Raw genomic sequence first — 141797 nt, forward strand, 5'->3', positions numbered from 1 at the left:
GCCCCGCTTTCCTCTCTCTGTTAAATCTCCTGGGGTGGGATCCACCTTCCACCCCTCCGCTGACCTGCCTGTGCCCCTCTGCTCTCTCTGCCAGGCCCCTGCCTTCACTTGGAGCTCTCGCTGGGGAGGGGCTGCTGCTGCTGACTCTGCTCTGAGCTCTGCCTGAGGATGGGGGAGATGCACTCGGCCCCTGGAGGGGTCAGGAACTGAAGGTAGAGAGCATCTTGCAGGGGTTCCTGTTTCAAACCGATCGCTGCACCCAGGGCCTGCTGCACTGGGAGAGCCATCGAGGGCCTGATTCTGGGAGCTGCCTCCTCTGAGAATCGGCCCAGAGACGCCTGGGAACTAGTTCATGGTTTGAGATTGTCTAGCTCGGCATTTGTCCAACTGGGAGTCCTGACCCAAAAGGGGGTTGCAAGGCTATGGCGGGGAGAAGGGGGGGTCAAGAGATCACAAAAATATTCTCAGGGGAGGGGGGCAGGAGGGGAAGAGGGCTACAACAGCTGCCCCTCTCCAGCTGCCCAGCTCTGAGGGCAGTGCCCCGCCCGTAGGAGCCCAGAAGTAAGGGTGGCAATACCATGCGTATGTTTCTATGAGTCCGTACAGTAACTTGCTATGACTGTTTGGGGGTCAGGGGTTGTCATAGCCTGAAATACTTTCAAAGTGGGGCCAGCAAAAACAAAAGTTTGAGAAGCCCGGGTCTAGCTTATTCTGATATCTGTTGTTCCCAGCCTTCCCCCAGCTGGTTTTATAGAGCTGGTGAGGCTCTTCCTCCCCATCTAGTATCCGATGATAGTAAAGCAAGAGGGAAAAAAGTGATCCAGGCAACTCCAGACCCATTCATCTAAGCAAAAAGAAAAGGAGGACTTGTGGCACCTTAGAGACTAACCAATTTAGTTGAGCATAAGCTTTCGTGAGCTACAGCTCACTTCATCGGATGCATTCAGTGGAAAATACAGTGAGGAGATTTATATACACACAGAACATGAAAAAATGGGTGTTATCATACACACTCACTTCAGATGAGCTATTACCAGCAGGAGAGTGGAGGGGGGGAAAGAAAACCTTTTGTAGTGATAATCAAGGTGGGCCATTTCACTCTCACAAATCTTGGGAGACAGGCCAGTCCTTGACTACAGACAGCCCCCCAACCTGAAGCAAATACTCACCAGCAACCACACACCACACAACAGAACCACTAACCCAGGAACCTATCCTTGCAACAAAGCCCGTTGCCAACTGTGTCCACATATCTATTCAGGGGACACCATCATAGGGCCTAATCACATCAGCCACACTATCAGAGGCTCGTTCACCTGCACATCTACAATGTGATCTATGCCATCATGTGCCAGCAATGCCCCCTGCCATGTACATTGGCCAAACCGGACAGTCTCTACGTAAAAGAATAAATGAACACAAATCAGATGTCAAGAATTATAACGTTCATAAACTAGTCAGAGAACACGTCAATCTCTCTGGTCTCTTGATCTCTGACCTAAAAGTTGCTATATTACAACAAAAAGACTTCAAAAACAGACTCCAAGGAGAGACTGCTGAATTGGAGTTAATTTACAAACTGGATACAATTAATTTAGGCTTGAATAAAGACTGGGAATGGATGAGTCATTACACAAAGTAAAACTATTTCCCCATGTTTATTCCCCCACCCCCACCCCCCACTGTTCCTCAGATGTTCTTGTTAACTGCTGGAAATGGCCCACCTTGATTATCACTACAAAAGGTTTTCTCCACCCCGCCCCCCCGCCCCGCTGGTAATCGCTCATCTGAAGTGAGTGTGTATGATAACACCCATTTTTTCACGTTCTGTGTGTATATAAATCTCCTCACTGTATTTTCCACTGAATGCATCCGATGAAGTGAAGTGAAGTGCATCCAACTATACTCTTAGCCCAGCAGAAGAATCTGTCCTATCTCAGAGGGCAGTGACACAGAGGGCAGTGACACAGAGAAATCGGATCCCTTGAGAAGCTGGACCCATTCAAAGAAAACAAGTTTGAAAATAACCAAAGGAAGGGTCCTATAGCTAGCAACAAAGCATGCAGGCCACACCTACAGAGTGGGGAAGTGTATCCAGGAAAGCACTGACGGTGAAGAGTATTTCGGGGCCATGCTGGGCAAGCCATTCAACATGAGCACCCAGGGTGATGCTGTGGTGAACAGGGCTAAAGCCATCATTAGATGTATGAAAAGAGCAGTGAGGCGCAGAGGGAGGTGACACACCATGAGGAAGACTGATCATGGAATCCTGCATCCAGTTTTGGCATCCACCTTTGAAAAAAGATTTGGAAATATTGGAGATGGGGCAGCAAAAAGCAACGAAACGTTTTGAGGGCTGAAGAAAAATGCCTGGGAATGAGCTATTGAAAGAGCTCAGCCTATTTAGATGATAAAAAAGATCGGGAGGTGATGTCATTGAAGTGTTGAAGTGACTTCATGGAGAGAAAATATGTGGTATTAAAGGGCTCATTAATCTAGCAGAGAAAAGCATAACAAGACCCAGCGGCTGGAAACTCAAAAGAGACCAATTCGTATTCGAAAGAGGGCACACATATTCAACAGTGAGGATGAATCACCAAAGGAACAAACTAGAAAGGGAAGTGGTGGGAATTCCCCACCTCTTGATGTCTTCTAATGAAGACTAGATGCCTTTCTGGAACATGTGTAGTCAAAAACTAGCTCCTATGCTCTACAGAAAGCATGTGATGTGCGGGGGGTCGGATGACATGCTCTAATTGTCTCTTCTGTCCATAAAGTCTGCTAATTTATGAAAAACTGAGCGTAGCATGGGGAGAAGCCTCTGATGTTTTACTGTGTTCGGCTTGAGCCCACAATGAACGCTCATTGAGAGGGGTGATCCAGGGGAAGCGGCTGAAACATCCAATGTGGCTGGACAGGGGCAGGACATAAGCACTGCAGGGGAGGGGTGGGTGTGGCAGTGACATCACAAGGGCCTTTGGCAGGACCTCAGCCTATTGGACAAAGGTGGTGGGGAGGCGATGACCTCACAGAGAGATCTTGACGTCAGCCAGGCAGGACAGGGGTGCAGGACAGGGGCAAGCTCGGAGATCCCTGTGGCTTTGCTTCAGCACGTCTCCTTCTCGAGGTCTCTCCTGGAGGACACAGAGAGCATTCACTTGCACGTACGTGAGCGCAAGGAGGACCCTCTTCAGAGTTTTCTCCTTTTCTTGTAGTGGTTTTGCTTGAAAAGAGACGTCCCTGTATAGAAGGTAAGAGCCTCGGAGAGGTTTGGAACCTGTTCAGTCTGATCCATCAGGTGCCGGCTGATTTTTAGGAATGCAAAACACTAGATTGTGGGGGCAGCATTTTATTTCCGACCTAGGACTTTGTCCCTTAGAATTACTGGGGACATTGGGGTTTCTCCTTTTTGTTTTCCCTTTTCCTGTCTCTCCCTCCTTTCTCGTCTTCTCTTGCATCTTTGTCCTTTTCCCCTGCTTTCCTTTCACCACCAGGACCTGTCTGTGGGTGTGGAGTTGGGGACGGAGGGGGGGCGGGAGGGGTTGCACTCCAACTCTCATTGCGGGAGGCCCTTCCAAAGACATGTGGCTGGAATGGTGCTCTAAGAGTGACTCCCTCCGGTGGTGACCCGGGACATCTGGTGAGAACTCTCAGCTTTCTGCTTCGCAGAGTCTCAATGCTGATTGGGGGAGCTTGGGGCTATTGTGAGGGAGGAGGCTCAGGTCCTTGTTACCCTCTTTTAAGACCAAGGAAATAGGCCGTAACCAAATATGTATTTGATTGCTCTTGCCGCTTTTCTCCATTCATTGTCTTTGAGTAATTCACGATTCTCTCTCTAATGGGCTAGTTCTTCTCAAATACTTACTAAATAATTAGGTTTTAATCAAGCCAAATGCAACCCCATACCTCCAGTAACAAAGGAGTCAGGCAGCACCCTACAGAATTGGGGACAATCCGCTGGAAAGCAGTGACCCTGAAAAGAATTTTGGGGCCATAGTGGACGAGCTGCTCAACATGAGCTGTCAATGTGAAACTGTGTTAAAAAAGGTTAAAGCCATTCTTGGCTGGATAGAGTAGTGAGGATGGAAATGGAAGTGAAAGAGCATTGGTGAGACTGATGTTGGAATGTTGAATCCAGTTCTTGTGTGCACATTTTGAATATTATGTTAAAACAATTGGAGAGGGTGCAGAAAAGATTCATAACTGAGTAATGGGGATGATGCCCTATAATGAGACATTGAAAAACCTCAATCTGTTTAGTATCTACAAGAGAAGAATGAGAAGTGAGTTGCTTGACTTCATGGGGAGAAAATGTTGAGTATAAAAGGGTTCTTTTATGTCGCAGAGAAAGGCATGACAAGACCCCATGGATGGAAGCAGAAATCAGAAAAAGTATAATGACAATAAGACCCAGATTTGTAAGAGGGTGGTTCGTCATTGGCACAAAGAACCAAGAGAAACGATGGCTTCTCCATCTCTTGATCTCTTCGAATAAAGACTAGATGCCTTTCTGGAAAATGTTTGAGTAAAAGAAAAGCCCAGCTCTTCTGACATACAGGAGGCCTCAGGATACGCAGGGGATGAGATTAAATGCTCGAACGGTTCCTTCTGGCCATAAAGTCGACTAACTTGTGAAACCTAATTGTGGCCTGGGGAAGAACCTCTGTGTTCTACTGTGTAGTCGGTGTCACCCCACAAGGAAGTGTCATTGAGTGGGGTGATCCAGGGGAAGCAGCTGAAACATCCAATGTAGCTGGACAGGGGCAGGACATCAGCACTGCAGGGGAGGGGTGGGTGTGGCAGTGACATCACAAGGGCCTTTGGCAGGACCTCAGCCTATTGGACAAAGGTGGTGGGGAGGCGATGACCTCACAGAGAGATCTTGACATCAGCCAGGCAGGACAGGGGTGCAGGACAGGGGCAACCTGGGAGATCCCTGTGGCTTTGCTTCAGCACGTCTCCTTCTCGAGGTCTCTCCTGGAGGACTGAGAGAGCATTCACTTTCACATTCGTGAGCGCAAGGAGGACCCTCTTTGGAGTTTTCTCCTTTTCTTTCAGTGGTTTTGCTGGAAAACAGACGTCCCTGTAGAGAAGGTAAGAGCCTCGGAGAGGTTTGGAACCTGTTCAGTCTGATCCATCAGGTGCTGGCTGATTTTTAGGAAAGAAAAACATTAGATTGTGGGGGCAGCATTTTATTTCCGACCTAGGACTTTGTCCCTTAGAATTACTGGGGACACTGGGGTTTCTCCTTTTTGTTTTCCCTTTTCCTCTGTCCCTCCTACCTTTCTCTTCTTGCTTCCTTTGTCCTTTTCCTCTGCTCTCCTCCCACCACCAGGAGCTCTGTGGGTGGAGCGGGGGCCGGGGGGCGGGGGGTTGTGGGAGGCCCTCACAGAGAGGTGAGACTGGACTAGTGCTCCGAGAGTGATCCCCTTGGTGGTGACCAGGGCCATTCTTTGGGCTATTTGATGAGAACCCTTAGCCTCCCACCCCTCAAAGTCCCAACCTTGATTGGCTGAGGAGGGGGCTATTGACAGGGAGGAAACTCTGGTCTTTGTTGTTCTCTTTTATGACCAAGCAAATAAGTCACAACCAGTTAGATGTTAGACCAATGTTGACGTTGCTCTCCATTCATTGTCTCGGAGCAGTTCATGATCCTCTCGAACATTCCAATTCTTCGGAAATAATTGCTGAATAATTACTAGGAACAATTGTTGGTCTGTAGCTCATTTGAGAGCAACTCTGCTACTGACTGGCTGCATCAGCTAAGACAAGTCACTGCTCCTTTCTCAGCCTTCGTTTCTCCTTCTGTCAAGTACGAATAACAATCCTCTCCCACCTACCTCGCCATGGGTGGATGCTGGGGATCCACTGAAGAGTGTCACTCGGAGCAGTGCAGACTAGGGGGTGTCCTATCACACTGAGCCATAGCAGATTATGACCTAATATTCGATTTCATTTGTATTTTATTGTTTTGAAATTGTGAAAAGCAGCAACTACTTAGCTCAGACTGAAGCATCTCATCTAATTTTCTAGAGCATAGTGTCTCCCCTTTGTGTACGATGAGACAGTTTAATGCGCTGTGTCGGACAGGAGATGCTCTTTTTTTCCAGACAAATATTTTTGCAAAGAATTTTCATCCTACTTGTTACGATTTCAAGAAACAAAGTGGTTTCGTCTGAATGGATTTTCTGACAGAAAACGGTTTCCATGCAAATGTTCACACCTTATTTCCTGGGCTTTATCCCTGCCTCTGGGGGGGTTGTTGTCTGTTAGAACAGGAGTCAGGACTGTTGTCTTCTCTTTCTGGCTCCGTCACCGCTTTGCTGTGTGACACCTTGGGTAGGTCCAATGGGAACAGGGTCAATTCTCTAACTCCAGGCAGCAGTGAGCCTGGGTGAGATAAGGGATGTTAAGGCCGTCTGCGAAGGAGAAAGGGATGTTTCCAGGTGCTGAATGTCAAGAACTCTAAACTTTGCTAAAATGGCTAGTCTCGAGAAACAAGAACTAGTTGGGGCCAAACTTTAACCATTGTCTTTTTTAAAGGCCATTCAGGGATGTGAGTCCCAGAGAGCCATAGAGAGGGGGAGCAACTTGCCCAAAGTCCCACAGATCAAGAAGCAGCAATGGAAGCAGGAGTGACCCTCCCTCTCAAAGGCAGGGGGACCAGACATTAGGGCCTGGTTGCAATTGCCAGCTGTGGGAGGGAGTGTGCAGCAGTGGTTAGTGAAGGGGTCCATCCATGGCTCTGACACTCAGTGTGACCCTGAGCCGGTAGCTGAGGCCCGTTTGCTATCAGTAGGGTTGGGGTCCCATGACTACAGCCCAGCGGGGTTGGGAGGCTCCAGGAAGGTGTGTAAAGTGCTGGGATGTCAGGATCCTGGAGGCGCTGTCACCTCCGCCCTAGGGCAGTGTTCTGCACCCCCCTGCTGCTGGCTGAGTTTCTCCGTCCCTTGGCAATAAGACAGACTCTTGTTTTCACAGCCAGTCGATCGCCCTCGTGTCATCACCCTGCCTGCTGGCTGGGCAGGGTAACTCCTGAGGTCACCACCCTCTCCAGCCTGCCTTGGGGTTGGAGAGTGAGGAGGAGGGCGAGGGACGTCTGCTGACCCTGAACATCCGCCATCCGTCATCCCATCACTGAGAGCAAGTGAGTGGCATTCGGGTTCCTCCGTGTCTTCCCCTGTCTGTCTGGGGAGAGGAGAAACAGGGGGAGAGACTATCTCCAAAGGGGGATTTCATTTGCAAACAGCCCCCAAGAGCCCCTTACTCTTAGACCGGGCAGGGGCTTCTCCAGAGCCGTCTCCGGTGTGTTTGGAAAGGTTCCAGCAATGGGGCTCCCAGCCCTTCCCTTGTGGGACACTGTTCCCCAGGCTGAGAGTCTCTGAGCTGGGCCAGACCCTGTGAGCTGCTGAGTCTGGAAATCAATGGGGAACGAGGAGGGCCCTGGTCTTCCTGTGCTTAGGGTCTTTGTGACTTTGACGTGGAGAATGGTTTTGCAGGAGAAGTCCGGGCTCCTGGGTTCTGTTCCTTCTCTAGCCTGGGCGGGAGAGTGGCCTGGGACGACAGGAGGGGGCTGCTTGTCCAGAGTAACGGATGGTCTTTGGGACTGACCCCCTTGCTGGAAAAGGATGAGACTTCCTGGCTATTGCAGCAGCAGGGATTACGAGGGGGAATGTTGGGAGCAGATCATGCAATGAACTCCTGCCCGTGTGTGTAGATGGCACTCCCTGCACTCCTGTGGGGGCAGAGGGGGCTGGTGTGGTTGGAGCAGGGAGGAGGAGGGACGGAAAAGGCCCAGGAGTGAAAGGCTGCCTTGAGCCCAGACTCACCCCTGCTCCCTGCTCGGTTCCAGGATGGCCAGGCTCCTGCGGATGTTCCGGAGGAAGGCTCTGCAGGTGGCCCCAGAGCCTGAGGGAAGCAGCTGCCACCTTCCCAAGGGGCAGAGCAAGCCCTGCGTCCCCGCTGGCGGGGAAGCAGCTCCCGTCCAGGCCAGACGGCGGAAGTGCCCGGCCTTCTGGAAAAGGAACCCAGCTCCCGGCACAGGCACCGAGCTGGGAGAGGCCCCGACCAGGCCCCAGTGGAGCTGGCCCAGGCTGCGGTTTCGCAAACAGGATCCATCCCAGGAGCTGCGCCGGGCAGGGTGGCTCTGGGGCTCGTTGTGTGCGCAGCAGCGGCCCCAGGAGCCCAGCCCTCCTTCCCATCAGGAGGCATCGCCCTGCCCGGTCTCTGAGGCCGTTCCAGCCCCCGCCGGCCAGGAGGGGGAAGGTCCCTGTCCCAGCACCGGCAGCTCAGCCTGGGACAGCGGCAGCACCTGGGCCTCTGGCAGCAGCCAGAGCGATGGAGGCCACTGCTTTGTTCCAGGTGAGGAGCCAGGCTGGGCTGAGGGAGGGCTGAGGATGGGATGTGAACACCCTGGGCCCAGACGCTCTCCCAGGGACACGGGGGGGGGGGTCCCCAGCCCAGGTGTCTGACCGGAGCCCCGCGAACCCCATGGACAGCAGGAGCAGTCACACAGCTGCCCCTTCCACACGGGGACCTGGGGGTGGGGGCGTGAAGAGCTGCTGCCATGTTGGTCCTTGCTGCTCCGGGCGGGGGGAACAGGCACCTCCCCTGGAGTCCTGGGCAGGGGAGGGGGGCTCTGCTCTGGGCTTCTGAAGCTGTTGGGGGCTGAAGGCATCCCTGAGAGGGAGGTTTGGGGCCCGATCTGCCCTGGGTGCCTGAGGTGGGAAGGGGGGTCTTGAATCCTGCTCTGCCCACCACACCCCTGTCCTTCCCTCCCTGGTGCAGGGACCCCCCTGGATTCGGAGCAGGAGGAAGGGGTGGACATGGCCAAAGATGAAGTTGCTCTCAAGGTCATCCGAGAGCAGCTCCAGTGCAGAGATAAGGTACAAATGTTCCCCACCTGGGCTGGAAGCAAGATTGCCCTGTCCCTTCCCAGCATCCCCACCCCCTGCCGAGGGCCTTGTCCCTCCTGATCCACCACCCCTAATGGGGCCCTTTTACATCCATGATGTGGGACCCCCAAGATGGGGGTGTTTGTCCCACAAAAGCCGAGGTCATCTCCCCCCACAGGCACTGTCCCAGTTCCTGATCCTTCTTGTGTAGGAGTGGTGGGGAATTTGGACAATAGGCGGGTCCCCACAATCCCCCATTGAGGCCTGAGCCCTGGAGCTGGTGTGGGTGGGGCAGGAAGGTCCCTAGCTAACAGGTTCTCTCTCGCTATACCCCACTCCTGGTGGGTCCAGGATGAGGGGCAGCAGCTCCTGTTCCTTCAGGCCATCTACCCCCCATGTCTGGCTGCACGGGAGAGAGGGGAGGACACGCTGGAGCCGCGCTGCTGCAAGGCGGCTGTGGTGAAGAGGATCGTGGTGAGTGAGACACGCCATATGGCAGCTGGAGGGAGGAGAGAGACACGGGATTGGCAGGGGTATGGCCGGGCTAATGGGTGGGGGCTGGGTGGTGTTGGAGGGGGCAGCAGAGGACAAGGATTGCTGGGGCTCAAGACTTGGGATAAGAGAAGGGAGAAATTGTGAGATTGGTCAGTAGTGGGCAGGGGGGGACTTGTGGGGCTGGAGGGCAGCTGAGAGTGGGGGCCAAGGAATCACATGGTCCCAGCTCGGTCGTCGGGATGGGGCTGAATGGGGGCAGTTTTGAGAGGGAGGAGGAGAGAAGGGGATTGGGAGTGAGCTGGGCAGGAATCCGGGAAGGGGGACAAGTCTGATGGGCAGGAAGGAATGGGAGGAGCGGGAGGTGGTGGGGGATCCTGCTGGCCATGTGGGGCACTGGCTGTGTCATCTCCTCACTGGGAGGTGTGAGTCGGGCCTGAATCTCACATGCTCCTTTGTCTCCTTCGCATCTCACAGGAGCTCATCGAGGAGCTTCCCGATGACTCGTCACCCAGCGCCATCCTCGCCCACTCCCTGGCTGCAGTGGGCAACCTCTGGTACTGAGACAGCCCCACCCCCAACCCCGCCGGCTCCCCTCACCCCAGTGCTGCTCAGGCCCAAGGCTGGGAGTCACCGTCACTGTCCCTCCCAGGTCACCTCCCAAGAGTGGCGCCTCTGGCAGAGATGGTGGGGTGGGAAGGGTCACTCTCTCCTGGCAGGGCTGTTCTTTTCACTCCCATAACATGACAGGGGCCTTGGGGAGGGGCTCACTCCCCGGCTCAGATACAGGAGGGGCAGCAGGCTCCAGGGAACAGGAGCTATTCCTGTCCTGCCACTGTCTGTCTGGGACGCCTTGGCCTTGTCATTCCCTAGCTAAGTGCCTCAGTTTCCATTCTCGCCAGCCTGTGCCTCTATCCCTGTGGCTTGGTGTCCGTCTTGGCGACAGTCCCACGCCCGTACTGCACAGTCTAATACCAGCTCCTCTCTCTTGCCAGCACCATGAAACCTGCCCTGGAGCCAGCCCTAGAGACCCACCTCTTGCGAGCTGCCCTTCACTCCGTCTTCACCCTGGGCACGGAGAAGGACACCACCGACATCCAGGTACCTCCTCCTCCTCCATCCTCTTACTTTTCCAGAGTAGTCCTTGGTCCCTGCTCCCTTGATTCGCTGGAGCTCCAGATTTAGGGGTGGGGTGGCGGAGATGGAACAAGCTGCAGGGTTGGATCCTTCCCTCCAGCAGGGAAGAGATTACCCCTCCCTGGGGGATTTCTTTCTTTCTTTCTTTCTTTCTTTCTTTCTTTCTTTCTTTCTTTCTTTCTTTCTTTCTTTCTTTCTTTCTTCCATAAGCCGTGTTTTGCCCAGAAGCCCAGCTTCCATGCATGACAACTTGGCTGTTTCATACTCTTCTGCCTACAAGGTCCTCTGCAGAGACCTGCTAAGCTCATGGATCAAAGGTCTAGGGGTCATCAATTCTTGTGAATTGCCTGCAGTGGGATGTGAAGGAGAGAGGCCAGGAGATGTGTTTGGGAGTCTCCCCAGTGCTTCCCAGAGACCCCTCTTCCCATCCTGTGGCAGGTGTAGGCCCAGGTTCCCTAACTCTGACCCATGCTTTGCAGGCTCTGCACAAAGTCATCCCAGAGGTCCTGGATGCCATGCTGGGGAACCTGCTGGCAGAGTCCCCAGACACAGACAGGCTCCACTTCATCTTGGAGGTGAGCCCCATTTGACCGTAACTCTTTGGAAGACTGGTAAGGAGAGACTGGAAGATCCATTTTCTACTCTGTCCTCCTAGCTGGGTCCCCAGTGGGCTGTCCTTGGTTGGGGAGCTCAGTGCAATGCAGTGTCAGGTCCTTCCTTCTTGAGGGACAGAGGAAGGAGCTGGGACTTCAAGCCAGAGCTCTGCCTGGTTCTGCTGAGCACTAAGCACAGGGCTCCTGGCTGTCTTGGGGAGTGAGAGTCTGAAAACCCACCCTTCCCCCACCCCTCCAACACACACACCCCATGAGATTTGGGAGACGGTTCTCAGAGAAGAGGCACAGGCTCCTTCCTAGAGAAACAGGAGGATCCCAGGGAATCAGCCCTTCCCTCTTATCTGCTCTGAAATTCCTGGGGGGATTGTGTTCTCAGTCACTCTCTACATCCCCGCAAGGATTTTTGTAGCAGGGAAGGGCCGAGGGTTCAGTCTCCTTTCTGGTGAACTGTTCAGGAATCAGGAGTTCTGGAAGGATGGGACCAGCCCCGACCCCAAACATTGTCCCAATCTAGAGAGACGCTGAGAAGCTGTGACCTGCAGGGTACAAGCTGCGTCCTGGGGGAAAGAATCCCCTTCTAAAGCTCTGCCATCAATGACTCAGCTATTCCCCCCTGCACAGAATGTCTCAGGCCCCTGGGGCTGGGGGCGTGGGGCTCATTTGCAAAGCAGGTGCACCTGGCCACTGAGTCTGACCTGCCTCCTCTCCCCACAGCATGTCAACTTGTGGGTCGTGTCCAGGGTGTCACAGGAGCGAGCCAGGGCTATCAGTAGCAGCACAGCCCTGCTGAGATACACAGTCACCCTCCCTGAGTTTGACGTAAGAGAGCTCCAAGCCCAGCTTGCTGGCTCCAGGCGGAGGCAGGCTGGCTCCAGCGGGCTGCAGAATCTGCTGCTGCCGGGGCTGTGGCTTAGGAGGGTTCTTCATGGGGAGGCAGAGTGAGAGCAGGGACTGAGCTAGGCTTGAGTCAAGTTCTTCTTGTCCTGGTTCAGTGTTGTCCCTGGGCCTTTAAGGGGACCATGCTCCAGCCCCTGCTTGGCATCCCAAAGCAGCTCCGGGCTCCCTTGGCAGCAGAGCAAATGAAGGGTCGATCTCAAGCTCCTCTCCCCCAGCATCTCCTGCAGAGGGGCTAAGGGGAAGGAGCCCTCTGGCCCAGGGGAGCTGAGAGGAATATGCTGAGGGAGTCCCCTCTCCTCTCCCTTCCATTAGATCTCAGCTGAGTTCCCTAGGATGGGTCACCATGTGGCCCAGCTGGCTCTATTTGTCAGCGATCCAGACAAGGACATCAGCCGGCAGGCCAGGGAGGGGACTTACCGGCTCTACCAACTGCTGCTCCAACAGAGGGGAAAGGAATCCAGCTGGGACATGGAACCCAACAGGGGACTATGAGTGACCACAGGTGGATAATGGGACCCCAGACCAGTTCTCTCAGACTGAACCCAGCTGGAGGACAAGTCTCTCTCTGCCTCTGTTCTTCTCCACTCCACTGTGCAGCCACCAATGGGATTGGAAGGACACAGACACTGCAACCAGAATGAGAAAAGTCTCTCTCTCTCTCTCTCTCTCTCTTCCAGGCCTGACCATACATGACGCGGAAGATCTCTGGTGCTATGACTGGCACCAGGACAGAAGGCTCTTGGGCTACAAGAATACAGCCAGAGTTGGGGAGGTAAGGACACTGTGCCAGGGCATGAGACAGCTCAGGGAGTGTGGCTGGCTGGGTTCCCTGCAGCGGATGCCTCCTGGAGACAGGAAAAGAGCCCACTCCTTATTTCCAGCTCAGAGTTCCTCATCCAGCAACCAGTGGGACAGGCTGGTGCGAAAGGTCCCACATTGGAACCTCGCTAGTTGCCGTGATTTGAGTGTCTTACATGGCTGCATTGCTACGTGGCATAAGGAGGATCCCCGGGTGGGTGAGTTAATATAGGATTATAGCTCTGGGTGTCTCTGTACTCCTTGACCTCCTGGCTGATCGCCAAGTTTCTGAGAGGAGAGCCCTGAGTCAGTCAGTCACGATTGCTTGATCAGACCCTTGTTTAATTCCCTGCACCCTGTAGAAGCAGAGAAAGGAGGTGGGCTTTGCCCAATTCCATTGCCGGTCAGGAAGCAGAACGCCCCAACCTGGGAACTGGGTAGGGGACATAGGGAGCTCCAGAGCCAATATGGAACACATGCGCCCCCCTCATGTCTCCAGACCCGGCCAGGGAATGGCAGAGTATCTGGACCTCAGCCACTGTTCCAAAGAAGCACATTGTCACTGAGCCAAGTTGCGGCTACTTGCGGCACAAGTAGAAAATCAAGGAAACCCCCCCCACCCCCGTCTCACAACTGTGGTGAGAATATCCAAACCTTCGAACACACTGTAACACAGTGCCCCCAGCCTGGAGTCAAAGGTGAAATGTGTGATTTCCACAACATCACAGAGGAGGCCTTGGAGTGGCTCCTGGATCGAGAAGGGCATCTACAGAACGCTCCTCCACAGACGTCCCGTGAAAGAGATTGTGTGAGCTTGTCCCACCTCCCACAAGCTGAATTGCTGCAGCGGAAGAAAAGTCTCCGAGGAGCGTCTGGGATGGGGACTGGGCCATGAGTCTCCTTGTCCTTGTCAGGCTGCAGGTTGGATTCCCCTTGAAGAAACCAAGGAGCTGCAGAGGCCATAGCCAGCAACTAGAGAAATCACTTAGCTGGGGGAAGAGACCTTTGGTCTGTCATCTCCAACCCCCTCACCCCCCACAACACACGCACACTCCTCTAGCCGCTGAGGTGCAGGAGATCTCTCTGCTGGAAGCAACACAGGGTCCCCTGTGGTCTCTGTGCCCTGCACAGCAGAGTGGGCCTGCTCACACACATTAGAGATCCATTTCCAGCCCATCCTGGCCCCTGCCATAAATTGCCCTCCTGAAAGAGCCACTGGAGGCTTTGGTCCCTAAGCATCTGCGACCTTTTAATAAAGGGGCTTCCCTGAGCCCTGGGAGCCTGAAAGCCTCCTGGGGAATGAAGTGCCTTGGCCACAGCAGCTCTCTTCCCCGCCCTTTGGGGCACTAGAGGCCATTGTACCGCCGGGACTTGGAGCCTGGCTGTGGGCAATCTGCTCGAGCCTCGTGTCCTCTTGGTTTTAGGTCTTTGGAAAATTCTTCTCCATCGGGCAGAAAAGATCCTTCCTGCAGACAGCAGTGCTGGCCATCCACGACCCCCTACTGCGTGTCAGCCAGGCTGGGCTGGTGCTCGTCTACTCCCTCCTGGGGGAAGCCCAGCAACTGATGGGGGTCACGGTAAGCAGCTGCAATCGACTCAGGAGCTTGGGGTGGGGGCTGGGGCCTCATTCCCATCCAATCGTCATTCGCTGGCCTGGTGGCAAGGAGCCTAGTGGGGACTTCTGGACTTCATGGACTTCTCTTCTTAGGATGTGGTGCTCTGCTATCACTCCTGGGAAGGACAGGAGAGTCCCTTAAGTGCCCTCTGGGAACCTTTCCTGCCCCACAGAGCTGCACCCATTTCCCCATAGCCTAGTGTCCATGTCACCCGAGCCACCATCGAGAGTTACTCCCTTCCCTGGCATCCTGGGAGGCCAAGGACTGACTGGTGATGGCGACTGAGCAGGAAGGGCTGAGGCACATGGGCGTGGGAAGCTGGTCTTGCTGCTGGTAGGGCTGGACCTGCTCCCGAGAGATTGGGAGGATTCAGTCAGCCGGGGCTGCTGACCTGCCCCGTTCCCCAGGCCTGCCATCCTGTGTCTTCAGCTTTTGTCACTGGGGTGACTTGGGGAAAGGTCTCAAGCTCTCCCCATCCCACTTCACTGCTGCCAGAATCCCTCCTGCCCCCCGCTACCCTGCTAGAGCCCCCTCCCTGCCCTACCTGGGTGGGAATGGAGGTAGGGGTGGAGGAGAGAGTTCTACGAACTTGAGCGGTGTCCCCAGGTGGGTTGGAGGTGGAACAGCTGTCAGGGGCACGGATGGGGAGGTGGCAGAAGTTCAGCCAACAAGGAGGGGGGTTGGCACTGGAGGTCACTAGAGAGGACAGCAAGCCTCCATCCTGGGGGTCGGGAGGGTGAATCCACCACTCAGACATGAGCAGCTGCTGGGTGGAAATGATGGTGCTGGTTCCAGGTGCCCTTAATCCTCCCTGATCCCTGGGGAGTGTCTCCGTCTCTGACATGTTCTCATTCCCCTGCAGCACGAGGATGTCACAGCCAAGGTCATGTGCCAGCTTCACATCATCAGGCACTTGCACCAGATGCCCGAGGCGCTGCAAGGGCTGTGGCTCGTCTGATGCTCTGAAAAGTTCCCCTCCCTGTTCAGCAAGTCCCGCTCCCTGCTGCAGGTACTGCTCTGTCTCACTGTAAATGGGGGGCTAGTGGAAGAGGAAATGGAGGCCCCTGGCACTCACAGAAATTCTCTCCCCTCTCTGTAGAGCCAGGTCCTTCCCTCGGCCCCCCAAATTCTTTCATCTGGGGCAGGAGCCCTTTCCCTCACACCCATACCCCTCCCCTCTTTCCTTGATCTCACCCCCATCCCATCCTCCGTGCTCCCAGGTAGAGATCTTCCTGCCCCATATGGCGCAGAAGGACCTTTGTGTCAGAGCTACAGACTGTCTGCCCAACTGAATATCAGGAAGCTCCACATTTGAGGAGGTGAGGATGGGACAGAGGCTCAGGGCTAGCTTCATCTCCTGCCCTTTATTCTTCCTTTGGCCCTTCTCTGGGCTCTCAGAGTCTGACATGAAGAGGAGCCTCCTCCCCCCATGTCTTCTAGGCCCTGGGGTGTGTGATAGCCTCCCAGATAGGTGCAGTCAGAAGCTGAACCACCTCAGGGAGCAGTGGGGGCAGGTCCCTGGTCCGAGGAAACCAAGCAGTGGTAGTTCTCAAAGAGGCTGAGAGGGAAGACCCCGCTCCCTCATGGAGGTAAGAACCATTGACTTCTTTGGGCATATGGGTTTCTTGGGGGAGAAATGGGATCTCTGCTGCATAGCCTGGGTGGGAGCTTCCCCCATCCCTGGGACAGAGACATCTCCATCAATGTGCCACCCTTGTTCTTTTCCTAGCAAGAGACTCCCCAGAGAACGCCTCCTCAAACCTGTTCTCCTGGGAGCGTTTCTGGGAGGAGGCTCCCATCCCTCAGTCTCCAACTCCATCATGCAGTCTCTTTCACCTAACATCTCCGCTCTCCAGCTCCACTTCCCGCAGCAGGACAAACGGACCTTCAGCTCCTAGAGAACAGACTCTGACCTCCTTCTGATCAGCAATGGGGTTTCACCATCCCCTCAGCAAACCTGTCAGCTGGGCTGGACCGGATTTGAAGGAGGAGGGTATCTAAGAGGGTGGCTTGGCATATGGCTGCCTAGCCTGGGGCTAGGCCAAATTGATGACCAAGTGAGCCCCACCTGAGAGGAAACAAGGGGAAACAGCAGCAAAAGTACAGAAGCAGAGCGAGCTGTTCAGTCGACGGCCTTGGGCCAAAACCTGGAGTCCAGGGTAGGACTGGATTCTCTCATGGTCCCTAAGGAAGGGGACATAGAAGACCCTAGAAACCCAAGAAGGGCAGGGCGAGCCGAAATCAGGCTGAGAGAGAACTCCCCACGAGAGTGTAAGGCCTTGTTTCTGTTCAAGACATTTTTGGACTTTGGAAGGAGCACGACCCAGGAAGGAGTGGAGTAAAGGCCAGTCACCTGGTTGGAGGGCTGAGTTCCCAGCCAACAAACTGCAAGAGTGAGTATCAGCGGGGTTGCTAGCCCAGCTAGAAAGCGATGACTCGAAGCCTGGCCAGCATCTAGCGGTGAGTGAACTCTGGTACACACCTGCTTCCATTCTGGAAACAGCCTGGTATTGGAGAATGGGTGGGGAGAGCAGGGAGGTGGGAGGGGTTCCTGAGGCTGGGGTGGGGAGGAAGCTGTGGGGCTGGGAGCGGAAGGACATGGCCCAGCTTGTGGGAGGGATCCTGCTGGCTGTGTCTGGAGCCCTGTGTAGCCTCTTCTGTGGGAAGTTCCCATGGGTCAGTGGGGCCTGAAGCTCTCCTGCTCCTTTGGTCTCTTTGGGCTTCACAGGAGATGTCTGGTGAACTGCCCTTGGACTCTGGGCCCAGCACCGCTCAGAAATTATTCGCTACCTTCAGAGAGACAGGGCACAGCTCAGCCTGTTGGGTAGGCTGGAGACTCACACTTCACTCAAACACACAACCCTGAGGTGCTTTGGGAAGCACAGTAACAAAGAAGAGCTTTAAGTGAAACTAAGTAAGAGAAAGAGACAAATTTCAAACAGACAAACAAAACACAACACACTTTGTAGTGACTTAAACTGAATCTTAACAAGTCACAATCTTTGCCTTAGCAGTTTCCAGACTAACATCTCAGCTTTCCTAATAGACCTTCTTTGATGTCCCTGTAGGGTAGAAAACTTCTCTGTCGAATCCTCTGATTTGATTGCTTCGTCTTCTGGTTTCAGACCCTCTGTTCTCCTTCTGGGCTGCCTGGACCCTGACTGTAACATCTCTCTGGCCCAGCCTCTTTACACAGACGTGTGCTGCAGCCAGGCCAGCGCAGGGAGCAGTGGGGACAGATGATCTCATCCTGTCAGACCAAGAAACAAGGGTCCCATTGAGGCTTAGATGGAAGATCCCAGGCATCTCCTGGAGGTAAGAACCATCCACTCTTCCGGGCACTTGGGGCTGTTGCAAGAAAGAGGGGACTCCTGTTCCATAGCCTATTTGTCATCGTGACTGTGTTTTTTTATTCTCAGAGGATGCGGCCGGGACCCTGGAGACTGTTTTGTGCAGGAGGTTTGAGCGGGGAGAGATCACTCACTGTCATGACCCATGGGTCATTAACCCGGGTCTGCAGGGTTCCTGGGAGCAGCCACCCTCCAGCACGCCACCTGGAAGCCTACGAAAAACTGCTTACCTAGGACTGACGAAGTCCAGACCCAGTTTGAGGCTCCTATTGGCAGAGTCCCAGAGCAGCTAATCGGCCCCCAGGACATCCTTAAACCAGCAGCAGGAACAAGAAGCTGTCTGAACACCCGAGCTGCTCCCCGGCTCTGGACCGTGTGTTGCTGTTCCTGCTCCCACTCCCCAGGCTTGATTACCTGGCATGCGGACTCGGGGTGACTCATCTGACTTGAGGTCCTGAACACAATTTGGTCTTTTGCTTCTGCTCTTCCAGTGTCCTGACCCAGCTCACTCTCGACTCCTGTCTCGTGAGTGTGGACTCTGCCTCTGACCACTAGGTCTGGCTGCCCATGACCCGGCCATGACACTGACTTTTCTGCATTTCCTCCAATGCCCTTTTCTGCTCTCCAGCTCTGCTCTCCCAGCAAGACACACCGATCCCTTGGCTCCCAGAGTCCTGCTTGCCTGCTAGTCAAGGGCTCAGGGGGAGAGCTTGTCTTGCCCCCTCCCCCACCACAGCTGCTTTTCCTCGGGGACTCTCCCTAGCGCAGAAGAGAATCCGTCCTGGCAGCAATTCAGGAAGTCACAGAAGGGACGGTCTGCTCAGCTCCCTCTGCAATGCCACTGCCCGATACCATTACGAGTGGGTGCCCAGTGACTGCGCCGGCAGCTCCTTGAGAGACTGCTGGGGGCAGGGTAGTCGTGTTTCCCGGTGACCGCGGGAAGCCATGCAAAGAGTGCGGCATTGAGGAGACTCTCCTGCTGTCCCAAAGGGTTTCTGTTCTCCTGCACGGTCAGACCGTGGGGCCAGCTGGCAGAATGGGGAAGAGCTGGTTGGTGATGAGTCGGAGGATTCACCATAGAGGTGGCAGCAGCTGCAGATCCTGGAGTCCCTGCGGTCGGGTTACCATGCGTCCGGATTTTCCCGGACATGTCCGGATTTTCCCGGCCATGTCCGGCTTTTTGGGTTTTAAATCGCCCTCCGGGAGGAATTTGTAAAACTCTCCAAAGGGCCAGGATTTCCCTCCCAATGCAGCACTCTGGGGCTGGTGGGGGGGGGAGCTGCGCGCTCTGCGGGGGAATGCGACACTGTGTCTGGCTCCGCACCCCAGACACACTGCTCTGAGCAGCAGGGTATGGGGGGCTGGAGAAGGGGCATGTGGTCCCAAGGGGCAGTCAGGGGACAGGGAGCAGGAGGGGTTGGATGGGTCAGGGGTTCTGGGGGGAGCCTGTCAGGGGGTGGGCATATGGAGAGGTGTCGGGGGAGACAAGGGACAGGGAGCAGGGGGGGTTGGATGGGGCAGAGGTTTGGGGGCAATGTCAGGGGCAGGGAGCAGGGGGGGTTAGATGGGTTGGGGGTTCTGTGAGGGCAGTCAGAGGAAAGGGAGTGGTTGGATAGGTGTGGGAGACCCGGGGGTCTGTCAGGGGGCGGGGGTGCGGATAGGGGGCGGGGCAGTCAGGGGACAGGTAGGGGGGAAGTTCTAGGGGGGCAGTTAGGTTGGGGGGGTCTAAGGAGACAGGGAGAAGGAAGGCTTAGATAGAGAGCAGGGTCCTGGGAGCGGGTGATCAGGGGACAAGGAGCAGCGGGGGTCGGATGGGTTGGCAGTTCTGGGGGCGGGGGGCAGTCAGGGGGCAGGAAGTGGGAGGGAGTAGATAGGGGGCAGGGCTACAACTCCTCCCCCCCCCCCCCAGGAGCGTCCTCTTTTTTGAAAGTTCAAATATGGTAACCCTACTCTATGGGCCCAGCCTCCATTCCTGAGAGTTCAGGCGAACCTCCCCCTGTTCTCAGGGAGTCTTTGGCTTTCGCGGCTGGGCCTGCCTGCCGAGACAGAGGACTCAGTGTTTCCATCAGGCTGCTCAGTTGCAAATGCAGCCACCCAAAGACGTGAAGAATGGAAGCGAAAGAGCAAAGCTGGACCCTCCGCTGAGCTCCTGCAATCAAGTGAGCTCAGCCTGGGAGAGACGAGGGAAAGCTCCAAGGTGGCTGCAGGGAGCCAGGGGAGGAGAAATAAATAGTTCATGATGAATCCTACGGGCTTTGTCTTGTGTGGTGAAGGGTTTAAAATGGGTCTAGTTACAATCACATTCAACTTTACAATCGCTGTGTCTGATTGAAGGGCAGGTCTGGAAAGGTCAGAGGTCACTCTAGGAGCTTCAAGTCTCAGATTCTGTCCCTATTGCCTCCTTTGACCAGCTGATCTCATCCCAACACCTCCCTCAGGTGGTCGCAGTGGTGAGCTCTTTCCCTCTTTTTCTGGAGTAGCCGCCAGCATGGGGACAGGATACATGTGGCCAAGGAAATGGAGAGGCATGGGGGTCACTTGCAGAGGCATGCAGAGAACTTGCAGAGTTGCCTGTTAATACAGCTCCTATGGGGGAGCATGGTAGGGTACCGTGCACTCAGGGGCACCATTTCAAATTTTGGTGGTGACGGGGAGGATAATTTCACCATGATTCAAAGGGCTACTTCGGCACCTGAAAACTCTAGTGTTTTGGCAGATAACTTAGCAAAGAGCTGACAGGAACACTTGCCAGACTGCTTTCCGGGGAAGACAGGTATAAGAATGGATCCAGGGAATGGTTCTGTATCTCTGAGCTGTTTGGACACTTTCAGGGAACATTCCAGATGCAAGACAGAGATCCCCAAAGTTATCCTGGGTAACCCTGAGAGACTTCTGGAAAACTAGCAGATCCCACATCTCTGCTGTCACTTTGCACTGACAAACTTGGACTGTCCGAACCTGTTCATGTATTTTACCTGCTTTAACCTCTCAATAACTTTCATATATAAAAGAAAGAAAACGAAATAAATGACGTAGTTACACCGATATAGGGTCGTACTGTAAACCCAGCCTCAGAGTTGTCCCATTGAAATGGAATTATTCATAGCAGTCATTAAGGTGAAACATGCACGTAAGTGTTTCCAGGGCCGAGATTAAGGCCACAGCTTATGAGAGGTGCAGACGCAAGAAGAGAAGAGCTGTGCAAAAACTGAAATACCACTTGGAACTTGGCCCAAACAATGCAGCATGACAAATAAACTCATCTTGTTATACAGTAATAGAGCTGGTTCCAAATGGTTTTACACTCACAATGCAACCTTTGAACTGAAAATGCCACTTTGGATTACATTGATCATTTGAAAAAAGTTCCCTTTTTAAAAAAAACATTTTGGATTTCTCTGCCCACTTGAGAGAGAACGTGGAGTTTTTCCCACCAAAACTAAACAAAAATTTGATCATTAAAAACATTTGCAAATAAGTTTGAAGAATATGGGGGAGGGGGGGAAGTGGTTTCTTCTTCAATTTTCATGACCCTCCCCACGCCCGCTATTTTTGACCAGTTCTAATTTTGAATAAATGTCTGTCTGTCCATGAATGATAAATATGTCTGCTACTGAAACATTTACAAACAACGGCTCTCATCAGGAGCCCTGAGGTCACATGACGCAGAGAAACACCCAGGCCTGCGGGGTTCACATTCTCAGAGACATAAACCGCCCCAGGACGGGAATGTCACACACAGCACAGCGGGACTGGCCCGGGTTGGTGAGGTGCATGTTTTGCTGTTGCTGGCAAATTGTGCTTTTTTGAGGTGTGTGGGGGGGGAGTTATATTTGAAAGGAGTTCTTCATCCTCTCCCACTCTCAGCCAGGGGTGCCGGAACAGGGGGGACCAGGGCCCACCACTTTTTACTGGCCATAACTGTGAGCGACTGGATGAAGAGGGAGAGAAGGGAGCGGGTGCGGGGGGGCGGGGTTTGGGGACAAGGGGGGGCATGAAGTGGGGGCTCAGGGAGAAAGGCGGCAAGAGGGGGGGCCTCGGAAAGGGGCGGTTTGAGGGGGCCAGGGGTCAAGGAGAAGGGATGGCACAGGGGCTAGGCCACAGTTTGGGTGCCAGCAGCCTCCCCCCCACTTGTAGGAAGCTTTTGCCCATCCTGCCGTCGTCTCAAATAAATTTGTTACAATAAGAAAACTTTGAGCAACAAGGAGACTCAGAGACCCACAATAGAACCGCTAAAATCCTCACCCACCCCTGGAGCTGGGCAAACAGAATTTTCTGGTCACTGGCAATTCCAAAAAAAAAGATGGAAAAAAACTGGTTTCAGGTTGAACAAAACATTTTTCCAAATTTTTGATGAACCAAAAAGCTTTAAAAAAAAAAAAAAAAAAGACCCAGGAACATTTCAAGGGTTGTAACATTTTGAATTTTTAAAATAAAACTGAAGGACATTTTTAAACAAAAAATTGTTTCAAAGTGAAAAATCAAAATGGTTTGTTTGGAAAGTGTCTAAACGAAATGCTTCGACTTTTTAACAACTGAGGGGAGGGGCTGGACATGAACAATTCAGCAGAATGGATATGAATTCGCAAACTGCTGAATCTAAAATAGGTTTAGATGAAAAGTTTCGCCCAGTCTAGTCCCCACCATTGAGGGGCATCGTAGGAGGGATCAGCTCTTCTAGCTAGTTCCCCAGCCCAAGTCTGTCTCCATTTAATGGGTCCCTCCCCCCACTCCGGTTTAGGGTTGCCAATTTTAATTGGACGTATTCCTGAAGATTTTATCACATGACATAATCTTTAATTAAAAATTAATCTTTAATTCCTGCAGACTCCCGGTCATCCTGGAGGATTGGCAATGCTACTCCAGTTTCCTGGGCCACACCCGTGTCCCCACCTAATGGATCCCTTCCTCTGGGTTCCTGGGTGCAGTGTCTGTCCTCCATGAGCAGGTCTCCTTCACCATTCTCCAGGGCTGGGTCTCGATTCCTGTTTCTAATTCCCTGGGCCTAGTCCCCATCCCTGTCACATACTGCGGTGAGCTCATATTCCTGTGAATCCTGCAGACTTCCAGGCTGCTGGGACGGATGAGTCAGCAGCTTCCTGAAGACGAGTCGAGAGTAGGCAAACACTTTCCCTCTACCTTTTCAAAACCCACATAGGTATAGTGAGACCAGGACCCCCACCACCCCCACCACTCTATGCACCATGAGATGATTCCAGGACGCTGGCTCTGAAACAAAAGAGAGAAAGACCCCATGACTAAGGGACTCAATTAAATTATCCCACTGCTTCCATGAGGATCCCAGAAGATGAAGACGTTCCTGGGATACAGGAAGAGCTGAGTTGGGTCCTGTGCACATGGGCAACACTCAGAGCAGCGGGAATGAGATCTCCAGGCTCATTATCCCCATCGGCCAACCTGACGGAGGGAGAAAGGTGAGCCCGGCAAAGCAGCCCCTGTTCCAGAGTCTGGGAACTGGGATTTTTAAGATGCTCCAGGATGGGGTCCCTCAGGTCTTAAGGTTAGAGGGGAAGGTTATGATCATCTACTCCAGTGTCTCCTGAAGCGTGGGGAAGGGCTAGCCATGGTGGGAAAGGTGGGGTTTGAAGACGAGTACATGAAAATGGGGGGGTGGGGTCGCTAACACATTGCTGACGGGTGAGGGGTACGATTGGTTTCTTTGCCTTGAGGAGGGGGCTCAGCTTTTAAAAGTTTTGGGAACAATAATTTAGCTCCCCCACCAGCATCACCCCAGAAGAGCTCTGATGGGATGGCAATGATGCACCCAGAGCCTTCTGCTGGGGTGGGTGCCCACAGGGTGGCAGATTTCAGGGTTAACACCCCACTGAGATGCCTGTTTACCCAGTTCAGGTAAATTGGCGTCACATTAGCTATCCTCTAGTCATTGGGTACAGAAGCGGATTTCAATGATAGGTTACAGACTACAGTTAGTAGTCCTGCAATTTCACATTTGAGTTCCTGGTCCTGGTGACTTGTTACTGTTTAGTTTCTCAATTTGTTCCAAAACCTCCTCTAATGACACCTCCATCTGGGACAGTTCCTCAGATTTGTCACCTAAAAAGGACAGCTGAGGTTTGGGAATCTCCCTCACACGCTCAGCCATAAAGACTGCTGCAAAGAATTCATTTAGTTTCTGTGCAATGGCATAGTGCCAGCTGCGGTGTGGACAGACCCCAAACAGGCCTGCTAACAGATGGGCTCATGATGCAATCACAAAGACAGACTGCTGCCGACATCAGGGCATCCTTGCTGGAATATGTGAAAATATATGACTGGGATCAAACAACAGGTCATCAACTGACTTGTTTTCTAAGCCTCCTCTGGGCACATTTTCCAGCTTCCCATCAATCGCAAAGGGCTTTTTTAAAAATGCCATTCAGCTGTAAGTACCTAAGACTGGTCACACTGGGTCAGATCAATGGCCCATCTAGCCCAGTGTCCTTTCCTCCGATACTGGCCAGCGATAGGTGCTTCCCATCAATCGCAAAGGGCTTTTTTAAAAACACCATTCAGCTGTAAGTACATAAGACTGGCCACATGGGTCAGACCAATGGTCCATCTAGCCCAGTGTCCTGTCCTCCGATACTGGCCAGCGGTAGGTGCTTCCGAGGGAATGAACAGAACAGGGTCAGTATCGAGTGATCCATCCCATTCACTCCCAGCTTCTGGCAGTCAGATGTCTATGGACACTCAGAGCATGGGGTTGCATCCCTGACCATCCTGGCTGATAGGAACTGGTCGAGCTATCCTCTGTGAACTTGTCTACTTCTTGTTTGAACAGAGTTATACTCTTGGCCTTCACAACATCCCCTGGCAACAAGCTCCACAGGTTGACTGTGTTGTGTGAAGCAATACTTCCTTTTGTTTGTGTCAGACCTGCTGCCTATTCATTTAATTGTGTGACCGCTAGGTCTTGCGTTACGTGAAGGCATAAATAACATTTCCCTCTTCACTTTCTTGACCCCACTCATGATTTTATAGACCTCCTATATCCCCCCCTTAGTCGTCTCCCCTCATATGGAAGCTGTTCCATATCTCTAATCATATGGGGATAGTTGAAAACCCCCATTATTATTGGGTTTTCTGCTTTTGTAGCCTCTCTAATCTCGGTGAATTTCACAGTCACCATCCTGGTCAGTAGTATATTCCTGCTGCTAGATTCTTATTCTTCAAGTGTGGAATTCCTATTCTTAGAGATGCTAGGATACAGTTGGGTTCGTTTAAGATTTTTACTGTTCTTTACTCTATGCTTTCCTGGACACGTGGTGCCCCTCCCCCGCCAGCGTGACCTAATCTGCCGTTCTTTCAGTGCTGATGGTCCAGGGTCAAACCCTGCTAACGGCTCAACTGGGGTTTGGTTATTTGATCCCACCCAGATCCCACTGAAATCCCTCTTGGGATGTCGTCTGGGCCATCTCTACTGTACCCCACTTCTCATGGCAGCCCCAGGCACTCAGCATTTGTGACTATCAGATGTGCATCTTTAACGCAGATGGCCCCACTAAAGCCAGACAGATCTGAAAGCTTTGGCCAGTCTCCCAGCAGACAACACTTGCTTCCACCCATCACTAATACACAGAGTACATAGCACTGACTGGTGCGTCGGCCTGAACTCGCTATCTCAGACGCCAGGGACCCAAAGCCCTGGGAATTCACAGAGGACTTACAGGTTGTTGAATTTGGTGCCATTGGCCCATTTCCAGAGCTGCCCAGGGTCCCTCTGGAGGCCAATCCAGTAGTCAAATCTGCCTTTATAGCACAGCACGAAAGCCTCAAAACAGCAGAGGGAGAGGTGGGTTCAGAGCACAGGCTCTGTGCACCAGAGAATCACAGGGATACACTGAAGGGCTCTGTTTTCAGGGAAGGGCTGGGGATTTTCGCCTCCCTCTTGCCCAGCTCTTTGTAATTCAGTATTAACTTTCCTATCCCAAACCTCGCCTCGCCTTACAGAACAGCTGAGCTCCCCTCCCCATCACAGGGGAAGGGGAAGGAAAGAGCCCAGCTGATCTCAATAAGGGATGCTGGGAAGGGCCAGGGATGAGAGAAGAGCCACCAACTCCTCAGCCAGAAGGGGCCAGGGCTAAGAGGAGCCCCCCATCCTCATCTGGCTACCCAAGAGCACTGGCTCTTCAAGTCAATCTGGGATCTCAGTACCCCTTTGGCCCCATGCCACCCAGAAGACACTCAAGCCAGCCTAGCCTGAGAGAGGGGCGGTCTCCTTTTGAGAGGGCTGACAGCGAGTGATCCCCGCAGTCAGACACGGACACTAGAGGTGCCCCGAGCCAGCCAGCCAGGCCTGGCATTCAGCAACTGGAAGCTCATTTACTCAGAGCTGCTCCTCGAGCCCAGGTTCTCCTGCAGCAGCTGCTGAGCCAAGACCAGAACGTTGCAATTCGAGCATCTCTCACCATTTCCTGCTCACTGTTGATCTCAGCCAGGGAGGCGCTGAGCGCAGAGCAGTAGGTCAGGCTGTAGGTCCAGTTCCTTTCGGCCTCAGAGAAATAGTAGCATTTCCCTTGGTATGCGATACAGCAACGGGCCCCGGTTCAGCTGACGGAAGCTTAGGTCTCCACACTGAGAATGAGACAGCGACACGTGGTGTGAGCGAGACCCGCCACCCGCCAACGAGGAGAACAGGGGGAGATCAGCCCCTGCGCCCCAGGCTTCTGAGATCCCTCGAACCAGGGTGGGTACTGAAAGGCTGTGAGGGAGCCAGGAGGACGCTGGGAATCCAACCCCAGAGGGGGGTTATCTGACTCTGCTCTCCCTCTCTTGGGTTCACATTCAACAGGAATGCAGCTGACAAGCAGCTCATGCCATGAAGCCCAGGACAGAGAGCTGGGCCCAAGCTCAGTGTTACAACACGGGGTGGGCAGAGAGCCACATAGGGAGGGGACAGTTACCAGGGGGCCAGCAGGGGGGCAATAATTAATGGGTAGGAGATTAACTTCAACATGATTTGCCAGGTCTAGTACCCCAAGGAGTTCTGCTAGCCTGGACTGCTGCCCCCTCCCCCTGCTCTGCGCTTTGCTTCCCTGGAGAGGCAGGTTGAGATGAAGACGGGAACAAATTCCCTTTCCTTCAGGAGACCGAACGCCCGCTGCCCGGCCTGTCCAGCGCAGCCAGCCAGGTTCACGGTCACCACAAACAGCTGCCATCTGCGCTCGCACACGCTGTCTGTGCAGGCGGGGACGTCAACAGCGAGACGAGACCCTGCCCTGCCGAGGTCACCAATGGGTGGGTTTCACACTGCGTTAAGGGAGGTGTCGGTACTGCGTTCCACGGCTCCTTTCAGTGACACGCCAGCAGCTGCCCAGCACTGGGCACCACCCGGGGATGCAGGAAGGCCAGGCTGGCACCTCAGGGCGACACGCTGCAGGCAGAGGGCCCAGCTCATTGCTGCCCTGCACCGTCAATCACCCCCACTCTGCATGGCTATCAGTGACCATGCCTGGGGCCCGGCAACAGTGACTTGGACCCAAAGTGCTCAGAGATGGGCCGGGGGGAGCTAATTTCAGTCCCGACACAGAGAGTGCCCAGGTGCAGGGGTCTGGGAGGGAGCAGGAGGAGGGTCTTGGAGGAACATCCCCCAGGAATCCTCTGTCTCAGGGGCAGAAGCCAGACAGGCCAGGAGGAGAGACTGACTGTGGTGGCTCCAGGGGGAATGGGATGTGCAGAGAGGGGGAAGGGAAGGGTGAGAACTCACCTGCCAGGACAATGATGAGAACTAAGAACATGGTTGCGAGGGCGACTGCGAGCACAATTGTACATTTCTTGTAGTTATATTTCCTGCAGTTAGGACAAGGATCTGAAACAGAAAGACCCGTCAGGCAGGGCCGCGAGGACACGTCTCCCCCACGGCACCAGGGCTGGAGCTGCCTTAGAACAGTGGTTCTCACCCACCGGTTCGTGTACCCTTGGGGGTAAGCAGAGGTCTTCCACGGGGCACATCAACTCATCGAGAGATTTGCCTCATGTTACGACAGGCAACATAAAAAGCACTAAGTCAGTACAAGCTAAAATTTCATACAGACAATGACTCGTTTATACTGCTCGATAGACTATACATGGAAAGGTACAGCGTTGATAGTCCAATTGATCTATTTCATAATTAAATACGCAACAATGAGAGAGTCAGCAATTTTTCCGGAATAGTGGCTGTGACACTTTTGTATTTTTATGTCCGATTTTGGAAGCAAGTAGTTTTTTTAAGTGAGATGAAACTTAGCAGAGTGCAAGACAAATCAGCCTCCTGACAGGGCGACAGTCGTCTGGAAAGGCTGAGAACCACTGAACTCAAACATGCACCGTTCTGTCGATTGCTCCTTCCATCAGATGCTCTGGGAGAGGAGCCCGGAGGGTCAGGCAGGCTGGGGCTGGCAGAACAGCCCCTCCTTCCCCTCAGCCCAGTGCCCTCCCCTGGGCACTCCCAGCCAGGCTGCCAGGAGGCCTGGTGAGCTCAGGGGCACAGAGATAAGGACCCGCATGTCCTGGTGGCAGTTGCTCCAACTGCCCCCCCACCATCCCCACCCCCATTCTGCCCCCTGCCGAGCGCTGGCTGGGCCCACACTGCCGAGTGCCCCTGTCCCCACACACTGGGGTCTCACACTGGCCATACACAGCAGAAGGGGGGAGAACGAACCAGGCCGAGATGGGCCAGGGCTGTCACAGGGGGTCTGACACACCCAGCCCAGGAGGGCCCTGAACAGCCCCACGGCCACCGCTGTGTCTGCCAGACAGCAGCTGTGAGCCAGGGATCAGTGCCCTGAGAGCCCCTGGGGGTGATCCAGTCCCTGCTGCACACAGACGGGGGGTTGCTGGGCACTCGCTGCTGCCACTGAGAGCCTGGCCCCATGTGGGGCAGCCTCAGTGTCTCTCTCCAGCCTGTTCCCAGGCAGCGACACCCCATTACCTGGCTCCCCTCCAGTCTCCAGGTGTCCATTGCACTCAACAGGCCACTCCTGCAGCGGCTCTTCGCTCCCAGCAGGTCCAGCTGCTGGCCCCCCCATTGTCTCTCTCAGCCACACTCAGGCCGCACACTCTGCTGGAGACGCTGGGCTGGGGTCAGCTCCTCTCTGTGACTGGGTCCGATTCAGCAGCAGCGAAGCAGAGCTGGGGCCGGGGTCCTGGCCCTGGCTCCCCGCACATCCTGCTCCGGACTCTCCGGCCGATCTGAAAGTCGAGACGGACCCAGCAGGACAGGTCAGTGTGGGGGGAGGGGCACGATTTGTGGTTTCTCGTTCCCTGCCCAACAGCCCAACCCCCAGCCAGAGGCGGTGCCAGGATGATTGAACCCCCTTAAACGCCATCGGCCCCTCCATCCCCCAGGGCTTCAGAGACCTGATCTGCTAGGGACCCCACCCGCCGCGCACCACCCCCGCGTGACAGGCACCCAGCTGGGGTTGACAGGAGGAAAAAGCCCTCCCTCCCCACACATACCTCCTGCAATCGAGAGCAAGTCGAGAATCCTAGCAGGAGTGGGGAGTTGGTGGGCAGGGGGAGAGAACCAGGATGGATTGAGTAAAATCAAGGCAATTAAATCACCAAGTCCAACGCCTCAATTGAAATGATCAATTTTAATCAACTTATCAATTTACACTTCAGTAATTTTCTAAGGCCAAGTGCCCACCCAGTGGGCGACAGAACCATTAAAACTTCATGTTCAAAACTTCCCCCACAGGGGGGTGGGGAGGGGCGGGGAAATTGTGGGAGTGGCCCTTTCCTTCCCCCTTTTTCATTGGGAACGCAGGCAGGGGCAGGATGCCTGTGGGAAGCCCAGCCTGGGGCCTCCCAACATTGCGGGGGACAGGGGGCAACAGTGCGCTGATGCCCCGCCCCCCCCCCAGCTTGGGGCCATGGGAGGGGAAGGACCCAGGTAGCTCCATGCTGCACACAGGTGCCCCATCCCCAGCGAGCAGAGCAGAGGGGTGGGGAGAGCCACCAGACACCTAAGACAGGCCCTGCCCCCAGAGGAGAAGAAAGGGGGAAAAAGAGAGCCCCCCCAGTCCAGAGAGGAGAAAAAGGGAGGGGAGGCACCCCCCCCCCGCAGCCCGGAGAGTAGAGGAAGAGAGGACAGACGGCCCCCCCAGCCCAGAGAGGGAGAAAGGGGGGGGACAGAGGCGGGGGGGGTGAGACATGAGAGAGGACCCCCCCCACACTCAGAGAGAGGGAGGGGAAAGGGGGGAGTGGGGGAATAGAGAGCCCCCCCAGTCCGGAGAGGGGGAATGGAGACGATGCCCAGCCCACGAGTCGGGGTAAGGATGGAGGAGGGTTCGGGGGGGTTCCAGCCCCTGCCCCCCCCGTCCGGCGCTCCCCCCACGAGCCCAGCAGGGGTTGCACGTGTCTCACCGGCTCAGCAGCGACTGTCCGCGCCTGGAGCCTCCCCGTCCTCTGCGAGGCTCCACCCCTGCTCTCCGGGGCCCTTTAAAGCCTCGCGCAGACTCCACCCCCGCCCCGCCCATCCTGGCGCTTGTGGCCAATGGAGAGAGAGAGAGAGAGAGGGGCGGCCGGAGATGAGTTTGTCCCGCAACCCTGCAACCCGCCCAGCAGGGGGAGTTTAAACCTCGGTCACATTTTACTGGAATTCATTAGCCAGCTGCCGGCTTCCACTGAGAATTCCCTCCCCTCCCCCTCCCCCTCCCCCTCTCCGGGCTGGGGGGGGGAGGCCTCTGTCCCCTGCCCCTCCCCCTCTCCGGGCTGGCGGGGGGGAGGCCTCCATCCCCTCCCCCTCCCCCTCTCCGGGCTGGTGGGGGGGAGGCCTCCATCCCCTCTCCCTCCCGCTCCCTCTCCCTCTCTCCGGGCTGGGGGGGGAGGCCTCCATCCCCTCTCCCTCCCCTCCCCCTCTCCGGGCTGGGGGCGGGAGGCCTCCGTCCCCTCTCCCTCTCCCTGTCCCTTCCCCTTCCTGGCTGATGGGGGGAGGCCTCCGTCCCCTCTCCCTCTCTCTCCCCTCCCCCCTCCAGGCTGGGGGGTGGGGTCTCCGTCCCCTCTCCCTCCCTCTTCCCCTCTCCAGGCTCGGGGGGTGTCCTGGAGTCCCTGGGCGATGCTCTGGAGCTGCTCCCCATGAAGCCAGGCAGGACTCTGGGGCAGTCTCCTCTCTGGGAGCAGCCTGTCTGCAGGACACCCAGCTCACCCGGCTCCACCTTCCTGGGTCGGAGCATTCAGCATCCTCTGCCCCTCCGTGCGCTTCCCCCAGCGAGTCCGCTCAGGCGGGGTCTTGGGGAAGCCAGAGGGTCCTGCCCCCCAACTCCACAGTCAGATGGGACTCAGCCAGCCAGTAAAACAGAAGGTTTATTAGATGCAGGAACATGGTCTAACACAGAGCTTTCAGGTGCAGAGAACAGGACCCCTCAGCTGGGTCCATTTTGGGGGGCAGTGAGCCAGAGAACCCCGTCTGCACTTCACTCCATGTCCCCAGCCAGCCCCAAACTGACTCCCCCTCCAGCCCCTCCTCCTCTGGGCTTTGTCCCTTTCCCGGGCCAGGAGGTCACCCGATTCCTTTGTTCTTCAACCCTTTAGCTCTCATCTTGCAGGGGGGAAGGGCTCAGGCCATCAGTGGCCAGGAAACAGGGTGTTGGCCATTGTCTGCGTCCAGACCCCTGCCCACACCTGCCCTCTAGGGCTCTGCAAAGATCATACACCCTTCTCCCACCCTCTAGATACTTAAGAACTGCTTAGGGGAAACTGAGGCACCCCCACACTCTTCAGAGGAAACATTAAGAACAGTCCCACTTCGTCACATCTCTCCCCCCTTCGAGATCGAACTGAGCGGGGTCACTTTAGCTGGTGACCTGGGGAACTTCGAAGCCACCAATGTTCCCATGGATGCCCCAGCATCTCTCCCGTTCCTTGGTGGGATTTACCCCAGAGCCTTCCAGTTTCAGGCCCTCCCTTAGGTCGGGGGTGGTCGATAGCACTCGCAGGCCACATGTGGGAAGGTTTATGCGGCCTGTGCCCTTTGGCCACCCCAAAACCCCCGGGGGTCAAACTGGAATCGGGTCTTCTCCCAGCGCTCCAGTCTGGAGGCCTGCAATTCGGGCTCTCTTGGTTAAGAGCCCCCCTCTTGACCTGGGCCACATACCGTTCACTGACACAACTCGCATGGAGACATTCCTTTCTCAACAACCTTGTCTCCCCAACAAGCTGGCCAAACACAGCCACTTGGTTAGAGGACTGTTTAACTTTCTTAACAGCTTTCACTCCATCTGAGACCTTCTCAAAGCTCTCCACCCTGGATCTTTCAACAGGAAAGTCAGTGGCTTCATTCACAACAGAACATTTCTGGCTGTTAGGAACGGAGACTTTCTTGCTTAAATCACTTTCACACCCTTCAGTGGCAGTAAACTCCTTGCAAAGACTCCATGAGGATTCCTTTCCCTAGGGCTTGTCTCTGCGACAATTCACCCCTCACAGAAATTCTGCCTTTACCCTCTCCACCGAGGGCTTGCTCTAGAGGAACACTTTCCTGAGCAACAACAGACTCTTTCTGGGTCTCACTTACGTCCAGAATCACCTCTGGCCCATCAGGCGGATTCCTACCCAATCCCCTTTCAGGCAAACTGACAGGCTTCCTAGATAAAAGGTCAGAAGCATTCTCCTTCCCTTTGCCACACACTAGGAACAGGCAAAACACAAGCAGCAGACTTGTCTGGGCTCTGGGATTTTACAGAGACACTGACTGGATGCGACCTAGTTACAGGGCCATTCTCCCGAGCAGATCCAAACTTAGGACCCTTCCCTTCCTGGGCTTTAGCTGAATCCAGAACCAGCTCTGAGACGACTGCATGACCCTCAACCATCACAGGCTGAAAGGCCCCTTCTGTCTGCTCCACAGACAAAGAAGAGCCGGACACACTTTCTCCTTTCCCAGACCCACAGCTTGGGATCTCTTTCCCCTTGTCCCAGCACACAAGGCTGGTCACAGACAACTGCTTGGAGATCAGGGTAGCTCTCTCCCTAGGCAAGTCAATACCCCTGACAGACACAGGCATGTTTCCTTCACTGTCACAATTCTCCACCCAGCTAACAGGTAAGGTCCAGGGACACTCATCTTCCACTCTCCTCGTCTTCCCACCCTGATGACTAGACAAAGCCATCAGCTCACAAGGCTGCCTAGGCTCATCCAGACTTTCCTTACCAAGCACCTTGCCACTCCCAACAGATGCCCTGCCCTGCCTGTGTCTCCCCTCACTCAGCTGGGGTCTCAGCTTCCACTGTGCTCAGCACTGCCCTTACTGTCCCAGTGGGGATAGGCAGCAAGCTCGCTGCTTTCCTCACTGCATCAGAGCCAGTGTGAGCCCCCTCTCCGGTGTGCAAGGGGGTGGGGAGCATCTCTCTGTCCCACCCAGCCCCAGGGGGCTGGTTACAGGCAGGCAGGTAGCCTGAGCCTAGCAGCTCCTCCCTGCTGCCAGCCAGGTCATCTGCATTTTCACTGACCATTTCCCTCTCCGCCGATTGGTTCCCTGCATTCAAATTCAAACCCTTGGCAGTTACAGGAACAGGGCCTGGATCCTGTCCCAAAGAGACACAGTCACCCCATAACAGGGTCTCACAGCTGATATCCTGGAGAACGCCAACGGCCAGCCAGCCCGACCCCTCCTGGGTCTGCACAGGGATCTGGGCCATAGGCAGGGTGAGGGGCTTCATCCCTGGGACCCTCACCCAGCCCCTCAGCATCTGAGGCTGCACTACCCAGGGCCTGACAACAGTTCTCTCTGTCCCAGGACCTCGCCGTCCCAGGAATGTCTCCCCATTGACCGTCACCTTCCGCTCCCACTGGAGGTCTGAGGGGCCTGGCCCCAGGAAACTTCACAGAGACATATAGGTTGGGGTCAGGAGTGGGAGCCTGTCCACCTCCCCACCCATCTGGCTGACGGAGTCTACGGCCTTGGGACCCAGCAAGGGAGCTAGACACTGGGGCTTTTCCGCAGGGTCCCCCTGGTTCAAATCGCCAGCCTGCTCAAAGGCAGTGAGGTGGGCATCCACATCCCCCCCTCCTTAACCAGGGGCAGCAATTTAGTCTTGAGGCTCCCTGTGGAGCTGGCACCCCAGGGTCTATCCCCACTCACCCCTGGGAGGCCTAGGCCTCTCCGCTCCCCCACCGCCAGTTCATGCTGCTGCTGCTTCTGCAGCTCTTTCTCGGGCTCTCGCTGTCTCTCACGGTCCTCTTGCTCTCTCAGACTCAGCTCCAATCCCATCCTTCTCCGATCCCCTGATGGGGAACCCGATCGTGAAGAGCCTCGTCTGGTCGGGGACAGGAGTCTTGGCGATGCCTAGCTACCTCTCCAGCTGCTCCCAGATACTGCTTTAGCTCCATTTGGGGTCAGGAATCTGTCCCTTAGAGCGGTCATCCTCCTCCAGCTGCACGATTAACTGTGCTTTGGTGAACTTTCCAATGCTCAACCCCCTCTTTCTGCACAGGGTTACAATGTCCTTCTTAAGGAGACGGTGACAGGCCATCACTCCGCTCTTCCCAAGTTGTTGCGGACTCACAGGCCTGTGTGCTCTCAGCTCCCCACGGTTTCCAGGGAGAACCCCTGATGTGCCAGCCCTTCTCGAGGTCACCACCTCTTTGCCAGGGTCGAGCTGCAGACTCCTCCGCCCCTTGGACCGCTCGCTGCAATTCCCAGGGGAACCCTGTTACTGCAAAAGTCCTTCTCTCTCCCAGGGCCAAGCCACAGGCTCCTCCGCCACTGAGACTGCTCACCACAGTCCCCAGGGGGACCCCATTACTGCACAGACCTTCTCGCTGGTCACACACTCCCAGGGGTTAACCGCCCCCTGAAACCGCTCCTCTCTGAGCCTTCAGCACACCTGGTCCTCGTCAATCCCCCTTTGTGTTACTGCTCCTCAGTCACTTAGTGCAGGAAGTGCCATCCATGGGGTGCAGTACATCCCACTGCTGCCACCAGTTCTCACGGAGTCCCTGGGCGACGCTCTGGAACTGCTCCCTATGAAGCCAGTCAGGACTCTGGGGAAGTCTCCTTTCTGTGAGCAGACTGTCTGCAGGACACACAGCTCACACAGCTTCCACCTTCCTGGGACTGACCTCGGAGCATTTAGCATCCTCTCTGCCCCTCCCGGCGCTTCCCACAGCGAGTCCACCCAGGCGGGGTCCTGGGGAAGCCAAAAGGTCCTGCCCCCCAACTCCGCAGTCAGACATGACTCTCAGCCAACCAGTAAAACAGAGGTTTATTAGATGACAGGAACATGGTCTAAAACAGAGCTTGTAGGTGCAGAGAACGGGACCCCTCAGCTGGGTCCATTTTGGGGGGCAGTGAACCAGACAACCACGGCTGCCCTTCACTCCACTCCCCAGCAGCCCCAAACTGGAACTCCCTCCAGCCCCTCCTCCTCTGTCCCTTTCCCGGGCCAGGAGGTCACCTGATTCCTTTGTTCTCCCACCCTTTAGCTCTCATCTTGCAGGGGGGAAGGGCCCGGGCCATTAGTTGCCAGGAAACAGGGTGTCGGCCATTCTCTCTGTCCAGACCCCTGCACACACCTGCCCTCTAGGGCTCTGCACTGATCATACACCCTTATCCCACCACCTAGATACTTAAGAACTGCCCAGGGGAAACTGAGGCACCCCCACACTATTCAGAGGAAACATTAAGAACAGTCCCACTTCGTCACAGTTGCCTCACTCTGAATGTCACTGATCCCCCAGTTTAGAATGCGTCTCCCTGGCCGCTTCTCCTGCTAATTTGAACCTCAGGGAACACATCAAAGCTCTCTCCTGTCCCCCACAGCTGCTGGGTTTGGGCCACTGCCAGGGCCCTCTACACCGGGGTTAACATCTGGATCCTGGCCAAGCTGGTTCTAGCCCATGTGGCCAACCCCCAGTGACCAAAAATCACAAGTCAGAGCCCCCCAAAACCATCAGATTGGCTTAAACAAGATGAGATTTTGAAAACAACTTTGGGTTCTGTTCTTGATCTCCTGGTGGTGGAGCCTTTAGGGGTCACCTTTTCAAGCTTTTCTCCCCATCCAGGAGGGCTAGAACAAGAAAAACTTCTGACAAAAATGGCCAACCCCGCCAAAATCTTCTACCAGAATCAGAAAAAATTAGTCCAGAATGATTGAAAACAGAACAATTTTTGGTTTTTGAATTTTCCAGGAAGACAGTGAATGTTTTTTTATTAAAGCCGACACTTTCCAGAAAAAGTTGCCTTTAATCAAACACCCAATTTTTCCTAAAAAAAAAAAAAAAAAAAGTCAATGGAACCATTTCAGTCCACTCGTTACAGCTGCTCTGAAATCCCCCATCTCACCCACCCCAGTTCCCACAACCTCCCCCCCCCGCCCAACTCCAGCCCCTGCACCCATTGCACACACAGCTGTGCCCCCTGCCTGGCCATAGGGCCCCTTCCCTGTCCCCCCCAAGAGCAGCTGCAGCAGATCCCAATCAGGGGATCCACACAGGGACCAGCCAGCTGCACCTGCTGCCACTCAGCCCTGCATGGTCTGTGTTTAGCCTCTCCCCGTCCCGGGCAGAGAAGTGCGGTACCTGGGGCTGTGTCAGGCCCATCCCTGCCATGAAGATGCCCTGTGGGCTGCGGTGCCCCGGCAGAGGGAGAAGCTGCTGGATCCACCTGGGCTCCAGGCAAGCGCTGGGTTGGGATCAGGCCCCTCTGGGGTGGCTGGGCAGCTGGTTTGCAGGGCTGGTCACCTCCTGGCCCCATGCAGATTGTCTGAACGTGGCAAGCTTCTCTCTAAGGGGAGCTCGGACAGTTCCTCCCAGACCTGTCAGTCAAGACATTGCCTTCTTTGTTTAGAACCAGTTGTGGGGTCCCCGTAACAGGATTCCCCCCTTATATCCCCTCACCAGGCCCTGGAGGGACCAGATAGAGGGATCTCACTTCAGTCCTTGGCCCTGGCCTGGTGAAATCCCTCAGGCACGTGGTGACATTCACTCGTGTTCATCCAGTCCCCACTTACAGGATTGTGACCAGTGGTGTCTCTCCCAAGCACCCCTGTCCCCATGCCACCCCAATGGGCTCCGGAGCTGTTGCCCCTCCATTCCCCACCCAGTTCTCTGGCTTCATACCCTCGCCCATGCTCCTGGTGTCACGCCCCACAATCTGATTGGCTGAGAATTCATTCCCAGTGCTTCCAGCCCAGGGTCCTTGTCACTCCCTTCCCCCTACCCAGCCTGGGACAGGGGCAGCAGCTACCCCTGCAGCCCCACCAGCCGGAGCAAAAAGGAGAACAGGAGACGCAAAAGCGTGTGCGTCTCCTTTTAGGGTTGTGCCTCCAGCCCAAGAACCAAATGGATTATCCAGTGGTTCTCAAACTTTTGTCCTGGTGACCCCTTCCACACAGCAAGCCTCTGAGTGCAACTCCCCCACCCCCGTTATCAATTAAAAACCACTTTAATATATTTAACACTGTTATAATGGTTGGAGATGAAGCAGGGTTTGGGGGTGGAGGCTGACAGCTCATGACCCCCACATAATAACCTCACGACCCCCAGTTTGAGGACCCCGGACTACACTGAGCATGCACAGACAGAGAGCCAGAGGGTTGAAAGGCCGCTGGGATGGACAAGACTTGTGGGGCTCTGAGAGACTGTCCCCCCCGCCACCCCGCAGCAGTGTGAATTCAGCTCCAACCAGGGGCAGGAATCTGAAATCAGTTAAACAGCAGAGACTTCATGCAGGCAGAGGTCCGGCTTGCCGGGCAGGGACAGCTCCTTCCCTTCCAGAACGTGGGCATCAGCAAAACTCAAGCACCAGAAACCTGGGAATTAGAGGCGAGGGACAGAGGGCCCCCCGCCGCCCCAGCGCGGAGAGGGGGAGGGAGTCCCTTAGGGGGAGCGGCCAACGAGTCGGGTTCAGGCGGGGGGGGAGGGTTCAGGGGGGTTCCAGCCCCTGCCCCCCCGTGTCCCGGCGTTCCCCCCATGAGCCCAGCGCGGGTTGCACATTTCTCACCGGCTCAGCAGCGACCGTCCGCGCCCGGAGCCTGCCCAGCCTCAGCGGCCTCCGCCCGGCTGCGCTTTAAACCTCGCGGTGACTCCGCCCCACGACCCGCCCATTTTTGGCGCTCTTGGCCAATGGAGAGAGAGAGAGAGGAGCCTTATTAGCATAAATGCAAGGAGGCTCGTTGGTTGACATTTGGACATGATGTCAAGTGAACTGTGGTTAGCTTGGCACCTTTGGAAACCGCAGGCTGCAAAGACTCTTATCCAACTGGTGTTACATATGGTGTTTCCCAGAATCAGCCCGACCAATGGCACAAAAAACAAAAGCTTGAGACGAACCTCTGTCCCCTCCCCCTCCCCCTCCCCGGGCTGGGGGGGGGCCTCCATCCCCCCTCCCTCTCCCTCCTCCTCCCCCTCCCCGGGCTGGGGGGGGCCTCCGTCCCCCCTCCCTCTCCCTCTCCCTCTGCCTCCCCGGGCTGGGGGGGCCTCCTTCCCCCGTCCTCTCCCTCCCCCTCCTCCTCCCTGGGCTGGGGGGCCCTCCATCCCCTCTCCCTCTCCCTCCCCCTCCCCCTCTCCGGGCTTGGGTGGAGGCTCCGTCCCCCCTCCCTCTCCCTCCCCTTCCCCGGGCTGGGGGGGGGCCTCTGTCCCCCCTCCCTCTCCCTCCCCCTCCCCGGGCTGGGGGGGGCCTCTGTCCCCTCTCCCTCTCCCTCCCCCTCCCCGGGCTGGGGGGAGCCTCCATCCCCCCTCCCCCTCCCCAGCTGGGGTCCTCCGTCCCCTCTCCCTCCCCCTTCCCCTCTCCGGTCTGGGGCGGGGGCTCCGTCCCCCCTCCCTCCCCCTCCCCGGGCTTGGGGGGGCCTCCGTCCCCTCTACCTCCCCCTCCCCCTCCCTGGGCTCAGGGGGGTCCTCCGTCCCCCCTTCCTCTCCCTCCCCCTCCCCGAGCTCGCGGGGGGGCCTCCGTCCCCTCTCCCTCCCCCTCCCCGGCTCCGGCCTGGGGTGGGGGCTCCGTTCCCTCTCCCTTCCCCTCCCCCTCCCCGGGCTTGGGGGGGCCTCCGTCCCCTCCCCCTCCCCCTCCCCGTCTCCAGGCTGGGGTGGGGGCTCCGTTCCCTCTCCCTTCCCCTCCCCCCCTCCGGGCTGGGGGGGGCCTCTGTTCCCTCTCCCTCCCCCTCCCCCTCCCTCTCCCCCTCTCTAGGCTGGGGGGGGCACCGTCTGTCACGGAGTGTGGGGGAGTCCAGGCCCTGCACCCCTCTTCCTGGGATTCACTGAGACTCTCAGCCAGCCAGTAAAACAGAAGGTTTATTGTACAACAGGAACACAGTCCAAAACAGAGCTTGTGGGGACACCCAGGACCCCTCAGTCAAGTCCTTCTGGGGGAGCAGAGTCCTGGGGTTCCCTGCGTTCCTCCACCCAGCCCCAAACTGAAACTAAACCCCCCCAGCAGGCTCCCTTCCGCAGCCTGTCTTCACATTCCTGGGCAGAGGTGTCACCTCCCCCTCCCCCTCCTGGCTCAGGTGACAGGCTCTCAGGTCTCCCACCCCCAGGGCACATTCCCAGGTCAACACTCTCCTCTCCCTGCTGCCTCACATTCTCACAGTAACACCCATTGTTTCATGTTCTCTGTGTATATAAAATCTCCCCACTGTATTTTCCACTGCATGCATCTGATGAATTGAGCTGTAGCTCACGAAAGCTTACGCTCAAATAAATTTGTTTGTCTCTAAGGTGCCACAAGTCCTCCTTTTCTTTTTGCGGATACAGACTAACACGGCTGCTATTCTGAAACCTGTCATTAATTTCATTTGGTGACCCTTAGTTCTTGTGTTATGAGATGGAGTAAATAACACTTCCTGATTTACTTTCTCCACACGTGTCATGATTTTATACACCTCTATCTTATCCCCCATTAGTTGTCTCTTTTCCAAGCTGAAAAGTCCCAGTCTTATTAATCTCTCCTCACATGGAAGCTGTTCCATACCCCTAATAATTTTTGTTGCCCTTTTCTGAACCTTTTCCAATTCCAATATATCTTTTTGGAGATGGGGCGACCACATCTGCACGCAGTATTCAAGATGTGGGCGTACCATGGATTTCTATAGAGGCTGTGGTCTCAACACCCCAGTAACCTAACCAGTGTCAAGTTGGTTTTAGGTTTCCCAGCACAGGAGAGGTTTTGAGGGGCGATTTGAAAGAGGGCAATGCGAAGGCTTTGCAAATGTTGACGGGGAGCTCCTGCTAGGGGTGATAGCGAATGAGAGAGGCCAGGTAGGGTGTGGATTGTGAAGACAAGGTTATACATCGATCTACGGCACTTCGGTCCCCCGCACCCCATCACTGTAGTACGGGAGCATCTCACAATCTTTGGATGGATTTATCTTCCCAATGTCCCTGTGTATCTAACCTGAATTCTCCCCTTAGGAAAAACTCCACCTGATCCGGCTGGAGAACAGCCAGACGTTCCACCTCCAAACTGCACCATAGAACATCTGTACCCTCTCATGTTCACCCCACCCATGTCCTCGCCCTCGCGTCCTGCTTCAACAGCGGGTGGCAGGGCCTGCTGCCCCCTGAGAGCGTGAGGAACCCCGGGGGGGCCAGTACCGCTGTCCGGCCCCACGGCCAGCCGAGGATACTAGTTGGTGGCTCCTCCCTGGAGCCATAAGCAGGGGTGTGTACCTGGCACAGCTCCCCAGCTCCCCCGGTGCCTCTCCCTTTTGTGGAGACAGAGACCCAGGCACACGGCATTTTTGTTGCAGCCCCTCTTCCAGCTCCTCTAGAACCTCTCTGCATTTCTCCCTGTACCTCCTGAGCTGTACACATGCCCCGACCACCCCACAAAGCCATAAGATCCCCTCCTCAACCACCTCCTGGTGCTGGCCCGAAGGCCATCTGTCACTCCAGGAGCAGAAAGCTGGATGGGGTTTGCCCCGCGACTGTGGGGCCTATTTCTGGTCCCTTGTCTGCTCCTGTCTCCGGGCAGAGTTCCTCTGGGCAGTGCCCACTGACTCCTGGACGCCTTGGAGGAGCAGTGGGGGCTGTCGGGGGTTCTCTGCTCAGCGTCCCCCTCCGGATCCCTGATTTTCCACCTGAGACCAGTCTCCTGTTCCTGTTTTCTCCTTTGTTGTCCCCCACCATCAACTGGAGCCTGGACTTACTGGTTCCTCCCCCTTTGTCAAGGGACAGGGCCTTTAGTTTTGGGCAGGCCCAGCCCGGCCTGTACTAATACTTCCCATAGCACAAGAACCCACAGGGAGTGACTCACCCTGGCATCGGCTCCCTTTACCCTGCCCAGGAGAGCGAGGGGCAGCTCTTCTGTGCTGCCTTTTCTTGGCCCCCCTAAAAGGGGACGGACCCCATAGGGAAGGAGTTGAATTCCCCAGAGGTTTCATACTTTGATTCCCCCGGGGTGGCCATAGTTTTGTACCACCAGGCAGAAGCAAACCCCCATCGTTTGCTCCTCTCCCCCCTCCCTCATGGACTTGGAGTTGCCCCCTCCCCAAAATCTGAAATGGCGCCCCTGGATCCTCCCCACCACACCGAGCCTCTCCCTCACGGCCTTGAACATGCCCCTCCCCATTAGCCTCTCCCTCCTCCCCCCTCCATTCGGCCTTTCTGTTCATCATGCAGACCACCAGTTTCCCGCCTTTTCAGGCTGGCGATCCCCCCTGCACAATAAAAAATGCCCCAACCCCCTGAGGTTTCCTGTCCAAGTCAGAGTAAACCTTGTGTCAGTGCAAACGACGCCAGGAGCCTGCACCCCGGCTACAGCGACGACATCGGATCTCGCCAACGCCCCAGGGTTTGGCCACCCCAGTTTCACCCTGGAAATTGTCTTTTCTTCGCCTAAGATTGTAATAAAATTTGCAACACCTCACGCCCACACCCCCTCCCTCCCCTCTAGACTCCACCCATGCGGGGGGGGAGGGGGGGCAGGTGTCCTGTCAAAAAACTGCTCCCTGACAGAATTTGCTGCTTAGATTGTCCTGAGCATGCTCGGTAACATCTGCTGAAGCCGCAGTCCTCAGCCTGCCCTTACTTGGAATCAGATTCTGCTGCCTGCTTTTTACAGGGGCTACAAGGGGGCAAAGGGCAGCGGGGCTCGATCCGGTTTTATAGTGGGGGGTGCTGAAAGCCAGCTCATGCAACTGTGTGTTCAACAGCAATGTGGAAAGGTGCAATTCCCGTTCCCACCGCATGGGTGGAGCACAGCTCCGGGATTCGAAATAATGCCAGCTTCCTTCTCACAGCCCCAGCTTTCACAGAGAAAGCTGGGGGCAGGGATTTCCCTACACCCCCCCCCCCCCAGTTTTGTGAACTAATTACCTGCAGCGTTGCCACTTTAGTGATTGTTTGGAAATTTGAATTGAAATTGAAACATTAATACCCACTTTAAAAACATATAGAGTGTATGATAAAATACGTGTATCTGAAAAAATATAATAGATTTGGAAAGTATGAACATAGACTAGCTTCCTTATACAGCTGTTGTTTTTGGTGGCAATGTCAGCGCATTCATTTCAGTGATGTTGGCCAGCGTAGTAATTTCAAATGATGATTTGTAAGCAAAGTCTAAATGAGCTCTCCCTGAGAGCTAGTGATGAGCTGGGGACTGGGGGGAAAGGCTTCAGGACCAGATTGTATTTACATTCACACCTAATCTACCTCGGTATCCAGCAAACAGAGCTGTGTTGCCCAAGTGATAGATTTTGGCTGGGGCTGGGTTACAAATCACTTGACTGGGGGGGGGGGGGGGGGGGCGGGGGGATGAAAGGTTGTTGTTCTTATTGCATGAGTAAAGGGCAGCAGAACTGTACTTAGCCTGCGCTGACTGAGGGCATCAAGAGAGAGGGTGGGGACCTGTCCCTCTCCACTGTTTAAAGACAGAGCTGATTAGGCTCCATAGAGAGTCTTTTGTTCTGTTCAGTGACCCCTGCAGCTGAAATGTCTGAGAATCCGGTCTAAGTGCTCAGACCTGCTGTGGGAAGACACGGCCCAGCCTGCACTAGCAGCGAGGTTCCCCCACTGAGAGCTGGGTGGAACCGCGAGAGACCAGCTCGCAGAGGTCACAGTGGCAGGTGGCAGCAGAAGGTGACAGCACAGGGCTATCAGGGCAGAGCAACAGAGTGAACGGTGGCCTGACAAACAACAGCAGCCAGAGCACTGGACTATGTTTTAGTGACTTTTCTCCAGAAGCTAGATTTGTGACTGGGAAACTTACATAAATATATGTTCCCTAGTAGGCCAAGATTTTTAAAATGCGTTATTTGCCAACGTCATTATCTCACATCATCGCTATCTCAAGAGGTCATTATCTTGGGGAGTTTCTGTACTAAACTTTTTTTTTTATTATAATTATTTTTTATGTAAGAATGGCTATATTGGGTCAGATCAGTGGTCCATCTATCCCAGTGTCCTGTCTTCTGACAATGACTATTCCAGGTGCTTCAGAGGGAATGAACAGAACAGGGAATCATTGATTGATCCGTCCCCTGTCATCCACTCCCAGCTTCTGGCGAACAAAGGCTAGGGACACTCAGATCATGATGTTGCATCGCTGCCCATCCTGGCTAATAGCCATTGATGGACCTATCCTCCATGAACTGATCAAATTCTTTTTTGAACCCTGTTATAATTTTGGCCTTCACAAGATCCCTGGCAAAAAAGTGACAGTGCGTTGTGTGATGAAATACTTCCTTTTGTTTGTTTTAAACGTACTGCCCGTTAATGTCATTGGGTGACCCTGGGTCTTGTGTTAAATGAAGGGGTAATAACACTTCTTTATTCATTTTCTCCACACCAATCCAGATTTTATAAGACTCTATCGTATCCATGCTTAGTCGTCTCTTTTCCAAGCTGAAAAGGCCCAGTCTTCTCTCCTCATATGGAATCTGTTCCATATCCCTAATCATTTTTGTTCCCCTTCTCTGTACCTTTTCCAATTCCAATATTTCTTTTTTTAGATGGGGTGACCAGAACTACATGCAGTATTTGAGATGTGGGCATGTCATGGATTTATATAGTAGAAGTGGAGGAGCTTGGTTTGCCGGACGGATCAGCTACGCCAATACTGACAACCGACATGAAAAGGCTGCCTCTGGACTGCGTCGACATGCAGAAAGCCTTCTAAGCCAGTCACTGTCAAAGCCAATTTTAGAAGAACTTAAGGAGGCTGTTAAGAATGCTGGAGACACAACTCAGTTTATGTGAACCAACATGGCTGTGGCATCATACTTCCTATTTAAGCACGAGATACCACATACTACAAACTAGAGGCCTATGTTAAGCGCATTGTCACTTGTTAATCTTGAAGTTGGACACTGGTTCTGAACAAGACTGGCAAATGCTCACTCTCTTTCTGCAAAAAGCTCAGCTGACTCTCTAGAAGCATGCGGTGCAACAGGAAAAGACTCAGGAGTTGAAAAAGTGAAGAATTCTCTCACCATATTCAAAATATGTGCATACATGGCCGGCGAATGCACCAATGCAAATAGGCATCAAGTATTAAGTCATTGCGTATGTTATCTTGATGTCTCTGGTAGGCCAGTAGATGCATTCTAGATGTTCAGGTTATAGAAGACACATCAGCTGCATCTGTGACATTTTAGAAGAGTTAAATGCTTGTCAATTGAACCCCAAAGAGATGGCTGCTTGTGCATTTGATGGAGCTACAAACTTCTCTGCAAGACATAGTGGAGTACAAGCTCTGCTCAGAGAAAAGTGTCACCCTCATCTCTCCTATACACACTGTAGAGGCCATCTACGCCAACTAGCGCTAGTACAAGCTGCAGAATCTCCAAGACATTAAAAAGCCACAAATTTCATGGCTTTTTTATACTCTTTTTTCAGCAAGAGTCCAAAAGGATTGAACATTTTGGAAACAAATAGAAGATACCCTGGGATTGAAGTTCAAATGAGTCCATCCTGGGAAAACCTGCTGGCTTTCTCATGAGTGATTCTTGGCAGTTGTCTTAAAATTACTGCAACCGTTATGACTGGCTTTGGAAAGTATCCACCAAGAGAGGACAGATCTAAGTAGTGAGGCTGGGGGACTACTTTTGTTACTGAGGGTATGTCTACACTATGAAATTAGGTCGCTTTTATAGAAGTCGATTTTTCAGAACCAACTTTATTTCGTCGATTGTGTGTCCCCCCACTAAGCGCATTACATCGGGGAGTGCGTCCACAGAACAGTGGTGAGCATCAATTCTCGGAGCGGTGCACTGTGGGTAGCTATCCCACAGTCCCCGGAGTCTCCACTGCCCATTGGAATTCTGGGTTAAGCTCCCAATGCCTGATGGGGCAAAAACATTGTCACGGGTGGTTTTGGGTACATATCGTCAGTGTCCCCTCCCTTCCTCCCTCCCTCCCTCCCTCCCTCCATGAAAGCAACGGCAGACAATCGTTTCGTGCCTTTTTTCCTGGATGACCCGTGCAGACGCCACAGTACTGCAAGCGTGGAGCCCGTTCAGCTCACCGCTGCAGTTGTGAGCATTGTAAACACCTCACGCATTATCCTCCAGTATGTGCAGAACCTGCAAAAGCAGGCGAGGAGGCGACGGCAGCGCGGTGACGAGAGCGATGAGGACATGGACACGCACTTCTCTCAAAGCACGGACCCTGGCAATTTGGACATCATGGTGGCAATGGGACAGGTTCATTCCGTGGAATGCCGATTCTGGGATGATTCCCAGTGGCTGCGAAACTCTCTCATGCGTAAGGGCACTTTCATGGAACTTTGTGATTTGCTTTCCCCTGCCCTGAAGCACAAGAATACCAAGATGAGAGCAGCCCTCACAGTTGAGAAGCGAGTGGCGATAGCCCTCTGGAAGCTTGCAACGCCTGACTGCTACCTGTCAGTTGGGAATTAATTTGGATTGGGCAAATCAACTTTGGGGGCTGCTGGATCCAAGTAGCCAACGCAATCACTGAGCTGCTGCTATCAAGGGTAGTGACTCTGGGAAATGTGCAGGTCATAGTGGATGGTTTTGCTGCAATGGGGTTCCCCAACTGTGGTGGGGCGGGAGGACTGCATGAGCTCGGAAAACATGTCATCACGAGTGCGGATTTTTTGCCTTCTAATCTGGGATAGCCTCTGGGATGGAGATGATAGGGGGAGCGTAGAAACAGTTGCACCTGTGGGAGGAAAAAGAGGGAGAGCAGAATTAAAAAAGATACATTTTAGAGAACAAAGGGGAGACTCTTTCAGAGTGAATCAAGCGATTCAAACCACACAGCACATGTTCTTTCCATACAAGGTCGCGTTTTGCCTTTTATATTGAGTACCTGCTGGTTTGGTGTGAGACATCACACGCAGCTGGGCACCAGAATTTGGCTTGCAGGTAGCCATGGTAATCCCAAGGGGCACACGGAGTTCGGCTTCTTCCGCCTTCCTAACATGTGGGAATGCTTTCGAACTGCGGTGCCCTCCTGTCCCACACCAAGCAATGCCTGGTGGGTTGGCCATTTAAAAGGAGAGGCTGCAGTTTTCAGGTGGATGTGCACCACAACACACGCCCCCCCCAACCCAATTCTCTGGGATGATCGCTTCACCCCTCGCCCCACCACGTGGCTATCATCAGCCACACGCAAACAGCTCAGCAAGAACGGGCACCTCTGAATGTCCCCTTAAACAAATTCCCCTATTTCAACCAGGTGACCATGAATGATATCGCTCTCCTGAGGCTAACACAGAGAGATAAACGACGAATGTTGCTTGAATGCGCCCAAAACCCAGAAGCATTCGCTGCCATGCTCTGTGCTGCAATGATTCCAGACGACTTGCTACTGGCTTGGCGTGGTAAAGTGTCCTACCATGGAGGACGGAATAAGGCTGCCCCACCCAGAAAGCTTCTGCAAAGGCTTTCAAAGTAGCTCCAGCAGAGCTTCATTGAGATGTCCCTGGAGGATTCCCGCTCCATCCCCAGACACATGAACAGACTTTTCCAGTAGCTGTACTGGCCGTGAATCCATCCCAAGTCTTCAGGGCAAATGAATCACTAAACACACTTGCTTTTAAACCCTTACTGTATTTACAAAGGTACGCTCACCAGAAGTGCCTTCTCTGGCTTCATGGGTCAGGAGCCCGCCTTGGGAGGTTGTGGAGGGTATTGGCTCCAGAGTGATGAAGAGTTCCTGGCAGCCGGGGTGAACGGATTCACCACTTGCTTGCTGTGCACTCTCCTCCTCCTCCTCTCTTCCTCCTCCACAAAATCCTCCTCCCTGTTCTGTGAGACTCCCCCCTTGCAGGTATCCACAGACAGAGGTGGGGTAGTGGTAGGGTCCCCCCGTAGAAGTGCATGTAGCTCATCATAGTAGCGGCATGTCTGGGGCTCTGACCAGGAGCATCCGTTTGCCTCCTTTGTTTTTTGGCAGGCTTGCCTGAGCGCCTTAATTTTCACGTGGCACTGCTGTGCCTCCCTGGAGTAGCCTCTGTCCATCATGCCCCGGGAGATTTTCGCATGCATGTTGGTGATCCGTTTTTTTAAACTGAGTTCTGCCTGCACAGATTCTTCTCCCCATACAGCGATCAGATCCAGTACCTCCCGTTTGGTCCATGCTGGAGCTGTTTTTTGATTCTGGGACTGCATGGTCACCTGTGCTGATGAGCTCTGCATGGTCTGCTGTGCTGATGAACTCTGCATGGTCACCTGGGCTGATGAGCTCGCCATGCTGGCCAAACAGGAAATAAAATTCAGAAGTTCCCAGGGCTTTTCCTGTCTACCTGGCTAGTGCATCTGAGTTGAAAGTGCTGTCCAGAGCGGTCACAATGGAGCATTCTGGGATAGCTCCCAGAGGCCGATACCATCCAATTGCATCTACACTACCCCAAATTCGAACCAGTGAGGTCAATTTTACTGCTACTCCCTTCGCCGGGGAGGAGTACAGAAATTGATTTTAAGAGCCCTTTAAGTCAACAAAACGGGGTTGGTTGTGTGGACGGATTGAGTTTTAATGCTACCTAACACGGCTAAATTCGACCTAATTGCGTACGGTAGAGGAGGCCTAAGTTCAGAGAAGACTCTCGCCATTCTCTCTCTTGTAAGTCTACTGTTGAAACCACTTGGGTCATTAAACAATGTCATCCAGGCATCTGCTACAACAGGAGTAGATCTCTGATCCAAGGATAGCTTCTAGTGCTGGACAATCAATCAGAGAGATCCATTGAAAATCTGGAAGCAAAGACTTCAGTCCAGAAGTTGACTAATGAAGGTACTTATATTGACTCCATAAGTGAAGAGGACAAGAAGTGTTTGTTAAGCCAGGTGAAAAAGTACAGACTTGATTCTTACAAATCTGCAGTGGAGATTTCTGGATTCTACTCAACCTCCACGTAGCTTTTACAGATGCCTGTCTTATAAAAGATTGACAGTTGAGTGGAGTGAGGCACTCCCAGCAATGGGGCTGCCGTGTGCTCAGGACAGAAGAGAGAATTTTGAACACAGAGTGGAATATCATACCATGAACGAACGAAGATTTAACTTCAACTTCTTCATCATCACTAGTGGTTCGACCCGATCTTTGTGCTCTGTTTCCTAGGATGAAAGAAGCAGGAATTCATCTCTTGCTAATCTCAGTCACAACAGCTACAGCTGAGTGTTCTTTTTTCTCATTGAATAGAATTTTGTGTTCTGAAAGAAGTCACCTTCTGCCCGATCATGTCGCATATAATGAAGGACTGGAAGGAACGGACACACCAGAAGACACCAAAGAGTACCAAATTACCACAAGAAACTAAGACGGATGTAGATGTAGGCTTGAATAGCCAACTTTAATTTTTGTGATGATTTTAAAACATGAGTTAAATCTAATACAATAGTCATAAAACATTTTTCAGTTTTTATAATGGTGCCATACAGCCCACCTTTGCCCTCACTGTGTCAGCCCTCATCGGCCCTCATGCCCCACCCCCCCCAGAATATTCCAACACCCCCCATAATTTCAGTTCCTGGGAAAAAACACTGGCAAGTCCCTTTTTACCTGTGTGTTCCCAGGGCTGAGCGGATCTCACTGTCTGTGTTCTGCGGAGAGATGAGGCCCTGTCTCTGGTTCTGTGCTGGGGGAGACCTGGACAGTCTGGCTCAGCAGGAGGGAATTAAGGGGTGCCCTTGCTGCCAGAACACTAGGCTCAGTGGTATGTCAGCGTGTCAAGTGACCGTCCCCAGGGGGTCCCGAACAGAAAACCTCTTACACAGTCTGAACTGTTTATATTTTTAATGATTATTTCTGACGTTTGCCTTGAGTCTGGCACTGATAGCAAGGTTTTCAATGAGGACAGTTGATGTATCTTGGCTCTCTGCTCCGGTGGTTTTTGTTGGTTTTCTTCAGTCGTTTGGACAAGAGATTTGCATATTCTGCTGCTTCCTCCTCTTCCTTCTGAGTGAGTTGCTTTTCGAGAGCAAGAAGTCTGAGTGTCTCGGGCAGCCCTTGGGGAATTAGCAATGTTTGGTTCTTAGGAGCCTTGATCCAGAGTTTCTTGCCTTCCTTTCGCAGGGGTTTGCTCAGTATATATTGACCGACATCATCTGTTTTGGAATGGTAGAACAGCTGGCGGATTCTGCCAGCCCTCTTGGGACCAAGTCGAGGAGGCCCCAGGAATCCCCCACATCTGAATCTCCTCCTCCTCCTCCCATCCCCCCATCTCCTCGACCTCCATCTCCTCCTCCTCCCTTCCCCCCATCTCCTCCACATCGCTGCTGTTGGGGTCCTCCTGGAGCTGGGGCTTCGCTGGGGCACTGGCCCCTTGACCCCCAGCAGCACCTCCCTTAGCACCGCAGCAGGTGCAATCCAAAGGCAGAGCACGGCCAGGGGAGAAGGCAGAGCGCACAGAGACTTGTGCTGCTCGCACAGGCAGGAGCAAGGAGGCGAAAACCTCCCCCCAGTGACGCTGGGCCTGGCTCTGCTGCCATGAGGATGCCCCGTGGGCTGTGTTGCCTGGGCAAGGGGAGAAGCTGATGGCTCCATCTGCCGCCGGAGTGCCAAAGCAGCCCGAGCCTAGACCAACAGAGCCCGGCTCGCACAGGATCGGGGGCTCTTGAAGTGGGCTAAAAGCGAGTCCCGCCAGGAGCCCGGCTTTGGCTGAAGCCCGCTGGGCTGCTCTCGCAGCTGGCTCTGTCGGGTCAACGATCCCAGGGCGATCGGTGGGGTCCGTAACGTCGCCTCCAGCTCCCTAGGAGCCGCTCCCACGATCAAATCAGCCCCACTCGCTAAGAGCAATTTAAAATCAGCTTTTCCATTATACTTCAGTCACTTTCTAGGGGAAAGTGCGCGCTCCCTGGTTGACAGAACCCTTCAAACATCTTCACGTCCTACTAAAGCATTTACGACAAGCCGGGCCCGGCTCCCTAGCAGCGCCGAGCACCGCCCGCAGTCGCGGCCCTAGCCTCGTGGGCCGCTCCACCACTGTGACGAGGGGCTCAGTGCCAGCACGGGCCGCGGCCCCTTCTGCTAGGGAGGGACTAACTCCACCAGGAGCCAGGCCAGGCCAGAAGGTGAATGATGCCAGGCAGCTCTGCATCCCTAGGGGAGCGACAGGGTCCCATAATAACAATAGAGGTCAGGAGCCTAAATACCTTGTTGATCTGGGCCTGGGAGAGAGGAGACCAGGAGGAGCTTAGAGAGTGGAGTGTGTGAGGCTGATGAGAGATGGGGACAGGTGTGACACTTGTACCGGGACCCGGAGCTCAAAACGTTTGTAACTGGGGTGGAATGGAAGGGGTGGAGTTCCAGCAAACATGATGCACCCCAGATTTCTATAGACAGGCATGTAGAGTGCATGTGTGTCAGCAGAAGGCGAGGGGGTGGGAGGGATAGGTCAGTGGTTTGAGCATTGGCCTGCTAAACCCAGAGTTGTGAGTTCAATCCTTGAGGGGGCCATTTACAGATCTGGGGCAAAAACTGGGGATTGGTCCTGCTTTGAGCAGGGGGTTGGACTAGATGAGGTCCCTTCCAACCTTGATATTCTATGTGACCTGATTTCATATTCTTGCAACTGCATCCATGTTTTCTTTAACTGTGGCCTCATAGCAGGTAGGAATTTCCTCCCTACTGGGAGCGAGTGTAAGTTGGATCTTGCTGGGTAAAGCCAGTTTTTGGCCCCACCCTCCCACACTCCTGCTGCCTAAAGGAAGAACCAGTCTTGCTGCTCCCAGAGCATGAACAAATTCTGAAAAGTGCTCCCAAGGCAAGTTCCTTCCTGACCCTCGTTAGGTTGGATCGTGCCCTGAAGCATGAGGGTTTACAGTCCTTCCCAAATTTTTTAGTGATTACTAAAACAACCTTTAGTATCTAACTCTGGATACTCACCTCATCCAAATAAAATTATTCTGGGAATCTTGCCAAGTCCTTGGCCTCAACAACATCCTGGGGCAATGAGTTCTGCAGGCTAATTATGTATTATGTAGCAGAGCATTTCCTTTTATAGCATCATCTGCTTTTCATCTAATCCTTTATTCTACACTGATTTTTAAAACCCTGATCCACGGTTTGTTCCTTTCCTGCACAGCTGTGTTCATGGCACACGCTTATGGACCCAGCTACCTTCTTCCTCCAGTCTCACCCACCTCAAAGGGAATGATTCCTACCATCAATCCCGCATGGGGCTAACAGTGCCACTCTCGCATAAGGGGAAGGGACTGGCTTTGTATTCTGGGTTTGTACAGCACCTAGCACAACCCTGGTCCAGGCATGGGGCTCCTAAGAGCTGAAATAATACAAAATCATAATAATAAATAATAATAATAATAAATAAGGGGTGTCAACGTTCCTCCCCCACTCTGAACTCTAGGGTACAGATGTGGGGACCTGCATGAAAACCTCCTAAGCTTACTTTTACCAGCTTAGGTTAAAACTTCCCCAAGGTACAAATTAATTTTATCCTTTGTCCTTGGAATATCCACTGCCACCACCAAACTCTAACTGGGTTTACTGGGAAACATAGTTTGGACACGTCTTTCCCCCCAAAATCCTCCCAACCCTTGCACCCCACTTCCTGGGAAAGGTTTGGTAAAAATCCTCACTAATTTGCATAGGTGACCACAGACCCAAACCCTTGGATCTGAGAACAATGAAAAAGCATTCAGTTTTCTTACAAGAAGACTTTTAATAGAAATACAAGTAAATAGAAGTAAAGGAATCACCTCTGTAAAATCAGGATGGTAGATACCTTACAGGGTAATTAGATTCAAAACATAGAGAATCCCTCTAGGCAAAACCTTAAGTTACAAAAAAGACACACAGACAGGAACAGTCATTCTATTCAGCACAGTTCTTTTCTCAGCCATTTAAAGAAATCATAATCTAACACGTACCTAGCTAGATTACTTACTAAAAGTTCTAAGACTCCATTCCTGGTCTATCCCCGGCAAAAGCAGCATACCAACAGACACAGACCCTTTGTTTCTCTCTCTCCTCCCAGCTTTTGAAAGTATCTTGTCTCCTCATTGGTCATTTTGGTCAGGTGCCAGCGAGGTTACCTTTAGCTTCTTAACCCTTTACAGGTGAGAGGATTTTTCCTCTGGCCAGGAGGGATTTTAAAGGGGTTTACCCTTCCCTTTATATTTATGACAAGGGGGCAGAAAAGTCTGATCGGATTCTCCCCTAAGCAGCTGGGAAATATCAGGCTTATTAATGTGCTAAAGAGACTGTGATGGCTACATTAAACAAATTTAAAAAAAAAAAACTTTCAGAGTGAACCTCTGTGTATTAAAAGGGAGGTGAATGACTTGGAAAAGTGCTGTGATTTTCACTCAGTGGCATGCAGTGGGCATGTGGTGCTGTGCCACAAGAACTGCATGCCCCAGGCTGTTAGACACTAACTCCAGACACTGCTAGAACATGATTCACCGTTTATTTAAAAGGGGGGACTTGTTTCTCGTGGGAGGAGATGGGTTAAACAAGAGAGAGACTCAAAATCAGTGTCTGAAATTTAACCCTTTCCGGGCCTTGAAGGAGACGCAGTTGGGTCACTTATAAATGACTGTGAGTGTTATGGTGGCACCTAGAGCTCAGCTCTTGAGGTCAGGGCTGCATTGTACTGAGCGCTGCACAGAGACACAGCGAGAGACAGTCCCATCCCCCGCTCGAGATCAGGGGCCCCTTATGCCAGGCTGGGGAGCAGGTCCCCTTGCCTTCAAACCCCTCTGCAAATGAGTAGGCAGCATGTGGAGCTGATTGATCTTTTTTGTTTTTTGTTTCAATTCAGTTCCTCCTGTGGGCGGGGGGAGGGAAATGGACAATTCATGAAATGGAGTCAGACTGATCTTTGAAAACAGCGTGAGAAAACTCAAACCCTGTAACTGCCATTTCTGGGTGGGATCTGGGGTCCCTCTGACCTCAGGGCCAGGGGGCACAGGAGGAGGAGGAGGGAAGGGTGGCGTGGCATTGATAGCCATGTAAACAGAGTATTAGGGAAGGTTTCTGGCTGTAAGAACCATAGCACAAAATGTCCACTGGAAACCAAAGGACAGCACTTTGCTCATCACAGAGAGCAGGGTTCCTCTTGAAAGCCTCCTATCTCCACACCCAGAGAATGGGCTGCATGCAGAGCAGACTCAGGAAAGGGGGTGGGGAGAACACGGGGGTGGGGGGGAGGAGAGAGATTGAAATTGAGGTGAGGAAAGGAAGGAGGGAGGACTGAGAAAAGGGGGAACAGGAGAAATACAGGAAGGGGACGGGGGAGAGAAAGAATTGGGATAGAAGCAGGAACTGGAGAAGGAAAGAGAGAGGAGAGGAGGGAGAAGAAGAAAAACCCGAAAGAATCAGGGAGAGAAAATAGGGAGCAGCCCCCAGCGACTGCGATAAAAAACCCCAGAGCTGGGAATGAACTCCGCATTCACGGCCCCTGGAATCAATGTGCACCTCTGAGAGGTGAAACACTGATGGGGGGTTGGGGGGTCAGATTGCACCCTTCAGCCTGGCCCCCCTCCATGCACCATGTAACCTAAACCAGCTCCCCACATCTGCCTGGAATCAGGGCCTGCAAACCCCAGCAGCCTCTCTCGCTCCCCCGTTCCCCGCACACTGCCCCCTAGGTCAAGTGGCTGCAACGCGGCTGTTAGCCCATCTTGGGTCTTTGTCCCAGCCCTGCAGCCAGCCAGCCACGGGCCCTACATAATCCAGCAGGTTTTGGTCATTGCCTGACTGCTGCATATGATCTGCATGCTCTGGTCCTCTTTGGCTCCTGGCAACCAGCAAGCAAGAAGTGGCCATGAGCCACAAGGCTCCTAACATGGCTTTAAATCATGGGCTTGACCCCCTGGGTCCTTTACTGCCGTGGCAGGTTGTTAGATACTGCAATGGCCCACGCTGTCTGTTCCCTGCTGCACACGTAGGAGGGGTGAACCAAAGGGCTCTGTCCCCTTGGCACACTTTGTGCTAATCTGATCAGTGTCGTGACAAATGTCCCGCCACGCTGGTAAAGTTTCATTCATTTCAACAGCGCATGTAGTTAAGGCTCTTGGTGCCTTGTCCAATCCCGGATCAGGATGCTAATAGAGTATATGGCCCCGCCCCTGTGTGTATTGCAGTCCCCTTGCGGCGGGCTTTTTGTGGGTTTTTCCTTGCACTAGCAATGGGGGAAGACATGATGTGTGTGAAGAGGGGAGTTCGGGCTCCCCCTCCTCAGCTAATGCACAGAGAGGGGGAGATGGAGCAGGGACCTGACCTGCAAGGAGTGCTGCAGCCATGAAGTCCCTGGACGAGGGAAGCTGTGATCTTCCTACGTAGCAGTGGCTTGTGAAACTGACTCCCAACCCCCTGCTCTGCAAAGGGGGACACAGGCTTGGGTGGAGATCAGAGGTTATTTGGGAGACCCTGATATGGCAGCAGCCCTATTGTTGTTTTTACAGCCCCCAAAGGTGGGCTAAAGGGCCTCCCAGGACACATGAATGATGTCCTATTATTTGCAGATTTAATAATTTTATTAAGATGATGTTGAAGTAAAAAGAAAACGGTACAGAATTTAAGCATAGAAGTTTCTGGTTATCAGGGAATAAGGTACAGATTATCAAGGGATGTGAAATTCAGTTTAGGAACAGATGGCATAAGGAATACATAATCTGCAATCTCCCCAATTGGGGGTAAAAGTTTAACGGGTCAAAATACAGACATTGAGATATGGGGTCATGTTGTTCATATAATGGCTATGTTCAGGTGTGGAGTATAATGAGTGGATACAATGATGAGAATGGATTTACCCTCATTTGGTGGGATTTATTCTTCAGTGATTTATGGTTCCCAGGAGAACAGAGTCCCATTGTGCTCGGTGCTGTGTCTGTATGTAGTAAGAGACTGTCTCTGCCCTGAAGAGCTGTGCTAGGTGCTGTAGAGACACTTAGTTAGAACTGCATGGTCTCTACCCTGAAGCTGGTATGATCCGGTTTCACATGTGTCACCAGGAAAGGGATGAACAAAATACCTGAAAGGAGGATAGGTGTGTTACTGCCTCAGTTTCCATAGACACAGTTTTTTTAGGTCTACTTCTGAGTCCTCAGCTTGCCTAATCCCTATGGTATATCACAGCCCCAGTGCATGAAATGCAGCCACCTCTGGGTTGGGGCAGCTGGCAATAGCCATGCAGCAGCGTTGCCCAGGGACTGCTTGCCAAGTACTGAAATATAACTGCCTCTGGGGTTGGGTGCAGCAGCTGGTTGACAGCCATATAGTAACAATGCGCAGCGATCGCTTGTCCAGTGCCGAAATGCAGCCATCTCTGGGGTGGGACTCATCAAATGTTTAAATGTATATCAACGTTTTTGCAAACATTTTTAGTTGCATTTTTTCACTTAGAACAAACTCAGGTTTTGGGTTAAAGGGGGTGGAGGCATGGAAGAGAGTATATAGTGAACAAAAGATTGATTTTAGAAGTGTCAGAACAATATTGTGAAACCAGGAAATTCCTATAGTCTTGATAATCTTTCACGAAAAACCCTTGCATTCCAAAAATAGTCACTTTTCTACAGACAATCTTTCCTTTGGAAAAGATTTTCAACCGTGTCTAGAAATCGCTCCCAGGTCAGTGTCTCTCTGAGTGTGGGGTGCACTCATTTGCCCTCCCCCTGGGCATGTGTATGAAGCACTCGTTAGAGGGGTACAGAAGAGGTATAAATAAAGATGATTAGGTCTTTAGGAATACACATGTGGACGTTGTGGGGGGAGAGAGACATGACTGATTGTATTGTCCTGAAGCAGTGCACAACTTCCAAAGATTTGGTGAATGCTTCTCTGGGGGAAGCAGTGAAACTGACGACACAGAGTGCTGTCAGTTGCACAAGGATAAAATGGGGAAACGTTGTGTGTGTTTAACCTCTTTCAATCAGTGGGCTCTTAAATGTTGCAAATAATCTCTAGCTCAACCAGAAGTTAGGGCCTTGAGGTGGGAGTCTCCCAAGTATGGTCTTCACTGCAAAAGTGTGTTTACACGGAGATAGCTAACTTGATGTAAAATCCTAGTGGAGACAAGGCACCAGTGGCTTTAACCTCAGTGTCACTTGTCCAGGTAAATTCCAGGCTGAGCGTATAGCATTCCTGGACTAGCTACATCAAGGTAAAAGACACCTCTCCCTCACCTCTACTAGTACTTTACATTGAGTTAGCCAGCTGAGTGTAAACACATACTTTTTGAGCTGGGAGGTTGATTTTTTTGTTTTTGTTTTGCTGCTTTTTGGTGGTGGTGGGGGGGGAGGGCACTGAAGCCATAATAGTGGCATTTTCTAGCCTGTGTTATTTGTATTACTGTAGCACATAGGAGCCCCAGTCATGGATCAGGACCCGATTGTGCTAGGTGCTGTACAAAACAGTACAAAAGACAGTCCCTGCCCCAAAGAGTTGACAATCTAAGTATAAGACAAGAGACAGATGCAGACAGACAGACAGGGGAGTGGAAGGAAATAATGAGACTGTATTGATCGGTATGATAGGCAGTGGTCTCAGCACCCCAGCAGACAGGCTGTTGAATTTTTGGTAGACACCAGGGCAAAGAAGAGCTTTGATTTGGGAATTGGAGATGGATAATGAGGTAGGTTTGCAAATGTTTAAGGGGCTCTCCTCCCCAGCATGAAGGGCATGTGGCAGAAAGCATGAAGGTGGTTGTCTGAAAATTTAACAAGTGGGTGTTGCTGGCAGCATGGACCCGATTGGAGGTGGGAGTCAACACCTTGGTACAGTGAATGAGAGATGTCCGGTTGGGAGAGGACAGTACGTGAAGGGCCTTGAAAGCGAAGACAAGCAGCTTCTGTTTGACGCAATAGAGAAGGATGAGCCAGTGGAGGGATGCAAAGAGGGGTGACATGGTGAAAGCAGCGGGCTAGGAGAATGATCTTTGCAGCTTGCAGCAATATTCTGAATGGATCTGAGCTGGGGAAGAGGGAGAAGAGAAGCATATGGCGGTAACTGAGATGTGATGTGATCAGAGCCTCGATGGGAATTTTAGCTGTGTGGATGGAGAGGAAAGGCTGTATCTTAGAGATGTTATGCAGGAAAACTCCACAAGACTTAAGCACAGCCCTGGACATGAGGACCTAGAGCAGAGGTGGGCAAAGTACGGCCCGCGGGCCACATCCAGCCTGCGGGACTGTCCTGCCTGGCCCCTGAGCTCCCGGCAGGGGAGGCTAGCCCCAGGTCCCTCCCTGCTGTCCCCCCGCCCCTGCAGCCTCACCTCACTGCGCCGTCGGCGCTCTGGCCTTCTGCTCCTACCGGGCAGCGTGGCTGCAAGCTCCTGCTGCTCTGAGCAGCGTGGTAAGCGGGTGGGGAGGTTGGATAAGGGGCAGTCAGGGGACAGGGGGCAGTTGGACGGGGTGGAGGTTCTGGGGGGGGCGGTCAGGGGATGGGGAACAGAGGGGGTTGGATAGGTGTGGGAATCCCGGGGGGGAGCTGTCAGGGAGCAGGGGTGTGGACAGGGGTCGGGGCACTCAGGGGACAGGGGTTGGTTAGGGGATGGGGTCCCAGAGGGGGCGGTTAGGGATGGGGGTCAATCAGGGGGCAGGAAGTGGGAGGGGGTGGATAGGGGGTGGGGGCCAGGCTACTTGGGGAATCACAGCCTTCCCTACTCGGCCCTCCATGCCATTTTGCAACCCCGATGTGGCCCTTGGGCCAAAAAGTTTGCCCACCCCTGACCTAGAGAGAGGTGTGAGTGGAAGATGACAGGTTATAGGCCTGAGTGACAGGCAGGATGCTGGCGTTGTCCACAGCGATGGAGAAAGGAGGTAACAGAGAGGGCTTGGACAGGAGGGGAGAGATAGAGAGCTCTGCTTTAGCCATGTTGGGCTTGAGCTGACAGGTAGGTAGGCACAAGGAGATGTCCCAGAGACAGGCTGAGGTGTTCATTTGGCCAGCAGGAGATGGGGCTGGTGCAGAGAGGCAAATGGGTGAGTTGTCAGCATCAAGAGGGGAGTTGAATTTGTGTTTACAGAGGAGACAACCCAGAGACGAGGGGCAGAGGGAGAAGAGAACAGAAGAGGGAGGCTGGCCATAAACCATGTCACATTTACTGGTGTTTTTTTTTTCTCAAGACCTCCCCCCTCCTTGTAACACACTGTTACACCGCAACAAACCAGTAAGGACCCTCCCCGCCCCATGTGTTTATATACTATTTGGTCAGCCCCAGGGGACCAAGGACAGAGCCCTTGGAAGGGCCCCGGAGAGCTGGCAGGAGGGGGAAGCAGCGATCAGAGGGGTCGGGGGTGGGGGGAGCAGGGGAGGGCAGAGGGAGGACAAGGTTTCAGGAGGAGGGCGGGCAGGGCGGGCAGGCCAGGGAGGGCGAGGACTGAGCCCCGATCGGAGCTTTGCCCGGGGCTGGGCGGGACGCCGCTGGGGCACCCGGCCAGCCCGGGAGAGGGGGGAAGGTTTGTGGGGAGCGGAGCGGCCGGGAGTCGCGGGGTTACATGGAGACGGGGCTGAGGGCGGGGATCGGCCGCTGTTGCGGTGACACCCGGGCACGGACGTTTCCGCTGCTCAGACCCACGTGGGAACGAAGTGGGCGCGGGGGTCACAGGGAAGCCGGTCGCTCTGCGGCTGCGAACTCACCCGGCGGGACCCGCTGCGAGCCCGCCTGGCTGCTGGGCCCTCAGCTCCTGCCCCGGCTGCGGCGCCGGGCGCTCTTCCCGCGGGTGAGACGCGCCGGGTCCCAGGGGTCCCTGCCCGGGGCGTGGGTGGGCGGGTGCTGCTGGCTGCTGGGCGGTGGCTCGCTCGCTGCGCGGCGGGGTTTGCGGGCCGGTTCCAGCCACGGCCGGGCTGGGGCGAGGGGGACCGCGGGCCCGAATGGGGTCGGGCGGGGGCCCGAATGGGGAGGGGGAGGGGCTGGGGACTGTAGGGGGGGAGCCGGGGCTGGAGGGGGAGGGGCCGTGGCCCCAATGGGGTGCGGGGCTCGGGCTCGGGGACCAAATGGGGAGGGGCCGGGGAGGGGGTCGGCTCGGGGCTGAGGACCGAATGGGGAGCGGGAGGGGCCGGGGACCGGAGGGGGAGGGGCCGGAGCCCGAATGGGTGGCGGGGCTCGGGCTCGGGGCTGGGGACCGCATGGGGGGCGGGGCTCCGAATGGGGGGCGGGGCTCCGAATGGGGGGCGGGGCTCGGGGACCAAATGGGGGCAGGGCTCCGAAGGGGGGCGGGGCTTGGGCGGGGGCTGGGGACCGCATGGGGAGGGCAGCGCGGCGGCGGGGGCCAGTCCTTGGCCGAAGGGCGGGGATTCTGAGCCAAAGGGGGGTGATTCGGGGGGCGGGCCCGGGCCGAAGGGCGGGGGGGGGTTTGGGAGAGCCCCCCCGGAAGGGAAAGAAGGGGCTGGGCAGAGGAGCGCCGGCCGCTGGTTCAAGTCCCGCCCTTCAAGGAGGGGGCTGGGACAGGGACAGGGCTGTTTCGAGCCCCATCCCCTCCCCTTCTGATATCCGACTCACACTTACTTCTAGGAGGATTGTGTGTGTGAGGAGGGTCTTCTCCCCCACCCGGGTGCCTGTCACGGGTGGGCGGGGCCTGTAGCAGATCAGGTCTCTGAGGCCCTGGGGGGCGGAGGGGCTGATGGGAGTTAAGGGGGTTTAAGCATCATGGCACCGCCTCTGGCAGGGGGTTGGGCTGCTGGGCAGGGAACAAGAAACCACAGATGGCCTCCCCCACCCCTGACCTGTCCTGCTTGGTCCGTCTCAGTTTCACATCGGCTGGAGATTCTGGAGCAGGGACGGGGAGCCAGGGCCAGGACCTCTGCCTCGGCTTTGCTGCTGGCAAATCGGACCCACTCAGACAGAGAGGAGCCGACCCCAGCCCAGCACCTGCAGCAGTGTGTGTGGCCTGAGTGTCACTGAGAGAGACAATGGGGCCAGCAGCTGGGTTGCTGAGAGCGAAGAGCCGCTGCAGGAGTTGTGTGTTAATGGCAATGGACACCTGGAGACTGGAGGGAACCCAGGTAATGGGGCATCTCTGCCTGGGGGCAGGCTGGAGATAGACACTGAGACTGCCCGGGGTGCTGGAAGGGGGCATGGCCCTCCCACTTCTTGTCACTGGCCCCGCCCCTCCCCCTCCTCTTCCCCCTGAGGTCACCCCACCCCACCTCTGGATGGCAGCTGGAGTCCAGGCAGTTGCAGGGGGCTGTGGATGAACCTCCAGTTGCCTGGGGTGGGGGGTGGAGAGCAGCCCCTGGTCCGTATCCCTCCCCCCAGGCTCCCTGCCCTGAGCCCTTTGCCTTCCCTGTGTTGCTCTGAGGTTACCAGCCTGGCCTTCCTGGATCTTCAGGTCACGCCTGTGGCCGGGCGGCAGGTGCTGCCATGTTATTGAAATGAGCCGTAGAACTCAGTCTAGACCCCTCCACCAGCGCAGTGTGGAAACCCCCCAATCGCTGAGCTTGGCCATGAAGGGTCCCTTAGCACCATTCACTCCCCCGAGCTGCACAGATGGCGTGTGCTCGTGCAGAGGGCGTCTGTTTGCGGTGAACACGAACCCTGCTGTATCCCCCAGTCATCTGGGGCAGGGGGTGCTGGAGACTGTCGGGGGTGGGATTTCTCTATTGCCCTGGGATCTGATCACTGGGCCCCAGGAGGGTTTAGCAGCTGGCAGAGGGGATTGAATCCAGGTCTGTCTGCATTAAGAATCCTCTGTGCCGATGTCATGACGTCCTTGCAGTTGAATTGGTGCAAACCGCTAAAGTAGACGCACTGCACTGGTGCACAAAGGAGCTTGCCTTGGTGCAGTTCGCTGGAGGAAGTTACCAGAGCGAGCCACACTGCTCCAGCGCATCTCCAGGAGGTGTTTGCCCGGATGTCACTGAGTCACTGTGATTATACTGGTGCAGATTGCTCTGATACAGATGGGCCCTGAATCCCAGCTCCCTGCTGTAATGGCAGGCTGTTGCAATGGGCAGCATTGGCTCTGACTGTGTAAGGTGGGAATCTGTGAACTTAGGGTTGGTTACACACCTGCAGGTGCAGGGAGCTCTGCAGAATATGTGGCATCTGACCTGGAGATGGATGGTGGAGACAGCCTGTGCCATCAACTGTTAGTCACTGACTTCTCTGCTCAGTTCAGTAGGGCAGGGGTGTGGGCTACCGTGCACTGGACAGTTAAATCTACAGGGTCAGACATGCCTTGTGCGTGAGGTGAACACATGCTCGTTTTCTGATCACCGCTGCCACGTTTCCTAACTCTTCCAGACTTAGAGTGTCTGTTCCTCGCTGAGCACCAGCCACATGGGAAGGCTTGAAAACCAGCTACTGAGTTACTGTGGTGCAAAAAAAAGTGATGTGCTCAAAAACATCTGAAGGGGTTTGAGTCCGACTCCTCTCAACTAGACAGGCCTTTCAGATCCTCTTTGGGGTCACTTATGGGTGACCCCACTGCTGCTCTTTCATGGCTCTGAAAGGGTTACACTGCGGTGAGGGCTTCCAGAAAGTGCCTTTCTTGCTGCTGTGTTTGGGGAAAGAAAAGTCTGCAGGTAGGAGGTGAATTAAGTTCCATCATTCCTGGCCCACAGTGCAACAGGTCACTTCTGGTTGCTGTGGTTTCTGGCGCCCCCTTGTGGCTTTCATGTCCCTGCGTGAAAGTTCCCACGTTCTTCTCAGTTGTTCACGGGCTGTTTGTTGCTAGGTTGAACGTCCAGCTGTTGATCTTGTGCCTGGGGTGAAATGCTCTGAGCTGTGTCAGTCCCTCCCAGGCTGGGAGTGTCCCTGGAATCCTTCTTGCCAGGCAAGTTTACTGTGACTAACGTCTCCGTCCCCCTGCGTCTGATTGCCGTGGACCAGCCCTAGCTGGGGGTCCCAGTAGGCTTGGCAAGCCGGTCAATTGACTGCCTGTTTGGCCGCAGTCAAATACTCCAGCGAGAGCCCTGGGGGTAGGAGGCAGCCTGCCTTTCGGATTGCGTCTTGGAGCCTCGCTGGTGTTTTTCAGAACTTGGTTTCATTGTTTTGCCTTTTTTTTCTGAGTTAAAATAACTCAGTGAAATACATTTTTAAAAAATTAGGTAGATCCATATCTATCTAAAGCTAAACCTACTGGAGACAGTAACGTCTTGCTCTTTTTTGTTCCTGGCGGGAGGTAACCAATTCTGATAAATTGGTATTTTAAAATATCTGACCACTCTTTGACAGATTTGACTGGTCAGTTGACCAATTTTTATACCAGTCAAATGCCCAATTCTAGATGCAACTCTTACCCTCCATGTGACTGTCTCATTCTCAGTGCTGACCTCTAAGCTTTCATCAGCTGATCGGTGCCCCTCGTGCCCAGACAGCTGGATGGGATACTGAGGGAAATGCTACTATTTCTCAGAGACGAAAGGGAGCTGGACTGACAGCCGGAGCCGCTGCTCTGCACCGGGTGCCTCCCTGGCTGGGATCGACAGTGAGCAGGAAATGGTGAGAGATTCTCGAATTGCCATACACTGATCTTGGCACAGCGGTGGCTGCTGCAGTAGGACCTGGGCTCTGCCCCGTGGGGTGAGGAGCAGCTCTGACCCCTCCCGTGCTGGGAGGCCAGAGTGAATGAACTTCCAGCAGCTGAACGCCAGCCCTGGCTGGGCCCAGGGCCCTACTGTCTGTGTGTGATCACAGGGATTGCCCATTCTCCGCTGCCCCCCTCCCCAAATAGGGAGACAGCTTCTGTCTAGGGCAGGGCTGGCTCAGGCATCTCCTGGCCTGCTGGCTGCTGGAGTGGGACTGAGAACCCAGCCAGTGCTCCTGTTGTGGGGATGGGAAAGGAGCAGCCAGCTGGGGAGGGGATCCTCTCACATTGACCCCTCCCACTTCAGCTTGACTCGCTCCCTCCTCCTGCCTTGCTGTGATGAGCGGGGGCTGATCTGTGAGAAGAGACGTCTCTGCAGAGAGCTCAGACCCAGCAGCTGCCCCCAGCCCAGGGGGACTTGGGGTGCGGGTGACTGGGAGCACCGGGGTGGGGCTGCTCTGTGCAGGGGGAGGGTTAATACTGCCTGGGTGATCTTGTACTTTGCAAAAGGCAGGGGAACACCCCCCCCCCAAAATAAACTGAGCACTCTTCAATATGGGGGGAGGGGTAGCTCAGTGGTTTGAGCATTGGCCTGCTAAACCCCGGGTTGTGAGTTCAATTCTTGAGGGGGCCATTTAGGGATATGGGGCAAAAATCTGTTGGGTGATTTAATTGGGGATGGGGGTGGGACTAGAAGATCTCCTGAGGTCCCTTCCAACCCTGACACTCTATGAATATGCGGCTGGGATTCTCTGCGGCACAGAGCCCTGGAGGGGTGGGGGAAGCACCGGAGCTGGGGCTGATACCTGCTGTCCCTCGGCTTTCTTTAAGGCATTCCTGCTGCGCCATAAGGGTGTCCGGGACCACTGGATCGGCCTCCGGAGGGAGCAGGGTCAGGCCTGGAAATGGGCCAACGGCACCGAATTCAACCACCTGTGAGTCTCTCTCACCCTCTGGACTAATGCCCTGGGCCTGGGGATGCTGGTGTCTGAGCTGTTTGAGTTCAGGGAGATCCACCATTCAGTGCTGGTGAAACAACCAGACCCGGCCCTGGTCCGTTCGCGTCCTGCGTGTATCGGAGAGCGACGGGAGCCGGCGTGTCCCTGAGCTCTCGGCCCCTCCCCGCAGCACGGTGCTGGGCCGGAGACAGAGCCCGCCATAGCCAGAGGTGCCCTCGCAGCCCGCTGGGATTTCAGCGGGGACACTCGCTGTTCTCCCCCAGCCCTCTTCAGCAAGGTCCATGGGGTGTCTGACCCTCCCCCACCCGGGGAAAGGAGGCAGCAGGGAGCTCAGGTTAACAGTGGCTGCTGGAGAGGGCAGCATGCCGAGCACTGCATGGCAGGTGCAGGTCCCGCTGGGGATTGCAGCCGGCAGGTTTGAGTGACTTGGCTGGTGAGGCCTCTGAATCCGCAGCAAGGCACGGATGTTAAAGGAGCCTGCGGTTCACAGGTGCTGCACGCCTGGGGCTCCCACTGGAACGGGGTACAGTAGTGATGGCTGCCCAGCCAACACCCCGCGATGGGTTTCAGTGGGCTCCAAGTGTGATCACAAAACCAGTGCTGCTTGAGCCCGGAGCAGGGTTTGAACCCTGGGACTTCAGGACTAGAAGCATGAGCCTCTGCCATAGGAGCGAAAGAATCCACTTCCTTAACTGAAAACCCCCCCGATTGATAAAGCTCTTTTGCAGGCCAGCCATTAGAGGGGGATGGAGACCCCCCCACTTCCCTGGTCTGGGTTACTTCAGTACTTTGAAAAATCAGGCTCTTATGGCGCTGGGTCAGGGCTCCCCAATGGACAGTCCCCATTCTGCTGTATTGGACCCAACCTTTGGATCCCACCTGCTTCCAGCCTCACTGGGTCTGAATAGCCACCAGACACTGTCCCGAGTTTGGGCCTCTGTGGTACTCTCCTGGGGTACAGATTCCCTGTCTGGTACGCTCCTTAGGATGTGGGACCCTGCAGATCAGCTGCTGTAGGACCCAAAACCAGGGCTGAACCCTCCCAAACCTCCCGAGAGGCATGTTGTCCCTAGAACTCCACCCTCCACTCCAGATGAACTCTGGGAGGGTCACGTGAGGGTTACAAACAAGGAACACATGCTTTCACAAAGGAACTTCTTCAACACTCTCTTTTTTCCCCCATCCCCAATGGAAAGCTCAAGAGTTATAGATCAATGGAAAAGGAAACCCCTGAATGCAATTTCCTCTTTCAGTGTCATCTTGGTTCTGCTTCGTGTGTTTCAAGGAGGCGAGATCCCTCCTGCCCCCGGCTTTTCCTGCTTGGTCGTCTGGTTCTGGTGATGGTCTGCCCCTCTTGTTAGAGGACCGGTCCCTTTTGACAGTCAGTCTAACAAATTCTCTCCGTCCTGCTGGGGACTTTCCATTCTCCAGCACCCCTGTGGGCTGCTCAGCATAGAGGGTCAGGAACAGTCAGTGGTTCTGCAAAGCCCCCGCTGTCCTGAGCTCTGCTCCTGAGGGGCTGGGAGAGTAGCTGCTCCGCACTCAGGCCTGCACTGTGGAGAACGGCTCCCCTGGCTAGGACTGGTATGAAATGCCCGGCCTCTGCCTGACTGCAGCTCCCTGGCTTCTGTGTTGCAGGTTTCAGATAAGAGGAGGAGGTGACTGCGCGTATCTGAAGGACGAGAAAGGGGTCAGCAGCTCACGGTGCTACATGGGAAGACGGTGGATCTGTAGCAAACCTGAGGTGTATGTGATGGGAAAAGAGACTGCACTGGAAGGGGGCTTGAAATGAGACTCTAGAAATTACACTGATCCAACTCACACCTACTTGAACGAGCCAAGTCCCCATTCGTCAGCCTGGCCAGGATCTCAAAATCAGGCAGCGGGGCCCTCAAGCAATAAGTGTGTCTCGTTTAAACTGTGGATTCTTCGTACCTGCCTTCTGCTTTTGAACCTTTAAACTCAGGGTCACCTTGCCAAGCTTTTCTCTGCAGCTGAGAGGGAGTGGTCTCCTGAGAAGGAGTCTCAGCCACACGCTGGGGAAATGAGAGAAGGGAAGGCCTTGTTCGTTTAGACTCCAGAACAGCATTTCTCAAATGCAGCCACCCGCTGAGTGTTTTGCAGCCACAAGAGCCTTCAAAGTGCCCCAACAATCGCTGAGATGTTAAGTATTAAAGGTGCCTTCTAAATGCCATAAATCCCAGTGCGCGCTCCCTTTTACATAGCACCATGCCGGCAGAGCTGAGCTACATCGGTGTGGTTTTCTTTCAAGTCACAAAGTGTATTCTTTGGCTAAGAACATAAGAACGGCCAGACTGGGTCAGAGCAAAGGTCCATCCAGCCCAGTATCCTGTCTGCTGACAGCGGCCAACGCCAGGCGCCCTAGAGGGAGTGAACCTAACAGGCAATGATCAAGTGATCTCTCTCCCGCCATCCATCTCCACCCTCTGACAAACAGAGGCTAGGGACACCATTCCTTACCCATCCTGGCTAATAGCCATTAATGGACTTAACCTCCATGAGTTTATCCAGTTCTCTTTTAAACCCTGTTATAGTCCTAGCCTTCACAACCTCCTCAGGCAAGGAGTTCCACAGGTTGACTGTGCGCTGTGTAAAGAAGAACTTCCTTTTATTTGTTTTAAGCCTGGTGCCCATTAATTTCATTTGGTGGCCCCTAGTTCTTGTGTTATGGGAACAAGTAAATAGCTTTTCCTTAGTCACTTTCTCCGCACCACTCATGATTTTATAGACCTCTAACCACTGTGTTTACATCTCATGTTACTGTAGGTCTGTAAGTGGCTATGGGCCATCTCACTGCGTGCTGTTTGGGTAGGTTGCGATTGTTCATGATTGTTCATGGGGGTGGGGTGGGGGAGGTGAAAGAGTTAAAAATGTGACTGGGTATCAGAAAGTATTTCAGATAATCTAGTGCCAGAAAATGACCTTGAATCTGACAGCAGGTGGCTCCTCTGGGACCTTCTGCTAAGAAAAGCAAAACATAGAAAGAAACATGAACACTTCAGCACCGGGGGGAAAGGCAGTTTCCTGTGTTTCCGAAGCCATCCGATTCCATTTCTGAGCAAGTTGCAGTGTGAGAGAAATTCATCAAATTGAAATGTATGTAGGTGCAACGTCTCTACAGCACTCATACAAAGGAAGTTAAACAAAATTACCACGGTGAGCTTCAGAGGAGCAAGCTGTTAAATGATGCAAAAACCAAGCTGAAAAGACAACAGCAACGGCTCAGATTTTGTTGTTACTATTATCATTATTATTACTGGGAGAGGTTGATTGGGTTTTTTTGTCTGTAAAAGAAACTTTGGACATATTGGCAGATACATTCTTTCATTATTAGTCATTATCCTTTCTATTATGTAAAGCATTTTTACATTTAGTTCAGAATTGTTGTACAGCTCCACCTTTGACCAAAAAAGCAAAAGAAGAACAAAAAAGACAAGACTGTGCAAAGCACTGGTTTGTTTTGTGTTTAGGTCCAGTAAAGATAAGACACAACTGTACCTTATATTTATTATTGAGTCTGCAAAAAATCCCTATGTAAATATGCAAATGTAATTTATTTATTTGTTTTTCCTACAGTTAGTTAAGTATTGTCAGAGCCTCATTTTGAGGCTGCCAAAAATTTGTGAGAACCCCTGCTCTAGAAAGCGTTAGGATTTTGTTTTCTATGTAACCATTACTTTCCAGTATTTGCAAAAAGAAAAGGAGGACTTGTGGCACCTTAGACTAACCAATTTATTTGAGCATAAGCTTTCGTGAGTTACAGCTCACTTCATCGGATGCATTCAGTGGAAAATACAGTGGGGAGATGTATATACATAGAGAACATGAGACAATGGGTGTTACCAGTATTTATTCGCTCTCGCTTGCATCTCTGTTCTTTGATAGTAAACTCATTCCTGTTCTCTGTATATCTAAGTGCTGTGTTCTCAATAGAGTGGTTGGCCTGAATTGAATCTTACAAGCTGCTGTGGACCGCGCCTGTGGGATTAGAGTCACAGTTCTGCATGTGCTCCGTGGAACGGGCTGAGCACTCCAGAGGGACGCTCAGAGGCTTTGGGGGTGTCTATCGCTAACCTGTACACAGAGAGCGAGGCCTGCAGGGGGCTGGAAGGTCAGGCCTGCGCTGCCAGGGGTGGTGGTTCAAGAGAGCTGACCCATGGCAGGCCTGGACAAGACTCCCCCAAAGGTGCCTCGTATGCCTGCTATGAATCGCTCAAACGGGCACACGTCCCCGGCTCATTCCACCCCTGCACCCCCCAGGTACAACCTGCACAAGGCATTCGACCAGGATGAGGAGAACACCTGCAATGCCCTGTCACCTGACGTGCTGAATTTGCCTCTGAGTCCTTTCCCCTGGTACAGCCTTGTTCCAGCTCAGGTGGTAACTCGGGGATTTCTTATGACTGGCAGCCCCCTTTGTTCTGTTCCACCTCCTTTTATATCTTTGGCACAAGGCGGGAATCCTCTCGCGCTCTCTCTGGGTTTCCACCCCTCCTTCTAAATGGAAAAGCATCAGATTAAAGATGGATTCAAGTATCATGTGACATGTTCACATGTCCTGTGAGCCCCCCTCCATTCTTTCAGGACTGGCCCGTACGTATGCAGTGAAGGCTTGCAGGTGAACAGAGCCATCTACAGTCAGTTGTCCTAGCTAATGGGAGCCATCAAGATTCTAAACCACCATTAATGGCCCACACTTTGCATAACTACGGTAGGACCTCAGAGTGATATCTCATATTCCTAATTTCAGATACAAGAATGACACATTCATACAAAGAGGATGAACACACTCAGTAGATTTGTAAGGTCTCATTACAAAGCTTATAGAGACCTTTTGCATAAAGCATATTCCAGTTACGTCATATTCACACTTAAACATTTTTATAAAGCTTATGAAGTGCAATGTCACAGGGTCAATACCCTCAGAGGATACTTGCAGATAGAGGCTTCCCTGGCTGGTGGAAAGGCCTCAACTGCCCTGCTTCCCATGGCCAGAATGCATTGTAGTACAGCTATTCTCAGCTTACCCGGGCCTATGTGGAGCGGAATGTACATTAGAGCAGCCCCAAGGCTGCTCTGACTTAGACCTGGTCAGCACAAAGCCTGACGATCATTTGTCTACTCTCTGATCAGCACGGGCTGCCAGTGAGTTGGCCACCCAGGAAGCCTAGCCCCTGGCCCTTCCCCTTGTGCCTGAGGTTCCGCCACTCCCCTTCTGCCCCCCTCCCTCCCCTTCTACCTGCCTCTCCCCCGCAGGAACCCAAATCACCCTCAACACAGCCCACAGCCCCAGCACTGGACGGCAGAGGTCGGGGGGCGAGACCTCAGCCCCGGGGCACTGCAACCTCAGTGCCCACAGCCCCATGATACCTGCTGCCCATGCTGATCATGCTGTCTGGATTGAAGAGATTTGATGCACGTTACCCTACTGTACCCGTATCGTGTCCGAATCCCAGAGCTGTTGGCATGATGACACCACTGGAAATGGAACATTCATTCATCCCTAAATCTGCTCAAAGTTTGTAAGTGCAAAGAAGAAAGGAATAATAAAATATATGACTGACCCCTGCAGGTGACCAGCTGAAGCAAGAGACTTGGGACCATAAGGCATATACCAGAGAAGACCCTCAGGGTTTCCCAGTCCACGCCCATCCCACAAGCAACCCTCTCATACAGTCACACTCAAATGTGTCCAATGCTCTCTTAAAACTAATAAAGTTTGCCCCTATCGGGAGGCTGTTCCAGAACCTCTCTCCTCAGATGGTTAGAAACTTTCTAATCTCCAGCCTGAACTTGTTCTTGGCCAGTTGATCCGCCTTTGTTCTTGGGCCTACATTGTCCTTTAGCTAGAACAGCTCTCCACCCTCCCTGGTGTTTACCCCGATGTATTTATGGAGAGCCATCAGATCCCCTCTCAGCCTTTGTTTTGCTAGACTAAACCAGCCCAGCTCTCCCAGCCTTCTCTCATAAGACAGGCCCTCCATTCCCTGATCATCCTGAGAACTCTTCTCTGCACCTGTTTCACTCTGAATTCACCTTTCTTGAATGACCAGAATCGTACACAGGATTCTAGAGGAGGGCTCTCCAGTGCCATGTACTTTTGTACTTCTCTGTCTCAACTGGAAGTGCCTCAGCTGATGCATCCTAGCCTTTTTCATGGCCACATCACCTGGGTGGCTCAATCACCCTATAATCGACCAACACATCAAGGTCTCGCCCCTCCTCTGTCGCCTCCAACTGATGAGCCCCCAGCATCAAGAAGAAATTCTTCTTATTAGACCCTAAGTGAAGGATTTTGCACCTGGTACCATTAAATGTCATCCTTCTTCTGGTACTCCAGTCTTCAAGGTCATCCAGATCTTCCTGTATAATATTCTACCCCCTCTGTACAGACCATGTTTCCCAGCTTTTTAATCATCAGTAAGTTTTGTTATCACTCTCCTACTTTTTGGGCTAACACCATTAATAAAGAGATTAATGAAGATGGATCCCAAAACGGATCCTTGAAGAACTCAATTAGGAACCTCCCTCCGAGCCCATAGTTCAGCTTCTAGCCTTCTCCCCTTTAATTGGTTCCTTACCCATCTTACAGTTCTTGTACTGATCCCCGTCTTCTCTAATTTAGCTAATAATTTCCCACGTGATACCGTATCAAATGCTGTACTGAAGTCCAAGTATATTAAATCTGCTGCATTTCCCTTCTCTAAACAACCAGTTCTCATCTCAAAGAAAGAGCTCAGGTTAGTCTGGCCCCATCTACCTTTGGTTACATCCCCTTTTCCATTTACCTCCATGAATGGAATTCTCCTCCCCTCAAAGTGTGTTCTACAGCGCCTTGCCTGCTCCTGAGCTCACGGACAGAAAAGCAAGAGGGAGCGAAAAAGTGTGATGTGGCCACTAGATGGGGACAAAGATTCGGGGCATCCGCTGGCCAAGAGCAGCTGAGGGAAGCCTGGGAGCAACAGGTATCAGAATAAGCAAGTCAATCTCAGACCATGGCCTAGTTTCCAGACAACTCTGGGCCGATTCTTGGAGGACGCAGCTCCTGGCAAAGCCACCCCCCAGAGTCAGGCCCTCAGTGGTTCTCCCAGCGCAGTGGGCCCTGGGTGCAGCGATGGTGCAGAGATCAGTGTGAAATAGGAATCCCTGCGAGATGCTGGCTCTCCCTGCGGTTCCTGACCCCTCCAGGGGCTCCAGCGCAGCTCCCCCATATGCAGATAGAGCTCAGAGCAGAGTCAGCTGCAGCCCCACCCCAGCGAGAGCTCCCAGCGAAGGCAGAGGCCTGGCAGAGAGAGGAGAGGGGCACAGGCCGGTCAGCGGAGAGCGGGAAGGTGGCTTCCACCCCAGGAGGGTTAACAGAGAAAGAAGAGCGGAGCTGGGAGAGCGCAGAACAGAGACACCCCCCAGCAAATCCCCCCCGCCCCCAGACACTGAGATCCCGGCCTGGGAGAGCCCTAGCAGAGGGGTTCACTCCCCGATACTTACTCATGACAGTTGCAGCAAGGGGTCCTTGTGGGGTGGGAGGAGCTGCCACCCCGCTCTGGCTGGCTGGCTGGCTTTGGAGAGATACAACGGTGAAGAGTGCGCTGAGGAGTTGGTACCCTGGGAAAGAGGTAGAACAAGAGTGGGGGCTAAGGGCAGAACAGGGGTGGAGCATCTACGGGGAAAAATAAGTCAGTGCCCGTGGAGAGGAAGGCCGGGGGCTCTGTTCCACGAGGGCTGAGCGTGTCAGAGCAAAATTCCTGAGCAGCGTCATTGTGGCCTCCCCCTGAGCGTCCCTGATTCCCCAAGGTATACTGCATTTCCCCGACTCCTTCCCTTGCTAGGTGTAATTTCAGAAAATGCATTGAATCACCCTCCTGTCCCTAACCCCCACAGCCGCTGTGTATGAGCCACTGCCAGGCCTCTCTAGATGGGCTAACGTCTGGATCCTGACCAAGCTGGTCCTATCCCACGTGGCCAATTGCAAGTGACCAAAAAAAAAAAGAAAAAAAATCACAAGTCAGCGCCCCCCCGAAAAACTATTGCTTTTAAAGTCTCGTTGGTTTTAAGCCAGCAAGTTTGGGTTCAATTCTCCATCTCCTGGTGTTGGAGCCTTTTTTTGGGGGGGGGGGGGGGGCGGGTGTCACCTTTTCGAGCTTTTCTCCCCATCCAAGAGAACAAGATCAAGAAAAACTTCTTCCAAGAATGGCCAACCCTGCAAAAACTTCTACCAGCACCAGAAAACAGTTAGTCCCAAACTGGGGAAAAAACAAACAAAAAAAACCCACACCATCCAAACCATTTTTGGTTTTTGAATTTTCCAACAAAAAATTGATTTTTTTCTTGTTAAAGTGACACTTTCCACAAAAAATTCTCTTTAATCAAACACCCAATTTTCCCTAGCAAAAAATGTTGATGGAAACATTTCAGTGTATTGGTTAAAGTTGCTGTGAAATCCCCACCTCCCCATACATCCCTACCAGCACCAGCCCCAGCACCTATGGGGCATGCAGCTGTGCCCCTTGCCTGGCTGTAGGGCCCCTTCCCTGCCCCCCAAACAGCAGCTGGAGCCAGGGACCCATCGGGGATCCCCACAGGGACTGGCTGCACCTGCTGCTGCTCAGCTCAGCCCCACAGCGTCAGCATCAGCCTCTCCCCATCCCTCTCCTGGGCAGAGAAGCGGCAGTACCTGGAGCTCCGCTGCCCTGAAGATGCCCCATGGGCTGCGGTGCCTTGGCGCAGGGAGAAGCTGCTGGATGCGGCTGGGCTGGGGGTGAGCGCTGGGCTCGGGCCCCTCTGGGACAGCCGGGCTGTCGGTTTGCAGGGCTGCTCCTGCTCCCGTGAACACAGAGAGCTTCTCGCCAAGGGAAGCTTGAACAGGGAGGAAGGAAGGTTCCGCAATAGCCCCGGGGACCCAGCAAAGAGACACCCCCGACCCCAGTGAGCTCCCCTGGGGCAGCAGCAGCCTGGCCTGAGGGGAGAGAGAGAGAGAGAGACACAGCAGGGGAGAGTAATGGGATCGTTCTGGTTTTGCACCGTGCAGCTAGGGAGAGCTCAGCTGAGCACCCAGGGCAGGCCGGGTGTTAGGGCAAGGGGCTGACAAAGGAGGAACTAGAGAGTGCCTGAATCCTGTACAATCCTCTAGTAAAGCGAAAATCTTGACCGCCTCAGGAAGCAAACCATGGCTCAGAAACCTCTCCTCCCATTGCAAAGCGGTTCCAGAGTTGTGAAATTAATCTCTAGCCCGCTCTGTTGATCGTCTGGTGGAACTTCCCATGCACCGTTTACACCAGCAGCTTACTGCACTTTCGTAGAGTCAGGTGAGAGTGGGCTGGACTTAGCTTCTGGTGAAGTTGCCACCGATCTCGCCCGTTCCTTTTGCACCTCTGCCATGCGATGGGTCGGTGTGTTTCTGGGGCTCTTCCTTCTAGCCCTCCCGTCTGGGTTTTTGGATGGCACTTCAGGTAAGAGATTCCATCTCCCTTCTGGACTGTTCAGTGGGGCTGGAGTCCTAAGCAGAAAAGGGGAGGGGGAGGTGTGTTGTCTGGGGGTTAGAGAAGGTAGAGCTGGGGGGCGGGGTGCATGGCGGGGGGCAGCTGCAGGGCCCATGTGTTCCCAACACCTCCGCATGCCCCTTTCTTCAGGCCCTGTTCCGCCCAGGGGCACTGGAACAATTTGTACAGTGAGGAGGCAGAGAGCCACTGAGCCAAACTGTAAACCCTGGATAGGATGGAAACCACTTCAAGCCAGGGGGGGCGGCAGCCCCCCTAGGTCCAGCACTGGTGGTCCTGCCCATGTCGATTTTACAGAAAATAGTTGGGGGCTTTTTTGTCCATTTTTTTTTATTTTTATTTATTTATTTGCAAATCCCCAGCTGCTGGCTGAGCAGGTGAAACTTAGAGACGCAGAGAATAGGGATAGAGGGAAGAAAGCATGGAAAGAACATACAGAGGAGGGGGGAGAGGGATTATTTTGTAAAGTTTCTTTGAATGCAGTTTAGCAGCTGGAGACAGAGAGGATTGGCCAGCATCTTGCATCCAGCCAGCCCCACTTGATCACAAGCAGGGAACCCCCTGGGAAGCCCCAGGTTAGGGAACTGGGGGTGGGGGGTGGGGCAGGTTTGAAGCATGTGTCTTCTCTAGCAGGGGGAGTCGACCTTGGGTTTTAAGGTCTTGGGGCGGGGGGGAGCATGTCCTCACTGCAGAGTTAACTTGAGTTATGGACACTGGGGGTTATAATCTGCTTGCAGAGATGTGCTGTGTAAATGCATGAGATGAAATCAGATCTGGTGCCGGCGTGAGAGGTGTGCATGGCGTGATGGGGGCTGTGTGTGAGTGTGAGAAGCAGCCCTTGTTAATTGCACGCTGCCCACTCATCGCAGGGAAACCCCAGCACCCACCTCTAGATCTTTCTGTGATCTACCTACAGGAAGGAGCAGGTGGATGGGACACCCCTTCATTCACTGTCTCAGGATCTTCCCAGGCCTTCCTCACCTCTGACTCCGCTCTCCCGGTTGATTGTTAGGGCTGAGCTCTGGCTCTTTGTCCAGACAAGCCCCAGCAGAAAATGCACAAGCCCCATGTCTGTAGAACGAATTGTAAGAAGTCTGGGGTCACATTCTTTTAGATCAAAACCCTCTTTGTTCTGCCACAGCAAATATCTCAAACTCTTTGGTAGCAAGTTGTTCATTTAAAATCATTTTGTTTAAGAAGAGTCCTACCTCTCTTCGAGCCAGCGTTGTTGATATTCCTGGAGATGTTTTGCTCAGTCATGGAATGTCGGGGGTTTAAAAAATGCCATGGTTTGCTACGAAAAAGCTCTAAAAGGCTTGAGCAGGTTTTGCAAAATAATGCCCAGAGTTCGGCTCCTAAATCCAGGCATAAATGGGCAGCGCCCTGCAAATCTGCAGAGATCCGCTTCGTAGCCGTGGATCGTGTGCAGAAACAAATGTTGTACCCGCACAGGGCTCTATAAACATGGCCTGATGCACAAGACTGCAAGACCCTCTAGCGCTAACTGCAGCTGCTGAAGGCCTGGCACTTCAGTGTCCTTACAGGACCAAGAATGGTCGGAAGGACACAAGAATGATTGCATTGCACGCTTCCCGTTGGGCTGCCCTACAGCAGAATCGCATGAAGTGCAATGGGTGAGGAGTGGAGGGTTGTCAAGGGGAGAGGTACCTTCAGGCACAAGACCACTGATGTTCCCAGGGTAGCCATGGCCTCTACCTCCACAGGGGGAAGAGCTAAAGAGCCTAACGATGCATTAATTAGAGGATTCCCTACAATTAGTTCCCTGTGACTTAGGCAAATATTCCTCATTTCCACTGTTGGCAACTCCCCTGATCTTTGTCTTGCATCTCACAGTATTTGGCGTTTGATTTTCTAAAAGCCCCAGAGCCTGGAGTCCTGTGATAAGCACAGCCATTTGTTTAAACCAAAATATGGGGTTCATGTAGGACGACTTGAAAAAAGTGACTTCCCCTGCTCCCTTCTCTCCCCCGCCCCTGCCCCCAGGCTCAAAACTCAAAAGATGAAAAAGCAGTCCCCACCACAAATGTATTATTTTTAAATATTTCATGATTTTTAAGGCAACCTGCTGAGATTTGAAGGCAGGCTGTGGGTTGGCAAAACGCTGCAAGATACAATAAAGTGGCATTCCAAGAGGACAGAGTTAAGGTTATATGGGGGAACCGGCAACTATAACTGAGCTCCTCCTGGTTAGCAGAGCTCTGTGGTTTGTTTTCCCCTGTAGTGCTAAGATTCTTTCCCAGTGTTACATGGGGAAGATCTCAGCTGAGCATTTCCTGGTTCTCCAACAGCTGAGTTTGGGGCAGTGACATCCCAGAAGGGCCTGGGGAGCAGAACTGCCTGTTGGTCAGCAAAAAAGGGTGGATTTGATTTAGATCAAATTGATTTAAATCATGAGTCAGGAAGACTCGATTTAATCATGGATTTCTTCATAAAAGTGTCTTCTTGTTGGTTGTTATAACCTTAATACATGTTCTTCACAACTCAGAGATAGATGTAGGTTTCATTTTTAGAAGGTACACACTATTCATTTTTAAAGGGTGATTTATTCTGAAAACTTTTCAGATGAGTTTTACAGCTACCTCAGAAAATGAATGATTGTTTGGTTCTTATGTTGGATCATATTAAAGAAGTTCTGTATTAAAATCACAACTGAGTTTATTCCCCATAGTTTAAATTCCAGGGTATTACTAATTAAGAGGTCTCTTGGTTTTTGGTACTGTTTCTCTCCCTCTAAGTGTGCAACTTGCAAGCTGCTAATTGTGTTAGTACATTCTAAGACAGAGTCTGTTCTCAGAGCAATTCTTTGTAACAACAACCACTCACACAGAGAGAGACTCAAAGCAAATTCTGTAGCAATAGAAACAGCACCCGGAGACCCTCCGCCCTTTTGTTTTATTCATCTCGCTTTGTTAACCATTGTGATTAAAATAGAGATAGAGGATGGATGTGGATGGATGCTTGGTGTGGATAATAACTGAATGATCAGGGAGGTGCCAGCCTAAGAATGCAGTGTCCATCGGCTGAAGAAGGCGTCAAGTGAAAATAACCAGAGGACCTCCGGAGGGCAGACTGGAATCCACCCAACAGCCTCAAGAATGGGAGAACCAAAGAACAAGATAACATCTGGCAGCACGGACCCTTCAGGAATGTGCCATCTGCTGATTGATTCAGCAACAGCATGATGAAGCAATTGCCATAGACCGGCCTAGGAAGAAATTCCTATCAAAATGGACTCTAGAAAGTGAGAACTTTGGGGTCTGATTCTGCAAACCAACTTCCAGGAGCATCAGATGTGCATCTGACAAGGCCCTGCTCCCTCTTCATGTCCAGGCCACCTGGCCAGTGGCTTGGCATGAGCAACTGTAAGGCTGGTAACTATGATAACAACCTTGCAGAACCTGTGTGTGTGTGTTTGTATGAATGAATGTGTGAATAAATATGAGATTGAATGGAATGTTATAGCGATAACTAACTGCTTACTAGGATTCTGTCTGTATTCACAATAAATGTGGTATTTTGCCTTTTCCCCTTCAATAAGATCCTGCTGGTTTTTATTTTATTGGTATAACAATTTCATTTACCAAAGGTAATTAAAGCAGATAGTTCACCTCCGAATGACTTCATAAATATCTCCAATTCAACTGGTTAATCGTTAATATCTGGAGGATTTTCTTGCCAGGCTGTAATAGGAGGAGAACATCACCAGACAGACATTTACATTGTTTTCTTTAACTAAAACAACAACGTTAAGTATTCTGGATTTTTTTCTTCAACAGCAAACAGATAATATTTCAACAAAACAAGCATATGTCCCTCCCTTCTCACATTTATCTCCAGACTTCTCCTTGTCCAGATCGATTCCGCCCCCAACAATCTTCTATTCATTGAACTTTTTGAAACTTTGCACTTTTAGAGAGAGGTAAGGGATTGACTCTGTGTACACAAATTTGCAGAGGGACAATAGAGTTGAGGTCTGTTATTTCTCACCTCTCTCTATTTATTTATTTGAAAACATTTTTGCTGTTAACAAGCATGTTACCTCTGGAGACACAAATCCACAGTTTGAGAACTGCAAAACTAAGCATCTCTGATGGTATCTTCCAGACTGAGCACTGAATCCCATTGGTAGGTAGGTAGATTAACCTACATAGTCTATACAGAAGCCTGTGGAACCCCATAAGATTGGGTCCTTACTACAGGAAGTATTGGAACTCATTTACAAACCTTTTCTGAAACATTACATGAATCTATTGTCTCATACTATAGAATTAGAATTTATAATCCTTATTCCATGATGAGAGATCTTTGAGCTATAATGTATCTTAATTAAAACTATCTTTAGATAGCTTTTTGAGGGGCAAAAAAACATTTTATCAAAAAAATCCAATTTTTTTGATTTTTTTTTTTTTAAATCATGGATTTTTATCCACCCTGGTTGCAAGTGAATAGCAAAGCTGGTCCCAGCAGGGAGCCAGAGTGTCAAAAATTCTTAGCTGGTGGGAGAGCCTCTCTGTGAGCATCTGCAAAGCATCTCACTTCAACAGTGACTGGTTGAACGATTTATTGTAAGGGACGCCCTTTCTCAGACCCTTTCCCTTTATTGTCTCCCACCCCCACGTCAGTCCCTGACCCAGGATTGCCAAGCCAAACTAAAATACCACTTGTTTGAAATCTCACAGCTAGCGAAGATTATCTAATTGTCCAGGTGGCTGAGCCGGAAGGCAGCTCTGTGAACACCTCCATACCGAATGCCACCTACGTTTCACAGACGTCTTTCTTCGTGCGGAAATATAACACCTCCACTTCGTTGTGGGAAGATGTCGTTTACTCCTCTGATGGGGGCTCCCAAACAGTCCTCAGTTCCTTCCAGGAGACACTCTCCTTTTTTGGTGGATACTTCAAGATGGAGAACGTGAGCAAAGGGACTGAAGGAGTTTACAGGATTCCAGGTGAAATGTACAGGAAGTGTGTGGCTGTCATAAACTTTACCGTGGTGGGTAAGTTGTGCAGTCAGTGACCCGAGAAAAAACTCTGCTCCCCTTGCACTTCTCAGGCTGTGTAAAGCCTGTGGAAACATCCTATAAACTCCCAGAATATGGAAGACCCCAGCAGACATTGAGATGGGAGAGACATCTCCTCTGCATCCGCAGCCCCAGCCCAAGGGGCGTGTCATGTGGGAATGCGTGAGGAGAGGAACTAGCCAGACCACAATGCACTCTGGCTCTTCTCAGTGGATGGGCGGTCCCTGAGGGCCCCCTGCCAGCCGGCACACATTAGAGCAGCCCCCAGGCTGCTATAACCAATGACGGGACTGGCATTAGAGCTAGGGCAGAGAACCAGGAAGGTGTAAATCCTGTTGTGCCAGAGCAGGCGCCTTGTCTACACTAGGCCCACTGATATTCCTACCACTGACTCTAGTAACAATGAACATTTTTTGCAAACATGGTCAGCTAGTGACCCGGCCTCCCCGGGGAGGCTAGTCCTTGGCCCCTTCCCTTGTGCCCAAGGCCCCACCCCTCTCCTTCTGCCCCCTTGCCCCTGCAGGAGCCCAAAGCACCCCCACCGTGGCCCCCGGCTCCAGTGCCAGGCAGCTGTGGGGGCGAGGCCCCAGGCCTGGCACTCCGGGCAGCGCAGTTGCTGCGTCCCCAGGCCTGGCACTCAGGGTGGCTGGTGCTGGGGGCGTGCCGCCCGGAGTCCCTGCGGGAGGCAGGCCAGCCAGGCCCAGCCAGTGCAGAGCACTGGGAACAGCAGGAGGGGGCCTGGCCGGGGGGCGGAGCGTGGGCAGGGCCATGGTAGGCTGTCTGGGGAGTCACAGGCTCCCCCTGCCTACGATACCTGCTGCCCATATTTGCAAAGTTGCTGCAGTGCAGGCAAGCTTTAAAGCACCCCAAGGGCTCGCAGGGAAAGTGGCATGTGTTGTATAGGCCACGGGGTGACTTTTACTTTTCTTGTGGCTAGCAAGCCTTTTGTTCATCGGGCTGCTCGTTAACATACGGCTGGCTCTGTCTGACTGCGGGATCAGGAGCAAACATTCATGAAGGGTCTGCGCTGAAATCCCTGGGAAATACGTGGTATGCCGTGATCTGTTTTCTCTCTGGCCACTGTCACCCTCGTCTCTGAGGCCCAGATCTTCAGAGATCAATGGGAATTGGATGCCTAAATACCTTGGAGGATCTGGGCCTAAGGGCCAGATTGTCAAAGGCATTTAGGCCCCCAAAGGTGCAAATAGGCATGTAGGGGAATTTTCAAAAGCACGCACCTGCCTAACTCTCATTGAAGAGGGTAGTTAGTCACTTTTGAAAATCCCATTAGTGACCTACCTGCATCTTCAGGGATGCAAATACCTTTGAGTGTCTGGCCCTAGATAGAATCATAGAATACCAGGGTTGGAAGGGACCTCAGGAAGTCATCTAGTCCAACCCCCTGCTCAAAGCAGGACCAATCCCCAATTTTTGCCCCAAATGGCCCCCTCAGGGATTGAACTCACAATCCTGGGTTTAGCAGGCCAATGCTCAAACCACTGAGCTATCCCTCCCCTGAAATAATCAAAGGGCTCCGGGGCAGAGGCTGAAATTGAACCAGGCACGTCTGGCTCCTGGATCAGCACCTCCCCCCTTAGGCCAACCTTCTGCAGTTCAGGCAAGGAGAGGAGAATCAGGCATGTGGTGTACGGAGCCCTCACCAGCCCTTCCCTCCTGAGTGTCTGGTTCCAGAGCCCGGCTCATTCCCACCGGCTGCGTCTGGGACCTCCGGGGCTGAGGAGGAAGCTCGTGATGAGAACAAAGGGGATGGGAAGTAGCTTGTGATGGGAGATTTCCTTCCCTAGTAGCCTCTCTCCTCCCTGCCTGTATTTCACATGCCCGTCCCAGCTCCCACTGAGGTCAGTGTGAGCTTGAGGGCAGCGTCCAGTTGCTCCGGATCTTCCCAGACGGCCTGATGGCTTGTGCCACAATTGGCCAGAAATGGACCACGGGGAGCTGGCACAGCAGAGTTGGCTACGGCCAAGGACAAGCCCTTGGCTGATTGAGGAGCCGTGTTTGGGGCCTCCCAACGCGAGTGCAGAGTGTCAATTAAGGGGATGAGTTCAGGGGCAGAAAACTGTGATCCCCAAAACCCAGCATGCTCTGGGGGGAGCCACCTATGCCAGCCAATGGGAGATGTCGATGAGAGGGGTGTGTCCTAAGCCCTGCCCCTCTCTGTGTTCCATGCGTGGTGTGGCTTGTGATCCAGGGAAACCCCTCTCTTGCAGCCAGGTGATTTAGATGCTGCTTAAGTCCTATCTTGCAGGAATAAGTTAGGTACCTGCCTTGCTCCATGCAAAATGGCAGAGGGGCCGTCCTAACCCAGCCCTGTGGTTAGAGCACTCAGCTGGGAGAGCCCCGTTCAATTCTCCATCATTAAAAAAAGAAGCCAGTCCATTCTTCTGAATGCTCTCAGACAGGCGACTCCTGTTTGTCCGGGTTCGGTGAGGGAGTTGCTTAGGCACTGTCAAATAATTACTGAACAGTCCAATTAATCTAAGGATTAGATTTAACGGGTTTCTGGAATTTGTAACCGGTTTAGCAAGGTCATTCCATGCCAGGCTGGTGCACCGTTAAAAGAAACAGGTGTTAGGCAGGTAAGCAGCAGCATCTTAAACCATTTGTCAACCATTCAGTTTTCTTCAAGTTGCAAGGAGAGAGGCTTGTAGACGGCCTAGAGAAGAAATCGCTTTGCATGAGGATTCTGTCGGTGTTTAAACCGAGGGGTGTTTTCTGCAAAGGGAGGAGGTGGGAAGGAAGCTGCTTTACGGCTCAGGCTCTGTCTGCACTTAAAACACTGCAGCTGCTGCAGCCCTTCAGTACAGACGCTTCCCACAGCAACGGGACTCCGAGTCCAGCGCTCTAGGCCTCGCTGCCTCCATTAGTCCAGAAAAGGATGACAAGTGATTAGGGACGTGGAACAGCTTCTGTGTGAGGAGAGATTAATAAGACTGGGACTTTTCACCTTGGAAAAGAGATGACTAATGGGGGATAAGATAGAGGTGTATAAAATCATGACTGATGTGGAGAAAGTAAATCAGGAAGTGTTGTTTACTCTTTCTCACAAGAACCAGGGGTTACCCAATGAAATTAATAGGCAGCAGGTTTAAAAGAAACAAAAGGAAGTATTTCTTCACACAATGGAGAGTCAACCTGTGGAACTCCTTGCCAGAGGATGTTGTGAAGGCCAAGACTATAACAGGGTTCAAAAAAGAACTAGATAACTTCATGGAGGACAGGTCCATCAACTGCTATTAGCTAGCATGCGCAGGGATGGTTTCCCTAGTCTATATTTTCAAGAAGCTGGGAATGTGTGACAGTGGATGGATCACTTGATTACCAGAGCTCCTGTGATTCTGGGTTGTTTTTTTTTTAAATCTCTCCACAATTTTGGTTGCAATTGAAACTTCTAGTTAAAGCGATCAGTGGAGGGGGGGAGGGGGGCTGGACGCTCTGTTGCCTTGCACTTTGTTTGTGTCACCTTTACACTGATGCAAAGTGAGCAAGAAATACCAAAAGAATTGCAGGCACTAGTGTAAATGACACACACTAGGATCAGGCTAAGGCTGGATTGGGGCCCAGAACTCTTCCCTCACCCACCCATCACGGCACAAGGACTTTGATCCTGGGCCTCATGCCAACTGCCCATAAGGGGCAGCTTAGAAATTCTTCGGTAGCACAAAGCTGGGTGTGTCTCCCTATGTCACCTGCCTCCTCCCAATCTTTAGTCTGGGGACATGGTGTGGTAGCAAAGAGAGTGTGGTGCATAATGCTGGCTGAGAACTGCTGCCACGACAGCCAGTGTAACTTAGAGCAGCCTCAACGGTGCTCTAAGTTTTATGTCAGGTGCTATTTCACGCACCAGCCAGCCGAAGCTTGGGGGAACAAAAGGGTGACTTCAAGCCCCCTTTTCCCATCCCTCTCTGCTGAGCCAAGTGAAAACTTGTCACTTCTGAGAATTAAGACCCAGTCATAAGGCAATGGAAAACCCCAATCTTTCTTCTGCTGTGAAGAGTTGGTAAAACTCAAAGCCCAGATGGCACCGTTATTAAGCACATTATTTTTTTCTCTTTGCTATTTAAAAATAATGAGATGCGAAAACAATATTAGTGCAGCAGTAATGTTGTATGGTTCGGACGCACAAGTTAAGTTTCCTATGACAACACTAACTTCATCAACTTGCATGTATGGAGCATATTTTTCCTCTTCCTGTTTTTCTTGTATTTTAAAATTTCCCACCCAGGGTTCTTTGTGGCATGTAATGCGGCTTGTATTTAAACGCCACAAATGCAAACTTACAGGAATGGGCCAGAACTTGACAGCTTACAGGAGTGGCCACTACAGGGATCGGGGCTGATTTTAGAGGGCACAATTTTCAAAAGCACCAAAGTGACTTAAGTACACTTGGAAATTTTACCTCTAGTCTTCCTTATGAATTAATTTTTTATTTTATTTTTTTTTAAAGGGAGCTGTAGCCTGTTTTCCACAGGGTCAGTCTGAGTTCAAGCCAATGCCGCAGGGCATTTCAGGCTGCTGTCCTGTCTGGTCCAGCCCAGGGGACAATATCTGATGCTTCCAGGAAAAGCAAGAACCCGCTGTAACATACATGGCTAGTTTTACCATGCTGTAAATGCAGGTGGGGAATTCATTACTGACCTCCGTGGCATTCAGACTATGTCCTGAAGCATGGGATTGGGCCAGAAGGACAGCTAGCGCTGGCCACAGTCTCCAGGGTCTCTTGGAGTGGGAAGTTCCTTGGAGAATTCCACTGGGTGGGAGACTCAGCTGTGAAGGGAGGGGGCGGGCAGGAGCATCTCATCAACCCAAGATTGGAATAACTGAAGTATTGTTCCTTTTACATGGAGCCTCAGCTCTCTGGAACCTCTGCAAACACTTTAGCCACGTGTTTAACTCCATCCGTAGGAGTAGCCTTGGATCGCAGTGGGAGGGCTCAGGTGCATACGTGTTTGCAGGATGGGCGCTCAGGGCAGTCCCTGAAGCCAGGGCAAAGTGGATGTGACGTGCCACTGTCTGGATTTGGGAGCCTGCCTGCACACCAAATTCACTAGGCGCTGGGTGCATGACTGCAAGGCGCTGGGCTGGGGAAAATCACCCCCCGGGTGGTTATTTTGAGTAGAAAACCAGAGCCACTTCTGGGGTCTTTCAGCTTCTAATGCCCTTTCCCTTCTGCAGCTGGATTTCAGTGTATGATAAAATCCTTCTCAATGCCAAGTCAGTGCCATAAATCACTGGACTGGGTGCAGGAATCAGTAGGTGACGTTCTCTGGCCTGGGTTATGCCAGGGCTCAGACTAAATTATTCTTCCCAAAACTTTTAAAAGCTGAGCTCCCTCCTCAAGGCAAAGAAACCAATCGTGCCCCTCACCCGTCAGCAATGTGTTAGCGACCCCACCCGCCATTTTCATGGATACATCTTCAAACCCCACCCTTCCCACCATGGCTAGCCCTTCCCCACGCTTCAGGAGATGCTGGAGGAGATGATCCTAACCGTCCCCTCTAACCTTAAGACCTGAGGGACCCCATCCTGGAGCATCTTAAAAATCACGGTTCCCAGACTCTGTAACGGGCTGCTTTGCCGGGCTTACCTTTCTGCCTCCGTCAGGTTGGCCGATGGGGATAATGAGCCTGGAGATCTCATTCCCGCTGCTCTGAGTGGTGCCCATGTGCACATGACCCAACTCAGCTCTTACTGTATCCCAGGAATGTCTTCATCTTCTGGGATCCTCATGGCAGCAGTGGGATCATTTAACTGAGTCCCTTAGTAATGGGGCCTTTCTCTCTCTTTTGTTTCAGAGCCAGCGTCCTGGTATCGTCTCATGGTGCGTGGAGTGGTGGCAGTGGTGGGGGTGCTAGTCTTACTATACCTATGTGGGTTTTGGAAAGGTAGAGGAAAAGTGTTTGCCTACCCGCGACTCGTCTTCAGGAAGCTGCTGACTCATCCCTCCCAGCAGCCTGGAAGTCGGCAGGATTCACAGGAATCTGAGCTCCCCGCAGTGTGTGACAGGGACGGGGACCAGGCCCAGGGAACCAGAAACAGGAATTGCGACCCAGCCCTGGAGAATGGTGAAGGAGACCTGTTTGCGAATTCGTATCCAGTCTGCTGAATTGTTCACGTCCAGACCCTCCCCCCAGTTCATAGAATCATAGAATATCAGGGTTGGAAGGGACCTCAGGAGGTCATCTAGTCCAACCCCCTGCTCAAAGCAGGACCAATCCCCAGTTAAATCATCCCAGCCAGGGCTTTGTCAAGCCTGACCTTAAAAACTTCTAAGGAAGGAGATTCTACCACCTCCCTAGGTAACACATTCCAGTGTTTCACCACCCTCTTGGTGAAAAAGTTTTTCCTAATATCCAACCTAAACCTCCCCCACTGCAACTTGAGACCATTACTCCTTGTCCTGTCCTCTTCTACCACTGAGAATAGTCTAGAACCATCCTCTCTGGAACCACCTCTCAGGTAGTTGAAAGCAGCTATCAAATCCCCCCTCATTCTTCTCTTCTGCAGACTAAACAATCCCAGTTCCCTCAGCCTCTCCTCATAAGTCATGTGTTCCAGACCCCTAATCATTTTTGTTGCCCTTCGCTGGACTCTCTCCAATTTTTCCACATCCTTCTTGTAGTGTGGGGCCCAAAACTGGACACAGTACTCCAGATGAGGCCTCACCAATGTCGAATAGAGGGGAACGATCACGTCCCTCGATCTGCTCGCTATGCCCCTACTTATACATCCCAAAATGCCATTGGCCTTCTTGGCAACAAGGGCACACTGCTGACTCAAAAGTTCTTAAAAAGTCGAAGCATTTCGTTTAGACACTTTCCAAACAAACCATTTTGATTTTTCAGCTTGAAACACTTTTTTATTTAAAAATGTCCTTCACTTTTATTTTAAAAATTCAAAAAGTTACAACCCTTGAAATGTTCCTGGGTCTTTTTTTTTTTAAAGCTTTTTGGTTCATCAAAAATTTGGAAAAATGTTAGTTTTGTTCAACCTGAAACCGTTTTTTTTCCATCTCTTTTTTGGAATTGCCAGCGACCAAAAAATTCTGTTTGCCCAGCTTCAGGGGTGTGTGAGGATTTTGGCGGTTATATTGTGGGTCTCTGAGTCTCCTTGTTGCTCAAAGTGGCATTTTTAGTTAAAAGGTTGAATTGTGAGTGTAAAACCATTTTGAACCAGCTCTATTATTGTATAACAAGATGAGTTTATTTTTCATGCTGCATTGTTTGGGCCAAGTTCCAAGTGGCATTTCAGTTTTTGCACAGCTCTTCTCTTCTTGCGTCTACACCTATCATAAGCTGTGGCCTTAATCTTGGGCCTGGAAACACTTACATGCATGTTTAACTTTAATTACTGCTGTGAATAATTCCATTTCAATGGGACAACTCTGAGGTCGGGTTTACGCTACGGCCCTATATCAGTGTAACTATGTCATTTATTTAATTTTCTTTCTTTTATATGTGAAAGTTCTTGAGAGGTTAAAGCAGGTAAAATACATGAACAGGTTCGGACAGTCCGAGTTTGTCAGTGCAAAGTGACAGCAGAGATGTGGGATTTTCTAGTTTTCCATAAGTCTCTCAGGGTTACCCAGGATAACTTTGGGGATCTCTGTCTTGCATCGGGAATGTTCCCTGAAAGTGTCCAAACAGCTCAGAGATACAGAACCATTCCCTGGATCCATTCTTATAGCTGTCTTCCCCGGAAAGCAGTCTGGCAAGTGTTCCTGTCAGCTCATTGCTAAGTTATCTGTCAAAACACTAGAGTTTTCAGGTGCCTAAGTAGCCCCTGGAATCAGGGTGAAATTATCCTCCGCGCCACCACCAAAATTGGAAATGGTGCCCCGGAGTGCACGGTACCCTACCGTGCTTCCCCCGTAGGAGCTGCATGAACAGGAAACTCTGCAAGTTCTCTGCATGCCTCTGCAAGTGACCCCCATGCCTCTCCATTTCCTTGGCCACATGTATCCTGTCCCCATGCTGGCGGCTAATCCAGAAAAAGAGGGAAAGAGCTCACCACTGCGACCACCTGAGGGAGGTGTTGGGGTGAGATCAGCTGGTCAAAGCAGGCAATAGGGACAGAATCGGAGACTTGAAGCTCCTTGAGTGACCTCTGACCTTTCCAGACCTGCCCTTCAATCAGACACAGCGATTGTAAAGTTGAATGTGATAGTAACTAGACCCATTTGAAACCCTTCACCACACAAGACAAAGCCCGTAGGATTCCTCATGAACTATTTATTTCTCCTCCCCTGGCTCCCTGCAGCCACCTTGGAGCTTTCCCTCATCTCTCCCAGGCTGGGCTCACTTGATTGCAGGAGCTCAGCGGAGGGTCCAGCTTTGCTCTTCGCTTCCATTTTTCACGTCTTTGAGTGGCTGCATTTGCAATTGAGTAGCCTGATGGAAACACTGAGTCCTCTGTCTCGGCAGGCAGGCCCAGCCGCGAAAGCCAAAGACTCCCTGAGAACAGGGGGAGGTTCGCCTGAACTCTCAGGAATGGAGGCTGGGCCCATAGGGTAGGGTTACCATATTTGAACTTTCAAAAAAGAGGACACTCCGAGGGTGGGGGGGGGAGTGGTAGCCCTGCCCCCTATCTACTCCCTCCCACTTCCTGCCCCCTGACTGCCCCCCACAGAACCGCCAACCCATCCAACCCCCGCTGCTCCTTGTCCCCTGATCGCCCCCTCCCAGGACCCTGCCCTCTATCTAAGCCTTCCTTCTTCCTGTCTCCAACTGCCCCCTTCTTAGACCCCTCCACCCTAACTGCCTCCCTAGAACTCCACCCCCTACCTGTCCCCTGACTGCCCCACCCCCTATCCGCACCCCCGCCCCCTGACAGACCCCCGGCTCTCCCACACCCATCCAACCACTCCCTGTCCCCTGACTGCCCCCGCAGAACCCCCAACCCATCTAATCCCCCCTGCTCCCTGCCCCTGACTCCCCCCCCGAACCTCCGCCCCATCCAACCTCCCCCCGCTCCCTGTCCCTTGACTCCCCCGACCCCTCTTCATATGCCCACCCCCTGACAGGCTCCCCCCAGAACCCCTCACCCATCCAACCCCTCCTGCTCCCTGTCCCCTGACTGCCCCTTGGGACCCCATGCCCCTTCTCCAGCCCCCCCGGCCCCCGTACCCTGCTGCTCAGAGCAGTGTGTCTGGGGTGCGGAGCCAGACACAGTGCCGCGCTCCCCCGCAGAGCACGCACCTCCCCCCACCACCACCCCCAGAGTGCTGCATTGGGAGGGAAATCCCGGCCCTTTGGAGAGTTTTACAAATCCCTCCCGGAGGGTGATTTAAAACCCAAAAAGCCGGACATGTCCGGGAAAATCCAGACGCATGGTAACCCGACCACAGGGACTCCAGGATCTGCAGCTGCTGCCACCTCTATGGTGATTCCTCCAACTCATCACCAACCAGCTCTTCCCCATTCTGCCAGCCGGCCCCACGGTCTGACCGTGCAGGAGAACAGAAACCCTTTGGGACAGCAGGAGAGTCTCCTCAATGCCACACTCTTTGCATGGCTTCCCGCGGTCACCGTGAAACACGACTACCCTGCCCCCAGGAGTCTCTCAAGGAGCTGCCGGCGCAGTCACTGGGCACCCACTCGTAATGGTATCGGGCAGTGGCATTGCAGAGGGAGCTGAGCAGACCGTCCCTTCTGTGACTTCCTGAACTGCTGCCAGGACGGATTCTCCTCTGCGCTAGGGAGAGTCCCCGAGGACAAGCAGCTGTGGTGGGGGAGGGGGCAAGACAAACACTCCCCCTGAGCCCTTGACTAGCAGGCAAGCAGGACTCTGGGAGCCAAGGGATCGGTGTGTCTTGCTGGGAGAGCAGAACTGGAGAGCAGAAAAAGGATATTGGAGGAATTGTAGAAAAGTCAGTGTCACGGCCGGGTCATGGGCAGCCAGACCTAGTGGTCAGAGGCAGAGTCCACACTCTCAAGACAGGAGTCGCGAGTCAGCTGGGTCAGGGCACTGGAAGAGCAGAAGCAAAAGACCAAATTGTGTTCAGGACCTCAAGTCAGATGAGTCACCCCGAGTCCGGATGCCAGGAAATCAAGCCTGGGGAGCGGGAGCAGGAACAGCCAACACACGGTCCAGAACCAGGGAGCAGCTCGGGTGTTCAGACAGCTTCTTCTTCCTGCTGCTGGTTTAAGGAGGTCCCGGGGGCCGATTAGCTGCTCTGGGACTCTGCCAATAGGAGCCTCAAACTGGGTCTGGACTTCGTCAGTCCTAGCTAAGCAGTTTTTTGTAGGCTTCCAGGTGGCGTGCTGGAGGGTGGCTGCTCCCAGGAACCCGCAGACTCGGGTTAATGACCCAGGGGTCATGACAGTGAGTGATCTCTCCCTGCTCAAACCTCCTGCACGAAACAGTCTCTAGGGTCCCAGGCGCATCCTCTGAGAAGAAAAAAACACAGTCATGAGGACAAATAGGCTATGGAACAGGAGCCCCTTCTTTGTTGCAACACCCCAAGTGCCCAGAAGAGTGGACGGTTCTTACCTCCAGGAGATGCCTGGGATCTTCCATCTAAGCCTCAATGGGACCCCTATTGCTTGGTCTGACATGAGGAGATCATCTGTCCCCACTGCTCCCTGCGCTGGGCTGGCTGCAGCACACATCTGTGTAAGAGGCTGGGCCAGAGAGATGTTACAATCAGGGTCCAGGCACCCCAGAAGGAGAACAGAGGGTCTGAAACCAGAAGACGAAGCAATCAAATCAGCAGATTCGACAGAGAAGTTTTCTACCCTACAGGGACATCAAAGAAGGTCTGTTAGGAAAGCTGAGATGTTAGTCTGGAAACTGCTAAGGCAAAGATTGTGACTTGTTAAGATTCAGTTTTAGTCACTACAAAGTGTGTTTTGTTTGTCTGTTTGAAATGTGTCTCTTTCTCTTGCTTAGTATCACTTAAATCTCTTCTTTGTTACTATGCTTCCCAAACCACCTCAGGGTTGTGTGTTTGAGTGAAGTGTGAGTCTCCAGCCTACCCAACAGGCTGAGCTGTGCCCTGTCTCTCTGAAGGTAGCGAATAATTTCTGAGCGGTGCTGGGCCCAGCGTCCAAGGGCAGTTCACCAGACATCTCGTGGGAAGCCCAAAGAGACCAAAGGAGCAGGAGAGATTCCGGCCCCACTGACCCATGGGAACTTCCCACAGAAGAGCCTACACAGGGCTCTAGACACAGCCACTTTGGGTGTGTACCAGAGTTTACTCACCGCTAGATGCTGGCCAGGCCTCGTGTCACCGCTTTCTCGCTGAGCTAGCAACCCCGCTGAGACTCACTCTTGCAGTTTGTTGGCTGGGAACTCAGCCCTCCAACCAGGTGACTGTCCTTTACTCCACTCCTTCCTGGGTCGTGCTCCTTGCAAACAAAGTCCAAAAATGTCTTGAACAGAAACAAGCCCTTCCACCCTCATGGGGAGTTCTGCCTCAGCCTGATTTCGGTTCGGGCTGCCTTTCTTGGGTTTCTATGGTCTTCTATGTCCCCTTCCTTAGGGACGGTGAGAGAAGCCGGTCCTACCCTGGACTCCAGGGTTTGGCCCAAGGCCGTCTACTGAACAGCTCACTCTGCTTCCGGACTTTTGCTGCTGTTTTCCCTTGTTTCCTCTCAGGTGGGGCTCACTTGATCATCAATTTGGCCTAGCCCCAGGCTAGGCAGCCATAGGCCAGGCCACCCTGTTAGATACCCTCCTCCTTCAAATCTGGTCCAGCCCGGCTGACAGGTTTGCTGAGGGGATGGTGAAACCCCATTGCTGATCAGAAGAAGGTCAGAGTCTGTTCTCTAGGAGCTGAAGGTCCGTTTGTCCTGCTGCGGGAAGTGGAGCTGGAGAGCGGAGATGTTAGGTGAAAGAGACTGCATGATGGAGTTGGAGACTGAGGGATGGGAGCCTCCTCCCAGAAACGCTCCCAGGAGAACAGGTTTGAGGAGGAGTTCTCTGGGGAGCCTCTTGCTTGGAAAAAAACAAGGGTGGCACATTGATGGAGATGTCTCTGTCCCAGGGATGGGGGAAGCTCCCACCCAGGCTATGCAGCAGGGATCCCATTTCTCCCCCAAGAAACCCAGATGCCCAAAGAAGTCAATGGCTCTGACCTCCAAGAGGGAGCGGGGTCTTCCCTCTCAGCCTCTTTGAGAACTACCACTGCTTGGCTTCCTAGGACAAGGGACTGGTCCCCACTGCTCCCTGAGGTGGTTCAGCTTCTGACTGCACCCATCTGGGAGGCTGTCACACACCCCAAGGCCTAGAAGACACGGGGGGAGGAGGCTCCTCTTCATCTCAGACTCTGAGAGCCCAGAGAAGGGCCAAAGGAAGAATAAAGGGCAGGAGATGAAGCTAGCCCTGAGCCTCTGTCACATCCTCACCTCTTCAAATGTGGAGCTTCCTGAGCTTCAGTTGGGCAGACAGTCTGTAGCCCTGACCCAAAGGTCCTTCTGCGCCATATGGGGCAGGAAGATCTCTGCCTGGGAGCACGGGGAATGGGATGGGGGTGAGATCAAGGAAAGAGGGGAGGGATATGGGTGTGAGGGAAAGAGCTCCTGCCCCAGATGAAGGAATTTGGGGGGCCGAGGGAAGGACACAGCTCCACAGAGAGCGGAGAGAGTTTCTGTGAATGCCAGGGGCCTCCATTTCCGCTTCCACTAGCCCGGCACTTACAGTGAGACAGAGCAGTACCTGCAGCAGGGAGCGGGACTTGCTGAACAGGGAGGGGAACCTTGAAGAGCATCAGATGAGCCACAGCCCTTGCAGCACCTCGGGCATCTGGTGCAAGTGCCGGATGATGTGAAGCTGGCACATGACCTTGGCTGTGACATCCTCGTGCTGCAGGGGAACGAGAACATGTCAGAGACTGAGACACTCCCCAGGAATCAGGGAGGATGAAGGCGACCTGGAATCAGCACCATCATTTCCACCCAGCAGCTGCTCATGTCTGAGTGGTAGATTCACCCTCCTGACCCCCAGGATGGAGGCTTGCTGTCCTCTCTAGTGACCTCCAGTGCCAACCCCGCTCCTTGAGTGGGGGGTGAGCTCCTGCCACTTCCCCATCAGTGCCCCTGACAACTGTTCCACCTCCAACCCACCTGGGGACACCGCTCAAGTTTGGAGAACCCTCTCCTCCACCCCTACCTCCATCCCCACCCAGGTGGGGAAGGGAGGGGGCTCTAGCAGGGTGGCAGGGGGCGGGAGGGATTCTGGCAGCAGTGAAGTGGGATGGGGAGAGCTTGAGACCTTTCCCCAAGTCACCCCAGTGACAAAAGCTGAAACCACAGGATGGCAGCCCTGGTGAATGGGGCAGGTCAGCAGCCCCTGCTGACTGAATCCTCCCAATCTCTCGAGAGCGGGTCCAGCCCTACCAGCAGCAAGACCAGCTTCCCACGCCCATGTGCCTCAGCCCTTCCTGCTCAGTTGCCATCACCAGTCAGTCCTTGGCCTCCCAGGCTGCCAGGGAAGGGAGCAACTCTCAATGGTGGCTCGGGTGACATGGACACTAGGCTATGGGGAAATGGGTGCAGCTCTGTGGGGCAGGAAAGGTTCCCAGAGGGCACTTAGGGGACTCTCCTGTCCTTCCCAGGAGTGATAGCAGAGCACCACATCCTAAGAAGAGAAGTCCATGAAGTCCAGAAGTCCCCACTAGGCTCCTTGCTACCAGGCCAGCGAATGGCGAGAGGATGGGAAGGAGGCCCTGGGCCCCACCCCAAGCTTCTGAGTCGATTACAGATGCTTACCGCGTCCCGCATCAGTTGCTGGGCTTCCCCCAGGAGGGAGTAGACGAGCACCAGCCCAGCCTGGCTGACACGCAGCAGGGGGTCGTGGATGGCCAGCAATGCTGTCTGCACGAAGGATCTTCTCTGCCCGACGGAGAAGAATTTTCCAAAGACCTAAAACCAAGAGGACATGAGGCTCGAGCACATTGTCCAGAGCCAGCCTCCAAGTCCTGGCGGTACAATGGCGTCTCGTGCCCCAAAGAGTGGGGAAGAGAGCTGCTGTGGCCAAGGCACTTCATTCCCCAGGAGGCTTTCAGGCTCCCAGAGCTTAGGGAAGCCCCTTTATTAAAAGGTCGCAGATGCTGAGGGACCAAAGCCTCCAGTGGCTCTTTCGGGAAGGCAATTTATGGCAGGGGCCAGGATGGGCTGGAAATGTATCCAGCAGAAATGGATCCAGCAGAGAGATCTCCTGCACCACAGTGGCTAGAGGAGTTTGTGTGTGTTGTTCGGGGGGGCGGGAGGAGGTTGGAGCTGACAGACCAAAGGTCTCTTCCCCGAGCTAAGTGATTTCTCTAGTTGCTGGCTATGGCCTCTGCAGCTCCTTGGTTTCTTCAAGGGGAATCCAACCTGCAGCCTGACAAGAACAAGGAGACTCATGGCCCAGTCCCAGTGTGGGACCTTTAGCACCAGCCACTGGTGCTGGATGAGGAACTCTGAACTGGAAATAAGGAGCGGGCTCTTTTCCTGTCTCCAAGAGGCATCCACTGCAGGGAACCCAGCCAGCTAGACTCCCTGAGCTGTGTCATGCCCTGGCACAGTGCCCTTACCTCCCCCACTCTGGCTGTATTCTTGTAGCCCAAGAGCCTGCTGTCCTGGTGCCAGTCATAGCACCAGAGATCTTCCGCCTCATGTATGGTCAGGCCTGGAAGAAAGAGAGAGAGAGAGACTTTTCTCCTCATTCTGGTTGCAGTTTCTGTGTCCTTCCAATCCCATTGGTGGCTGCACAGTGGAGTGGAGAAGAACAGAGGCAGAGAGAGACTTGTCCTCCAGCTGGGGTCAGTCTGAGAGAAATGGTCTGGGGTCCCATTATCAACCTGTGGTCACTCTCAGTCCCCTACTGTGTTCCGTGTCCCAGCTGGGTTCCTTACCCCTCTGTTGGAGCAGCAGTTGGTAGAGCCGGTAAGTCCCCTCCCTGGCCTGCCGGCTGATGTCCTTGTCTGGGTCGCTGACAAATAGAGCCAGCTGGGCCACATGGTGACCCATCCGAGGGAACTCGGCTGAGATCTAATGGAAGGGAGAGCAGAGGGGACTCCATCAGCATTTTCCTGTCAGCTCCCTGTCCCCCCTGGGCCAGAGGGCTCCTTCCCCTTAGTCCCTCTGCAGAAGATGCTGGGGGAGAGGAGCTTGAGATCGACCCTTCATTTGCTCTGCTGCCAAGGGAGCCCGGAGCTGCTTTGGGATGCCAAGCAGGGGCTGGAGCATGGGCCCCTTAAAGGCCCAGGGACAACACTGAACCAGGACAAGAAGAACTTGACTCAAGCCTAGCTCAGTCCTACTCTGACTCTGCCTCCCCATGAAGAACCCTCCTAAGCCACAGCCCCGGCAGCAGCAGATCCTGCAGCCCACTGGAGCCAGCCCGCCTCCGCCTGGAGCCAGCAAGCTGGGCTCGGAGCTCACTTACGTCAAACTCAGGGAGGGTGACTGTGTATCTCAGCAGGGCTGTGCTGCTCCTGATAGCCCTGGCTCGCTCCTGCGACACCCTGGACACGACCCAGAGGTTGACATGCTGTGGGGAAAGGAGGCAGGTCAGACTCAGTGGCCAGGTGCACCTGCTTTGCAAATGAGCCCCACGCCCCCAGCCCCAGGGGCCTGAGACATTCTGTGCAGGGGGGAATAGCTGAGTCATTGATGGCAGAGCTTTAGAAGGGGATTCTTTCCCCCAGGACGCAGCTTGTACCCTGCAGGTCACAACTTCTCAGCGTCTCTCTAGATTGGGACAATGTTCGGGGTCGGGGCTGGTCCCATCCTCCCAGAACTCCTGATTCCTGAACAGTTCACCAGAAAGGAGACTGAACCCTCAGCCCTTCCCTGCTACGCAAATCCTTGGGGGGATGTAGAGAGTGACTGAGAACACAATCCCCCCAGGAATTTCAGAGCAGATAAGAGGGAAGGGCTGATTCCCTGGGATCCTCCTGTTTCTCTAGGAAGGAGCGTGTGCCTCTTCTCTGAGAACCGTCTCCCAAATCTCATGCGGTGTGTGTGTTGGAGGGGTGGGGGAAGGGTGGGTTTTCAGACTCTCACTCCCCAAGACAGCCAGGAGCCCTGTGGTTAGTGCTCAGCAGAACCAGGCAGAGCTCTGGCTTGGAGTCCCAGCTCCTTCCTCTGTCCCTCAAGAAGGAAGGACCTGACACTGCATTGCACTGAGCTCCCCAACCAAGGACGGCCCACTGGGGACCCAGCTAGGAGGACAGAGTAGAAAATGGATCTTCCAGTCTCTCCTTACCAGTCCCCCAAAGAGTTACGGTCAAATGGGGCTCACCTCCAAGATGAAGTGGAGCCTGTCTGTGTCTGGGGACTCTGCCAGCAGGTTCCCCAGCATGGCATCCAGGACCTCTGGGATGACTTTGTGCAGAGTCTGCAAAGCATGGGTCAGAGTTAGGGAACCTGGGCCTACACTGCCACAGGATGGGAAGAGGGGTCTCTGGGAAGCACTGGGGAGACTCCCAAACACATCTCCCAGCCTCTCTCCTTCACATCGCACTGCAGGCAATTCGCAAGAATTGATGACCCCTGGACCTTTGATCCATGAGCTTAGCAGGTCTCTGCAGAGGGCCTTGTAGGCAGAAGAGTAGGAAACAGCCAAGTTGCTATGGATGGAAGCTGGGCTTCTGGGCAAAACACGGCTTATGAAAGAAAGAAAGAAAGAAAGAAAGAAAGAAAGAAAGAAAGAAAGAAAGAAAGAAAGAAAGAAAGAAAGAAAGAAAGAAAGAAAGAAAGAAAGAAAGAAAGAAATCCCCCAGGGAGGGGTAACTTCTTCCCTGCTGGAGGGAATGATCCAAGCCTGCAGCTTGTCCCATCTCCACTACCCCACCCCTAAAGCTGGAGCTCCAGCAAATCAAGAGAGCAGGGATCAAGAAGACGAGGAGGATGGAAGAGGAGGAGCTACCTGGATGCCGGTGGTGTCCTTCTCCGTGCCCAGGGTGAAGACGGAGTGAAGGGCAGCTCGCAAGAGGTGGGTCTCTAGGGCTGGCTCCAGGGCAGGTTTCATGGTGCTGGCAAGAGAGAGGAGCTGCTATTAGATTGTGCAGTACGGGGGTGGGTCTGTCGCCAACAGGGACACCAAGCCACAGGGATAGAGGCACAGGCTGGCGAGAATGGAAACTGAGGCACTTAGCTAGGGAATGACAAGGCCAAGGCGTCCCAGACAGACAGTGGCAGGACAGGAATAGCTCCTGTTCCCTGGAGCCTGCTGCCCCTCCTGTATCTGAGCCCGGGAGTGAGCCCCTCCCCAAGGCCCCTGTCATGTTATGGGAGTGAAAAGAACAGCCCTGCCAGGAGAGAGTGACCCTTCCCACCCCACCATCTCTGCCAGAGGCGCCACTCTTGGGAGATTACCTGGGCGGGACAGTGACGGTGACTCCCAGCCTTGGGCCTGAGCAGCACTGGAGTGAGGGGAGCCGGCGGGGTGTGGGGGTGGGGCTGTCTCAGTACCACAGGTTGCCCACTGCAGCCAGGGAGTGGGCGAGGACGGCGCTGGGTGACGAGTCATCGGGAAGCTCCTCGATGAGCTCCTGTGAGACGCGAAGGAGACAAAGGAGCGTGTGAGATTCAGGCCCGACTCACACCTCCCAATGACGAGATGACACAGCCAGTGCCCCACATGGCCAGCAGGATCCCCCACCACCTCCCGCTCCTCCGATTCCTTCCTGCCCATCAAACTTGTCCCCCTTCCCGGATTCCTGCAAAGCTCACTCCCAATCCCCTTCTCTCCTCCTCCCTGTCAAAAATGCCCCCATTCAGCCCCATCCCAATGACCGAGCTGGGACCATGTGATTCCTTGTCCCCCACTCTCAGCTGCCCTCCAGCCCCTCAATTCCCCCCCTGCCCACTACTGACCAATCTCAGAATTTCTCCCTTCTCTTCTCCCAAGTCTTCAGCCCCAGGAATCCTTGTCCTCTGATGCCCCCTCCAACACCACCCAGTCCCCACCCATGAGCCCGGCCATACCCCTGCCAATCCCGTGTCTCTCTCCTCCCTCCAGCTGCCGTATGGCGTGTCTCATTCACCACGATCATCTTCACCACAGCCGCCTTGCAGCAGCGCGGCTCCAGCGTGTCCTCCCCTCTCTCCCGTGCAGCCAGACATGCGGGGTAGATGGCCTGAAGGAACAGGAGCTGCTGCCCCTCATCCTGGACCCACCGGGAGTGGGGTATAACGAGAGAGAACCTGTTAGCTAGGGACCTTCCTACCCCTCCAAACCAGCTCCAGGGCTCAGGCCTCAATGGGGGGTTGTGGGGACCCGCCTATTGTCCAAATCCCCCACGACTCCTACACAAGCAGGATCAGGAAGTGGGACAGTTCCTGTGGGGGGAGACGACCTCGGCTGTTGTGGGACAAACACCCCCATCTTGGGGGTCCCACATCATGGATGTAAAAGGGCCCCATTAGGGGTGGTGGATCAGGAGGGACAAGACCCTCGGCAGTGGGTGGAGATGCTGGGAAGGGACAGGGCAATCTTGCTTCCAGCCCAGGTGGGGAACATTTGTACCTTATCTCTGCACTGGAGCTGCTCTCGGATGACCTTGAGAGCAGCTTCATCTTTGGCCATGTCCACCCCTTCCTCCTGCTCCGAATCCAGGGGCGTCCCTGCACCAGGGAGGGAAGGACAGGGGTGTGGTGGGCAGAGCAGGATTCAAGATCCCCCTTCCCATCTCAGGCACCCAGGGCAGATCGGGCCCCAAACCTCCCTCTCAGGGATGCCTTCAGCCCCCAACAGCTGCAGAAGCCCAGAGCAGAGCCCCCCCTCCACTGCCCAGGACTCCAGGGGAGGTGCCGATTCCCCCAGCCCCGGAGCAGCAAGGACCAAAGTGGCAGCAGCTCTTCACGCCCCCACCCCCAGGTCCCCGTGCGGAAGGGGCAGCTGTGTGACGGCTGCTGCTGTCCGTGGGGTTCGCGTGGCTCAGGCCAGACACCTGGGCTGGGGACCCCCCCTCATATCACTGGGAGAGCGTCTGGGCCCAGGGTGTTCACATCCCGTCCTCAGCCCTCCCTCAGCCCAGCCTGGCTCCTCACCTGGAACAAAGCAGTGGCCTCCATCGGCCTGGCTGCTGCCAGAGGCCCAGGTGCTGCCGCTGTCCCAGGCTGAGCTGCCGGTGCTGGGACAGGGACCTTCCCCCTCCTGGCCGGCGGGGGCTGGAACGGCCTCAGAGACCGGGCAGGGCGATGCCTCCTGATGGGAAGGAGGGCTGGGCTCCTGGGGCCGCTGCTGCCCACACAACAAGCCCCAGAGCCACCCTGCCCGGCGCCCCTCCTGGGCTGGGTCCTGTCTGCGAAACCGCAGCCTGGGCCAGCTCCACTGGGGCCTGGTCGGGGCCTCTCCCAGCTCGGCGCCTGCGCCGGGAGCCGGGTTCCTTTTCCAGAAGGCCGGGCACTTCCGCCGTCTGCCCTGGACGGGAGCTGCTTCCCCGCCAGCGGGGACGCAGGGCTTGCTCTGCCCCTTGGGAAGGTGGCAGCTGCTTCCCTCAGGCTCTGGGGCCACCTACAGAGCCTTCCTCCGGAACATCCACAGGAGCCTGGCCATCCTGGAACCGAGCGGGGAGCAGGGGTGAGTCTGGGCTCAAGGCAGCCTTTCACTCATGGGCCTTTTCTCTCCCTCCTCCTCCTTGCTCCAACCACAGCAGCCCCCTCTGCCCCCACGGGAGTGCAGGGAGTGCCATCTCCACACACGGGCAGGAGTTCATTGCATGATCTGCTCCCAACGTTCCCCCTCGTAATCCCTGCTGCTGCAATAGCCAGGAAGTCTCATCCTTTTCCAGCAAGGGGGTCAGTCCCAAAGACCATCGGTTACTCTGGACAAGCAGCCCCCTCCTGTTGTCCCAGGCCACTCTCCTGCCCAGACTAGAGAAGGAACAGAACCGAGGAGCCCGGACTTCTCCTGCGAAAGCATTCCCCACGTCAAAATCACAAAGACCCTAAGCACAGGAAGACCAGGGCCCTCCTCGTTCCCCATTGATTTCCAGGCTCCTGTTCTAACTAACAGACAACAACCCCCCGGAGGCAGGGATAAAGCCCAGGAAATAAGGTGTGAACATTTTCATGGAAACCGTTTTCTGTCAGAAAATCCATTCAGATGAAACCACTTTGTTTCTTGAAATCATAAGAAGTAGCATGAAAATTCTTTGCAAAAATATTTGTTTGCAAAACAAGAGCATCTCCTGTTTGTCACAGTGCATTCAACTGTCTCGTCGTACACAAAGGGGAGACACTAGGATCTAGCAAAAAGGAAAAGGAGGACTTGTGGCACCTTAGAGACTAACGAATTTATCTGAGCATAAGCTTTCGTGAGCTCCAGCTCACTTCATCGGATGCATCTGTAGCTCATGACAGCTGTAGCTCACGAAAGCTTATGCTCAAATAAATTTGTTAGTCTCTAAGGTGCCACAAGTCCTCCTGTTCTTTTTGCAAATACAGACTAACACGGCTGCTACTCTGAAACCAACTATGATCTAGAAAATTAGATGAGATGCTTCAGTCTGAGCTAAGTCGTTGCTGCTCTTCACAATTTCAAAAGAATAAAATACAAATAAAAGAGAATATTAGGTCATAATCTGATATGGCTCAGTGTGATAGGACACCTCCTAGTCTGCACTGCTCCAAGTAACACTCTTCAGTGGATCCCCAGCATCCACCCATGGCGAGGTAGGTGGGAGAGGATTGTTATTCATACTTGACAGAAGGAGAAACGAAGGCTGAGAAAGAAGCAGGGACTTGTCTTAGCTGATGCAGCCAGTCAGTAGCAGAATTGCTCTCAAATGAGCTACAGCCCAGCAATTGTTCCTAGTAATTATGCAGCAAGTATTTGAGAAAAATTGGATTGTTCGAGAGGATCATGAACTGCTCCTAGACAATGAATGGAGAGCAGCATCCACATTGGTCAGACATATAACTGGTTGTGACTTATTTGCTTGGTCATAAAAGAGAACAACAAAGACCAGAGTTTCCTCCCTGTCAATAGCCCCCTCCTCAGCCAATCAAGGTTGAGACTTTGAGGGGTGGGAGGCTAAGGGTTCTCATCAAATAGCCCAAAGAATGGCCCTGGTCACCACCGAGGTGATCATTCTCGGGGTCCTATTCCAGTCTCACCTCTCTGTGAGGGCCTCCCACAACCCCCCCGGCCCCCACTCCACACACAGAGCTCCTGGTGGTGGGAGGAGAGCAGAGGAAAAGGACAAAGGAAGCAAGAAGAGAAAGGTAGGAGGGACAGAGGAAAAGGGAAAACAAAAAGGAGAAAAACCAACGTCCCCAGTGATTCTAAGGGACAAAGTCCTAGGTCGGAAATAAAATGCTGCCCCCACAATCTAATGTTTTCCTTTCCTAAAAATCAGCCAGCACCTGATGGATCAGACTGAACAGGTTCCAAACCTCTCCGAGGCTCTTACCTTCTATACAGGGACGTCTGTTTTCCAGCAAAACCACTACAAGAAAAGGAGAAAACTCCAAAGAGGGTCCTCCTTGCACTCACGAATGTGAAAGTGAAAGCTCTCTCAGTCCTCCAGGAGAGACCTCGAGAAGGAGACGTGCTGAAGCAAAGCACAGGGATCTCCGAGGTTGCCCCTGTCCTGCACCCCTGTCCTGCCTGGCTGATGTCAAGATCTCTCTGTGAGATCATCGCCTCCCCGCCACCTTTGTCCAATAAGCTGAGGTCCTGCCAAAGGCCCTTGTGATGTTACTGCCCCACCCACCCCTCCCTTGCAGTGCTGATGTCCTGCCCCTGTCCAGCTACATTGGATGTTTCAGCCGCTTCCCCTGGATCACCCCACTCAATGACTCTTCCTTGTGGGGTGACACCGACTACACAGTAGAACACAGAGGTTCCTCCCCAGGCCGCAATTAGGTTTTCACAAGTTAGTTGACTTTATGGCCAGAAGCAACCGTTAGAGCATTTAATCTGATCCCCTGCGTATCCTAAGGACTCCTGTATATCAGAAGAGCTGGGTTTTCCTTTTTCTCAAATGTTTTCCAGAAAGGCATCTAGTCTCTATTCGAAGAGATCAAGAGATGGAGAAGCCATCATTTCTCTTGGTAGTTTGTGCCAATGACGAATCACCCTCTTACAAATCCGGGTCTTATTGTCATTACACTTTTTCTGATTTCTGCTTCCATCCATGGGGTCTTGTCATGCCTTTCTCTGCTACATAAAAGAGCCCTTTTACACTCAACATTTTCTCTCCAGGAAGTCAAGCAACTCACCTCTCATTTGTCTTCTGTGTATACTAAACAGATTGAGCTTTTTCAATGTCTCATTAGAAGGCATCATCCCCATCACTCAATTACGAATCTTTTCTGTACCCTCTCCAATTGTTTTAACATAATATTCAAAATGTGGACACAAGAACTGGATTCAACATTCCAGCATCAGTCTCACCAATGCTCTTTCACTTCCCTTTCCATTCTCACTACTCTATCCATCCAAGAATGGCTTTAACCTTTTTTAACACAGTTTCACATTGACAGACCGTGCTGAGCAGCTCATCCACTATGGCCCCGAAATCCTTTTCAGGGTCGCTGCTTTCCAGCGGATTGTCCCCCATTCTGTAGGGTGCCACCTGACTCCTTTGTTACTGAAGCTATGGGGTTGCATTTGGCTTTATTAAAAACTAATTATTTCATAAGTATTTTAGAAGAACTAGCCGATTAGAGAGAGAATCATGAATTACTCCAAGACAATGAATGGAGAAAAGCGGCAAGAGCAATCAAATACATGTTTGGTTATGGCTTATTTCCTTGGTCTTAAAAGAGAGTAACGAGGACCTGAGTCTCCTCCCTCACAATAGCCCCAAGCTCCCCCAATCAGCACTGAGACTCTGAGAAGCAGAAAGCTGAGAGTCCTCACCAGATGTCCCAGGCCACCACCGGAGGGAGTCACTCTTAGAGCACCATTCCAGCCACATGTCTTTGGGAGGGCCTCCCGCAATGAGAGTTGGAGTGCAACCCCCCATCCCCAACTGCACATGCACAGACAGGTCCTGGTGGTGAAAGGAAAGCAGGGGAAAAGGACAAAGATGCAAGAGAAGACAAGAAAGGAGGGAGAGATAGGAAAAGGGAAAACAAAAAGGAGAAACTCCAATGTCCCCAGTAATTCTAAGGGACAAAGTCCTAGGTCGGAAATAAAATGCTGCCCCCACAATCTAGTGTTTTCCATTCCTAAAAATCAGCTGGCACCTGATGGATCAGACTGGTCAGGTTCCAAACCTCTCCGAGGCTCTTACCTTCTATACAGGGACGTCTGGTTTCAAGCAAAACCACTATAAGAAAAGGAGAAAACTCTGAAGAGGGTCCTCCTTGCGCTCACGAATGTGAAAGTGAATGCTCTCTCAGTCCTCCAGGAGAGACCTCGAGAAGGAGACGTGCTGAAGCAAAGCCACAGGGATCTCCGAGGTTCCCCTGTCCTGCACCCCTGTCCTGACTGGCTGATGTCAAGATCTCTCTGTGAGATCATCGCATCCCCGCCACCTTTGTCCAATAAGCTGAGGTCCTGCCAAAGGCCCTTGTGATCTTACTGCCACACCCACCCCTCCCTGGCAGTGCTGATGTCCTGCCCCTGTCCAGACACATTGGATGTTTCAGCCGCTTCCCCTGGATCACCCCTCTCAATGAGCGTTCATTGTGGGCTCAAGTCGAACAAAGTAAAACATCAGAGGCTTCTCACCGTGCTACGCTCAGTTTTTCATAAATTAGCAGACTTTATGGACAGAAGAGACAATTAGAGCATGTCATCTGACCCCCTGCATATCACATGCTTTCTGTAGAGCATAGTAGCTAGTTTTTGACTACACACGTTCCAGAAAGGCATCTAGTCTTCATTAGAAGACATCAAGAGGTGGGGAATTCCCACCACTTCCCTTTCTACTTTGTTCCTTTGGTGATTCATCCTCACGGTTGAATATGTGTGCCCTCTTTCGAATACGAATTGATCTCTTTTGAGTTTCCAGCCACTGGGTCTTGTTATTCTTTTCTCTGCTAGATTAATGAGCCCTTTCCTACCCGATATTTTCTCTCCATGAAGTCACTTCAACACTTCAATGACCTTGTGACGATGTGACGCAGCAGGGAGGGGGGAGTGTTGACCTGGGAATGTGCCCTGGGGGTGGGAGACCTGAGACCCTGTCACCTGAGCCAGGAGGGGGAGGGGGAGGTGACACCTCTGCCCAGGAATGTGAACAGAGGCTGCAGCAGGGAACCTGCTGGGGGGTTTAGTTTCAGTTTGGGGCTGGGTGGAGGAACGCAGGGAACCCCAGGGCTGGGGTCTAAGCTCCCTGCTCCCCCAGAAGGACTTGACTGAGGGGTCCTGGGTGTCCCCACAAGCTCTGTTTTGGACTGTGTTCCTGTTGTCCAATAAACCTTCTGTTTTACTGGCTGGCTGAGAGTCTCAGTGAATCCCAGGAAGAGGGGTGCAGGGCCTGGACTCCCCCACACAATGTGACACCCCCCTTTCCCTTTCTCCCCTTTCCTGGGCTGGGGGGGGCCTGTGTCAGCCCTGTCCCTTTCCCCCGCTTTCCAAGGCTGGGGGGGCCCTGTGTCCCCCCTCTCCCTTCCCCCCCTTTCCCATCCTGGGGGGGCCCTCTGTCCCCCTTCCCCCCTTTCCCGGACGGGGGGGGCCCTCTGTCCCCCCTCTCCCTTCCCCCCTTTCCCGGGCTGAGGGGGGCCCTGTGTCACCCTTCCCCCCCTTTCAAGGCCTGGGGGGGCCCTGTGTCCCACTTCCCCCCTTTCCCGGGCTGGGGGGGGCCCTCTGTCCCCCCTCTCCCTTCCCCACTTTCCCGGGCTGGGGGGGTCCCTGTGTCCCCCTTCCCCCCCTTTCCCGGGCTGGGGGGGGCCTGTGTCCCCCCTTTCCCTTTGCCCCCTTTCCCAGGCTGGGGGGGACCCTGTGTCCCCCCCTCTCCCTTCCAACCCTTTCCTGGGCTGGGGGGGCCCTGTGTCCTCCTTCACCCCCTTTTCCGGACTGGGGGGGCCCTCTTTCCCCCTTTCCCGTGCTGGGGGGGCCCTGTGACCCCCTTCCCCCCCTTCCCAAGCTGGGGGGGGCCTGTGTCCCCTTCCCCCCCTTTCCCGGGATGGGGGACACCCTCTGTCCCCCTTCCCCCCCTTTCCCGGGCTGGGTGTTGCCCTCTGTCCCCCCTTTCCCTTCCCACCCTTTTCTGGGCTGGGGGGGCCCCTCTGTCCCCCATCTCCCTTCCCCCCCTTTCCCGGGCTGGCAGTGGCCCTGTGTCCCCCCTTTCCCTTTCCCCCCTTTCCTGAGCTGCGGGGGCCCTGTGTCCCCCTGTCACGGAGTGTGGGGGAGTCCAGGCCCTGCACCCCTCTTCCTGGGATTCACTGAGACTCTCAGCCAGCCAGTAAAACCGAAGGTTTATTGGACAACAGGAACACAGTCCAAAACAGAGCTTGTGGGGACACCCAGGACCCCTCAGTGAAGTCCTTCTGGGGGAGCAGGGAGCTTAGACCCCAGCCCTGGGGTTCCCTGTGTTCCTCCACCCAGCCCCAAACTGAAACTAAACCCACCCAGCAGGTTCCCTGCTGCAGCCTCCATCCACATTCCTGGGCAGAGGTGTCACCTCCCCCTCCCCCTCCTGGCTCAGGTGACAGGCTCTCAGGTCTCCCGTCCCCAGGGCACATTCCCAGGTCAACACTCCCCCCTCCCTGATGCGTCACATCGTCACATCTCTCCCCCCTTCGAGACTGAACTGAGCGGGGTCACTGTGACCAGTGACCTGGGGAAGTTCGGGGCCCCCTCTCCGGGACAGCGCATCCGCTATCAGGTTGGCACTTCCCTTCACATGGACCACGTCCATGTCGTAATCCTGCAGGAGCAGGCTCCACCTCAGGAGCTTGGCGTTGGCTCCTTTCATCTGGTGCAGTCAGGTCAGGGGAGAGTGGTCGGTGTACATGGTGAAGTGTCGCCCGAAGAGATAGGGCTCTAGTTTCTTGAGGGCCCACACCATGGCCAGGCACTCCTTCTCGATGGCCGCGTAGTGTTGCTCCCGGGGTAGCAACTTCTTGCTCAGGTACACGATGGGGTGTCTCTCCCCCTTTTCATCCTCCTGCATTAACACCGCCCCCAGTCCCGTGTCGGAGGCGTCGGTGAACACCACAAAGGGCTTGTCAAAGTCTGGGTTTGCTAGAACTGGGCCACTGACCAGAGCCTCCTTCAGCGCCCGGAAAGCCTCCTGGCACTGCTCGGTCCAGACCACCTTGTCTGGCTTCCCCTTCTTGCATAGCTCAGTGATGGGGGTGGCTATGGCGCTAAAGTGGGGCACAAATCTTCGGTAGTAGCCTGCCATCCCAATAAAGGCTTGGACCTGCTTTTTGGTGTGGGGAGCGGGCCAGTCTCTGATCACCTCCACCTTGGCCGGTTCCGGCTTTAGGCGGCCGCTCCCCACCCGATGGCCCAGGTAAGATACTTCAGCCATCCCCACCTTGCACTTCTCCGCTTTGACAGTCAGCCCAGCCCCCTGGAGTCGGTCCAGCACTTGTCTAACCTGGGACACGTGGTCCTCCCAGGTCTGGCTAAAGACACAGATGTCGTCAATATACGCCACGGCAAAACTCTCCATCCCCCTCAGGAGCTGGTCCACCAGGCGCTGGAAGGTGGCCGGCGCTCCCTTGAGGCCGAAAGGCAGGGTCAGAAACTCATAGAGCCCCAGAGGGGTGATAAAGGCCGATTTCAGCCGGGCATCTGCATCCAGCGGCACTTGCCAGTAGCCCTTTGTAAGGTCCATGGTGGTAAGGTACCGAGCTCCTCCCAGCTTGTCTAGGAGCTCGTCCGGCCTGGGCATGGGGTAGGCATCCGATACAGTGATGGCATTGAGCTTCCGATAGTCCACACAGAACCGGACTGACCCATCCTTTTTGGGGACCAGCACCACCGGCGAGGCCCAAGGGCTGGCCGATGGCTGGATCACCCCCAAAGCCAGCATGTCCCGGACCTCTCTTTCCAGGTCCTGAGCAGTTTTCCCTGTGACTCGGAAGGGGGAGCATCTTATCGGCGGGTGCGACCCTGTCTGCACCCGGTGGACAGTCAGATTAGTGCGTCCAGGCTGGTTGGAAAACAGCTGTCGGTACGGATGCAGCACCCCCCTGACCTCAGCTTGCTGGGCAGGGGTGAGCTGATCCGAGAGGGGGATTGTTTCCAGGGGGGAACCAGCTCTGGTCCCAGGGAATAGATCTACTAAAGGGTCATCTCCCTGCTCCTCCCACTGACCACACACAGCTAACACCACATTCCCCCTGGCATAATATGGCTTCATCATATTCACATGGTACACCCGGCGGTGGTGGGCCCGGTTCGACAGCTCCACCACATAGTTTACCTCATTGAGCTACTTGACGACCTTGAACGGGCCCTCCCAGGCGGCCTGTAGTTTGTTCTTTCTCACGGGGATGAGAACCATCACCTGATCCCCGGTGGCGTAGGCACGGGCCCGCGCCGTGCGGTCATACCAGACCTTCTGCTTCCTCTGGGCTCTGGCCAGATTCTCCCTGGCCAGGCCCATGAGTTCAGCCAGTCTCTCTCGGAAGGTCAGGACATACTCCACCACTGACTCTCCATCGGGAGTGGCCTTCCCCTCCCACTCGTCTCTCATCAGGTCCAGGGGGCCCCTCACCCTCCTTCCATATAACAGTTCGAAAGGCGAAAATCCGGTAGACTCCTGGGGCACCTCCCTGTACGCGAACAGCAGGTGAGGTAAGTACTTGTCCCAATCCTGCGGGTGCTGGTTCATAAAGGTTTTCAGCATCATCTTTAGCGTCCCGTTAAACCTCTCCACCAGCCCATTGGACTGGGGGTGATACGCTGAGGCCCAGTCATGCCGGACCCCACATTTCTCCCACAAGCACCGGAGCAGGGCCGACATGAAGTTGGAGCCTTGGTCTGTCAAGACTTCCCTGGGGGACCCCACTCGGCTGAAAATGGTCAGGAGCGCATCTGCCACGGTGTCTGCTTCAATGGAAGCTAAGGGCACTGCCTCGGGGTAGCGGGTGGCGAAATCTACCACCACCAGAATGTATTTCTTCCCCGACCGGGTCGTCTTGCTGAGAGGCCCCACGATGTCCATGGCCACCTTCTGGAAAGGCTCCTCTATGATGGGCAAAGGTCTCAACGCCGCTTTCCCCTTGTCCCGGGCCTTCCCCACCCTCTGACAGGGGTCACAGGATCGGCAATACTGCCGGACGGTGGTAAAGACCCCGGGCCAGTAAAAGTTCTGTAGCAACCTCTGCCGGGTGCGCCGGATTCCCTGGTGCCCTGCGAGGGGGATGTCATGGGCCAGGGACAGGAGCTTGCGGCGGTACTTCTGGGGGACCACCAGCTGCCTCCTGATCCCACAGGACTCCCCTTCCCCTGGGGGAGCCCATTCTCGGTACAGGAACCCCTTCTCCCACAGGAACCTCTCCTGGCAGCCTCTCCTCATGGTCCATCCCCCACTGAGGTCGGCCAGGTCCCTGAGCTTCTGCAAGGAGGGATCTTTCCTCAACTCGGCCTGGAACTCAGCGGCTGGGGAAGGGATGGGGCCCGGTTCCCCCTCCGTGGCCAGGTCTGAGGCCGCAGCCTCTCTGAGCCGTGCCCCTCGGCGCTCCCTCCCCACCCGAGTAGGGTCTCGCGCCTCCAGTGTGGTACCCTCCCCAGGGTCAGGTCGCAGTGCCCCTCGCCGGCTCTGGCTACGGGTCACAACCAGGGCGGTCTGGGGGTCGCTTGGCCAGTCCTGTAGGTCTCCCCCCATCAAAACTTCAGTGGGCAAATGGTGGTGTACCCCCACATCCTTGGGGCCCTCCTTGGTCCCCCATTTCAGGTGTACCCTTGCCACGGGCACCTTAAATGGGGTCCCGCCCACCCCCGTCAGGGTCAGGTAGGTGTTGGGCACCACCCGATCTGGGGCCACCACCTCGGGCCGGGCCAGCGTCACCTCCGCGCCCGTATCCCAGTATCCATTGACCTTCCTCCCATCCACCTCCAGGGGAACAAGGCACTCTCTCCGGAGGGACAGCCCCGCACCCACCCTGTAAACCGAGCACCCTGAGTCCAGAGCCTCCAGCCCTCTGGCGGGGCTGGCTGGGGGTACTCTTCCCTCCTGAGCAGGTGGCAAACTGGTAGCCCCCCTTTCCTGGGTCGCCTGCCCCTCGTCCAGCTGAGTCCCTACCCAGTTAACCCTGGGTAGGTTGGGTCTGCTCAGTTTGTCCCTGAGCCCGGGGCACTGGGCCCGTACGTGGCCTCTCTGGCCACAGTGATAGCAGCTCAGGTCACATTGGTCCCCTCGAACGGGTCGGAGGGGCCCGACACCAGGCGTTCCCCTTTGGAGGGGGTTCTCCCTATTTCCCCGCTGGGAGGCCCCATGGTGACTCTCTCTCTGCATCGGGGGGGGCCTGTTCTTTTGGGACTCCTCCCGGCTACCCCCTGACCGACTGTTCACAAACTCGTCGGCCAGCTGCCCTGCATTCTGGGGGTTCGCGAGCTTTTTGTCCACCAGCCACAGCCTCAGGTCGGAAGGGCACTGTTCATACAGGTGCTCCAGTACAAACAGGTCAAGCAGGTCCTCTTTAGTTTGGGCCCCCGCTGTCCACTTGCGGGCATATCCCTGCATCCTGTTGACCAGTTGTAGGTAGGTGACCTCAGGCGTTTTACGCTGACTCCGGAACCTTCTCCGGTACATCTCGGGGGTCAGCCCAAACTCACGGAGCAGGGCCTGTTTGAACAGTTCATAGTCCCCTGCCTCTGCCCCTGTCATCCGGCTGTAGACCTCCACGGCTTTGGGGTCCAGTAAGGGGGTGAGGAACTGGAGCCTGTCTGCAGGGTCAACCCTGTGCAGCTCGCAGGCATTCTCAAAGGCCGTCAGGAAGCTATCTATGTCCTCCCGCTCCTTCCGCTGGGCCAGGAAGCACTTATCAAAGCTCCTTGCAGTCTTGGGTCCCCCCTCACTCACCGCAGCCGGGGCCCCACTGCTCCTCAGCCTGGCCAGCTCCAGTTCATGCTGTCTTTGTTTCTCCTTCTCCTGCTGCTCATGTTGACGTTCCCTCTCCTTCTCCTGACGCTCCCTCTCCTTCTCCTGCTGCTCATGTTGACGTTCCCTCTCCTTCTCCTGACGCTCCCTCTCCTTCTCCTCCTGCTCATGTTGACGTTGTTTCTCCTCATGTTGACGTTGTTTTTCATGATCCTCCAGCTCCCTCATTTTCCTCTCCCTCTCCCATTCCAGCCGCATCCGCTCCAGGGATGGGGAGCTCCGCTGGGAGGATCCCCTGCTGGCTGCTGGGGTCAGGGGGCCCTCGGTATTCGCTGGGCTTCCCACAACCCCTCCCCCAGGCATAGGTAGGAAGGGTCTCGGGGTGTCCTGGGCAGCAGTCTGACCCCTCCCAGCCTGGTCAGGCCCCAGGGCCCACGCTGCGTCCGCCGGGCGGCTTCCCTCAGGGACAGGGATCGGGTCATCCAAGCGATCCCTCTCCTCCAGCTGGGCAATCAGCTGTTCCTTGGTGGACCTCCCGACGCGCAGCCCCCTCTGCCTGCACAGCTCCACCAGGTCGCTCTTAAGGCGTTTAGCGTACATCTCCCGGCTGGCCACTTGCAGGCCGGGCAGCTGTCCACGGTTTCCAGGAAAAGCCCCTAGTGTGCCAGTCCTCCTTGAGGTCACCACCTCTTTGCCAGGGTCGAGCTGCAGACTCCTCCGCCCCTGGGACCGCTCGCTGCAATCCCCCGGGGGACCCTGTTACTGCAAAAGTCCTTCTCTCTGGTCACACACTCCCAGGGGTTAACCGCCCCCTGAAACCGTCTCTCTCTGAATCTTCAGCACGCCTGGTCCCCGTCAATCCCCCTTCGTTTTACTGTTCCCCAGTCACTTACTGCAGGAAGCGCCGTTCACGGGGTGCAGTAGATCCCACCGCTGCCACCAGTTGTCACGGAGTGTGGGGGAGTCCAGGCCCTGCACCCCTCTTCCTGGGATTCACTGAGACTCTCAGCCAGCCAGTAAAACTGAAGGTTTATTGGACAACAGGAACACAGTCCAAAACAGAGCTTGTGGGGACACCCAGGACCCCTCAGTGAAGTCCTTCTGGGGGAGCAGGGAGCTTAGACCCCAGCCCTGGGGTTCCCTGTGTTCCTCCACCCAGCCCCAAACTGAAACTAAACCCACCCAGCAGGTTCCCTGCTGCAGCCTCCATCCACATTCCTGGGCAGAGGTGTCACCTCCCCCTCCCCCTCCTGGCTCAGGTGACGGGCTCTCAGGTCTCCGGTCCCCAGGGCACATTCCCAGGTCAACACTCCCCCCTCCCTGCTGCGTCACATCGTCACACCCCCCTCTCCCTGCGCCACGTTTCCCAGGCTGGGGTGGGCCCTGTGTCTCCTCTCTACCTTCCCCCCCTTTCCCGGGATGGGGGGGCCCTGTGTCCCCCTTCCCCCCCTTTCCCAGGCTGGGGGGGGGACCCGGTGTCCCCCCTCTCCCTTCCCCCCCTTTCCCGGGCTGGCGGTGGCCCTGTGTCCCCCTTTCCCTTTCCCCCCTTTCCCAAGCTGGGGGGGGGCCTGTGTCCCCCCTCTCCCTTCGCCGCCTTTCCCAGGCTGGGGCGGGCCCTGTGTCTCCTCTCTACCTTCCCCCCCTTTCCCGGGCTGGGGGAGCCCTCTGTCCCCCATCTCCCTTCCACCCCTTTCCCTGGCTGGGGGGGGCCCTGTGTCCCCCCTCTCCCTTCCCCCCGTTTCCCAGGCTGGGGGGGGGCCCTGTGTCCCCCTTCCACAGCTTTCAAGGCCTGGGGGGGGCCTCTGTCCACCATCTCCCTTCCCCCCGTTTCACGGGCTGGGGGGGCCCTCTGTCCCCCCTTTCCCTTCCCCACTTTCCTGGCCTCGGGGGGGCCCTCTTTCCCCCCTCTCCCTTCCCCCCATTCCCGGGCTGGGGGGGGCCCTGTGTCTCTTTTCCCCCTCTTTCCCGGGCTGGGGGGGCCCTGTGTCCCTCTTCCCCCCCTTTTCGGGCTGGAGGGGCCCTCTGTCCCCCCTTTCCCTTCCCCCCTTTCCTGCTCTGGGGGGGCCCTGTCCATCTTACCCCCTTTCCCAGGCTGGGGGGGCCCTCTGTCCCCCTTCCCCCTCTTTCTCTGGCTGGGGGGGCCCTCTGTCCCCCCTTTCCCTTCCCCCCCTTTCCCGGGCCGCTGGGGGCGCCCTGTGTCCCCCCTCTCCCTTTCCCGGCTTTCCTGGGCTGGGGGGGGGGGGCCTGTGTCTCAATTCTGCCCCTTTCCCGGGCTGGGGAGGGGCCCTGTGTCCCCCTTCCCCCCCTTTCCCAGGCAGGGGGGGCCCTGTGTCCTCCCCTCTCCCTTCCCCCCTTTATCAGGCTGGGGGGGCCCCTCTGTCCCCCTTCCCTCTTTCCCGGGCTGGGGGGGCCCTCTGTCCCCCCTCTCCCTTCCCCCCTTTCCCGGGCTGGGGGGGCCCTCTGTCCCCCCTCTCCCTTCCCTCCCTTTCCTGGGCTGGGGGGGCCCTCTGTCCCCCCTCTCCCTTCCCCCACTTTCCCCGGCTGGGGGGGGCCCTGTATCCCCCTTCATCCCCTTTCCCGTTCTGGGGGTCCCTGTCCCCCCCCTCTACCTTCCCCCCCTTTCCCGGGCTGGGGGGGCCCTGTGTTTCCCCTCTCCCTTCCCTCCCTTTCCCTTGCTGGGCGGGGCCCTGTGTCCCCTTCCCCTCCTTTCCCGGGCTGGGGCGGGCCCTCTGTCCCCCTTCTCCCCTCCCCTCGGACTGAGGCAGGCGGGGGGCCCCTCCATCCGCCTTCCCCCTCCTCCCCTCGGGCTGGGGAGCCCCTCCGTCCCCTTTCCCCCCCTCCCCTCCCCTCCCCTCCCTCCTCGGGCTGGGGGGCCCCTCCGTCCCCCCTCGTCCCTTCCCCCTTCCCCCCCTCCTCGGGCTGGGGGGGCGCCCCCCCGTCCCCCTCCTCGGGCTGGGCCTGTCTGGTGGCTCCCCCCGCCCGACCCCCGGTCTGCGTGCTAGGGATGGGGCACCTGTGTGGAGCATGGAGCTACCTGGGCCCTTCCCCTCCCATGGCCCCAAGCCAGCTGGGGGGGAGGTCATCAGCACACTGTTGCTCCCTGTACCCCCAACCTTGTACCCCTGGACCCCCAACCGTGGTTTTCCACGGGCATCCTCCCCCTGCCTGCGTTCCCAGTGAACAAGGGGGAAGGAAAGGGCCACTCCCACATTTTCCCCGCCCCTCCCCACCCCCCTGTGGGGGAAGTTTTGGACATGAAGTTTTAATGGTTCTGTCGCCCACTGGGTGGGCACTTGGCCTTAGAAAATTACTGAAGTGTAAATGGAAAAGTTGATTAAAATTGATCATTTCAATTGAGGCGTTGGACTTGGTGATTTAATTGCCTTGATGTTACTCAATCCATCCTGGTTCTCTCCCCCGCCCACCAGCTCCCCGCTCCTGTTAGGATTCTCGACTTGCTCTCGATTGCAGGAGGTATGTGTGGGGAGGGAGGGTTTTTTGCTCCTGTCAACCCCAGCTGGGTGCCTGTCACGCGGGGGTGGTGCGCGGCGGGTGGGGCCTGTGGCAGATCAGGTCTCTGAAGCCCTGGGGGGTGGAGGAGCCGATGGCGTTTAAGGGGGTTCAATCATCCTGGCACCGCCTCTGGCTGGGGGTTGGGCTGCTGGGCAGGGAACGAGAAACCACAAATCGCACCCCCACCCCCCCACAGACCTGTCCTGCTGGGTCCGTCTCGACTTTCAGATCGGCTGGAGAGTCCAGAGCAGGGTGTGCGGGGAGCCAGGGCCAGGACCCCGGCCCCAGCTCTGCTTCGCTGCTGCTGAATCGGACCCAGTGACAGAGAGGAGCCGACCCCAGCCCAGCGTCTCCAGCAGCGTGTGCGGCCCGAGTGTCGCTGAGAGAGACGATGGGGCCAGCAGCTGGACCTGCTGGGAGCGAAGAGCCGCTGTAGGAGTGGCCTGTTGAGGGCCAGGGACACCTGGAGACTGGAGGGGAGCCAGGTAATGGGGTGTCACTGCCTGGGAACAGGCTGGAGAGAGACACTGAGGCTGTCCCACATGGGGCCAGGCTCTCAGTGGCAGCAGCGAGTGCCCAGCAACCCCCCGTCTGTGGGCAGCAGGGACTGGATCACCCCCAGGGGCTCTCAGGGCACTGATCCCTGGCTCACAGCTGCTGTCTGGCGCACACAGCGGTGGCCGTGGGGCTGTGCAGGGCCCTCCTGGGCTGGGTGTGTCAGACCCCCTGTGACAGCCCTAGCCCATCTCTGCCTGGTTCGTTCTCCCCCCTTCTGCTGTGTATGGCCAGTGTGAGACCCCAGTGTGCGGGGACAGGGGCACTCGGCAGTGTGGGCCCAGCCAGCGCTCGGCAGGGGGCAGAATGGGGGTGGCGATGGTGGGGGGACAGTTGGAGCAACTGCCACCAGGACATGCGGGTCCTTATCTCTGTGCCCCTGAGCTCACCAGGCCTCCTGGCAGCCTGGCTGGGAGTGCCCAGGGGAGGGCACTGGGCTGAGGGGAAGGAGGGGCTGTTCTGCCAGCCCCAGCCTGCCTGACCCTCCGGGCTCCTCTCCCAGAGTGTCTGACGGAAGGAGCAATCGGCAGAACGGTGCATGTTCGAGTCCAGTGGTTCTCAGCCTTTCCAGACGACTGTCGCCCTGTCAGGAGGCTGATTTGTCTTGCACTCTGCTAAGTTTCATCTCACTTAAAAACCACTTGCTTCCAAAATCGGACATAAAAATACAAAAGTGTCACAGCCACTATTCCGGAAAAATTGCTGAGTCTCTCTGATTGTTGCGTATTTAATTATGAAATAGATCAATTGGACTATAAACGCTGTACCTTTCCGTGTATAGTCTATCGAGCAGTATAAACAAGCCATTGTCTGTATGAAATTTTAGCTTGTACTGACTTAGTGCTTTTTATGTGGCCTGTCGTAACACGAGGCAAATCTCTAGATGAGTTGATGTGCCCCGTGGAAGACCTCTGCTTACCCCCAGGGGTACACGAACTGGTGGGTGAGAACCACTGTTCTAAGGCAGCTCCAGCCCTGGTGCCGTGGGGGAGACATGTCCTCGCGGCCCTGCCTGACAGGTCTTTCTGTTTCAGATCCTTGTCCTAACAGCAGGAAATGTAACTACAAGAAATGTACAATTGTGCTCACAGTGGCCCTCGCAACCATGTTCTTAGTTCTCATCATTGTCCTGGCAGGTGAGTTCTCACCCGTCCCTTCCCCCTCTCTGCACATCCCATTCCCCCTGGAGCCACCACAGTCAGTCTCTCCTCCTGGCCTGTCTGGCTTCTGCCCCTGAGACAGAGGATTCCTGGGGGATGTTCCTCCAAGACCCTCCTCCTGCTCCCTCTCAGACCCCGACCCCCCTCCTGCTCCCTCCCAGACCCCTGTACCTGGGCACTCTGTGTGTCGGGACTGACATTAGCTCCCCCCAGCCCATCTCTGAGCACTCTGGGTCCAAGTCACTGTTGCCGGGCCCCAGGCACGGTCACTGATAGCCGTGCAGAGTGGGGGTGATTGACGGTGCAGGGCAGCAATGAGCTGGGCCCTCTGCCTGCAGTGTGTCGCCCTGAGGTGCCAGCCTGGCCTTCCTGCATCCCCGGGTGGTGCCCAGTGCTGGGCAGGTGCTGGCGTGTCACTGAAATGAGCCGTGGAACGCAGTACCGACACCTCCCTTAACGCAGTGTGAAACCCACCCATTGGTGACCTCGGCAGGGCAGGGTCTCGTCGCGCTGTTGACATCCCCGCCTGCACAGACAGCGTGTGCGAGCGCAGATGGCAGCTGTTTGTGGTGACCGTGAACCTGGCTGGCTGCGCTGGACAGGCCGGGCAGCGGGCGTTCGGTCTCCTGAAGGGAAGGGAGTTTGTTCCCGTCTTCATCTCAACCTGCCTCTCCAGGGAAGCAAAGCGCAGAGCAGGGGGAGGGGGCAGCAGTCCAGGCTAGCAGAACTCCTTGGGGTACTAGACCTGGCAAATCATGTTGAAGTTAATCTCCTACCCATTAATTATTGCCCCCCTGCTGGCCCCCTGGTAACTGTCCCCTCCCTCTGCGGCTCTCTGCCCACCCCGTGTTGTAACCCTGAGCTTGGCCCCAGCTCTCTGTCCTGGGCTTCATGGCATGAGCTGCTTGTCAGCTGCATCCCTGTTCAATGTAAACCCAAGAGAGTGAGAGCAGAGTCAGATAACCCCCCTCTGGGGCTGGATTCCCACCGTCCTCCTGGCTCCCTCATGGCCTTTCAGTACCCACCCTGGTTCGAGGGGTCTCAGAAGCCTGGGGCGCAGGAGCTGATCTCCCCCGTTCTCCTCGTTGGCGGGTGGCGGGTCTCCCTCACACCACGTGTCGCTGTCTCATTCTCAGTGTGGAGACCTAAGCTTCCGTCAGCTGAACCGGGGCCCGTTGCTGGATCGGATACCTAGGGAAATGCTACTATTTCTCTGAGGCCGAAAGGAACTGGACCTACAGCCTGACCCACTGCTCTGCGCTCAGCGCCTCCCTGGCTGAGATCAACAGTGAGCAGGAAATGGTGAGAGATGCTCGAATTGCAACGTTCTGGTCTTGGCTCAGCAGCTGCTGCGGGAGAACCTGGGCTCGAGGAGCAGCTCTGAGTAAATGAGCTTCCAGTTGCTGAATGCCAGGCCTGGCTGGCTGGCCCGGGGCACCTCTAGTGTCCGTGTCTGACTGCGGGGATCACTCGCTGTCAGCCCTCTCAAAAGGAGACCGCCCCTCTCGAGGGCAAGGCTGGCTTGAGTGTCTTCTGGGTGGCATGGGGCCAAAGGGGTACTGAGATCCCAGATTGACTTGAAGAGCCCGTGCTCTTGGGTAGCCAGATGAGGATGGGGGGGCTCCTCTTAGCCCTGGCCCCTTCTGGCTGAGGAGTTGGTGGCTCTTCTCTCATCCCTGGCCCTTCCCAGCATCCCTTATTGAGATCAGCTGGGCTCTTTCCTTCCCCTTCCCCTGTGATGGGGAGGGGAGCTCAGCTGTTCTGTAAGGCGAGGTGAGGTTTGGGATAGGAAAGTTAATACTGAATTACCCAGAGCTGGGCAAGAGGGAGGTGAAAATCCCCAGCCGTTCCCTGAAAACAGAGCCCTTCAGTGTATCCCTGTGATTCTCTGGTGCACAGAGCCTGTGCTCTGAACCCACCTCTCCCTCTGCTGTTTTGAGGCTTTCGTGCTGTGCTATAAAGGCAGATTTAACCACTGGATTGGCCTCCAGAGGGACCCTGGGCAGCTCTGGAAATGGGCCAATGGCACCAAATTCAACAACCTGTAAGTCCTCTGTGAATTCCCAGGGCTTTGGGTCCCTGGTGTCTGAGATACCGAGTTCAGGCCGACGCACCAGTCAGTGCTATGTACTCCGTGTATTAGTGATGGGCGGAAACAAGTGTTGTCTGCTGGGAGACTGGCCAAAGCTTTCAGATCTGTCTGGCTTTAGTGGGGCCATCTGCGTTAAAGATGCCTGATAGTCACAAATGCTGAGTGCCTGGGGCTGCCATGAGAAGTGGGGTACAGTAGAGATGGCCCAGACGACATCCCAAGAGGGATTTCAGTGGGATCTGGGTGGGATCAAATAACCAAACCCCAGTTGAGCCGATAGCAGGGTTTGACCCTGGACCATCAGCACTGAAAGAACGGCAGATTAGGTCACGCTGGCGGGGGAGGGGCACCACGTGTCCAGGAAAGCATAGAGTAAAGAACAGTAAAAATCTTAAACGAACCCAACTGTATCCTGGCATCTCTAAGAACAGGAATTCCACACTTGAAGAATAAGAATCTAGCAGCAGGAATATACTACTGACCAGGATGGTGACTGTGAAATTCACCGAGATTAGAGAGGCTACAAAAGCAGAAAACCCAATAATAATGGGGGTTTTCAACTATCTCCATATGATTAGAGATATGGAACAGCTTCCATATGAGGGGAGACGACTAAGGGGGGGATATAGGAGGTCTATAAAATCATGAATGGGGTCGAGAAAGTGAAGAGGGAAGTGTTATTTATGCCTTCACGTAACGCAAGACCTAGCGGTCACACAATTAAATGAATAGGCAGCAGGTCTGACACAAACAAAAGGAAGTATTTCTTCACACAACACAGTCAACCTGTGGAGCTTGTTGCCAGGGGATGTTGTGAAGGCCAATAGTATAACTCTGTTTAAACAAGAAGTAGACAAGTTCACAGAGGATAGCTCGACCAGTTCCTATCAGCCAGGATGGTCAGGGATGCAACCCCATGCTCTGAGTGTCCATATACATCTGACTGCCAGAAGCTGGGAGTGAATGGGATGGATCACTCGATACTGACCCTGTTCTGTTCATTCCCTCGGAAGCACCTACCGCTGGCCAGTATCGGAGGACAGGACACTGGGCTAGATGGACCATTGGTCTGACCCATGTGGCCAGTCTTATGTACTTACAGCTGAATGGTGTTTTTAAAAAAGCCCTTTGCGATTGATGGGAAGCTCGAAAATGTGCCCAGAGGAGGCTTAGGAAACAAGTCAGTTGGTGACCTGTTGTTTGATCCCAGTCAGATATTTTCACATTTTCCAGCAAGGATGCCCTGATGTCGGCAGCAGTCTGTCTTTGTGATTGCATCACGGGCCCATCTGTTAGCAGGCCTGTTTGGGGTCTGTCCACACCGCAGCTGGCACCATGCCATTGCAGAGAAACTAAATGAATTCTTTGCAGCAGTCTTCATGGCTGAGCATGTGAGGGAGATTCCCAAACCTGAGCCGTCCTTTTTAGGTGACAAGTCTGAGGGACTGTCCCAGATGGAGGTGTCATTAGAGTAGGTTTTGGAACAAATTGAGAAACTAAACAGTAACAAGTCACCAGGACCAGGAACTCAAAGGTGAAATTGCAGGACTACTAACTGTAGTCTGTAACCTATCATTGAAATCCGCTTCTGTGCCCGATGACTGGAGGATAGCTAATGTGATGCCAATTTACCGGAACTGGGTAAACAGGCATCTCAGTGGGGTGTTAACCCTGAAATCTGCCACCCTGCGGGTGCCCACCCCAGCAGAAGGCTCTGGGTGCATCATTGCCATCCCATCAGAGCTCTTCTGGGGTGATGCTGGTGGGGGAGCCACCCACAGCCATCTGCTCAGGTGGCTTTGGGCTGGGCTCTCCCTTCTCTGGGACAGGTCTCACCCCGAGCCAGAGGCTGGTGGCCTGAGGGCAGGGAGATCCCGGCCTGCCCAAAGAGTAGTGCTGGGCCTCCTCCCAGCCCAGCACATGACTACTGTGAGTAGCCAGGATGGGACCATGGGGGAGGATTTGCCTGTGAGCCTGGATCCCACCCTGTTCCCAGGTGGGAAGCGCTGGCCTCCAGCTCTCACGGGAAGCTCTGTGTGAGTGGCTGGGGTCACACCATGGCCGCCGGGTTTGTGCTGCTGGCATTTCACTCCAGCCGCCCCCTGCAATGCAGCCTGTCCTGACAGGCCTCTGGCCTGAGAGCTGATGTAAACTGTCCAGGGAGCCCTGGACCCAGCTCCTCTTTGCGGCGTTACTGCTGCTCCTCGCCACACTGAGAGTCACCTGGAACCTGTGCCCGGGGCAGTTTGGGTGGGTTGGGCCTGCAGGGGCCCATCCAGACCCAGCTGGGTGTGTGTGGGGCGGAGAGTAGGATCTGGGTTAATACCCACCTGGCATAAATGCTCCATGGAGGTCAGTTGATCTTCGAACCTTTCCTGGCCTTGCTGCCCCACTGCCCCCTTTTTAGCTGGGGCCTGTGGCAGGTGCAGGAAGGGGAATCGTGAGGGGCTGTGAGTGCAGCAGCTCCCTGCACTGTGCGAGAGCATCTCTCCCTGCCTGTGACTGATGGGAAATGTCCAACTCCTGCCTGACACCAGCTCCCTGGCTTCTCTCTTGCAGGTTTCCAATAGGAGAAGGAGGAGACTGCGCGTATCTGACCGGTGTGAGTGCGGTCAGCAGCTTGCAATGCACCAGTGAGAGACACTGGATCTGCACCAAACCCGATGCATTTACACAGGCACAGGAGGCTGCCGTGGAAGGGGGCTGGTAACAAGAGTATTATAGAATCTAGCCCTGGGAAAGCCTGACTGTGATTTCTTGTGACCATCACATCTGAGCAATTCCAGAATATCGGGGAATGCTCTGCGCATCACTGGGTTACTTCCCTGTCTGGCCATCTGTGTATTGTGTGCCTGATGTTGGATGTCTCTTTGCACACTGAGCCAGGTGCAAAATTAGATTGCAAAATCCACAAAAAAGGAAATCTACAGGAAGAAACTTACAGCAGGGGGCTGTGTGTGTGTCCATCTGTGGTGTTTAAGCATAAAGACAAAGGATCGGTCTGATCTCTCTCGGTGTGCAGAGACCTACTGGATCCTTCCCCTCGGAGACAAACTGACCGTATGCATGTCTCATGAAAGAAGGGTCCGAGCCTGCCTGGCTGTAAAGTGCTGCAAGGATTTCGGGTGAGCTGTACTTGGTTAGACAGGAGAATACCTTGTTAGTTCAGTCTAGGCTCTAGAACGCATGTTATGACTTTGTTATATGTAACCATTTGTTTCCAACACTTCCACTCGACTCTTGGCTTTGTTGAACTGAGGCGTGATTTCGCTGTGAGCCTATGGCAGCGCTGTGTGTTAAGTGGAGCAGTGATCTGAGCTGGAGCTGGTAAGCTGGGGCAGAGGATGTTACTGTTCCTTTGGAAATAGTGAATCTGTGAATCCTGCCAGTGCCCAGGGGACTAGGGCCTGGACGCTCCAGACAGATGCTCAGAGGGCTGGAGGGCAGAGTGGACCTATTGCTACCCTGCCGTGACGGCAGGCCCAGCAGTGAGTGCGTGTGGCCAGTGGAGTTGGGGAGCTGACCCCTGGCAGGCACAGACAAGGCTCCCTCAGGCAAAGGGCAGGTGGTGGCGAGGTGCCTCCCAGCCCCGGGTACCCGGGTACATTGCAGGGTATTAACTTACTGCAGGTTTGGGGCAGTTAAAAATTACACCCCAAGGCCCCAGCCCAGTGAGGCGGACCGAGGAGAGGAACTGTGACTGCGAGGGGCACCTGAGTCCCAGCACCGCCCAGAGTTCTGCTCTGCCTAAAGCCCCAGTCCCGCCCCGTGAGTAGGGCTTTACCAAATTCATGACCATGAAAAATGCATCACAGACTGTGAAATCTGGTCTCCCCTGTGAAATCTGGCTCGGCGGGGGGATATGTCACAGAACTGCCACCCTTACGTCTACGCTGCGGGGGGTACTTCACATTACAGCTACACAAATGTGAATCCTCAGTTGCACTGTTTATATCACGGCCGCTTCTTTCTGGCAGATCCATTTGAGCTCCACGGCACACGTCTCAGACAGAACCTGGCTGCCTTTTATCCACCCGCAGCTGTTCCCATCAGCAGAGCCTGAGAAGCTGCAGAGTGAGAGAGAGTTCGTGTCACTGTGGGTCCCTGTAACAAGGAAAGGCCGAGGGGTGAGTCTTTCCTCCCCCTCCCCCTAATGTGAAGCTGGGCTCTGGTGTTGTCCTTCATCTCTAACTTTCCTGCAGAGCATCAGTCGAGAAGATGTCCCAGGCTGTGAGATGAGTTAGGGCAGTGGCTCTCAACCTTTCCAGACCACTGCTCCCCTTTCAGGAGTCTGATTTGTCTTGAGTACCCCAAGTTTCACCTGACTTAAAAACGACTTGCTTAGAAAATCAGACCTAAAAATACAAATGTTGCCACAGCCACTATTACTGAAAAATGGCTGACTCTCATTTGTACCATACAATTATAAAATAAATCCATTGGAAATAAGTATTGTACTTACATATCCGTGTATAGCGTATAGAACAGTGTAAACAAGTCAGTGTCTGTCTGAAATTTTAGTTTGCACTGACTTCGCTAGTGCTTTTTATGTAGCTCATTGTAAAACTAGACCAATATCTAGATGAGTTGACCTACTCCTCGGAAGACCTCTGCGTACCCCAGGGATACATGTAGCCCTGCTTGAGACCCACAGAGTTAGGGGGTCTGGTGCAAGGACCATACGAGGCTGAATCTCATGGGGTTGGTGACCTGGTACTTGTTCATTGGAAGCGCCACCTTGATCTCCTACATCTCAGCTGATGGGATGAGAGGAAAGTCTGATGGGATGAGAGGAAGTCTGATGGGTGAGAGGAAACCTGCACCGTGCGACCTGGGTAACGGGACAGCTGCAGGGAGCTGAGGACTTGTCCCAATGAACGGTTAGGGCTGGATTCACAAAGAGACTTAAGAGGCTAATGGCCACTTCAGACACCTCCATCCCAGAACCGCATCCCCCTGGGATTCACCAAACCCCAGCTCAGTTGCCACCAAACCCTGGAAGTGACTGAACTTGCTCGGTGCCTCAATTTTCTGAGTCAAAGTTTACGAGGTGTCTGTGTGCGCCCTGAGCACCTGTGCTGCTCCCTCCCTCTAGGCTGCTGGCTGCCTAAGCCCCAGTACGATCCAGGAGCCAGTCTCCGCCTGACTTGCCTTGGGGCCCCAAGCCAGTGGGCATGTTCAAAGGACCCGTACCAGCTTGGGCCTCACAGGTGAGCATCCACAGACTGGCAGCGAGGAGCATGCAGCCGATGAATGCATCCGATGAAGTGAGCTGTAGCTCACGAAAGCTTATGCTCAAATAAATTGGTTAGTCTCTAAGGTGCCACAAGTCCTCCTTTTCTTTTTGCGCATACAGACTAACACGGCTGCTACTCTGAAACCAGAGAGGAGCAAGCGCTTCCTGGTAACATTTAGCCCAGGGGTTCTGGCACTCACCTGGAAAGTAGGAGACCCCAACTCAAGTCCCCCTTGTAGCTGGGTAGGAGAAGGGATTTGAACAGGCGTCTCTCACCTCTTAGGAGTAGGCTCACGCCACTGAGCTAGTGGACAGTCTGAGGTGGTGGTGGTGGTGGGGGGGTCCCTTATTCTCTCCTGTTAACCCTGTTCCAGACTCGGGATGAAGAGTGATTGGAGCAGACAGACTAACTGTCACCTCGGGGCATGATGCAGAGAGATGATTTCTAGCCCCCACATTTCACTTCTAAAAGGGGAACCACAAAACCATGTGGATGCTTGTTGGATGGAAATTGCACAGAGCTGTCACCAGGGTCAAATGTCTCCTAGTATCACAGACACGACTTAAAAACAGCATGAGAGGCTCAGACGAGGGGCTTGTCTACACTCACAGCGCTGCAGTGAAGACGCTACCTACGCTGACCAGAGAGCTTCTCCCATCAGCAGAGCCAATCCCCCTCCCCAAGGGCCATAGCTATGGTGACAGGAGAAGCGCTCCCCTCAACGTAGCGCTGTCTACACTGGGGGTGAGGTCAGGATACCTGCATCGCTTGGGGGGTGGATTTTTCACACCCTTGAGCAGCATAGTTATACCGTCATAAGTCTGTAATGTAGACCGGGTCTAAGGGCAGGTCTACACTACCCGCCGGAAATGCAGGTAGTGATCTATCTATTGGGGGTCAATTTATCACGTCTAGTCTAGACGCGATAAATCGAACCCTGAGCGCTCTCCCGTCGACTCCGGCACTCCAGCGCCGCGAGAGGTGCAGGCGGAGTGGAGGGGGGAGTGCCGTGAAGATGCCAAGGTTAGTCGAGCTAGATACGTCCACTTCAGCTATGCTAGTCTCCTAGCTGAAGTTGCATATCTTAGGTCGATCCCCCCGCACACACACACACCCAGTGTAGACCAGGGCTAAGTGTGTACCCCAAATAAAAAAAGACAGGAGGAGGAGCAAAAAAATGCTATCCTGGCTAAACAGCAGAGTAATGGAGGCCATTAGAGGCAAAAAGCATCCTTGAAAAACTGGAAGTCTAAACCTAATGAGGAAACTAGGACGGAGCACAAACTCCAGCAAGTAAATTGTAAAGTATAAGGAGGCAGGCCAAGGAAGAGTTTGAGAAGCAACTTCCTAAAGATGCAAAACCTAAAAAAATTAAGTACATTAGAAGTAGGAAAATATAAGGTCCCTCACCAAAGGCTTTTAAGCAAAGGAAGCTGTCATGGGATAAGGGGGAAGGTCCTCTCATGGATCAGTAACTGGTTAAAAGATAGGAAACAACAGGAATAAATGCTCAGTTTTCACCATGGAAAGAGGAAAATAGCTGGGTCCCCTCAGGATAAGTACAGTTATATCCATATACAACTGCTTCTACCGCTATCGCTTATGCCAGCTCCCCGATCCCCCTAAGCTACACTGCTCTACACACAGAGCTATTGGTAGAACTGCCGTTACACCAGGGCCTTTGCTGGCACCCCTCTGTTAGGGAAATACCCTTAGCCCACGTAGTTACGCTGGGAAGACTTTTCAGCGTAGACCAGGCCTCAGACAGACGCTGGACATTTAACACGAGCAAGTTATACAATGGGAGCTTTCCCCAAACATCTCAAAGAGTAAACGTCAAGCAGCACTCACCGCACTGGATCTAATGGGGAACCGTCCACCCAGGTCCATTTCCCCCCTGGGGGTGTCACTTTAAGGCCAATCCAGATGTGGTTTGCATCTTGTACAACATCTTGTATGAAATCCTGTGATGGGCAAAGCAGAGGGGGTGGGGATGAGTATCCTGTAACATGCTAGAATTCCCTTAGTGATCCCATGAAGTGCCTGCTCTCTCCTTCAGTAGCTCTGCCCATAATGCCAGCAGGAGACCCCACCAGCCCCTGAGTTAGTTCACCCTCTCCCCTGGGTGGGCAGGGTCCCAGTGCAGGTAAACGTGGCTCTCTCTATGCAGACATGGTAACATCAGCACCAGTCCTTGGTGGCACAGGGTGAGCTGGCCCTTTAAGGGAGTCCTGGGTTGAGCCTCTGTCACGGAGTGCCCGGGCGATGCTCTGGAACTGCTCCCCATGAAGCCAGTCAGGACTCTGGGGCAGTCGCCTTCCGGTGAGCAGCCTGTCCACAGGGCAAACAGCTCACACGGCTTCCACCTTCCTGGGTCTGACCTCGGAGCATTCAGCATCCTCTGCCCCTCCGTGTGCTTCCCACAGCGAGACCGCTCAGGCGGGGCTCCTGGGGAAGCCAGAGGGTCCTGCACCCCAACTTCGCAGTCAGACGGGACTCTCAGCCAGCCAGTAAAACAGAGGTTTATTAGACGACAGGAACATGGTCTAAAACAGAGCTTGCAGGTGCAGAGAACAGGACCCCTCAGCTGGGTCCATTTTGGAGGGCAGTGAGCCAGACAACCACGTCTGCCCTTCACTCCATGTCCTAGCCAGCCCCAAACTGAAACCCCCTCCAGCCCCTCCTCCTCTGGGCTTTGTTCCTTTCCTGGGCCAGGAGGTCACCTGATTCCTTTGTTCTCCAACCCTTTAGCTCTCACCTTGCAGGGGGGAAGGGCCCAGGCCCTCAGTTGCCAGGAAACAGGGTGTCGGCCATTCTCTGTGTCCAGACCCCTGCACACACCTGCCCTCTAGGGCTCTGCAGTGATCATACACCCTTACCCCACCACCTAGATACTTAAGAACTGCCTAGGGGAAACTGAGGCACCCCCACAATATTCGGAGGAAACATTAAGAACAGTCCCACTTCGTCACATCTCTCCCCCCTTCAAGATCGAACTGAGCGGGGTCACTTTAGCCGGTGACCTGGGGAAGTTCAAAGCCACCAACATTCCCATGGATGCCCCAGCGTCTCTGCCATTCCTTGGTAGGAGTTACACCAGGCCCTTCCAGTTTCACGCCCTCCCTTAGGTCGGGGGTGGTCGATAGCACTCGCAGGCCGCATGTGGGAAGGTTTCTGCGGCCCGCCCTTTGGCCACCCCAAAACCCCAGGGGGTCAAACTTGGATTGGGTCTTCTCCCCAACAAGCTGGCCAAACACAGCCACTTGGTTATAGGACTGTTTAAGTTTCTTAACAGCTTTCACTCCATCTGAGACCTTCTCAAAGCTATCCACACTGGGTCTTTCAACAGGACAGTCAGTGGATCCATTCACAACAGAAAATTTCTGGCTGTTAGGAACTGAAACTTTCTTGATTAAATCACTTTCACACCCTTCAGTTGCAGTAAACTGCTTGCAAAGACTCCATGAGGATTCCTTTCCCTAGGGCTTTTCTATGCAACAATTCACCCCTCCCAGAAATTCTGCTCTTACCCTCTTTACCTAGGGCTTGCTCTAGAGGAACACGTTCCTGAGCAACAACAGACTCTTTCTGGGTCTCCCTTACATCCAGAATTACCTCTGGCCCGTCCAGTGGATTCCTACACAATCCCCTTTCAGGCAAACTGACAGACTTCCTAGATAAAAGGTCAGAAGCATTCCCCTTCCCTTTGCCACACACAAGTTCAGGAATCTTTTCCTTCTTGCTACAGGTTTCCACACCCTCCATAGGTAACACAATCACACCACCTTCACGCTCTCCTTGTGCCCTGGCTAGGATCTCACCCTGATTAGACAGAGTTGCGACACCCTTTCCCAACCACACATGAGCAACAGGCAAAATACAAGCACCAGAATTGTCTGGTCTCTGGGATTTTACATAGACACTAACTGGATGCGACCTAGTTACAGGGCCATTCTCCTGAGCAGACACAAACTTAGGGCCATTCCCTTCCTGGGCTTTAGCTGAATCCAGAACCAACTCTGAGTCAACTGCACGACGCTCAACCATCACAGGCTGCAAGGCCCCTTCTGTCTGGTCCACAGACCAAGAAGAGCCAGACACACTTTCTCCTTTCCCAGACACACAGCTTGGGATCTCATTCCCCTTGTCCCAGCACACAAGGCTGGTCACAGACAACTGCTTGGAGACCAGGGTAGCTCCCTCCATAGGCAAGTCAATACCCCTGACAGACACAGGCACATTTCCTTCACTGTCCCAATTCTCCACCCAGCTAACAGGTAAGGTCCAGGGACTCTCATCTTCCACTCTCCTCGCCTTCCCACCCTGCTGACTGGACAAAGCCATCAGATCACAAGGCTGCCTAGGCTCATCCCTTCTTTCCTTACCAAGCACCTTGCCACTCCCCACAGATCCCCTCCCCTGCCTGTGTCTCCCCCCACTCAGCTGGGGTCTCAGCTCCCACTGTGCTCAGCGCTGCCCTTGCTGTCCCAGGGGGGGTAGGCAGCGAGCTGGCTGCTTTCCTCACAGCATCAGAGCCAGAGTGAGCCCCCTCTCCAGTGTGCAAGGGGGGCGGGGAGCATCTCTGTCCCACCCAGCCCCAGGGGTCTGGTCACAGGCAGGCAGGTAGCCTGAGCCTAGCGGCTCCTCCCCCCTGCCAGCCAGGTCATCTGCATTTCCACTGACCGTTTCCCTCTCCACCGATTGGTTCCCTGGATTCAAATTCAAACCCTTGGGAGTTACAGGAGCAGGGCCTGGATCCTGTCCCAAAGAGACACAGTTGCCCCACAACAGGGTCTCACAGCTGGTGTCCTGGAGCACCCCAAAGACCAGCCAGCCCCACCCCTCCTGGGTCTGCACAGGGATCTGGGCCATAGGCAGGGTGAGGGGCTTCATCCCTGGGACCCTCACCCAGCTCACACAGCCCCTCAACCTCTGAGGCTGCACCACCCAGGGCCTGACAACAGTTCTCTCTGTCCCAGGATCTCGCCACCCCAGGAATGTCTCCCCATTGACCATCACCTTCCGCTCCCACTGGGGGTCCGAGGGGCCTGGCCCCAGGAAACTCCACACAGACATATAGGTTGGGCTCAGGAGTGGGAGCCTGTCCACCTCCCCACCCATCTGGCTGACGGAGTCTGTGGCCTTGGGACCTAGCAAGGGAGCTAGACACCGGAGCTTTTCCGCAGGGTCCCCCTGGTTCAAATCTCCAGCCTGCTCAAAGGCAGTGAGGTGGGCATCCACATCCCCCCTCTCCTTAACCAGGGGCAGCAATTTACTCTCGAGGTTCCCTGCGGAACTGGCCCTCCGGGGTCTATCCCCACTCACCCCTGGGAGGTCCCCTATGCCTCTCCGCTCCCCCACCGCCAGTTCATGCTGCTGCTGCTTCTGCAGCTCTTTCTCGGGCTCTCGCTGTCTCTCACAGTCCTCTTGCTCTCTCGGACTCAGTTCCAATCCATCCATCTCCGATCCCTGGATGGGGAACCCGATCGTGAAGACCCTCGTCTGGTTGGGGACAGGAGTCTTGGCGATGCCTGGCTACTACTCCACCTGCTCCCAGATCCTGCTATAGCCCCATTTGGGGTCAGGAATCTGTCCCTTAGAGCGGTCATCCTCCTCCAGCTGCAGGATTAACTGTGCTTTGGTGAACTTTCCAATGCTCAACCCTCTCTTTCTGCACAGGGTTACAATGTCCTTTTTAAGGAGACGGTGACAGACCATCACTCCGCTCTTCCCAAGTTGTTGTGGACTCACAGGCCTGTGTGCTCTCAGATCCCCACGGTTTCCAGGGAGAACCCCTCGTGTGCCAGCCCTTCTCGAGGTCACCACCTCTTTGCCAGGGTCGAGCTGCAGACTTCTCCGCCCCTGGGACCGCTCGCTGCAGTCCCCCGGGGGACCCTGTTACTGCAAAAGTCCTTTTCTCTGGTCACACAATCCTAGGGGTTAACCGCCCCCTGAAACCGTCTCTCTGAATCTTCAGCACGCCTAGTCCCCATCAATCCCCCTTTGTTTTACTGCTCCCCAGTCACTTACTGCAGGAAGTGCCATCCACGGGGTGCAGTAGATCCCACCTCTGCCACCAGTTGTCACAGAGTGCCCGGGCGATGCTCTGGAACTGCTCCCCATGAAGCCAGTCAGGACTCTGGGGCAGTCGCCTTCCGGTGAGCAGCCTGTCCGCAGGGCAAACAGCTCACACGGCTTCCACCTTCCTGGGTCTGACCTCGGAGCATTCAGCATCCTCTGCCCCTCCGTGTGCTTCCCACAGCGAGACCGCTCAGGCGGGGCTCCTGGGGAAGCCAGAGGGTCCTGCACCCCAACTTCGCAGTCAGACGGGACTCTCAGCCAGCCAGTAAAACAGAGGTTTATTAGACGACAGGAACATGGTCTAAAACAGAGCTTGCAGGTGCAGAGAACAGGACCCCTCAGCTGGGTCCATTTTGGAGGGCAGTGAGCCAGACAACCACGTCTGCCCTTCACTCCATGTCCTAGCCAGCCCCAAACTGAAACCCCCTCCAGCCCCTCCTCCTCTGGGCTTTGTTCCTTTCCCGGGCCAGGAGGTCACCTGATTCCTTTGTTCTCCAACCCTTTAGCTCTCACCTTGCAGGGGGGAAGGGCCCAGGCCCTCAGTTGCCAGGAAACAGGGTGTCGGCCATTCTCTGTGTCCAGACCCCTGCACACACCTGCCCTCTAGGGCTCTGCAGTGATCATACACCCTTACCCCACCACCTAGATACTTAAGAACTGCCTAGGGGAAACTGAGGCACCCCCACAATATTCGGAGGAAACATTAAGAACAGTCCCACTTCGTCACAGCCTCACCTGTGACTAGGTGCCCCTGGACTCAGAGGCAAAGGTGATGGAAGCAGGTGACCAGGAGCCAGGCCTGGTGGGGCTACAAGGGCAGCCAGTCTGGGCAGGGAGAGATTTGATGGGGTAGGAGGTTTGTGTGAGTAGCTCTATGCAGAAGGGCTCCGCTGAGCTCTCAGACAGAGGGCCTGGGAGTGAAACGCCTACAGGAGCCAGCTGGGCAGTCTGGGGTGGGAAAGCTGTAGGGTTCTTGTTCTGAACTGTATGTTAATAAGCCAGAGCCCCAGAAGGGGAGAAAACACCCCAGTGTGCAGTTTGATTGGGGTGGGGGTGGGGGGTAGAGTCAGGCTACCCTGGGATTGTAACTAGTGACACACGTCTTTCTCCAGCTGGAGTTGGATGAGCCTGTATTTGATGTTACCATCTCCTCCCGGTTCTGGGTCACGAGCATGCGAGAGCTCTTCCCCGAGCAGTCGTCACGGCTCCCAGTCCAGTCTTTACGCTCCTTAGACAGCCAGTAGCACTTGTCCCCGTGCAGCAGCCAGTCCCTGGGGCAGAGTTTGCACCCGGATCCCTCTGGAGGGAGAGATGAGAACTGAGGTGTCATTAATTCTGAACCTTCAAACTACAGCTGGATGAAAACTCTTGTTCAAAGTTGTTTTTTAATGGAAAATGCCATTTGGACCCAAATGAAAGTTTTTATTCTGATTGCCATTTTTCACTTTTTGATGGGGGAGTGGACTTAAAATGGAAATACTGGTTTTGAGGGTGGGAGGGAGGATTTCATTCATTTTTGGAGGGGAAATAAACATTTACTCTTAACAGTTCCCTCCATTTGAAAAGTGGGGGAGGACTTTCACTTTTCTGCTTCCTTCAAAGGACATCAAAGTGTCATTTCTTTTCACGTTTTTCATGAACTAGGCTTACACTGTATCCGCTCTAGTTCTAGACATTGCTGAAGTGTCCCCTACAGTTGTGTAAAAAGCAGGGCTGTCAATTAATCGCCGTTAACTCACGTGATTAACTCAAAAAATCAACTGTGATTAAAAAAATTAATCGTGATTAATCTCACTGTTAAACAATAGAATACCAATTGAAATTGATTAAATATTTTTGGATGTTTTTCTACATTTGCAAATATATTGATTGCTATTACAACACCGAACACAAAGGGCACAGTGCTCACTTTACATGATTATTTTTGATTCCAAATATTTGCACTGTAAAAATGATAAAAGAAATAGTATTTTTCAATTCACCTCATACAAGTCCTGTAGTGCAATCTCTTTATCATGAAAGTGTAACTTACAGATGTGGATTTTTTTCTTACATAACTGCACTCAAAAACGAAACAATGTAAAACTTTAGAGCCTACAAGTCCAGTCAGTCCTACTTCTTGTTCAGCCAATCGCTAAGACAAACAAGTTTTGTTTACATTGACAGGAGATACTGCTGCCCCCTTCTTATTTACAATGTCACCTGAAAGTGAGAACAGGCATTCGCATGGCACTTTTGTAGCCGGCATTGCAAGGTATTTATGTGCCAGATATGCTAAACATTCATCTCTCCCTTCATGCTTCGGCCACCATTCCAGAGGACATGCTTCCATGCTGATAATGCTCGTTAAAAAAAATAAATGCGTTAATTAAATTTGTGATTGAACTCCTTGGGGGAGAATTGTAGGTCTCCTGTTCTGTTTTACCCACATTCTGCCCTATAGTTCATGCTATAGCAGTCTCGGCTGATGACCCAACACATGTTCATTTAAAGAACACTTTCACAGCAGATTTGACAAAATGCAAAGAAGGTACCAGTGTGAGATTTCTAAAGATAGATTCAGCACTCAAGCCAAGGTTTAAGAATCTGAAGTCCCTTCCAAAATCTGATCGGGACGGGGTGTGGAGCATGCTGTCAGATGTCTTCAAAGAGCAACACTCTGATACGGAAACTACAGAACCCAAACCACCAAAAAAGAAAATCAACCCTCTGCTGGTGGCATCTGACTCAGATGATGAAAATGAACATGCCTCGGTCTGCTCTGTCATGGATCGTTATTGAGCAGAACCCCTCATCAGCATGGACGCATGGCCTCCGGAATGGTGGTTTAAGCATGGAGGGACATATGAATCTTTAGCGCATCTGGCACATAAATATCTTGTGATGCCGGCTACAACAGTGCCAGGCGAACGTCTGTTCCCACTTTCAGGTCATATTGTAAATAAGAAGTGGGCAACATTATCTCCTGCAAATTGTAAGCAAACTTGTTTGTCTGAGCGATTGGCTGAAGTAGGACTGAGTGGACTTGTAGGCTTGAAAGTTTTACATTGTTTTATTTTTGAATGCAGTTATTTTTTGCACATAATGCTACATTTGTAAGTTCAACTTTCATGATAAAGAGATTGCACTCCAGTACTTGTATTAGGTGAATTGAAATATTCTCTTTCTTTTGTTTTTTACAGTGCAAATATTGGTAACCAAAAGTGAGCACCGTACACTTTGTATTCCGTTGGAATTGAAATCAATATATTTGAAAATGTAGAAACCATCCAAAAATATTTAAAGAAATGATATTCTCTTATTGTTTAACAGTGCGATTAAGCGCGATTATTTTTTTTAATCGCTTGCCAGCCCTAGTAAAAAGCCTTCAGGCTCAATGTAGTAGTGAGGGCTTTTCTCAGGGTCAGCACTCAAACAGCCGGGCACGCTGTAGGTCAGGAAAGCAAGGTGCTGGGAGGCCAGAGAGGAGAGAATTCACTCCAAGTCTTTACACGGAGTTGCTCTCTTACGAATGATCTGCTCTAACTCAGTCACAAGTTCTGGGCTCGATGCAGGAATTACCGGCTGGGAGAAATCTCTGGCTTGGTGCATTCAAATGTAATTCCTTGAGGTTTGACCGTGTGAGCTTATAAAAGCTGAACAGAGTCAGACCCAGGCTGTTTCCCAATGGGAAACCTCAAGGGAAACTCAGTGTTGAAACAAAGAAGACGGATGACACCCCCGACTAAGGCAGAACTGAACCTAGAGACTCAACCTGGCAGCTGGGGGTGCTGTACCTCTGCTGGTGTCAGGATTCAGCTGGGAATTAAAAGCAAGGTCCCATTGTGGTCATTACAAATCCTATGGCTCTTCTTTAATGGTGGAGATCTGAGTCGGTTCAAATGACAGTTCGGGGGACTACAATTTGCCTCCCTCAAATGCCCTGTGAAATTCCAATAGGTGAGTGGATTCTGCTTCAACCATTCCCCTAAGACATCGTCTGCCCGTGTTGTGTGCTGCTGAACAGTTGTGGAGTTTCACTCCAGAGGTGGCTGCATGTCAGTAGTGGGGGGAAAGGATTCCCATGAGTATGACAAGCACTTTGGGATCCAACCTCTAGAGCAGTTGTATTCTTTATTACACTATTGTTATGATTGTCTGTGCTCCAGCAATGGGAATTCCTCGTCCCACTAGAGGTCACTGCTGCTCCTCTGCAGGAACGGCTGAGAATTACTTATTGTGCTTCGCCTGCACACTCCCTGGGGAAAGGATTGTCTTTCTGTGATGTGTTTTTGATGGCATCTGGCACAATGGGGCCTCCATCCCTGAGGCAGGACTGCAGTGGAAAGAAATAGGGTAGAGCTGAGAGGTTCCTGTCCTGGATCGGGTTAGGGGTTGGTCTAGGGATGCTGCGCACAGATAGTAAGACAATCTCTGCCACAAAGAGCTCCCAGCCTAAACATCTGATGTGAAATGGGTGGAGAGAAAGAGGAGGATGGCAACAAGGCAAGAGAGAGACCAGCTGGGTAATTCCTGTTCCTGGACTAACTTCCACTGGTGGAAGATACAAACTCGGAGCTCCACAGAGCTCGTCTTCAGGGCTGGGGGAGGCCATCAGAGGAAACCCGAAGAAGAGCTCTGTGGAGCTCCAGAGTTTGTACCTTTCACCACCAGAAGCTGGTCCAAGAAAAGCTGTCAGTTCCCCGCCTTGTCTCTCTCACATTCCGGGACCAGCCCGGCCACAACGCCGCTGCCCCCGAGAAGGGAGAGGAACCCGGCCATCGGGGCACAGACAAAGGCAGCCACAGCCTGGGTCTTGCACCCACCGCCTGGGAGAGACGAAGTGAAAGAAGACAGGGGCGCTGGGGGTGACAGCGCATCACAACGGCACCCAGAGCATTCAAGCAGATTTAAAGGTGTCTCTCCCCCCGCCCCCACCCTCAACTTAAACATCACCCTGGCTGCGGACCATTGTTCTCCTGCTGGAGTTATGAGCAGAGCGAGCCCGCCCGCCCCAGCCAGGCCAATGCAGGGTCAGACACCCTCTGCCCTTCCCCTGGAGAGCTCCCCGGCCACGCGGCCTGTTCGCGGCTCCTGCTCGCAGTCCCCGAGGGGCGAGCGCAGCTGTCGGGTTGCTCAGGGGTGAGCTTCTCTCGCGAAGGCTCCTGCAAAGACCCCGGCTACCCTGTCCCCCAGGAGCCTGCCCCCCCCCAGCTGCCGTAACACCACCCCCCGCCCCCCAGCCACGAGCATGGGACCCCAGAGGTTGGAGGGACCGGGGCAGGAGGGCCAAGCGATGCATGCCGCGCTCTGGGCCAGGCTCCTCGGGAAGGGAGAAGTGACGTCTGCACACGTGGTCGATTTGTCCCCCGAAGGAAGGATTTGCCAGAGAACAGGAGCCCTTTCTGAAAGGCAGGATGTCTCGCCGACCTGGGAGCAATTCTGGGTGTTTTACTGGCTTTTCTGGCACGTCTAAAAGCTCCTGTTCATTTCCTGGAACCCCCCCCCCAGTCTCCCCTTAACCCAACACCTCACTTTGGGGGAAACGAAAATCTTCAAGCTCAATTTGTTGCCGAAGAATGGCCACACAATTCAACAGCGGCTGCAGTACAAATCGTACGTTATTCACAGACACTGCGAGGCCCTGCAGCCTGCCTGTGGGGGCTGTAACAATAATCACAGGGCTGCGATGACTCTGGGATCTTCAGAATAACCCCCCGTCTCCACCCTAACCCCAGTCCCCCATTGCAGAGCTGGGGTGGGAGTCAGGTTCCCAGGGCACTGCTCTGGAGGAAGATCACAGCTTACCTCCTCCAGGGACTCCATGCCTGCAGCATCCTTTGCAAGGCAGGTCCCTGCTCCATCTCCCCATCTCTGCGCATTAGCTGAGCGGGGAGCCCCAACTCCCCCCTTCACACACATCATGTCTTCCCCCATGGCTCATGCAAGGGAAAGCGCGCGAAAAAGCCAGCCGCGAGAAGAATGAAACTACACAGCGCGGGGGAGATCCTACGCCTTATTAGCATATTGCTTCTGATTGGACAAGGGGCAGGAGCCCCGGAGGGGGAGGAGGGTCCACTTGCTCTCGCCCAGGGCCCCAGGAAACCCTCCTCCGCCTCTGCTCATCTCGCTAGTGGCCTAGTTTTACAAGGGGCTGCCTAAAAGCACCGGTGACATCAGTGCAAACCAACATTCCAGACAGTGACTTCTTCATCTTGCTCTATGGAGTGTACACTGACATGTACATTTCCAGCTGATTTATTTTATAATTATATGGTAACGACGAGAGAGTCAGCAATTTTTCCGTAATAGTGGCTGTGTGACACTTTTGTAAGCGAATGTTTTTTAAGTGAGGTGTAACTTGGGGTCTGTAAATCAAACTCCTGAAAGGGGTACAGTAGTATGGAAAAGTTGAGAGCCACTGCAATCCTTGGGCGAGCAGGGGCAGAGACTGGTGGGACGGGGGAGAAGGGGCAAAGAAGGTTCTCTCTGCCCCGGGCACAGACTGGGGGAGGGTTGGAACTGTGACAGAGTGGGAATTTTCTGTACTATTTTGTATGAATACTATGTGCCTCAGTTTCCCCTATGTGCTGCATGGTTAAGTAGGTGGTGGGAAAAGGTTGTTTATCCTTTGTAGAGACCCAGAGATTCAGACGTGGCCGACGCCTAGATGCCTGGGCCCTGGGGCCCCATGCCCATGGAGACCCCCCGAAGACAATGGCCACTCCAATTGCCCAGACATTTGGCACCCAGCAACTAACGACCATGGATGGCCCACCCTCTGCAGGAAGCCAGTGGGATGGGACCAGCTGGAAAACAAAGGGCTGAGGAGGAAGGCCAGGGGACAAGGTTTGCTCAGGAACAAAAACAAAGGGCTGAAGAGGAGCCACGTTGGGGGTTGTTCAGTGTGGGGCCGCTGGAATCGGGGACGCTCTCCAGAACTGGGACAACAAAGGGGTCAAAGGGCTCTCAGTTGACGCGGATGGACCATGCCGGAACTCTCTGTTCTAACCAAGGACTCTCTACGCTGTGTTCCAGACAGCTAATAAACCCTCCTGCTTTTACAACAGTGGCTGAGAGCCACATCAGTTTAAGGAAGTTGGGGGTACATTGCTCCCTTTGGGGGTACAAGTCTCCCTGATGTAAGGCGACTGTTGTCCACTTCCTAAAACTCAGTGGGGGTGTTTGGGTTAGCTAGCTGCCAGTACCAAAAGGAAGGGGAAGGGTCAATGGGAAATCAGGACCCTGAGACTGCCAGTCCCCAGGAACAATGGGGAGAGGCCAATGCGCCAGGTCAGCCTGATTGACAGGGCGGGCAGGTTAATCAGGGAGTCAGGAGGCCAGGGGGGTCCCATCCTCTGTGTGAGCCAGAATTGCCTGGGTCAGAGAGAGAGGGGCCGAGCTAAGGAGAAAGCAGGGGTCCAAGCTGAGCTGCGGAACAGGGTCATGCCAGCCAGGGGGGCCAGAAAAGCAGCCCAGGGAGCACGTCAGTGCTGGGAACAGAGCCAAGAAGCAGCCAGCCACAAACCCAAGGGAACAAAGTTTCCCTGGAAAATTGTGGAATGTAACTATCACTTGCCATTCATTCTCAACTCTGCCACACGCTTCTCTCCGGAATGGGGCCTCGGAGAGACAGCCCCATAGACATCTGGGGGCAGGGAGAGACCCAGGGGTGCAGGGAAAATGGGGGTAGGATGGAGGGAGCTGGAGAAAAGTAGAGATACATGGGGGGGGTGTTATGTGTTGGGACAGGGACTGACCAACTCTCAGTACATGCTGGGGGGGATGCTGGGGTGCCATTTCAGATGGGGGGGCAACTTTAACAGTTACTACTTAGGCATCTGAAAAATCTAGGGTTTTTTTTGCAGATAACTTGGAAATTAGCTGACAGGAGCACTGTATCTAATTCCTATGTAATTGTAACCCTTCTGCACGTCAGAGTCAGCAGCAACAAGGGCCAGGTTGAGTATCTAGGGGTTTCAATAACGCAATACAAAACCAGCTCGAGCCCCCACCCAGAGACCTGGGACAATTACAAACCACCCCCGGGTGCCTCCAAGAGGCAATACTTCCCCTCTCGCAAGCACAGAGTCTGAGTGTAGCAAAAGCCTTTTAATAAAGGAGGGAAACAATGCGGCATTATGCTGGGGAAACACCACCCACGGGATTCATAACACAACCCATGAGCAAAAGACCCACCCCCAAGTAAATCTGGCAGGGTCCTTTTCCCCTCAGGGTCTTGAGCCGGTGAGAAACGTGCAACCCACGCCGGGCTCGCTGGGGGAGCTCCGGGACACTGTGCGGCAGGGGCTGGAACCCCCCCCTCCAGAGCCCCCCCCCCCCGCCGGAACCCCGACTCATGGGCTGGGCATCGCCGTTTGGCGACCGCTCCCCCTAAGGGGCCCCCTCCCCCTCTTCGAGCTGGGGGGGGGCCTCTGTCACCCCTCTCCCCTCCCCTTCCCCCTCTCCGGGCTGGGGGGGTCCCCCGTCCCTTCCCCCTCTTCAGGCTGGGGGGCGGGGGGGCCCTCTGTCCCTCGCCTCTAATTCCCAGGTTTCTGATGCTTGAGTTTTGCTGATGCCCACGTTCTAAGAGGGAAGGAGCTGTCCCTGCCTGGCAAGCCGGACCTCTGCCTGCATGAAGTCTCTGCTGTTTAACTGATTTCAGATTCCTGCCCCTGGTTGGAGCTGAATTCACACTGCTGCGGGGTGGCGGGGGGGGACAGTCTCTCAGAACCCCACAAGTCTTGTCCATCCCAGCGGCCTTTCAACCCTCTGGCTCTCTTTCTGGGCATGCTCAGTGTAGTCCAGGGGTCCTCAAACTGGGGGTCGTGAGGTTATTATGTGGGGGTCATGAGCTGTCAGCCTCCACCCCCAAACCCTGCTTCATCCCCAGCCATTATAACAGTGTTAAATATATTAAAGTGGTTTAATAATTTATAACGGGGGGTTGCACTCAGAGGCTTGATGTGTGGAAGGGGTCACCAGGACAAAAGTTTGAGAACCACTGAAATGGTTCAATTAATTTTTTTTTTTTTTCAGAAAAATTGTGTGTTTGATTCAAGGCAACCTTTTGTGGAAAGTGTCGTCTTTAATAAAAAACATTCACTGTCTTCTTGGAAAATTCAAAAACCAAAAATTGTTCTGTTTTCAATCATTCTGGACTAATTTTTTCTGATTCTGGTAGAAGATTTTGGCGGGGTTGGCCATTTTTGTCAGAAGTTTTTCTTGTTCTAGCCCTCCTGGATGGGGAGAAAAGCTTGAAAAGGTGACCCCTAAAGGCTCCACCACCAGGAGATCAAGAACAGAACCCACAGTTGTTTTCAAAATCTCATCTTGTTTAAGCCAATCTGATGGTTTTGGGGGGCTCTGACTTGTGATTTTTGGTCACTGGGGGTTGGCCACATGGGCTAGAACCAGCTTGGCCAGGATCCAGATGTTAACCCCGGTGTAGAGGGCCCTGGCAGTGGCCCAAACCCAGCAGCTGTGGGGGACAGGAGAGAGATTTGATGTGTTCCCTGAGGTTCAAATTAGCAAGAGAAGCGGCCGGGGAGACGCATTCTAAACTGGGGGATCAGTGACATTCAGGGTGAGGCAACATTGAAAATACTCAGCAGTGTTACAGTTACTTTGCTCTGACACTCTCAGCCCTGATGGAGCAGAGCCCCCGGCCCTTCCCTGAACACACCCACAGATACCCCTGCAATGGGGGTCCAGAGCTAGGAGCAGGGGAGGGGGACCCCTGGGCACCAACTCCTCACCGCACTCTCCTCTCCCTGTTCTCTCTCCCTCTTTCCAGATCCAGCCAGCCGGAGCGGGGTGGAAGCTCCTCCCGCCCCACAGGGACCCCTTGCTGCAGCTGTCGTGAGTATGTGTTGGGGAGCGAACCCCTCTCCCAGGCCGGGATCTCGATGTCTGGGGTGGGGGGATTTGCTGGGGGGGTATCTCTGTTCTGCGCTCTCACAGCCCCGCTTTCCTCTCTCTGTTAAATCTCCTGGGGTGGGATCCACCTTCCACCCCTCCGCTGACCTGCCTGTGCCCCTCTGCTCTCTCTGCCAGGCCCCTGCCTTCGCTTGGAGCTCTCGCCGGGGAGGGGCTGCTGCTGCTGACTCTGCTCTGAGCTCTGCCTGAGGATGGGGGAGATGCACTCGGCCCCTGGAGGGGTTAGGAACTGAAGGTAGAGAGCATCTTGCAGGGGTTCCTGTTTCAAACCGATCGCTGCACCCAGGGCCTGCTGCACTGGGAGAGCCATCGAGGACCTGATTCTGGGAGCTGCCTCCTCTGAGAATCGGCCCAGAGACACCTGGGAACTAGTTCATGGTTTGAGATTGTCTAGCTCGGCATTTGTCCAACTGGGAGTCCTGACCCAAAAGGGGGTTGCAAGGCTATGGCGGGGAGAAGGGGGGGGTCAAGAGATCACAAAAATATTCTCAGGGGAGGGGGGCAGGAGGGGAAGAGGGCTACAACAGCTGCCCCTCTCCAGCTGCCCAGCTCTGAGGGCAGTGCCCCGCCCGTAGCAGCCCAGAAGTAAGGGTGGCAATACCATGCGTATGTTTCTATGAGTCCGTACAGTAACTTGCTATGACTGTTTGGGGGTCGGGGGTTGTCATAGCCTGAAATACTTTCAAAGTGGGGCCAGCAAAAACAAAAGTTTGAGAAGCCCGGGTCTAGCTTATTCTGATACCTGTCGTTCCCAGCCTTCCCCCAGCTGGTTTTATAGAGCTGGTGAGGCTCTTCCTCCCCATCTAGTGTCCGATGATAGTAAAGCAAGAGGGAAAAAAGTGATCTAGGCAACTCCAGACCCATTCATCTAAGCAAAAAGAAAAGGAGGACTTGTGGCACCTTAGAGACTAACCAATTTAGTTGAGCATAAGCTTTCGTGAGCTACAGCTCACTTCATCGGATGCATTCAGTGGAAAATACAGTGAGGAGATTTATATACACACAGAACGTGAAAAAATGGGTGTTATCATACACACTCACTTCAGATGAGCTATTACCAGCAGGAGAGTGGAGGGGGGGAAAGAAAACCTTTTGTAGTGATAATCAAGGTGGGCCATTTCACTCTCACAAATCTTGGGAGACAGGCCAGTCCTTGACTACAGACAGCCCCCCAACCTGAAGCAAATACTCACCAGCAACCACACACCACACAACAGAGCCACTAACCCAGGAACCTATCCTTGCAACAAAGCCCGTTGCCAACTGTGTCCACATATCTATTCACGGGACACCATCATAGGGCCTAATCACATCAGCCACACTATCAGAGGCTCGTTCACCTGCACATCTACCAATGTGATCTATGCCATCATGTGCCAGCAATGCCCCCTGCCATGTACATTGGCCAAACCGGACAGTCTCTACGTAAAAGAATAAATGGACACAAATCAGATGTCAAGAATTATAACGTTCATAAACTAGTCGGAGAACACTTCAATCTCTCTGGTCACTTGACCTCTGACCTAAAAGTTGCTATATTACAACAAAAAGACTTCAAAAACAGACTCCAAGGAGAGACTGCTGAATTGGAGTTAATTTGCAAACTGGATACAATTAATTTAGGCTTGAATAAAGACTGGGAATGGATGAGTCATTACACAAAGTAAAACTATTTCCCCATGTTTATTCCCCCACCCCCACCCCCCACTGTTCCTCAGATGTTCTTGTTAACTGCTGGAAATGGCCCACCTTGATTATCACTACAAAAGGTTTTCTCCCCCCCGCCCTCCCGCCCCGCTGGTAATAGCTCATCTGAAGTGAGTGTGTATGATAACACCCATTTTTTCACGTTCTGTGTGTATATAAATCTCCTCACTGTATTTTCCACTGAATGCATCCGATGAAGTGAAGTGAAGTGAAGTGCATCCAACTATACTCTTAGCCCAGCAGAAGAATCTGTCCTATCTCGGGGCCTCTCCTTCTGCCCCTGCACTTATTCCCTTCACCTGGGGATAGGTTCAGTTGAGCTACTACCCCTTTCATGGCCATCTCCCCCTGGGACAGCCTGAAACTGGAAACCTGTGCTCGAACAGGAACTGTTTGCTAGGGAAGGTGCTGAAGACACAATGGAAGAGGAAATCCTTTGGACTGGATTGAAATTATTCCAAAGGAAAGTGAATGAGAGAAAATGTCCAGCGTTACCCTCCTAGCGAAAGAAAAGAATTAAGGTCAGAAAGGACCATTCTGTCCATCTTCTGTGTAACACAGGCCCTAGAACATCACCGAGCGCTTCCTCCAGAAAACCTACGACATGGGACTGAGCCAGAGCACGTCTTCTGGAAAGACATCTCCATGCATTAGAGCCAGCTGGTCAGAAACAATCTTTCTTCTGCAGTGACGTGAAGTTAAAGGACATGGAGATGAAGAAAACCTCGCCTCGGGTTGTTGCTGGAGCTGAAGCAGAGAGGCCAGGACAAACACGGCTAGGGCCCAGGACTGACTACCAGCAGATCTGCCGTTTTCTATTCCTGGCTTTTTGACCATGAGAGAATCTCTTTGCTTCTCTGTGCCTCAGTTTCCACGACTATAAAATAAAGCTAATCAAGGTTCTGTTTTTTTCTCTCCTCTTTTTCAAGGCGGGACATTTAGATACATTTGGGGCCTGTCTACGCTACCGGTCTAGAATGTATTTGTAAGCTGATGACCCCCACATGTTGTTCAGAAGCTATGGATGACAGAAGCTCCTAAGGTTGTTCTGTGCTTAGCCCCTAGGGCACAGCTGGGCCGGGCGGCCTTTTCTCACTGTGCTGTGTAGAGCAGGTTCTAGGCACTAGGGATATGAAGAGGCTGTCGGGGACTAATTCTTGAAAATAAATATCAATGAACTGCAACCCAAATAAAAAATCACTGCTGCTAACATTGGTGGGTGATAAAATAGTGGCAGAGTGGTAACTAATGATGAGGACAGGGCAGTGACACAGAGAAATCGGATCCCTTGAGAAGCTGGACCCATTCAAAGAAAACAAGTTTGAAAATAACCAAAGGAAGGGTCCTATAGCTAGCGACAAAGCATGCAGGCCACACCTACAGAGTGGGGAAGTGTATCCAGGAAAGCACTGACTGTGAAGAGGATTTCGGGGCCATGCTGGGCAAGCCATTCAACATGAGCACCCAGGGTGATGCTGTGGTGAACAGGGCTAAAGCCATCATTAGATGTATGAAAAGAGCAGTGAGGCGCAGAGGGAGGTGACACACCATGAGGAAGACTGATCATGGAATCCTGCATCCAGTTTTGGCGTCCACCTTTGAAAAAAGATTTGGAAATATTGGAGATGGGGCAGCAAAAAGCAACGAAACGTTTTGAGGGCTGGAGAAAAATGCCTGCGAATGAGCTATTGAAAGAGCTCAGCCTGTTTAGATGATAAAAAAGATCGGGAGGTGATGTCATTGAAGTGTTGAAGTGACTTCATGGAGAGAAAATATCTGGTATTAAAGGGCTCATTAATCTAGCAGAGAAAAGCATAACAAGACCCAGTGGCTGGAAACTCAAAAGAGACCAATTCGTATTCGAAAGAGGGCACACATATTCAACAGTGAGGATGAATCACCAAAGGAACAAACTAGAAAGGGAAGTGGTGGGAATTCCCCACCTCTTGATGTCTTCTAATGAAGACTAGATGCCTTTCTGGAACATGTGTAGTCAAAAACTAGCTCCTATGCTCTACAGAAAGCATGTGATATGCGGGGGGTCGGATGACATGCTCTAATTGTCTCTTCTGTCCATAAAGTCTGCTAATTTATGAAAAACTGAGCGTAGCATGGGGAGAAGCCTCTGATGTTTTACTGTGTTCGGCTTGGGCCCACAATGAACGCTCATTGAGAGGGGTGATCCAGGGGAAGCGGCTGAAACATCCAATGTGGCTGGGCAGGGGCAGGACATAAGCACTGCAGGGGAGGGGTGGGTGTAGCTGTGACATCACAAGGGCCTTTGGCAGGACCTCAGCCTATTGGACAAAAATGGTGGTGGGGAGGCGATGACCTCACAGAGAGATCTTGACATCAGCCAGGCAGGACAGGGGTGCAGGACAGGGGCAACCTGGGAGATCCCTGTGGCTTTGCTTCAGGACGTGTCCTTCTCGAGGTCTCTCCTGGAGGACTAAGAGAGCATTCACTTGCACGTACGTGAGCGCAAGGAGGACCCTCTTCAGAGTTTTCTCCTTTTCTTGTAGTGGTTTTGCTTGAAAACAGACGTCCCTGTATAGAAGGTAAGAGCGTCGGAGAGGTTTGGAACCTGTTCAGTCTGATCCATCAGGTGCCGGCTGATTTTTAGGAATGCAAAACACTAGATTGTGGGGGCAGCATTTTATTTCCGACCTAGGACTTTGTCCCTTAGAATTACTGGGGACATTGGGGTTTCTCCTTTTTGTTTTCCCTTTTCCTGTCTCTCCCTCCTTTCTCGTCTTCTCTTGCATCTTTGTCCTTTTCCCCTGCTTTCCTTTCACCACCAGGACCTGTCTGTGGGTGTGGAGTTGGGGACGGAGGGGGGGCGGGAGGGGTTGCACTCCAACTCTCATTGCGGGAGGCCCTTCCAAAGACATGTGGCTGGAATGGTGCTCTAAGAGTGACTCCCTCCGGTGGTGACCCGGGACATCTGGTGAGAACTCTCAGCTTTCTGCTTCTCAGAGTCTCAATGCTGATTGGGGGAGCTTGGGGCTATTGTGAGGGAGGAGGCTCAGGTCCTTGTTACCCTCTTTTAAGACCAAGGAAATAGGCCGTAACCAAATATGTATTTGATTGCTCTTGCCCCTTTTCTCCATTCATTGTCTTTGAGTAATTCACGATTCTCTCTCTAATGGGCTAGTTCTTCTCTAATATTTACTAAATAATTAGGTTTTAATCAAGCCAAATGCAACCCCATACCTCCAGTAACAAAGGAGTCAGGCGGCACCCTAGAGAATTGGGGACAATCCGCTGGAAAGCAGTGACCCTGAAAAGGATTTTGGGGCCATAGTGGACGAGCTGCTCAACATGAGCTGTCAATGTGAAACTGTGTTAAAAAAGGTTAAAGCCATTCTTGGCTGGATAGAGTAGTGAGGATGGAAATGGAAGTGAAAGAGCATTGGTGAGACTGATGTTGGAATGTTGAATCCAGTTCTTGTGTGCACATTTTGAATATTACGT

General features: G+C 53.9%; 1 protein-coding gene and 1 long non-coding RNA gene across 2 annotated transcripts; one reads left to right on the forward strand and one right to left on the reverse strand.

Annotated features, from left to right (window-relative positions):
* Nucleotides 1–26233: 26233 nt before the first annotated feature.
* LOC141998269 (uncharacterized) lies at nucleotides 26234–28894 on the reverse strand. The gene is made up of 3 exons (XR_012641812.1): nucleotides 28732–28894; nucleotides 27526–27627; nucleotides 26234–26393 (listed from the first exon to the last, which is right to left on the reverse strand). It is a non-coding gene; the product is annotated as an uncharacterized LOC141998269 (long non-coding RNA).
* Nucleotides 28895–58604: 29710 nt separating this feature from the next.
* On the forward strand, nucleotides 58605–118127 carry LOC141998845 (C-type lectin domain family 2 member D6-like). Its single transcript, XM_074971820.1, is given in 7 exon segments — nucleotides 58605–58829; nucleotides 59949–60111; nucleotides 62337–62551; nucleotides 63468–63571; nucleotides 65234–65299; nucleotides 118000–118078; nucleotides 118080–118127. Coding segments are annotated over 7 exon segments (900 nt in total).
* Nucleotides 118128–141797: the final 23670 nt, after the last annotated feature.

This window comes from Natator depressus, chromosome 14 (assembly GCF_965152275.1).
Source record: "Natator depressus isolate rNatDep1 chromosome 14, rNatDep2.hap1, whole genome shotgun sequence".
Classification (NCBI taxonomy): Eukaryota; Metazoa; Chordata; order Testudines; family Cheloniidae; genus Natator; species Natator depressus.